This window comes from Peromyscus maniculatus, chromosome 1 (assembly GCF_049852395.1).
Source record: "Peromyscus maniculatus bairdii isolate BWxNUB_F1_BW_parent chromosome 1, HU_Pman_BW_mat_3.1, whole genome shotgun sequence".
NCBI lineage: Eukaryota > Metazoa > Chordata > Mammalia > Rodentia > Cricetidae > Peromyscus > Peromyscus maniculatus.
Genome location: NC_134852.1, coordinates 50,812,817 through 50,934,712, shown reverse-complemented (window position 1 = coordinate 50,934,712; position 121,896 = coordinate 50,812,817). Strand labels below are relative to the sequence as shown.

The 121,896-nt window shown below is 44.7% G+C and overlaps 1 protein-coding gene across 7 annotated transcripts; it reads right to left on the bottom strand.

Moving 5' to 3' along the window:
- Positions 1-1,863: 1,863 nt before the first annotated feature.
- Lsm14a (LSM14A mRNA processing body assembly factor) lies at positions 1,864-103,849 on the bottom strand. 7 transcript variants are annotated; one of them, XM_076577774.1, is made up of 10 exons: positions 103,787-103,849; positions 30,525-30,688; positions 26,901-27,030; positions 19,775-19,897; positions 14,632-14,808; positions 14,306-14,371; positions 8,852-9,034; positions 8,580-8,751; positions 7,259-7,490; positions 1,864-3,227 (listed from the first exon to the last, which is right to left on the bottom strand). In XM_076577774.1, the coding sequence occupies exons 1-10, from the start codon at positions 103,788-103,790 to the stop codon at positions 3,204-3,206; spliced, it is 1,275 nt and encodes a 424-aa protein (XP_076433889.1). In that variant the 5' UTR covers positions 103,791-103,849; the 3' UTR covers positions 1,864-3,203. The 7 variants fall into 7 exon arrangements, with proteins under 7 accessions (XP_076433889.1, XP_076433882.1, XP_076433887.1 ...); XM_076577767.1 differs by lacking the exon at positions 103,787-103,849 and adding an exon at positions 47,001-47,561; XM_076577772.1 differs by lacking the exon at positions 103,787-103,849 and adding an exon at positions 47,001-47,561 and having other exon boundaries at positions 8,580-8,748.
- Between the last annotated feature and the right edge of the window lie 18,047 nt (positions 103,850-121,896).

The following is a 121,896-nucleotide window of genomic DNA, read 5'->3' as shown; positions in this document are numbered from 1 at the left end:
TCCCCCTGTGCAGCTCTGCCGGGCAAAGCAGGCTCAGCTTCTCAGACCCTGAGTAATTTGGGCCTCCACTCAATTGTCTTTTTCAAAGCAAGCATTTCTTTCATGGTGTGTAGCGTATGCACGTTTGAGAGTACACATGTGACCTGTCACCAGAGGACATCAGGTGTGTTTGTTTCTTTATGGCTTGACACTTCATTCCTTTGAGATAGGGCTGGTCAATGGCCTAGAAGCTTCTTTGAACTGGGCTGTCTGGTCTAGTTGTGGGGTTACATGCATACATAGCCAGGGACTGCTTTCTTTAAATGGTACTGGGGACCCGAACTCAGGTCTTCAGGCATGCAAAGCAAGTGTCCCTACTCACTGGGTCATCTCTCCAGCTCCTCTAACGGTACTTGTCGAGGCAGAAGGGACAACACTGTACACTGCGCTGTGGGACTGACTGACATTTACCTGGCCACACCCTTTTCCTTTCTTTTGCCTTCCTGTCTCCCGTGCGCTGGGATTAAAGCTGTGTACACCATGCTGGGCAATGGCTCTGCAAAAAAAAATTTTTTTTTTTTGGTTTTTCAAGACAGGGTTTCTTTGTGTAACAGCCTTGGCTGTCCTAGATCTCACTCTGTAGACCAGGCTGGCCTCAAACTCAGAGACCTGCCTGCCTCTGCCTCCCGGAGTGCTGGGATTAATGACATGCGCCACCACTGGCCGGCTCGGCCCCATAATCTTAAATACCAATGATGCACCCTGGTTATCCAGAGCCAAACACCACTTCTCATACTGCTTAGTCCCTGCGGAGGTCAATCCAAGTCTGCCTCAGAAGCACCGGGCTGGATTAACATCCAGCCCTCCCAAGGAGGGAGAAACAGGTTTTCATCTTCATCACTTCTGTGGTGCTGAGGATAGAACCCAGGGCCTCAGGCTGCTGGGCGAGCTCTACACTCCCTTGTGCCACATCTGCAGCAGAGGTGCACTCTGGACAGTGCTGCTACGTGTGACTGTCCTACTCTCATGTCACAGATCTTTTGTTTGCTTGTTTTTTCAAGACAGGGTTTCTCTGTGTAGCCCCAGCTCTCCTGGAACTCGCTGTAGACCAGGCTGGCCTCGAACTCAGAGATCCACCTGCCTCTGCCTCCTGAGCACTGGGATTAAAGGTGTGCACAGCTACCACCACCTCCCAGCCATGTCACGAATCTTAATGAGTGTTTTATGCTCAGTGGAGAAAAGGATTTCTAGCTTTCCTTGACTATCTACAACAACAAATAAATGTTGGAAGTAGTTAGACATGACTTAGTTACTCCAGGCAAACATCACCGCTGCATCCTGCACTCAAGATGCCTCCTATTAATCTTCCTATGGAAACAGAATGTCATTACTCAAGAGAAAGAATTTTGAGAACATGTTCACTGAACAGTTTTATTGTTTTGGGATAAAGCCTTGCTATTGGGAGGTCCACTGTGGACAATGAGCACCCCGTCAGTGACCAGGGGCTGTGAACAAGTGCGAGCTCGTGCTGCGTGAGCATGGGGATCGGGCCCTGACAGTTCTGGGATTGGCCTGGGCATCTCACTATAGAAGTATTGCCACAGTACATGCTTTGATGCTCAGAGTGACTAAAAATGTGGTCAGTAACGTGATCTGTGGGTCCTGCGAAAGGGTAAGTTGTTCACATGCAGGAACACAGTAAACTATGACTGTCAAGTACTAGATCTCAACAATGAAACCAAATTACAAAACATTCCCGCGTTAATCTATACAAAAGATATAAAATTAAAAAGTAATCAACCATCCTTAAATAGTCTGATTCTCCTACAGTGCACTTTCCCACTACGGAATGTTAATGAGAAAGGTAATAAAAATCAAAATAGATAAAAATAGTTAAATCTTTGGATCCCTTTATTCCATGGCCTTCGTTAAAAACACAAAGTGGCCAGATCTTTTTCACTATAGCTTAAATATCAAAAAAGATTTATTAGTAATTTACAGTTAGCAACAAACGTGTACACGGAGTCTTCAGTGGGTCACGGGCCCAGACTGTGTTAGTGATGTTTTACAGGTGCCGGACGATTCTGAAAACTCCATCTTCTTGAAGTAACACACGAGTCAGTGTCAGCACAACAGAGTTCCAGGCACGGCAGGAGGAACAGGTCCACTGATGCCTAGTTTTCATGTCTTAAAAAGGGGGAGGGTTACTTATTTGAAAATACAGCGAGGTACATTCTCGTCTATGATTATTTACATTCATACACTGAAAATATCTGTTTATTTGGACAAATCCTGTGATCTGCTACAAAATGAAGTCCATATACTATGCATGAATAATTTATCCTTTTTAGATAATGGAATAAAGTTATCAAATCTTCATTTGTGTTCCAAACATTAAAAAAGAAATCAAAAACCTTCAGCCTGAAAAGCAAGTGGAAAGGACCCACCCATAGCCCTGTTCCTCAGCACACCGACTTCAGCAAGGACACGTATGTTTGCTGACTTTAAACGTTTATTCTTTAAAAAATTAGTTGCTTTTTATACAGCTATACAAAGTTCTTAAATGTTTCTTTGGCAATGGAATATAATGGAATTTTACAACTATATAAAAAAGTTACCTTTGCCTAAGAAACAGTATTTACCTGTGTGTACATAGTTGACTGACAAAATTCTCTACCATCCAGCACCCTAATTAAGTGTCGAAATAAGCTACCTCATATTATAGGATCTCCAAAAAGAAAAAGATACACACACACACACACACACACACACACACACACACACACACACACACACACACACACACACACACCACACACACAAACACAAAACCTTCTGTGGCTCAAAACACAGTATCACGGCCTATCTGCAGGCAACTCGAAGTAATCACCAAATACAATTAATTAGTGATAAGAAAAATCCTTTCAGTGATGAAAAAATACTTAGCAGTTCCATTCAGCTCACTGTAGTTCATTCGACTCTAAGCAAGGATTACAACCTTCTGCTACTCCACATACACTTATGCTCATGTTTTAAGACAAGCCTTCCTGCCCCAAAGCAACTGAGTGTCGCTTTGAAATGAAGCAGAAAAACAGACAGACAAAACCCAGTGCTGGTGACAGACAGACAGCAACTTGACTTCTTCATTCTTCACAAAGACCGAAACCACTTTCCAGGACCACGAAGAGCTAGGAGTCACCTATTTTCAAAGACTTGTTTGTAGACTATGCAGCAACTCTGTTGTCTTTCTAAAAAGGAAAAAGAAGTATCAGTTCATGTTGTAAGCCACGCTCATTAGGAACACTTTTTTCTTAGTTTGCTGAAGTTTATTAAGAGGATCTTAAATACACCCTCCTCTTATTCTCACAGAAAAAACCCGTCTCCCTGGGCTCTGGGAGACACTGCTTGAAGCTCTACATCTGACAGCGAGTGGCTCTGCTAGCTGCTCACTGCTTTCTAGTCAGCAGAGGCTGTGGCAGTGGCGGGGCCACTCTGCAACATGGAGGGACCTCACCACCTTTGGTTGCCCTAACAATTTAAACACAACAGTTAGGTGAACCTTCATTTAGTCAAATCTTCTGAAACAAGCATCATAAAATCCCTAAGTTTTGACATCTTTTACCAAGCAATACAATAATCCAGAAGGTTTCTCTCTTAAACTGCATGCTAGGAGAAAATAGTATTGGATTTGGAAATCTACTTTTTAAAAGTAACTTTAAAATGTACTTATTTTTACTTTTATTATCTGTGTACGTGTGCGCACGAGTGTGCCTGTGTTTTCAAACAGAGGCCAGGAGAGGGTACTGGGTCCCTGGAGCAGCAGCTACAGGGTTCTGAGAGTTGTGAACCCCAGTATGGTCCTGGAATCCACATTGAGCTCTGTGTTAAGAGAGCAGCAAGCACTCTTATCTGTTCAGCTGTCTCTAGGCCCGCAAGTAACTCTTCAGGGTGAAGAAGCACCTTGGCTAGCAGAGTCCTTGCCTACCACACATGGAGCCTGGGCTTTGTCCCCACCACTACACAAACTAGCCACGGCAGTGGCACAGGCCTCCAATAATAGCACTATGGAGATGGAGGCAAGACAAACAATCAGTCGTCCTTGGTTATATAGTGAGGCTCAAGGCCAGTTTAAGCCACATACAACCAGGCCTTAGAAAACAAACAAAACAAAAAAAAAATTATTTTTTTGGACAGGGTTTCTCTCTGTAGCTTTGGAGCATGCACTGGAACTCGCTTTGTAGATCAGGCTGGCCTCGAACTCACAGAGATCTGCCTGCCTCTGCCTCTTGGGATTAAAGGCGTGGGCCACCACTGCCTGGCTAACTCTTAAATTTGAAATAAGTTTGAAAACAAACTATCACCAGTAAGAAGAGCAGCTGGCTATGAAGGAGATCCCAGTGAGACTGACCCTAAACCCAGGTTTATACTCAGTACAGAGCCAGGGCCTCTGCTTGCCCTCCGCCCAGAAGCCACCACATAGTCCACTCTGTGTCCTTGGGATCTGCATGGGTCTCAGGAGCAGATGTGTGCTTTTGTTTCTGCAGTTGTGGAAACGTGCAGCAATCTCTTTTGGTCTGTCCCTTCCCTGTAGGGCCTATACAACGGAGTCTAACAACCGTTTGCATTCCAGTCACCCTGCATGACCGTATTAGAAGGGTTTGCAGGTTAGTGAAAATACAGGCAGTTGGCAGTGAAGCCCAGCATACAGCACCTGCGTAGCATGGGCGAGGCCCATGTTCAACCCTCAGAACCCACAAACAGATAAGAGGATACGATGGAGTCTATGTAGATGCAATGCTGTTTTATAAGGGATTTAAGCATCCATGGGTTTTGGAGCCAAGCCCCCTTATGGCCGTACTTTGTTGTTGTTGTTTCTTGAGACAAGGTTTCTCTGTGTAACAGCCTTGGCTGTCTTAGAACTCACAGAGATCCTTCTGACCGGGCCTCCCAAGTGCTGGGATTAACGGTGTGCGCCATCATGCCCTGCACCACACCTCATTTTTAGTGATGCACACCCCAATGGCAGGACAAGTACTTCCTAGTTGAAAGACTTGACTTCATCTGAGGGTACAATACAAACAATCTGTACAGTTACTAATAAAGTGAAGCACATACCACAAAGTACAAGTTGGCACAGAAACAAACGAACTAAAGATGAACCCTGTCCCCCATCAAACCTCCCAACTTCTTTCTTTTCTTTTTTTACCTTTCAGAAAGCAGTATGACCAATCCAGACCTTTTAGGGTCCAAAAGCCGTGGTTTTCTGAAAGGTTAAAAAAAAAGAGAGGCGAAAGAGAGGGAGAGAAAGGGGTAAGGGGAGGGAGGAGAAAATAAAAAGGGAAGGAAAGAGATGGAGTCATTTCAGATTCTTCCTCCCCATCCCAGTTTAAAAAATTACTGTCTGTGTGTGTATGCCTGTGAAGTCAGGAGACTTCTGGGACTGGGCTGCAGTCACAGGCAGGTCTGAGTTGCCTGGCATGGGTGCTGGTAACCAAACTTGGTCCTCTCTAAGTGCAGCAAGTACCTTTACCACGGAGTCACCTTTAGCCCCCATTTCGGAGTCTTCATTGTCTCAGTGCCCTCTCTGAAGAAACAGAAGACTCAGTTACCCACCATGGTGACTGAATCTACTTACAGGAGCATGAGACAGAAGCTGACTACACCCATACCGCAACCCAGACATCCCCGTCTCCAAAAAGAAAAAGGAAAAGCTAAAGAGCGCAGGACACAAAGCCCATGTGTCCACCATTCTTCTTAACCACACCCCACCCCCGGGAGGGGGTGGAAGAGAGGATCTAGTGTGGCTGATTCTCTATGGTTCTATCTTTACTTCTGTTAAATCATGTTTGTTTACCTTCTTCCCCAAACTAATACCCATGCCAGTGCTCAAAGTACTGAGTTGTGTACGGAGTAGCTGGCAACTCTAAGACAAATCAGATAAGCAAGAACAGTCTAGAGAGTGAGAACCTGAGCTGAAGGACCTTGTTGGTAACAGGAGCAAATGACTTGAAGCTAATTCTGAGCAGTCTGGCACAATATCCAAGACATAAAATTAACATAACTGGTCCCAAACCCTTCGATACTGACCTCCTTCCACAGAGACTCTCAATAATAGCTAGTTATAAAAACCGGACACAAAACTCAAGCCAGCAAATCTTTGCAACTGTCTTTTGCTGTTACTAGTGGATCTCTGTATAACAGGATTTTGCTCTTTATTTTCTTTCTTTGTCAAAAAACTAAGATACTTCAATAAGACAGTTACAATACTGCCTTAATTGACAGGCCTCTTTCATTAGATAAATTATACACAAAAGCATACTACATAGAGCTACAGAATTCTTCCCCAACTGTTGGTGAATGCCAATATACCAGAGGGCTCACAAGAGCATGCCATAATAAGAAAACAAGAGCCGAGTTGAGTTCTCTACAAACCTATATTAAGAGCAGTGACTCAAGAGCCAACCTGCTAGGCCCAACACTCAGCATCCTCCCTCTCGGGTTCTGTGACCTTGGATAAGTTATTTAATATCTCTGTATCTGTCTCCTTTGTAAAACTTAAGATAATAATAGAACCCGTCTCACAGAGCTGACCCGAGGCTTAAGTTAGTGTGTGAGAACTGTTCAGTACTATACCTGCCACTCACTAACTATGTGAAGGCCAACGCTTTCAGATGTACAGGTTTGCTTTGCTTCCTAGGGTCTTTTGGTGTTAATGTGTAAAAATCTAGTAATATGAAATAAAGGTGATATTACAGTTTTTCTAATGTACAGCTTTAGTGCTCCTTAGTGTGCTTCCCTTAAAAACTTTCTTTAAAGACAGAAAAGGTAACACTAACTCAGCTGCTAGCAGAACATTCCTATTTTTTTTAGGGGGGGAGTTGGGGGCAGTGTCTAAGCGATTCATGAAAAACTCATGGCTCTAATAAAAAGACAAAAGTCACCAGTCTTCCTGGTCTCCCTCCGCTGAAAGCGCAGTTAAGCTACAGACAGCACTCTAGCTGCTGCTCAGCCCGATGCTGCTAAGGTCAGGTACTATGCATGTACACACCTGCTTTTGCTTCCCTAGTGCTGGGATTAAAGGCACATACCACGCCCGGCTCTCTTTATTCATCAGTCAAGAAATTACTGTCCTAAAGGACAGTTAAAATAAATATTCCAACCATGTATAGTCTCCAAGAAGTTAAAGTGAAAGTTATTCTGATGCTTTAAGTTATTCTGCCAAAACAGATATAAGCAAAATGTTCTGAAGGCCAATCCCACAGCATGCAGCTATACTTACCCTATATTCAAAATCTGCAAACTCCCTGCCCCCACGACCACCTCTGAATCCACCACGAAATCCTCGAGGGGCAGTGAAAGTCCCTCCTCGGCCACTGCCACGTCCTCTGCCACCACGGAAGCCAAGGCTTCCTCTGCCTCGGTAGCCCCCACGGCCGCGATTTGGACGAAGCGGGATTCCAAATGTTTCAGCATTTAGCCTTCTTTCTTCAGCCCAAGTTGGTCTCCTTTCTCTGTTATACAAGAGCAGATGAACATCAGTGTGTCAACTCAAAAAAGTTCATCTCTCAGCAAATCTATGCATGTAGCCCTAATTCCCCAATTCTGGATAAATTTAATTGAGTTCTCAAAATCAATTAAAAAAAACAACAGTTAATCTAAATTCTCCCTAGCCTTCATGGCATGCATATGCCACCACCGTCCAGCCTCTTTCTTTTTTGTGTTACTAGGATAAATCCTAGGGCCTTGCATATGCTAGGCAAGTATTCCTCCACTGAGCTACATCCTCAGCATTTACTTTTTTAGAAAGAATATCATTTAAAACTTCTGAGCTGGGGGCTGGAGAGATGGCTCAGAGGTTAAGAGCACTGACTGCTCTTCCAGAGGTCCGGAGTTCAATTCCCAGCACCCACATGGTGGCTCATAACCATCTATAATGAGATCTGGCGCCCTCTTCTGGTGTGCATACATACAAACAGAACACTGTATACATAATAAATAAATAAATCTTAAAAAAACAAAACAAAACAAAAAAACTTCTGGGCTGGTGAGATGGCCTAGCTGATAAAGGTGCTTGCTAGCAAGCTTGACAGCTGGGTTCCATTCCTGGAAAACCACATGGCAGTAGGAGAGAACTGACCACCACACCCACTCCATAGAATGTGCACACACAAACCAAACAAAACTTTTCCATAGTAATTTCTTTTAGGAAAAGAAAACACCACTTAAAAAAAAAAAAACAAAACAAAAAACCAATTGCGGGGGCTGGAAAGATGGCTCAATAGTTAAGAGCACTGGCTACTCTTCTAGAAGACCTAGGTTCAACCCCAAGCTCCCACATAAGTAGCTCACAACCTTTTCCAACTACAATTCGAAGAGATCTGATACCCTCTTCCAGCCTCTGTGGGCAAGGCACGCACATGGTGTACAGACAGGACACACATGCAGGCAAAAGGCCATTACAATATACACAAAATAGAAATGAATAAACCTCATAAAAATTCACTGTGGTCATTAGGTTTTTCTAGGTATTCACTAAGACTTGTGAATCCATATAAAAATTTTACACATCAACACCCTGAGAGCACATTAAAAGACAGTACCTATTGTCATCACAAGAAATATTGTCAAAGAAGGATTTAGTTTTGTCGTAATAGCAGTTGGGTCCGAGAGGATCTTCCTCATCAGCATTCCCTTCACTGTTTTGAGTATCAACTCCGGAGTCTCCTTTGTCTTCACCGTTTACAGGTTTCTCCTGTTTCTCAAGTTTATCTTCTAACGGAAAACATGCAAGTTACAATTATAAACATCTAAGCTGTAAAACATTTTTACCTCACCAACCAAATTATTTTATGAGTAAAAAATAAAAACTTACCTTTTAATTTAAGTTTATTATGAAACTCTCTGTCGATTTCCTCCTTGTTAAATTGTGCATTTGCACTTTCAAAGTCAAAGTCTTTCTCAAATTTCATTGGACCATCTCGACGGATACCAAATCTTCCCCTGCCACCTCGATGTCCCCCACGTCCTCTCCTTGGAGCAGAAGGAACACCTGGAACTATGGTAAGAAAGAGTATTTATAACAGACATTCAGTATATAGCAGCTGGTTTAGAACAGTACTATGGTCTTTGAATGAAACAATCTGCAAAATAAATGTTTAAAGGTCTCTATACAGATAGTATATATGTATTTTTATATAAATAAGAAATGAGGGGTGGGGTTGATTCGTAGCATTCACATGGTGGTTCACAACCACTCAGAACTCCAGTTCCAGGAAGTGACTGGTGCCTTCTTCTGACTTCTGCACACACACTGCACACAGACATACATGCAGATAAAGCATACATATACAGATAATAAACATCTTAAAACAACAACAAAACCCCCTGAAATTGGGGCTGTAGAGATGGCTCAGTGGTAAAGGAGCTTGTTGTCAAGTCTGATGACCTGAGTTCAATCTCTGAGACTCATGTGGTAGGAGAAGAGGACTGACTTCCACGGTTGTCCTCTGACCTCCACATCTGTACTGCACATCTGCACAGTGGCACACATCCACAAACAAACAAACAAACAAACAAACTACCAAATAAAGAATGAAACAAACAAAACCAACTCCTGCAAGTTGACCTTTGACCTCTATAGGTGCACTGTGGCACAGACATGCCCAGAGAAAAACAAACATACAAACAAACAAACGTCAAGACACAAAAAATTAAGTTGCTTAAAGTTAGTGTGTATATTAAAAAACAAAACATAAAAGTTTTTTATGTAATTTTTATATAGTTGTATCTATGAAGACCACAACAAAGAGGTGTATAATCAACAGACAGATCTGGAGCCTTCTTCACTATATTAACATAGAAGAAGCTCTGTTCTTTCTGCCATGTCCCTCATACCATACCCAAAGTGTCAGGTCCTTTGTGGAAAGCATAACAGGAAACTTAGCACAGACTGTAAGGTAGGAGATGTTTTTCTCAAAATTCAGATAAAACAACAGACAAGAGAAGCACCCATTTTTAATGGCTCCAAGCACTTCCTGCTTTTACGTTTTTCCCTTTAAGTGGCTCCACTTATTCAAGTCTTCTGGATCTATGTATTCTCTTTCTATAACACTGCTACAGGATCTCAATCAATCATCTGAGATACGGTAAAGCAATACAAAGTAGTTTTCATAGTGAAAACTTGGGAACCCAAATATCCAACACACGTGTGACTAAGAAAAAAAACAAAACAAAACAGAATATGGAATAGTACTTGGTGTGAGTTTAACTTTAAAAAATGCAGAACACAAAGCAGGATGACTTTAATGAAGTACAAATCCAATAGTTTCATTAGGTCTAGAGAAGCAGGTATTTTAACACATTCAATTTTATTATTAAAAGCAACTCATTTACATGCCAGGAAACAGGGCATGATTCACCTTAAAGTTCTGCATAAAGAACACCTATTTGGGCTGGAGAGATGGCTCAGTGGTTAAGAGCACCAACTGCTCTTCCAGAGGTCCTGAGTTCAATTCCCAGCAACCACATGGTGGCTCACAACCACTTGTAATGAGATCTGGTGCCCTCTTCAGGCCTGCAGGGACACATGCCGACAGAATACTGTATACATAATAAATTAATAAATCTAAAAAAAAAAAAAGAACACCTATTTGTGTATAATCCAAGGAGAAACTGCAAGAACATTCACTGTTCTGTTAGTGACCCTTAGTGGTGGATAAGGGTAGTGAAACTTTTTAGTTATCTTTTGTTGGTTTTTGTGATACTAGCGACTGGACCTAAGGCCTCTTGGAGGCTAGGCAAGCATTCTACCATTGAGTGCTATCTCCAACACAGGTAGTGAGTTTAGGGACACTCTTAAGACAAATTACTTCACATAATAGTATTTAAAAGATTTATTGTTTTTATTGGTGTGCATCCACATGTAGGTGGCTGCAATCAGAAAGGGGTGTTATGAGACACCAGCTGTGGTGCTAGGAACCAAGCCCTTCTCTGCCAGAGCAGCAAGTGCTCTCGACTGCGGAGGGATTACAGAACTCTGAATGATTCAATACACGGCAATTATTCTAAGAGAGTCACCTGTTTAGACTACTCCACAACACATACAACACAGCAAACCACACAGACACAATAAGCAACCATTCAAGGGGTGAAGGAGGAGGATCTCTTCAGCCCAAGAGGTCCAGGCCAGCCCAGGCCACACAGAGTACCTCAAAACAAGCACAGGAGAAGTGAGCTTAAAAACACTTAAAAACAGCACACTAACAATGAATACAAAGATTCCTTTCTAATCATCATCTAAAAGAAGGAGATTACATGTTACCATTATGTTTTAACTTGGAACAGTTTTAAATTTTGTTTTCCATTAATTGGAAATTAACAAAACATGCTTTTTAAATATTAAATATTGCCAAAGAAAATATAAAACCTTATTCAATCAATAATTATGAAAGAAAATGGAAAGTTCTTTATACAAGCACTTCATTTAAAAAAGCAAAAAGGGACTAGAGAGAAAGAAAGCTCAGGTTTTAGATCCCTTACTGCTTTTAAGAGATGACCCAGGTTTGGTTCCCAGCACCTATAATAGGTGGCTCACAACTATATGTAACTCCAGTTCCAGGGATCCAACAGGCACGTGGTACACATATATGCATATAGGTAAAATATTCATACACATAAAATAAACAAAGCAAAAATCTTTGGGCTGAATCTGCTGGCACATGCCTATAATGCCAGCACTTGGGAGGCAGAATTAGGAGTTGGAGGCCATCCCTGATTTTTCAGTAATTTCCAGGCTAGCTTGGGCTGCATGAGACTATCTTAAAAAAGCAAAACAAAACAAACCCCCAAACTCTGGATTTAAACACTTTTCTTTTTTCTCACTTTAATCAGATTTAGCAAGAAGCACCTTTATCTGAAGAGCTAGCCATCTTGCTGGTGCATTAAACACGAGAGAGAGAGAGAGAGAGAGAGAGAGAGAGAGAGAGAGAGAGAGAGAGAGAGAGAGAGAGAGAGAGACACTTTTTGGGGGGCTGGAAACTGCTGAGAGGTTAAGAGTGCTGGCTGCTCTTGCAGAGGACCTGAGATTCCACCACCCACATGGTGGACCACTGTGGGCACCAGGCACATTGGTAACCATACATACATGCAGGCAAACACTCAATACACATTAAGAAATATTAAAAGGGCTGAGGAGGGATTCCTGAGTGCTGCGGGCCGCAGGAATATATCATAAGAACTCAGCTGGTTATGGCAAAGTCACTACCTGGAGGGATCAGGGAATTCCTCCAGAGGAAGCCAAATCCCAAGGAGTTTTTGGTGTTACTTGGCTTGTTATATATCAGCTGTATTCTGTTATGAAAATCATGTGTGCCTTCATAGCTTTCCCAATTGACTTTTCCCTAAGAAGGGCTAACAGTGTAGACTGATCACTCTCTGGACATACACATTCCAGGTATTTGGAGAACAACCTCAGGAAAGGCTTTCTCTGGAATCAGATTATCTATCTCCCTTGGCCACTTTCAAGGACTACAGGAAACACCACCCAGGTGGGTGCCCATTGTTAGTCCCAGGTGGACTAACAATGATAACAGCCCACATGCAAGTCTCCTGATTTACGGTAAATTCCACAAAGAGACACCGCCTAGGAGAGGTGGACGTTAAGTAATAGTTCTACACAATTTAGCTCGGACCCTCCCTTTATATACCGAGACTTCCAGGAGGCAGGGGAGAAGAGAAAAGAGAATGGAAGAACTAGATGGGTAAGAACTTGAGAGGAACGAACTGAGATGGGGAAGAACTAGATTGAAGGGCTAAAAGAGAGGACTAGAGGAACGAGATGGAAGATGAGGAAGAGCCAGATGGGGAAGAACAAGATGAGGAAGAGCCAGATGAGAGAGAAGGAGGAGAGGAGCTGATAGGGGAAAGAACTAGATAGATGAGAACCTAGAAGGGACAGAACTAGATGAAGGAATTAAGATAGAACCTAGAGGGGACAGTAGATAAATATAGAGAGAAATCAGGCAAGAAAGGAGCTAGACATGAGAACAGAACTGAAGCTGTGTATAAAGGATGTTATGCCAGAGGAATTAAAGCAAGTGGACTATAGAACTCGGTGTGCTGAGATTATATTTCCTGATAATAGTCCTCGCCGTTAGTAGTTCTCTCTCCTGAGCCCCTGGGATGTATAATATTAAGGCTGGTCCCTCTAATATTATACAAGACCTGACGGTAAAGCTCTCCTGCTATACAACTGTGAGGGCTGCAGTCCAGATGCCCAGCAACCACATAAATGCTGGGAGGACACAGTATCCCGCACCCATGATTCTAGCTCTCAGAAGGCAGAGACGGGATCCTTGGAGCAAGCTTGCTAGCTACACTAGCCTAATTAGCAAGCTCAAGTTTCAGGTGAGCAATCTTCCTCAATTTACAGGATGAAGAGTGATTGAGGAGGCCATCTGCCATAAGCATGAGGACCCAAGTCCTGAAGACAGGTGGATTCCTGGAGCTCAATGACCAGCCAGCCCAGTCAAGTTAATGAACTCCAGGTTCAGCGAGAGACTCTTACCTCAAAAAATAATGTGGAGAGTGATCAACAAAGACACCCAATATTGCTCTCTGGCCTCCACCCCCATGTGTACATATATGCATCATGTACTTGCCTGCATATACATCCACAAGAACATGGACATAAACCCAAACCCAAAGACAACTGTGTACCATCAAGTCTTTTCCAGAAAAACAGTACTTCAGAAAAATTAAATATAGATATAAGAAAACAGAAAAAAAAAAGTGCATTATGGCATTGAGTCCTTTTTCCAGCTTCCTCACCAACAGTAATATCTGAACTACTGTATACTAGCAAAACTAGGAAACAGATATTGGCAGAGTGTAATAAACCAAACTACATCTTCCTCAACATCACTAATTACTGACATTCATCTTTAGGTATGTCTTTTTGTAGAGGTCAGCAACAGTCTGCCACATGCACAGACTCACAATGATTCACTCCCCTGGGGTCAGCCCTCTGTAGTTAACAATTCCCACTTTTTTTCTTTTTATAGCAACTACACCATCTCCAAGATGCTTTCCCCCATTGAGAGCCACAGTATGAGGCCTTCAGATTCAGGTAGCTGCTGGGGGTGGTGGCACATGCCTTTAATCCCCGCACTTGCACTTGAGAGGCCGAGTTTCAAGCCAGCCAGGGCTATGCAGTAAGGACCTGTCACAACCAACCGACCTACCAACTAATCAACCAATCAGTCAGCCAACCAACCACAAAAACCCTCAAATCAAATGAACCCAAACCAGCCAGATCCAGGTAACTTACCTACTTGCCTCTTGCTATCATTTCTGAGCTGCTCATTTTCTGGCCTTGGGACTTTGTGTACTTCAGCTACAAAAAGAGACATGCAAAGTGACAAATCAATTCAAAATATATAACCAGAAATTTCCATGATGTTAGAATGGAGATGGCAACACCCCCTAAAAAACCCCCACCCCCACCACCACTTTCAATCAAAATTTCAAAGTCCGAACACTATTCAAGTTCAGCTTGAACCTGCTAGGGTCGTTCATATAAAGTAACCCTCTTGGTGAAATGAGGAGATGGAGAGTGATCAGTCAGTGCAGGAACAGTAAACAGCTCAGCTCTACCTCGCCTGTGCTCTTGGTTGTCTATTGCTTTCTGGCTGGTAGATGGCAAAGGCCTGGTTGGTACAGGGCTCCTTCTCCCAACAGGTGCTGGAGCAGGTAAGTGGGCCGAGGCGGTCTGTACTGCTTGTTCCATGGTTGGACTTTTTCTCAAAGGGTCTAACTGAGGGCTTGATCGACCTAAAATGTAACCAAAAGATAATAAACTACCCTAACCTGGTATTTCAAAATCATCTAGACCTTGTAAAAATAAGTCTAGAATTTTATTCTGCTAACTCAAATCCTCAGCATAAAACTGAATTTTATTAGACCAGTGTTTAAATTTACTTAAATTTTCATTAGCTGAATAATCAGTGGGCTGATTATTCAGCTAATGAAAACAAAACAAAACCAAAACAAACAAAAACCCAAAATCTCAAAAAAAACAAAAAAACAAAAACAAAAAACAAAAAAAAACCCCAAAACAAAACAAAAAAACCACACTACAGTAACAACACCACTGCTATGACTTTATCCATCTTTCTTTCTTCCTTCTAGTTCTTTTTTTTTCCGAGACAGGGTCTCTCTATGTAGCCTTGGCTGTCCTGGAACTCACTCTATAGAGCAGGCTGGCCTCAGAAATCCACTAGCACTGCCTTCCAAGTGCTGGGATGCAAAGACCACACTGTAGGCAAATGGAGGCTTTCCCTAATCACAGGAGTGACACATTCAGTTTCTTTCTTTCTTTTTTGGGGGGTGGGAAAAGAGACAGAATTATCATATAGTTCTTGCTGGCCTTCAACTCCTGACCCTCCTGTCCCCATCACCAAGGTGCTAGGATCCAGGTATGCATGTCCAAGCAAACTAAAGCACGGAGTTGTTACAAGAATGTAAAGAACAATAAAGCACGGTGGTAGTCCTTGGAAGCCTCGCGTATTTGAGTAATTAAATGTCAAAATTAAAAAGGCAGCAAAAACAAACTCTTCTGAGAATTCCAGAATAGTCACTCATTCCTAGTCATATAAAAGCTCTCCTGTCATGTCTCTGCTTATCATGGGATTGACTTATTAAATAATTATGCTTTTTGTTCCTGTAATATTTGCTCTAAACTTCTAAAGAAGCTCTTAGATTCCATGATATTGTACCAAAATAGAGAATTTTACTTAAAAATTATCTATATATATTATATATAAGAAAAAATCCCCAGATCTACATCTGTCCAGGCTCAAGGAACTGGGGAAGAGGGTGGATGCTGACTGCTCTCTGGTTGTGAGTACTCAGAACCCCAGGGACAATTATCAGTACTGTCCCCCAAGTATGTAATTACAATGTCTACGGTATTTCCAGATTTATGGCAAAGTTACTTTAGTCAAAAGTTTAATTACCAGTAAAACAGTGGAAACATAAGGTACTATTAATATAAACACTAAGTTTTTGTTGTTTATGGTTATAATATTTTGGCTCACTTCATACTTAAAAAGGAGCATTGTTTAAGATAGGGAATGGATAAGCTGCTCAGGCTGGCACTCAACACCTGGACTCAAGTGATCCTCCTGCCTCAGCTTCCAATGTAGTTGCCTATGCAGCAGAGATCACAGGCATATGCCATTATGCAGTTTTCAAAGTTAGGTTTTCCTTTTCTCTTCCCTTTAGATCATGTCCTTGCTAAGTAGACAAAGCTGGCCTTGAACCTAGGACACCATCACAAGCAGCTGAAGTGGTAAGATCTGAGAACTGCCTGTTGCTGCATGTCACTGTATAGTACTCTATCAATGACCTTTCCTATTCAGAAAACCACTTTCCTCCCTGCTCCTCTGAGAAGAAAGCCCATGACGCGGAAGCAGTAAGTAGAGAGGTGAACCCAATGGGGCACACAGAGTGTAAAAATTTCTTTTTACTAACAACTTACTAACTTACAAATAAGGAAATGTGGTGTGTATGATTAGGAATAAATCCAGAAATGATTTCAGGAAAAATCAAAAACACCTCCCTGAGCGACCATCACATTCTTATCATAGAATTAAAAGAGAATCTCATTTATTTGTGTGAAATTCAGAAATTTATTTATTTAGTTTTTTTGAGACAGCGCTTCACTTTGTAGCCCTGGCTGGCCTGGAACTAACAAAGATCCACAAGCCTCTGCCTCCAATGTGCTAGGATTAAAGGTGTGTACCACTATGACCAGCTTTATTATTTTTTAAAAAGATTTACTTTTATTCCGTTTATGTGTTCGTGCCTGTGCACCTGAATGTGCGGGCTGGAGAAGGCCAGAGAGGGCAGCAGACGCCCTGGAGCAGGCGTGTCCAGGGGGGCTGAGGTGTCTGATACACATACGGATACACACACTTTTTGCAAGAGCAGCACAAGCTCTTGCTGAGCCACCTGTCAAGCGTCTGCAATCCAAACATTTTAATTGGTAAAATTTAAATGGATTCTTAGGCTTTCTATGCCATAGATTTATATAAATATCCACATCAAAATCTAATAAAAATACTTGTTTTCAAGTCTGCAGTACGAGGGAAGGAATCCAATCCTACTTTTCTTAAACCATCAGGCACCAATGTCAGCCTTTTTCTACTACAATTTAATCTAGAAATCTTCATTACACCCCTTTCCCCATACTGGCTGTACAGAGGCTCAAGCCCAGATCATCACACACAGCTAGGGAATGTTCTACCACTAAACTATACCATTAGCCATTACATCTTGCACTTACAGCGCGGAGCTGTTTCCAACACTATACACTGTTTTATTCACCTCTAAATTTATTTTTATAGTTTTATTATACCAAGTAGCTAAGCTTGCTACTCTTATTTTTTTAGTGTTTTGCTGTACACCCAGGTGTGTGTGTGTGTTTTCGAGACAGGGTTTCTCTGTATAGTTTTGGTGCCTGTCCTGGATCTTGCTCTGTAGACCGGGCTAGCCTGGAACTCACAGAGATCTGCCTGGCTCTGCCTCCTGAGTGCTGGGATTAAAGACATGTGCCACCACCACCCGGCTCTCTAGGTGTATTTTAACATTTATTTTTTACAATTTATTTGGTTTTTTTAAAAATGTATATAGAGTTTTGCCTGCATGTGTGTACCATGCATGTGCAGTGTCCACAGAGGCCAGAAGAGGAAGTTGGATCCCTGAGATTGGAGTTACACATGATTATGAGCCTCCACATGGGTGTTGAGAATCAAACCTGGGTCCTCTGAAAACAGCAGCAAGTGCTCTTAAACCCTGAGCTACCTTTTTAATAGCTATTTATTCTTTCTTTCTTTTTATAGTTTATTTACCTTTATTTTATGTGCATTGGTGTCAGATTCCCTGGGGCTGAAGTTACAGACAGTTGTGAGCTGGAAGAGCAGTCAGTGCTCTTAACCTTTGAGCTATCTCTCCAGTCCCTCTTTGTTTTTTTTAAAGACCTGGCTACCTGGAACTCACAGGGATCTGCTTGCTTCTGCCTCCAAACTGCTAAGATTAAAGTTATGAGCCACCATACTCAGCAAAATTTCACAAGCAAAAGGAAATTAAGGGTTATATTTTATTAGAAAGATCTCTAGCAAAATATAGCAAACAACAAAGTCACAAGTATACAGTTATATTAGCTTAGAAAAGTCCTGGATCTCGTTCTGTAGGTGGCCTTGAACTCAGAGAAATCTGCCTGGCTCTGCCTCCCAAGTAATGGGGTTAAAGGCGTGAGCCACTGCCACTTGGCTTATGGTTTTGTTTTATTCCTTATGCTTCTATTTACAAGTCATTTACAGAAAATCTTTCAAGTATTTAAAACATAAAACGCAACCGATATATTTACGTTTTTATTTTTCATTATGTTTGTGTGTGTATGTGTGTTGAAAAGCTTAAATACTCCGGCAGTAACACTGCTGCCACCGATGTTAATATGTCAGATCAGGCCGAATTAGCAAATCCAGGTTCAGTCTGAGCGGAGCATTCCTGGGTGGTCCCAGGGGAAGAGAAGAAGCCATGAGAGGGAACCATGAGGGGAGAAGTCTTTGGGAGGACCTTAAATACCCTGTGGGGGTAGAGCTGCTGTGTGGCGGGCTTTCTCAGCGGCAGGGTTTGGAGAAGGCAGGTCCAGGAGATACCCCCAACATGTGTGAGTATCTTTCAGTGGCCATGGAAGCTAATGGTTAACAGTTTAGAACCCGCTGGAGTCATGGACAGGTTTGACCTGGCCCCATGTGGGTGCTGTGAACCCAACTCAGGTCCTCGGCAAGACTAATAAAATCCTCTTCACTGGAGCCATCTCTCCAGCTCCACACTTACTAGGTCAGCCAGCATGAACAACACTGCTACAATTACTTTAAGGCACAGCAGCAAACATCCAGGATCACGCTTATTAGAACTGGCTTGATTCCGATCTTCATCGGCTTTGCCCTGCACTGTTCCACCGTCATGAAGAAACCTGCACTGCACTCCTGAACGGAAAGCAATGGCCCGTCACACTGACTGCAGCAGTGGACACAGCAGACACGGGACTCTGTGACTCAGATTATGAGACTATCTGGCAGAAGAACAGAATTTTTCAAAATGACAACAGGATCTCTTAAGCTTATTAAAATGTTAATCTCCAGGCTCCAAGGTTTCTAATCTTCCAGATCTTAATTATGCCCTGCATTTTCAGAAGCACTACAAGATGGTTCTTTTGTGATGATCCAGAGACAGAAGGGCCTACATGTGTGAGGTGTTAGGCAAGACCCAACAGCATGCACATCAACAGTTTCTTTGGATGGGTTTTCAAATTTACTTAGCATAGTTTAACTTTCAGTGGGGAGTCTAGGACAAATCTGATACACTTGGTAAACAAATGTCAAACACAGAATGTTCATCATTTCAATTCCAATGTGTAGAAAGTTTAAAAAGTAAAAATAAGTAGAAGCCATTCAGCAAAACATTTATTGCAATAGAGTAACTAGGGGAAAAAAAATCCCTGAACTAGGGAAGTATGTTGGCACACACCTATAATCCCAGTACTTAGAAGGCCAAGGAAAGAATATACTGAATTAGAGGCTAGCCTAAGATAAGGAGTGGAATCCCTGTCTCAAAAACAAAATTTAAAGAGTCAAAACCAATAATACATGCTGTTTATAAATCTTCAGAACAAAGCAAAAGCTGCTAGAGAAGTTTAGAATGCAAGTACTCGCCAGGCAGAACAGCTTACCTTGGGCTAGCTGTGGTTTTACAGATCTTGTATCCTGTGTGAAGGCAGAACCAACTGTGCTGCTCTGGGATAAGGTACTGCTATTTGATGCTTCTGTTCCAAAGGATGTCAAGGAGCTCCCAGCTTGAAAAGATTAAAAGAAAAACAAACAAAACAAACAAACAAAAACCCAGCATTTTACTAATTGTCTGGGTACCCAACCCATACTTATAAAAATTACTGCCGGGTGGTGGTGGCGCACACCTTTAATCCCAGCACTCGGGAGGCAGAGGCAGGCGGATCTCTGTGAGTTCAAGGCCAACCTGGTCTAAAAAGCAAGTTCCAGCAAAGGTGCAAAGCTACACATAGAAACCCTGTCTCGGTGAAAACAAACAAACAAAAAACAACAAGAACCAAAAACAATACCTATCTCATCTCTCATTCGTATACCTCTATGATGGTAGTCAGAATAAGCTCGTACTTAATACAAATATAGTCACACCATTATAGCATTTGGAACCTTCTAATGCTCCCAATGTCAACTAACTACTACCAGTTTATAAAGCCCTCATTACCTGCCCCACTTCTCACATCACTGTGTATTTGAACCTGTGTAATCTGTAAACCGCTCTTAAAATGCAATCTGCTGGTTTCCAGGGTGCACTCCAGTTCTTTAAAATATTTCTACATTTTAGTCATGGTGTTTAAGACACTTTACAGCTCCCCAGACTCCTGATTTGATGAATTCTACTCTTCAAATCCCCTTAAAATGGGCCACCAGAACACAGCAGCACCTCACACATGGAGTACTCTCACCCACCAAGGCACATTCCAGTTAGGCTTCCGCTCTGGGCAGCTCTGGAAGAGATGAGACATCACCCCCACAAACACAAGCTACTCTGAGGACCGCACTCCCCTCACCGGGCCTGTGGCCTGCTGGAGTGCTGATTCAATGGTAGCAAGCTCTGGATCTTCTCCTCTTGTCACCGTACCCCCTGTTCCTTGACTTCATCCTGCTACTGGTTCATGTCTGCAGCCCTCAAACACTCTATCATCACTGTCACTATTACTAGTGACAAAGTCTTATTATGCTGGCCAGGCTAGTTCCAAATTCAAAGTCTTCCCGCCTCGGCTTTCTAGGTACTGGGGTGTCTTAGCTAGGGTTTCTACTGTTTTCCAAAGAGCAAGTTGGGGAGAAAAGGGTTTATTAGGCTCACACTTTAGCAATGCTGTTCTTCCCTGAAGGAAGTCAAGGCAGAAACTCAAAACAGGGCAGGATCCCAAAGGCAGGAGCTGATGCAGAGGCCATGGAAGGGAGCTGCTTACTGGCTTGCTTCCCACAGCTTGCTTAGCCCACCTTCTTATAGAACCCAGGACCAGCAGCCCAGGGATGGCACCACCCACCAAGGGCTGGGCCCTCCATTGATCACTAAATGAGAAAATGCCTTACGGCTGGATCTCATGGAGGCATTCCTCAGCTGAGGCTCCTTCCTCTGATGACTCTACAGCTTGTGTCAAGCTGACACATAAAAAACCACTCAGTACATGGGGTAATAGGCATGAGACTCAACTGCCTCCCAAATCACTTTTTATCCAAGGCTTAAGAAGGGTCAATCAAGGTTTGCATTATTTATGGAGATATTCAGCTACTACAACATTATATGTTAAAATGGTGGTTTTCTTTCCACTGAGCCGTACTAGGAGCTTCATGGGAAAAGTAAAAATCAGTATTTGGGTATATCTACTTCTATTCTCTATTTTTCATTTACCCATATTTGTCTATCTTTATGCCAGTAATTCAAAGCTCTAATTATTCTATCTCTGAAACAGTCTTTAAATTGGGTCATATAAACCTCAAACTTCTGTTTTAAAAGGACTGATGAGATTTTGACTTGAATTTGTGAATCAATTCAGGAGAGCGTGTCATCTATAATGTTCTGACTCTCAATCCATAAGCATGGATTAGCTGTTTATGCAGCGCTTTAGTCTCTCAGCAGTTTTGTGGTTCTCTGTAGAGCAGGGTTACCTCAACTTCAGCATTCGTTACATTCTGGGTCAGACAATGCTTGCTACTAGGAGTTGTCCCGAGAATGGACCCCAACATTCTGCCTGAGGCCAACCCAGGGCCCAGCGGCCGATCCTGCAGAAACCCAACAACTTGGAGGTGTTGGTGAGATTGCCCTACTGATCAACCTGCTCAGCTGAGATCCATTCGGGAGAGGTTTCAGAAGGAGTTGTCCCAGCACCCCAGACTCTGTGCACTACATACCAATACAGCCCTAGTTTTAAAAGCCAAAACTGACTCAGCCCTTCACTGCCGAATGTCCCTTGGAGAATGTGGGCAATTTAGTTTCTCTCCAGTGAAAAAACTGCCACAGAAGTTTTAAGTTATCTTTCATTTCTGGGTATGTGGTGTAATTATTTTTTAATTATTTTTATACACGTGCATTGGTGTTTTGCCTGCACACGTGTATCTGTGTAAGGGTGTTGGAACCTCTAGAACTGGAGTCACAGACAGTTGTGAGCTGCCAAGTGGGTGCTGGGAATTGAACCCAGGTCCTCTGGAAGAGCAGCTAGTGCTCTTAACCGCTGAGCCATCTTTCCAGGCCCAGGTATAAGGTGTTATTGGTGCTATTACTGTAAGTAGTGTTGCGTTACTATTTCAATAGTCTGTTCAGATAAGGTGCCAGCAAATGTGTTCTGCAAGCGGTCTTTGTGATTTCATCTCTGATCTGTTACTAATCAACCACTTTGCACCATTTCAAATTATTTATGTAGTTTCTCAAATTATTTTTATTAATTCCACATTCATTTTTGTGGCTTAAGAAGATATCATATAAGCGTCCAGTTCTTTTGGATATTAATGTAACTTGTCTGTGGCCCCTGATTAGGATCGCCAAAGAATCAATTTCTACTTGCAGAGAATCAACATTCTGCAACTGTTATGTCTCTAAAAGCTAACACACATTTAGGTAGGTGTGTGTGTGTGTGTGTGTGTGTGTGTGTGTGTGTGTGTGTGTGTGTTTATTTACTTATTTATTTACTGGAGACAGAGTCTCAAGTGTGTAGCTCAGGCTGTGCTGGAACTTACTATGTAGACCAGGTTGGACTCAATTTTACAGACAGGTATCTGCCTGTCTCTGCCTTCCAGGTGCTGGGATTAAAGGTGTTGTATGCCACCAGCCTGGCCACATTTGGGATTGTTATATAGATTGTTATAGGGTTAATTAACTGACCACTGTATCGTTATGAAAAGTCTGACAGCAGATATGCCCTTTATATGCTTTGTTATCAGTATGTATGACAGTTCTTTTTTATTGTCTTGGTGCCTTTTTTCTATTCTTAGTAATTAAAAATTAATCTACACAGGCAAATGGAGAGATGGCTCAGCAGTTAAGAGTACATATTACTCTTGTACAGGACCCGAATTGAGTTCCCAGCACCCATGCCAAGTGGTTCACAACTGCCTGTAGTTCTAGTTCTAGGGAATTCAGTGTACTTTTCTGGACACCTCCACCCCTTTCAAATAGAATAAATCTTTAAAATACTATTTCTATTTAACTCCAGAGACCCAAGAGAACCATCAAACAGTTGGTTGACCAACCAACTAACATGCAAGCATCTGTCTATTTGGTCAATATTCTGCCATTCTGCAGGTAAGAGTACTGAACATCAGCATACCATGACACACCAGCAAACCTGTCTTAAATTACTCCTGTTGAACTCATCACCTGGTGTAAACAATGGGAGGAGGGGATCTAATAATTATGCCCATGTTCTTTATTTTAACTTTTGCTGTACATTTAATTAAATTAATTAAAATAAGCAGTCAGGGACTGGGGATGTAGCTTAATTATATAGTGCTTGTCCTAAAAGTAAGAGGCCTGGTAAAGGCAGAATTGCTGGTTAATTTATATTACTCACATTTCTACAACTCCCTTTTTCTACCCTAGCAATACACTCCTATTGTCCACTCTTTAATACCAACATGGACATACTGTTTTGATGTTTTACTTATTCTGAGATAACTTAAGTTTTTTCTGAGGATCTACAAATTAAGGTCAACGATTTTCATTTCTATATAAACAATCTTTGCAAAGGTGATTTCAGTATCAGCTTACAAAACAGTGGCTATAGTATATTATGTCTTCAGTGTATCTATTTCCTCATGTTTTGGCAAAAGTGCGTTGAGTTTCTGCCAAATTGATAGCAAAAAAAGGGTATCTCAGTGTGATTTATTTTTGGAGGCAGGGTTTCAGTCTCATTTATCCCAAGCTAGCCTCAATCCTTCCACATCTAGATCTTCTGCCTCTGGGTTAGAGAGATTGCTCAGCAGTTAAGAGTACTTACTGTTCATATAGAGGTCCTAGGTTCCTAGCACTCAGAGTCCCATGTGATGCTTGTCATGATGCCATGGACTCCTGCATACATGTGGCACACATGCGTGTGCATGCACACACACACAATAAATTTAAAAATCAACCAATCAATATTTAGACCCTCTGCCTCCAACTCAGTGCTGGGAACACAAGTATGGCTCTCCCATCCAGTTCACTGTGGTGTTAGCATCAAACCCTGGGCCTCCTACATACTATGCAAGCACTCTATTAACTGAGCCGCATCCTGAGACTCTTGCTTTGTATCATTTTTTATTGTAAGCAAGAACAAAGCACCTTTTCACATGTTTATGGGACATTTGTATTTATGTTTTGGAAACAAGGTTCCTCTGTGCAGCTCTGTGGCTGTCCTGGAACTGGCTTTGTAGACCAGGCTGGCCTTGAACTCAGAAATCTGCCTTCGGGATTAAAGGTGGGTGCTACCACACCTGGCTTGCATTTGTTTGTTTTTTTAATATGTAGGTGTATGAGGCACTTGTACACATGTATACAAGTATGTGTCAAGGCCAGAGGTCAACATCGGGTGTCTTCCTTAGTTGCTCTTCATCTCTGTTGAGGCAGGGTCTCTCACTGAACCTGGAGTTCACCATTCATCCAGACTGGCTGGCCAGTGAGCTCATCTCTACCCATCAACAGCTGTGTTTGGATTTTATATAAGTAATGGGGATCTGAATTTGGGTCTTTATGGGCTAAGCCAACTTTCCAGCCCTAGACATTTGTGTTTCTTATGAGTTCCAAACCCTTACTTGATTGTGTTGAGCTGTTCATCTTCTCCACTATTTCTAGAAGCTCTCATTTAAGAAATTAAATAATGTAATACAGTGGACTCAATGGCAAATAAAACTATTATGAAGGAATAGTAATACTACAGACAGCACCAAATTAAGACGGGTTGACTACAATGACTCTATTTTACAGTAATAGGAAAGCATGTTTATTCAGTAGAAATTATTCTTTAAATTGTTTCCTAGGCTAGCAATATGAAATAAGATAGTTGTCTATGATCCTGGACAGCAGCAAGCTATAGCTCTTGGTCAGCCATGTGATCAGGAGCAAACAGCCCCCATTCTACCATGTGCTGTGCAGCCAGGCCAACTTTTTTTTTTTTTTTTTTTAAAAGATACTTCAGGTTTTCACACCCCACTATGTCTGCAAATACCGTCTGTATTCATACATGAGATTCTGTACTTCATGAAAAGTGGGTTTAATGCTAGATTAAATTTTTTTTAAACTGTGGACTAATGTGATTCCCCATTTCCATACCATTCCCTATGTTCTCTATTCTCTGCACTTCCCTAAAGGAAAAGGCATTGTGAAAAGGCAAGAGGGGTTGGTGGTATATATTAGTGCCTGCATTATAGTGAACCAGTGGTACAGCCTTCCCTTGGTGCTTGGATAAGTCTGCATGCCCATCTTCCCGTTTACTCCTAACAATGAGGGATCCTGTGCTTGAATCATCTTGGTTTAGCCTCACATTATTTTGTGACCGGCTGACTTAAAGCAGCACAGCTGATGAGCACATATTTGACTTTAAAGTGCTGGTCCTGGAGGAACCTTTTTACAATTTTAATTTTAAAGGAAGTTTTGTCTTGTTTAACTCTTTACCAGAACAGACAGGCTGTCTTTGACCTCTCCTGTGCCTGTGCAGGGCCTGGTGCAGGAGCTCAGGCCAAAGCCATAGCCTCCTGCAACTCTAACACACATTACGGTTAGTGATATCTAAATATCATCCATGCTTATTTAGTTGGAGACTTAGGGTTTGACCAGAGACATGCTGTCACTTTCTGTCTATGTTAGTTACTTTTACTGTTGCTGTGACTAATAACCTGGCCAGAGCAGTTTAATAAAGGAAGGGTTTGAGGTTGCGGAGATGGTGCCACGGTTAAGAGCAATTGTTTTTCCAGAGGACCTGGGTTTGAGTCCCAACTCAAAACTATTTCTAATCCCAGTTCCAGGGGGAATCTGATGCCCTCTTCTGGCCTCCTTGGGTACTGTACCTTTGTGGTGCACAGACTTACACATAAAATAAAAATAAATAAATCTTGACTTAAAAAAAAAAAGGATACTTTGGGTTTTCACACCCCACCATGTCTGCAAATACCATCTGTATTCATAGATGAGATTCTGTAATTCATGAAAAATGGGTTTAATGCTAGATTAAATTTTTTTAACTGTGGACTAATGTGTTACTTGAAGCTAATATGTTTGGTGGGTTAAATGTTTGCTTCTTTCTTTATTAAACGTATATGTACCTAAGAGTATGTGCACACGTGTGTGCAAGAACTCTAGGAGGCCAGAAGAGAGCACTGAATCTCCTGGAACTGGAGCTACAGAAAGGTTGTAAGCCACTATGCAGGATGCTGGGTATGGAACCACGATCTTGTGCAAGAACAGTTAAGTATTCTTAACTGCTGAGGCATCTTTCCAGCTCCTTAAATGCACTTTGAGCGTTTACTATGACCAATGTTAAAGAGTGTTAAGTTTTTGTTTTTTTGTTTTTGTTTTTTTTTTGAGACAGGGTTGCATGTATTCTAGGCTAGCCTCACACTTGCTAGGTTTCTGAGAATGACCTTGAACTTCTGATCCTCCTGCCTCCCTTTCCTAAGTACTAGGATTATAAAATGCACCATCACGCCCAACTTACAACATTAAGTACTTATAATCATAAAACAAAGATTAAACAACATTTTGGCAAGTTTTTTATACCTTTATAGTTAAGAAATTGAGACAAAAAAAAAGTCACCACATACCAACACCAACGGTGCCAAACTGCTGTCCAACCAAGGTGCTTGGACTGAACTGACTGTATGCTGGCATCCTGCCAAAAGGTCCATAGGAACCCACAGATTGGAATGAAGAAGATGATGAACCTAGTGAGGACTGAAAGAAAACCATAGGTTATTCTAAGTTCTAAGCAACATGCATATAAAGGAGACTCAGATTTTTCTACGCTTTTTAAAAACATGCTAAGTTTAACTGTTAGACAAAAAAGGCAATCACAATGACTTACAGGATACACTTAATATTACAACAATCAACAACCTCATTTCCACATTTGTCTATTTGTGAACTGCCATGTGGGTGCTGGGAATGAACTCGGGACCTCTGCAAGGGCAGTCAGAGCTCTTAATTACTGAGCTATCTCTCTGCCCAATGTCTACATACCAGTCACATTTAATGCTATTTAGAAACATTTTCTCTATGATAAATTCCTCTTGAGTTTAGTTTTATAACAGATTTAGGAAATATATGAACAGTGACTTCAGTTCTCTGTTAACTGTAACAGTGAATAAGTTATAAAGTAACTGCTTATAGAAAAATTACTTGCTGGGTGTGGTGGTGCATGCCCTCAGGAGGCAGCGATAGGTGGATCTGCGAGTTTGAGGTTAGCCTGATCTACACAGTGAATTCCAGGATAGCCACAGCTATGAGAGACCTGGGTCCCTCACCCCTCAGGGAAAAAAAAAAGAGAAAAAAAAAAAAATCACTTTCAGTAAATGGGTTTTTAGTCTGATACTGACATAAAAAGAACTCTCATTTATAATTTTTTATTTATTTATTTTTACATCATTCTTTTGTTTAGTGTGTATTATTCATGTATAGGTCAGAGGACAACTTGCCGAGGACCTTCTCTCCTCCACTCTGTGGGTTCTGAGGATTGGACTCAGGTCATCAGGCTTGGTTCCAAGTGTCTTTAGCAAGTGGGCCATCTCTCCAGATCCATCTTATTTTCAATCACCTGAGGCCCACTGCTGAATTCACAGAAAGGGATGCAGAAACAAATACCCTACATCAAGTTGTTTATGTTTTAATATTACTAGATTAAGTCAAGTAACTTTTTATAATAAACTGTAATATGATGGTTTATCTAGTCAACCTGATTAGGAGATAAGTAAATCATACTTTGGTTATATCTGTGAACGCTTTCTCCAGAGCTGAATGACTAAGGGAAGAAAACTGTCCTGAATGTGGGCGCTGCCCATAGGCTTCAAATCCAGATGGAACAAAAGAGAATGAAGGAGAGATGCCCTGTTCCACTGACATGCTTTCCCTGCTTCTTGGCCACCATGAGGTGAACAGCCTTTGCCATATATTCCTGCTGCCATGACAATGTCTTTTCCCTCAGACCCCAAACAATAGATCTAACAAAGTGGACTAAGGGTTCTGAAATTGTAAGTCAAGATAAAATCTTTCCTCCTTTTAAGGTATTTTTCTGGGTAATACATTTATCTTAACTTACTAAATGAAAATGTGTACTGTAATACATATATATTGTTAACTAATCTTATAAAACATTCTACAACACAAATATGAATTGCATTGAAGACTACAGGGCTATAAGCTAATTTATGGCAAAACCTTAACATTTCTTTAAAAACATTTATTGTGTGTAGGAGGGAAGGGGTTGGCCTGGCATGCATATAGAGGACCAGAGGATAACTCTTGGGAGTCAGTTCTCTTCTACCTTGTTGGTCAGGAGGGCAGAACTCAGGTCATCAGGCTCGGTGCCACGAACCTTTTCTTACTAAGCTATCTTGCTAGTTTAGACCTTACCTTTTGTTCTCTGCTAATATCGGTACATGTTGGGAATTCAAAACACATGGTTGCACGAGTGAATAAAAACAAGCAAAGTGAAGGCTTATGGTTAGAAGAAGTCATACCATTCTGCCTTGTTCGCCTGTGTTTTCTGTTTCCACAAAGCTGATTACTCAAAGTAACTGGTAACTGAATGATAAATGCAGAAGACACTAAATAAGGTACAGCAGTGCTGGTGTGAGGAGCCACCTCTATTACAGCATTGTCTCTGCTTTCTCAACCTAAACAACACATGTTTTCTTAGGGTTACTTCAGACTTTGTTGCCCCAAAATAAAAATTAAAAATGGGAGACAAAAATCTAGTTTTTTCCTGCAAGAATGAAAGTTCCAGTTTCTTAATGAAAAAGCTTCTTTTATATTCAGAAAAAAAAAATAGGATCAAGGTACTTTCCTTAATAGTTATTAATAACTGTATGCTTCATATTTTCTCCCCGCCTTGTCTTTGCAGCCCCGGCACTGGAGATCAGAAGCAGGACTTTGTAATATGCTAGGCAAGCACTCTACTGAGTTATGTTCTTTGCCTCATTTCACTTAGATGGGTTTGGTTGATATTTTCCTTTAACAGAAGAAAAAAATCTTAGGGAAGATAGGTCTCCCCGCCCCACAAAAGATCTATTTATTATGTATACAGCATTTTGCCTACATGTGTTACATACCAGAAGAGGGCATCAGATCTCACTATAGGTGGCTGTGAGCCACCATGTGGTTGCTGGGAATTGAAGAGCAGCCAATGCTCTTAACTTCTGAGCCATCTCTCCAGCACAGGAAAGATAAATATTTTAAGAGTAATTTCTGGAAAACTAAAATTTTCCCATATGTGACTTGTTAAAAAGCCAACAAATACATTTGAAATGACAGACTTAAGACAGGAAAAAAGATTACAAATAAGATGAATTCAAGAGAAAAACCATTAGAAGACTATAATCCTCCTCCCCTGCCCCCTCCCTCTCCCACTTTTGTTTGCTTATTTTTTGTTTCTAGTAAGATCTGTAGCCTAGTCTGGCCTCAAGCTCATGTGTAGTGGAGAAAATCCTCCATCTCCTGATGTGCTCACCACGGTCATGGCCACCTCTGAAGTGCTGGGACTGCAGGTGTGGGCAATATTGCCCAGTGGGTGGGTCCATCTTTAATAAAATATGCAAAGATTCAATTCTAAGAGTATTTAAAAGCTAACGTTTAACCTGAGACCTTAAAAGAATTTGTGTTAAAATCCTTCTGTGCTGTGGTATCCCATTATATACCATTGCATACTGTATAATATATACTATGATTTAGCACCCCCCATTTAAGCTAGTTATTTTATCCCAGAGTAGCCATTATCACCCTGGTTTGTAATATGAACCATTATCCGAATAGTGTAGAGGCATGGGTCCAAGATTCTGGAGTCTTATTACCTGGATCCATTCACATTGCAGTTCCTTTTCAATTTCCTCACTTAAAAAAGCAAAAAAATTATGGGTATCAAGCTGAAAGAGCACCACGAGGACCAACTTAAGTGCAGTGTTTGTGCTCTGTATTAAAAAAAGTCTTATGCAGTTAACTTTTGATGGCAGCCATCATAACAATGTAGTAATGTTGAAACTAGAAACTACTGTGAAATTTAAATTCTTCAGCTATTATAAGTTTCAACTTACGATCCCCAAAGAAACCTATAGAAGAACATTATCCAAGTAACTTCTAACTAGTTAGTAAGCTTCATGAAAGTTCAACGGGAAAGGAAAAAGCCAAGGGTAACCTGGTGTAACGGTACCACTCAAAGGCAATTTACTATAAGTTACCTGAACAATAGCTGGGTCCTGAGGCAAAGAACACTGTGGCTTTGGTGGCTCACAAACAGTGAGGTCTTTGATATCACTCCCCCGGAATATAATATACTCAAAGACTTCATCTCGAGGTGGTATTGGACGGTCTGTTGGTCTGTCTTCTGTACCGAAGGATCGAACTGGTGAGAAAATAGAGGACATGAGATGAATGTTTGCTACTCACCATATTAAGGCAGGACCTAAGGATTCTGTTAAACACCAAGCATCGTTGTTCTCAAATTCATTCATAAGAAAGCACTTATTAATATACAGTCAAACATTTTTAGAAGAGGGAAATAGAACACAGTTTGCTAAAAGCAGAACACATTCCATTTAAAAGCCCAGTGTTAGGAGGCTGTGTTCTCACAATTTTACTCCTATCTTTGGTGCCTGTTTGTGATAAGGTGTGAAAATGTCTTTTTTCCCATTGCTTTTTTTTTTTGTGTGTGTGTGTGTTTTTATTTTTAGTGTTTTCATTCAGCAAATAAAGATCTGACAACTTACATCATAGTTCTTGGTTGGGAAGGGATGGCAACAACATTTTTGCAGTCCACAAAATCCAAAGTTTAAGTTTTGAGGCAAAGAGAAGCCAATGAAGGTAACATTTCTTTGGTGAAAAGTAAGTCTTCCAGACGCTAAGTTTCCATGGGCAAGATTAAAATGTCCATCACCTAAAATAGCTGCTATATACTAACTCTCAGTATTTAACACCTATGATGGAATTAATCAAAGTTAACCTGTGGATCACATGCAATGTAAGCTGGCTATAAATGAACTCCATTGAATTATGTTCTGAGAACATTTTAAGCCACTCTTGAGTCTCTTACACTAGTTTCAGGATTACTGTTTTAGGAAACTACTGAAAATATCAGCATCCATGTGATGTTCCAAATAAGAAAGTGCCAAAGATCACAAACTGCTCATGGCAAGAGTGAATGAGTGGAGGGCAGAGATTGACTGGCAGTTAATTTTTCATAAAACTGATTCACAGCTAGACTGAAAACCAATGCTATCTCAGTTTAATAATGTCCTATTTTCTTACTCTAAAAATTCCTCCTAATATTTAAGAGGAAGTTTTAGGAATGACTATGGCCTACGGCATCATCATTGGGTTTGCAGAACATCCTTCCCTAAAATGTAAAGAAATGAAAGTCAAAGGGAAGCTAAAAAAAAAAAATAAATAAAAAAATAAAAACCAAACCAAACCAAAAAACTACCAACAAAATAAACCCCTAAAACAAGCATCAGCTCACGTCTGTAATCCCAGCCCATGGGAGGCTGAGACAGAAGGATTGTACACAAGTTCCAGGTTGGCCAGTACTACAGAGTGAGACCCTGTCTCAAAAGACTAAAAAACCAAACCACACTGAACACCTAAACAACCAGGCACAGCAGTATACTCCATATTCCTATAATCTATGATCAGGAGTGGTGAGTGAGATCTGGTCTAAAAAGGACAATCATTTGAATACAGATTTAGTCTAAACTGAAAGAACAGAGGCAGAATAAGTCACATCCTTTGCCCACTCTTCCTCCACAGAAAATCTCACTAGCAAACCCAAATGGGTAGATGGAGGCCAGGACACAGGTATGCTAAGAGAAACTGATATAGAGGCTTTAGCTGAGCAGCACTCCCCCGACTTTCTTTTCATGGCCAAATGACATGTTAGCAGGCAGGAACTTCCCCCACAAAATAAATAAATTAAGGTAAAAAGCTTCATACTTTGACCTCTTGATAAAAAGATCTGCTTTATTTTTAAATGATGTGTACTTGTGTGTGTTTATGTATAACTATGTGCCTATGAGTACAAATGCCCATCGAGGAGAGCAGAGGGCATCAGATGCCCTGGAGATGGAGTTACAGGTGATTGTAAGCCACCTGATAGGGAGTGCAGATACCAAACTCTGCAGAAGCAGTACCTGCTCTTAACCACTGGGCTAGCTCTCCAGTCCCCACTTCAACCTTTTCTATACAGAAGGACGAAGAACAGAAAACAGAACTAAGAAAATTACATATAAACATAAATCTTAATCCATCTTCATCATCACCACAAATGAATACTATTCCAGGCCTCAAAGCTGCCCATTGGCTTATTCTGAAGTAGAGTGGGTAAGTCAAGGCCCTTCTACAAAATCAGAACACTCAATTTGGCTTCCCAAGGCCTAGAAACCACTCAACTTGTATCCAGGCGAGTCCAGTGAATTACAAAAACAACCAAACAACCAACCAAAGCGGCAACAACACCAAACCCCCAAACCTTTTCCTTGTTTATTGAAGGCAACAACACATACTAAAGGTATGTGAGGAGAAAAAAAGAGAATGCAGCAGGATAGATAACTAAGCTGATTCTGTCAAAGATAAAAATTTCTAGAGAAACAACACAGAAATTTAAAAACCCAAAATATTTTTGAGGTTTTAACATGATGATATAATAACAATATAATGGCCCTCTGGTCCGTTTATTAAAAGGTAAATACTAAGGATCTGCCAGTTAAGAGAGATCCCGGCACGTTTCTACAGAGTACAGGATGGCCAAAGGAAACTGATATAAACACATCTGATAAAGTAAAATATCCCCATACTGTCTTCAGGCTGGGTGTGATGGTTATCCCAGCACTCAGGAGGCTGTGACAAGAGAACTGTAAATTTGAGGCCAGTGGGGGTTACACAGCAAGACCATGCCTCAAAAAGCACCCCCCATTGCCACTGTACTGTCTTCTAAATAAATACTTATCAAAATTTGAATCATATATTTTCCAACCAGGCAAATTTTTTTCTGAAAAAAGTACCTTTCATGTGATCAACAAATAACTAATATGTTACGTACAAAGACAAAGATGTCTGGTAGTGAAACAGAAAAATAAAGCTTGATAAGCACAAAACTAGGTTTAAGGCTACATTTCCTCTTCCTCAACCTCTCAAAACAGTGCAACTGACCTCACTAGCACACCTTCCCTTTGAGACAACCAGGCTTTACACAGTACTGTCAGTGTGGACGTCCTAAGTTAGACCCTGATAAGTCACATTACTGATGAATACTTTTCATGGCTCCTAGAGCAATCCAGGAAAACGTTAACCTGCCATTCAAATGATAAATGAAGCAGATGTGGCCATGGAAGCCAAGAGAAATGGGTAAGCTAGAACTTGAGCCTTATCCAGCTGTGGCCTCTCCTTATATGAGGACAAATCAGAATTAACAGAGCTTGGAAATATATCAGAAGGAAACCCAGGAAAGCCGTGGGTTTACAATAAAACAGGGAGAACTGACTACCAGGGATTTGAGCCTTTCCTTCCCCAATATGGAAATAAACCAGGAACTGTAATGTGCTAATTTAGCTACCCTACACAAAGACTGTACTGCACATGGTTATTCCTCTCATAAAGAATGACAAAAATGAGAAAAATGAGGATTAAAGGAAATCAAATGAAGATCAAAGAGCTGCTTTTACTGTGAGATTCCAAGACGATTCTGGTGAACTCCCTGGGGCAGAGATGCACGAATGTTATGAGATGAAAGAAGGGATAAACAAAGTAGTGAGTAAAAAGAGTAAAAATCACAGTAAGAATTTGTTTCGCAGAGTGACATGATTTGGGGAAGTGACTGGATCCTGAGGGCTCTGACCTAAACAATGGATGAATCCCTCCATGGAGTCACAATGTGACAGCACTATTGGGAAATCTGAAAAGCAGCAAGTAGGACCTAAGTCCCTAAGAACATGCCCTGTGAAGACCTATCTTGTCCACTGTCTCTTCTGTCTGCCACAGGTTCCTGGTGCTGGGGCATTTGTCCAAGCTAAGGGGCAAGCTGATCACAGACTGAGACCTCTAAATCTAAACACAAAGGTTTGACTAACATGCAACATTTAAGGAGAAGGGGCAAGTTTTGTTTTTTTTTTTTTTTAAATCTATTTATTTTAGATCCTGGCCACAGCCTCATCCCCAACTCCTCCCCTTCCTCCCCTCTATTTCCTTCAACCATCCAGGAAAGGGCAGGTCTCCCATGAGTACCAACAAAACATGGCATATGAAGTTGCAGTAAGACACCTCCCTATGTATTAAGGCTGGGCAAGGCAACATTGTATGAGAAGTAGGTCCCAAAAGCCAGTAAGGAGTCGGAGGCAGCCCTTTTTCCAGTTAGGAGTTCCATAAGAAAACTGTCAGTCTAGTCTCTGTGAGCCCCTATGAGCCCAGGTCAGTTGATTGCATGAGCTTTCTCATGGTGTCCTTGACCCTTCTGGCTCCCACACTCCTGAGAAGGGGCAAATTTTAGGTGCTATTTTATTGCACTCATTGTTTACTCAAAGGCAGGAAGGCTAACTCTTCTTAGAAAGCTTCAATACACTGTTTCCAAATAAGCTTCAATAAGAATTTACTTACAAAGCCATGCTCATACCTTTAATGCCAACACTCAGTAGAGACAGACAGATTTCTCTGAGTTCAAGGACAGACTGGATTATGCCAGCCAGCCAGCCAGAACTACATAGAGAAATATTTCAAACTAAGTATCTATAAAGCAGATCCACAATAAAAATCAACAACCAAATAAGAAACAGACATTTTCCTGGGCTAAAGAAAGGCTAGCTTCCTTAGATCAACATGGATATGCAGTACAAGATATTCTTGAAAGAAAGGCCCCACTACAGCTCAAACAGAAAGTTGGCCAGAAAGCCTACCAATAATATGGATTTTTTTTTTTTTTGAGACTGTGTCTGCCACTGGCTAGACTTCAGCTTGTGGTGATCCTCCAGCCTTTGCTTCTCCAGTGATGGAGTGCTCTACATAAAAAAAGGAAAACCAGAACGGGACCAAACTTCTGGTTTTTTTTTTTTTTTTGGTTTTTCGAGACAGGGTTTCTCTACGTAGCTTTGCGCCTTTCCTGGGACTCACTTGGTAGCCCAGGCTGGCCTCGAACTCACAGAGATCCGCCTGGCTCTGCCTCCTGAGTGCTGGGATTAAAGGCATTAAAGGTGTGCGCCACCACCGCCCGGCGGGACCAAACTTATGTGAAAAAGTAGCCAGAAAAATGACAGGACAATGTTTAAAAAGTATACTGGGTGGGGCGGGAGGGAACGACGGTCCTAGAGAGATGCCTTGGTGGTATGATGCTTGCCTAACTTGTGTGAGACCCTAAATCCGGTTCCCAGCACTGGGAAGGAGGCAGGGACAAGGAGACAAGACAGCTAGTAAGGCAAGTTACCACACAAGCAGAATAGTTAGGACAGAGGCAGACATACCTCAGAGTCTACAAAAAAATCTCTCCCCCCTTAAAAAAGAAATATTTTCAGCTAAATAAATTCATGTTGACTAACGAGATAAATGTCTCCTATAAATTAATATTGCTAATAAAACCGTTTTAAGGGATTCTAAGAACATAATTATGGAATGTAAGGAAAATTTGTAACTATAATTTCAAACTACATAAACCTGAAAAAGGAGGCAAGAAAGAAAAACAAACACACTTAATATGTATGTTTTATCATATTTTATAATATGATAATATTTTATCTTAGGCATAGAGAAGCCGGTTTTACTCATCAGTGTCTTAGAAAACTACTAACATCTATGAAGTCTTCCTGAATGTTGCACATATGACAAGATCCATTTATATGTAACTTTAGGGGACCAAGGATTCTGTGAAATCTACTCATGAACTCCATGTTAAGAATCTACGCCGGTTGTGGTGGCGCGCACCGGTAGGATTTGCTGAAGGAGGCAGAGGCAGGAGGATCTTGAGTTCGAGGCCAGCCTGGACTACACATTTAAAAATAATACTGCCCATGTTTAAGGAAGGAAGCTTTGAGCTTTCGTGGTTATACTCTCTTCAAACTCCAATGGAGATCATGAGGGGGGTCACTAGCGATCTCAGAGCAATAACAATTTAAAAGTTTGGGGGTGGGAAGGCAGAAGTGTGGCCCTCTGTCCTGTACAATAAAGTTCTGAAGTATACTGCCAAAAAAAAAAAAAAAAAAAAAAAAAAAAAAAAAAAAAAAAAAAAGAATCTACTAGATTAGGCTAGAGAGATGGCTCACTGGGTAAGAGCACTTGTTGCTCTTGCAGAGGACCTGGGTTCCTAGCACATGGCTGACTCACGACCATTTGTAACTTGGATGAGGATCCAAGACCTTCTTCTAACTTTGACACCAGGCACACCTGTGATGCATATAGATACATGCAGGCAAAATTGACAATAAGCTGGGGATTTCAGTATAACTGTTTGAAATGTAGCTTTCTAAAATACAGTTCTGAATCAGGAATCCAATCAGTATAATTTACATATTAAAAGCAAAGGGAATTGGGACTGTAGCTCAGTGGTGGAGTTCAAGGTCCTGGGCTTGATTTTGGGCTCTGTAAGGAAATACCAGACTAAAAACAAAGGAGAGTGGATAGACTAAACAGATACAAAGAAACTTTAGGATGATGGAATTGTTGCAAAACCAGATTCCAGTTCTGTTTCCTATTTTACTAAGATGGGAGGAGCCCCAGCTGTACATTCCTGCCACCATGGAGACACCTGCTATCTCACCTTTCCCTGAACTATAAGCCAATAAGCCCTTCTAAGGGAAGAGGTGATGGCTGTGTGACTCTTACTGCCTCACACTTAAAATGGGTCAATTTTACAGCATGTAAACTATAGACAACGAAGCTGCTAAAAAGGGAAGAGAAAAATTACAGTTGCCAAATTGTACTTAATACAATTTAAGGTAGTTGGGTGTGATGGTAAACACTTATAACCCCCAGCATCCACGAAGAAGCAAGCTGATCAAGGCAGGTTCAATGCCATCCTGATCTTCAAGTTCCTAGCTAGGGTTATATAATGAGACCCAAAACAAACAAAAAACCACAAGACAAAAACAACACACTGACTAATTCCTACTATCAAAATGCAGCTTACTAGGAGAGGAACACACTAGGCACAGTTGTCTCAGCATCCAGTGTGTCTATCTTCATTACAGTCCATCTGCTCTCGAGCGTGCCTAGGTTCTCTGTAACCAGTTTTATTATTTTACCATCTCCAGTGAACTAGAAAGTAACCAGTCATATAAAGGAAGAAAGGACTTGCTGGTCTGAGCACTGTCTGAATAAACTCTAGTTTTTAGCTCTGTCTATACCCTCAACTACTTCATAGTATTCTAGTTTCCTTGTATGCCAATTCTGAGCCTTTCAGGGGCTCAGGGTACAGATCAGATTACTTCTTGGCTTTATCCACCACTGACTTAGCTTACAGGTACAATTCTATTAAGAATCTGTCCTTTAAACTCATTTGCTTGCTGTTCGGCCTCCAAGATTTTTTAATATCTCTTTTCCAAATGTACTTGGTCTTTACTTGGTCTTTTGTTCATCTTGTGCATTTTTGATAGGAATTATCAACAGGAAGAAAAAGTAAAAAAAAAAAAAAAAAAGTCTAATTTGCTATCCTTCCCCAGCAGTCAACATTTAACCTAGACTTTTTTTTTTTTTTTTTTTTTTGAGACAGGGTCCATGTAGTCCTAGAACTCACAGAGATCCACCTGCCTCTACCTCCGGAGTGCTGGGATTAACGGCCTAATACTGACTTTGTAAGCTGCTTTCAGTTGGGCATTCCTTCTTGTTCGGTACTTTATTTTAATCTCCCAAATGATACAACCAAGAAAAATAGAAGTGCAATTGGAGAAGAAAACATCGAGGAGAGCAGAACTGATCAAAGTGCCCGAGTAGAAGGGTGGAGGTGGTTTGTCTCTTACTGACCAGCAGGCATGTTATGTGTGCACACACATGTGCCACACACTGCATGAAGTCAGAGGACAATCTGCAGGAGCTGGTTCTCTCCTTCCGCCCTGTGGGTTCCAGGTTATAGGTAAATGACTCAGGTCATCATCACATCAGGCTTTTCAGCAAGTGACTTTTATAGACCCACCTTAGTGGTTCTATTATTTTTAAGCTGATACATAAGAACACAGAAACTGTACCTATCAATGGGGTGCCATGTGATATTTTGTTACATGGATCTGCACTGTGTAATGTTTAAGTCAGGTTTAACATACTTGTCCCCTTACCTTTATTCCTTTATTGCCAAACTTCCAAAATCCTTACTTCTAGTCCTTTGAGATTTATAACACGGTAACTGTTATCTACTGCATTTTGCCTGCTGCTCTTTGCTGAGTCAAAAAACAAGCAAACAGACTGAAGGTAAAAATGGGGTAGAAAGTGTTGAAGGCCTCAAGAAAAGAGAAGGAACACAGGAGCCCCACAGGAAAGAGGAGAGGATAGAAATACAGCATGACTCCTAGGAGAAGTGGCTAAGACTGCTGAGGTCAGTGAATCCAAGTCAATTCAGAGTGAAGCCGGTTATATAACGAGGGCTGTGAGATCTGCAAGGTCCTATGTACAAGAGCACAAGAGAGATGTAGGGTGTGGAGTGAGGAGGGTACAATACTCTGTAATGACTGCTCATGGAACTTAAACAGGATAAAGACAGTGAAATGATGAGTGAGAATGAGAGGCATCAAAAGACTATCACAACAAGAAACTGTAAGCTGAATGGATGACAGAAGTTGGGGTTTAGCTACTAAGCACTTAAAAATGCTTTGCTACTTCATTAAGCACTGACTCTAAGCTGATTACTTTTATGCAACACTTCATGTAATTATCAGGAAGAGTAAAAGGTAGGCATTACATTCTCACAGGAAAAGTTACAAATGCAAAAACACTTGGCCATGGCAAGTACTCTCTCTTTACTCCAATAATCCTGTTGGGTCGTATGTTCTTCCAAAAACACACAAAACTAGAGTAAGCCTGACCAACTCACACTTTATCTACACAATATATGAAAGAAAATAAGGGCAAAGTGTTCCTGGAGAAGAATGAAGTTCAACTACCTGTACTTGCTGCGGTTCGTACTGAAGCACTGAGTTAAATACAGCTCTTGCTGTTACCCTAAGTCAGTAAAGTTTCTCTACTGTTATTTCATTTCCCTCCTCTATTTTTCTTCCTGGCATACACTGTTTTCAGTATTAGAATACAGAAAGTCATGGCTCATCTTATGCCTCTTCCAAGAAAAAACAAAAACAAAACAAACAAACAAACAAAAAAACGCAAGTTAAGACTCTTAGAAGTCTGTATTTCAGTGGCTTGTATAGCAGCAACAACAAAGATGTTTTTTTTTAAGCCTTAGTTCAGGCAACCTCACTAAATAGGGCAAACAAAAGAAATCAGGGCTTTAAATTTCATGAGATCTTTGTTGTTCCAGGCAGCAACTTTGTGAGTTGTTTTCCACCATCAAGTTGTGGCCAGGCATGATGGTGCACACTGTTAATTTCAGCACCCGTGAGGCAGAGGCAGGTGAGCTCATGAATTTGAGGGCAGTGTTAAGTGTCAGGTCAGCCAGGCTCCACAGAAAGACCCTATCTCAAAATAGGTCAATGAGGTGCCTCATCGGCACTTCCAATGCTCCTGCTCACTCCATTAGGATGGTGGTTTATGACTATGTGGTCCATGAACAATCAAGAAGGGTAAACTAAGACAGTGGACAAGACCCACAGATGATGAAAGACTGTTAACAGTTTACCACCTTTGTATATGACCCAAATCCCTTGAAAGTTTAAGGGCAACTCATCTAAAAACTACTGACTTGCCATTCTTTTTCTATTCTCTTCCTTCTGCAATGGCGTCCTGAATGATTCCCCAGGGATAGCTAACTAAACATACAAGAATTTCTTCATTTATATAAAAATTTCCCTCAGCCAGGTAGCATTGGCACACACCTTTAATCCCAGCACTGAGAGGCAGAGCCAGGAGGATCTCTGTGAATTCGAGGCCAGCCTAGTCTACAGAGTAAGCTCCAGGACAGGCACCAAAACTACACAGAGAAACCCTGTCTCAAAAAACAAAACAACAACAATAACAAAAATTTCCTCCTTCAGCACACCGGGTTTATTAAATGTATTCATCCACAAGTGAAGTGCAAACAGACTGGAATTTTTCCACAAATTATGTATGCCTGTTACTTGCTTTATTAGTTTTCTTCAACATCCTTGCTTGATTCTTCTAAGTGAAAACTTAAGTCACAGAGTAAAAGTTTACTTCCCTAACAATGTCTACTTGTTATAAAATTCCCTCTTTTACATATCCACTCATGCAAATTTCTCAATACTCCCATTTAGGGGTTTTAAATTAATTTTAAAAAATTTTATGTGTATGGATGGTTTACCTGCATGTATGTGTGTTATGTGTACCCTACACATGCAGTCCCTTGGAAGCCAGAAGAGGGAGTCAGATCTCCAGAGACTGGAGTTCCAGATGGCTGTAACTGCCAAGTGAATGCTAAGAAGGGAACTCAGGTCCTCGGGAGAACAGCTAGTGCTTCTAACCACCAAGCCATCTCTCCAGCCCCAGATGTTTTAATTTTAAAGGAGTTAACACAGGACTACAAACTGCAGGAGCTGCTGAAACCACCATGACCTAGATTATCTACAAACACACTTAAAAGCAGCTGCCAATGTCTTTTCAGATCACCTTTTAAGACTTTCTGACATTCACCTAGGCTGTTAGGATCAAAGGCCATCAAGCTTATCTGGACTTCATCCCTAGAAGGGAGCTAATTTATGAAATCTCTAGCAGAACACAAGGGAAACCAACCATTACCAGTTCCTCCCCATCAGGCTTTCACTTTCTTATTATTGTGGGATATACAACTAATTACCAAAACTGGAATGCTTTTAATAATGACACTAAAACAGGCATAAATGATGACTTTCTACCAGGCAAAGCCACAGATATGGCCACCCTAATTTTTTTTTCCCCCTGAGACAGGGTTTCTCTGTATAGTTTTGGTGCCTGTCCTGGATGGATCTTGCTCTGTAGACCAGGCTGGCTTTGAACTTACAGAGATCCGCCTGGCTCTGCCACCCAAGCGCTGGGATTAAAGGCGTGCGCTGCCGCCACCACCACCTCCCAGCCATGTCGCAAATCTTAATGAGTGTTTTACGCTCATCGGAGATTGGGATTAAAGGCAAGTGCCACCAAGCCCGGCTTAGTCACTCTAATTCTATACCATACCAAATGTTAACTAGCCACATTTCAAAAGAATCGTGTAGTTTCTCACACACACACACACACACACACCCATTATATTATAATGTATATATTATATACACACACACACATAACATAATGTATATATTATAATATAATAATATATTATATACAACATATTATTATATTATAGTGTATATATTATACATTATAGCCATGTAAAAGACCTAAATTATAGTACAGACCATAAAAGTCAAGTGACTCTTTTACTGAAGTTAAAGATCTAAACATTTTATGCTATATACAAAATCAGTATCAGGTACCTTTTAGACCTAAATGTAAAGAGAAAAAAAAAGATGAAGTACCACAGCATTGGATTAAAGAAAAAGGCATTATTAACATGGATAAATAAGAAAAGAAACACCACCCAACTAGCCCTAAAGAAAGGCCTGATAAACATGTCTAAATTAAAATGAGGAAATATATACAATAAAACCATCACATGGGAAAAGGTATTAGTAATATATACATTCATCAAAGGGTTTATATTTAGAACTCAAACTCCAGAGACTAACTCCAGTGATAAATTTCAAAGGCTTTAACTTAAGGAAAGATAAACATCAAATGGCTTAGCTATGGAAAGACCTTTAAAACTCATTAGTAGCCAGAGAAATAGGGACTAAAACCACATTCAAGGGCCGAGGATGGCTCAGTGGGTAAGAGCATGTCTGACTCTCAGTATTCATTCGAGGTAGCTTACAACCATCTGTAACTCCAGCTTCTGCCCTCTGTGGGCATCTGCATTCACGTGCACATAACTTCCTACACATTCGTCTAATTAATAACAAAAAATAAAACCATTGGGGTTGGGGATTTAGCTCAGTGGTAGAGCGCTTGCCTAGCAAGTGCAAGGCCCTGGGTTCCGTCCTCAGTTCTGGAAAATAAAATAAAACCACATTGAACTACCTACCCACCAGACTGGCAAGAATAATAAATATAGAGCATTCAGTATTGTTGTTGGTGATACATATGAACAACTAGAATTCTTACTACTGAAATAAAAACTAGTAAGCACCTACTAGAAAAACCTGCTTTGCATTACTTAGTAAAGACATACACTTCCTGTGCTCCTGCAATTCAAATTCTAAGTATGTCCCCCAAAAGATTTCAACACATCAGTGCATTTAAACACTAATTTTCCTAAAAGCATTGTTCTGAATAGCCCCAAGCTATAAACAAACTAAGTGTTAACTGTCAAATATCCAAACCTGTAGGAAGGTTAAAGGCCAAAGTAAGAGAGTCTATCTACACAAAGTTCTAACTGCTGTGCTCATACCGGCTGAGCCATTTCTCCAGCTCCTTATAACTTGTAAAAATTATGTGGGGGGCTGGAGAATGGCTCAGGGCATGGTTAAGAGCATAGCTGTTCTTTCAGAACTCACCACCACTTGGAATTCCAGTCCCACCAGGCATGCATGTGGTGCACAGACACATATGCAAGCAAAACATCCATACTCTTAAACATATTAAATTTATGTTGTGTGTACATGTGGAGGTTGGAGGACAATCTGCTGGCGTTGGCGCTCTCCTTCCATGAGAGTCCTAAGAACTGAATTCCAGCTGTCAGCCATCTCACAGGCTTTAGTTACCCACCCCCCAACTTCTCATTTTGAAAATGGAGGTGTTAAATACTGGACATTAAGGAAAAAAATCATATATCAATATATAGATTAGCCGGGCGGTGGTGGCGCACGCCTTTAATCCCAGCACTTGGGAGGCAGAGCCAGGAGGATCTCTGTGAGTTCAAGGCCAGCCTGGGCTACCAAGTGAGTTCCAGGAAAGGCGCAAAGCTACACAGAGAAACCCTGTCTCGAAAAACCAAAAAAAAAAAAAAGATTAAATAACAATGTTATAAATTAAATAATCAGAATTTATTACAAACTGGTAAAATGCCTAATATTTTATCTTAATAAATTGTTTCGTTAAAGAGACACTTTTTTTTTATTAAAAATTTGGGTCATTAAAGGTTTTATTAAGGTTAAAGTATAAAAGGATAGGTTTACAATTTAGAAATATTTAATACATTCAAAATATTAAAAATATACTGTAATGGCTCAAGTCTATAATCCTGGAGACCCCCTACGTCAAAACACCCAAAAGGGTTGGGCATGGGGGCTTACTCCTGCAGTACCAATACTTGGTGAGCAGGGGCCAAAGAATCGCTTACACTCAGGCCAGTCTGAGTTACGTAGAGTTCTAGATTTCCTCAGGCAAACCAAATGACCAACAGACCAACCCAGAGGAAATAGGAAAAAGAAATCTCAAAAACTTTTTGGCTCACCCATTAAAAAAAGTGCATACTGCTCTTCCACCAGAGGACCTGAGTTAGATTCCCAGCACTGACAGGTGGGTCCCAACCGCCTGTAATTCCAGCTCAAGATGGGGCTAATGGATCTGACACCTGTGGCTTCTGTCAGTCTCTGTACTCACAAGTGCTTATCACCACACAGACCACACACATATAAATAAATAAAAATAATAAAAGTTACTATCCCGACGGGCAGTGGTGGCGCACGCCTTTAATCCCAGCACTTGGGAGGCAGAGCCAGGAAGATCTCTGTGAGTTCAAGGCCAGCCTGGTCTACAGAGTGAGATCCAGGGCAGCCACCAAACCTACACAGAGAAAGCCTGTCTAAAAACACAAAACAAAACAAAACAAAAGTTACTATCCCTTATAATCAATCCCAGCACCTAGGTGGTGGCTAGAAGACTAGGTGTTCAGAGTGGAAGCTGATCAATACTTCAAAGTCACCCTTGACTGTATGTCCAGTCTGAAGCCAGCCCAACTACGTGAGACTCAAATAAACAAACTCCCAGACCTCTACAAAAACACCTTAAGGAGAAATACTGTTCTCAACCAGTATCTAGATCACTTGGTGAGAGCACCAAGAACTTGAGAGCTTTTCCCACACTTGAATAAAATCATTAAAACCGATCCTATGAAGCAAAATCTCCATCAGTAAGAAGCAGATAAAAAAGCATCTAGGTCAAGCTTTCTCGTTTGTTTTTGAGGCAGGGTCTCACTATGTAGTTCTGTTGGCCTAGAACTCCCTAAATAGACCAGGCAGGCCTGGAACTCAAATCCACCTGCCACTAACTCTTAATGCTGGGAAAAAGACCTGTGCTACCATGACCAGCTTCACACCATTGGTCAGGTCCTAATTACTAAAGAGAATCATACATCCTCAAGTATACTGAGTGTCTAAAAAGATGAAAGCAGGCTCTTTAACAGGCAATGTGTGACAGCACACCACAAAGCAAAGAGGAAGCTTTGGGGTGTTCCTTGGCTTTTCAGTTGTCTTTTCTGAGAGGGTTTCTTGTATACCAGGCAAATCTTGAATGTCTGAATTCCTGCCTCCACCTCCCTAGTGGAATTATAGGCATGCATCACCAACCACCCACGACAACCAGCTTTTATCACTGGGGACTGAACCCAGGGCGGGCGGGCTGGCTGGCTCGCCCTATCTATCTATCTATCTATCTATCTATCTATCTATCTATCTATCTATCTATCTATCTATCTAGGTTTTTCCAGACTGAACCCAGGGCTTGCTTGCTTGCTTGCTTTATTTATTTATTTTGGTTTTTCCAGACTGAACCCAGGGCTTGCTTTATTTATTTATTCATTCATTCATTCATTCATTCATTCATTCATTCATTCATTCATTTTGGTTTTTCCAGATAGGGGTTCTCTGTCTAGATTTGTACCTTTCCTGGAATCACTCTGTAGTCCAGGCGGGCCTCACACACAGAGATCCGCCTGCCTCTGTCTCCCAAGAGCTAGGATTAAAGGCCTGCGCCACCACTGCCCGGCTGAACCCAGGGTTTTATGCATGATAAGCAAGCACAATATCAACTGAGATACCTGTATTTATCTGCTTTTTAAGATGACCTGCCTGTACTGCTTAAGCAGGCCCAAAGTTCCTTAGTTCACAAAGCCTTTGGAATAGCTGGGACTACAGCCAAGTGTCACAGCACCAGGCTTCATACTGCTTTTTAGAAAACAGACTTTTTAAGTGTCTGATTCAAGAATGTTTTAAAAGTAAATTGCCAAAAGTTACACAAGTATCACTACAATTCAATTGTGGGAAATATCACCCTACTCCTCTATAGTGTACCTTTTTAGCGTTTTCGTGGTATTGAGGAGGGAATCCAGATCTCCCACTTTCTAGGCCAGAGCTCTTGCCAATCGGACCGAACCCCTAATCTCTATCAGGTATGGTTCAACAACATAAAAAATTTTCTTACCTAGGTCGATTTGTCCCAAAACAAATACTGTTTAAAGGGTCTACCAAAACATCTCAAAAACCGGGTCATTAAAACTTGTTTGGTACTGTGGAACGACTCTCCCATTCAGCTAATGATTTGACACGATCTGAGATTCAGAACCTTCCTATCCCCAAACCTCTTATCCTAGTGGACGCAGTTCTCATGGTGAGAAAATACTTCTCCCGAGTATTACAAATCGTCGTAGGACTTCCTCTAAGATCAGACGTTCAAGTTTATTTTCTTTCCGCTTTCTTGGCAAAGGCCCAGCACGTGTGAATCGAAACACAACCCAGATCGTCCGGACGCTACAGGCTATCGGGTAGGGTGGTCCCCCCTCTTTAACACAACTCCCTCTCCCCGAGGAACACGCACAGCAGAGCCGGTGAGCGCTCCATAATACTCGATCTGAATTGGGCACAAGAGTCCCGGATCATCAAACTTGAACTTTCCTTTCTACCAAGGTTCCAGAAAAGAGGCCCGTGGGGACAGCAAGCAAGCATTTTAACGTGTACCCTACAGAGAGGGTTGCACACGAATTCCCGTTGAACAGGTAACAATCACGGAGGAGACAAACCGGATGCGATCGGCTCGACCGTACCAATGGCCTTCCGCGATCACACGTCTGCGGCGCAAACCCAAAGTTTTGAGCTCATTACTTGGTACTTCACTCGAGCACCATCGCAACCAGCCGAGAAGAAGAACGCTGAGAGGGCGGGGGAGAGGGTACCGGGGAATCCACACATCGCATTCAACTCAAGGTAGGCGGAAAAATTCTTGGACTCCTCCGGCTTTGTTCGGCGGTTCAGAAGACTGAAAGACCGAATTTCGGTCTTGGAAGCCACGAACCTGGGTGTGTTCTCCGGCTGGTTCCCGGGACTTCAGCACCGCCCCGCCCCGGGCGCCGCGCACTCGTCCCCGGAGTTCCCCGGATGGAAGGCGCGGGGCTCCGGGGAAGGAAGCAGCCGGGGGGACCGGGAGAGGCCGCGCCCCGGCCCTCGGTGCTCGGGGGCCCGGGAGCGGCCTCCCCCGCGGCTCGCAGAGGGAGAAGAGCGCGAAGGCCGCGCGGGGCGCCCGGGCCGCGCTCCCCAGCCCCGGGGCCCGCCCCGCCGTACCTTTGGCGAGGGCTACGGTGGAGTTCTCGGTGTCGATGGTGTAGAGGATGCCCTCGTAGCGGATCTCCGCCTTGGAGATGAGGCTGATCTTGCTGCCGATGTAAGGAGTGCCCCCGCTCATGGCGACGCCGCCGTCGTCGCTCGCACTCACTCAGGCAGATCCCGCGCTGCGCTCGCCGCTCCACACGCCCGCCCGCTCGCTCGGCACCTCACAGCAGCCGCCTCAGAACCAACATGGCGGCCGCGCCGGCTCCGCTACCCTCCCCCAGCCTCCCGCCCTCAAACCGCGGCGCGGCGGCGGCGGCGGCGGCAGCGGCGGCGGCGCGGAGCATGCTGGGAGGGCGAGGCCGCGCTCCCTCTCGCGAGACTCGGCGAGCCACGGCCCGCTCCCGGCTGGCTTTTTTTTCCGCGGCGGCCCGAGGTCCCGTGGATCTGGCTGCTCGCTGGCTTTCGATTCGGAGGCGGTTTCGGAGAAGCGAAAGTTTTTTTTTTCACGGCACCGAGACGCCGTGTGGCGAGCTCTCACCCCGCCTGGTGACGCTGGCTGCGGCCTCCGCCATTTCCGGGCGGGCTGTACTTTGTCACGAGCCCTGTGTCTTTGTACGCGGTCGCCGCCTAGCCCATGGCCAGCTGCCGGTCATCCGCGGGTCACCGAGCTCTCGCTGTCATGCCAGCACAGCCCTCATCGCCTACCGAGTTTCACCCCCCCCCCCCAAGGCTGCTGCTCCAGGAGGCGCTGGGACTGTCCCCAAAACTTGTTTTCCCTTCCTGCTGGGTCCAACGCTTTCCAGACGGCTTGATCCGGGCTCGTAGCTTTCAAGATGTCACTGGACACCAACAAGTCCCAAGTGTGTCTCTGCAGCTTTGATGATGTCAACTCCAGTGTCTTAACAACGATCGTCTCTCCGTGTGGGTGCCAAATTAGCATCTTAAGACTCTGGCGTCCAAAGCTGTAGCTGTGCTCGGTTTTTACCCCAAATTCGTCCCTCTAGCTTGTTCTCTGAGGTAGCTAGGAACCGGGACCATTTACTTAGCTACCAAAACCCTAACCCTGGATTGACTTCTCCTTCACCCCCACATCTGTCCTAACTGTAAATCTTGTCTGCTGGGTCTGGATCATCTCCATTCGCACAGTTCTACAAGAAGCCTCAATTACTCTGGCCAGAATTATTGGCAGTAGCCTCCTAAGAAGAATTCTCTACTTCTCTTACTCCTACTAGGTTTTTCTTAGCACAGCAGCGGGGCATCATGTTCAAGTAGCAAGAGATGGTGGACTCTTAGGCAAATCAAGTCAGATAACATCCCTCTTCTCCTCAATACTCTCCACAGATTACATGTTACGCTAACCGTCAACCACACTTCCTATCAGGACATAGATGATTTAGCTTCTTGTTACACAACTCCATGCTGTTCCAAGCATCCCTTCTTTACACAGAGCTTTCACAATTCATTACACTCCGCTGAAAGCCCTAAGAGATGATTTGTTTACAATACTGTCATGGACCTCACTTCGCACCCCTACTTGGCTTGCCCCTCCCCCACAGCACTTATCTCTCCTACTATGTCCAATCATAGGTGTGTGTCTACGTCCTCGGCTAAAATGCAAATATTTTGAGGAAGGGATGTTGTTTTTGGTCACTGCTTGCGTCATCGCGGCCAAGTGTAGCAGCTGGCACAGGACAGCCGCTGTGTAGATTTTTGCTGCCAGAATGAACAACTGGGATGAAAGCAGAGCTCAGAGCAGCAAGCAGGATGTCTGGTGAGGTGAGAGGGTGCCCAGTGATTATCTGGGTGTTCGAGTGGGGGAAGCCGGAGAGGGTAATGAGCTGTGGTGTGACTGGTGCACAATAGCTCCAAGGGTCCCTGCTTCAGTACAGAGTCAGTACCAGGGTGTGCAAAGCTTGGGCTCGGCTTGGCTTCCCATTGTAGGTCTCAGACCAGAGTTGCCTTCTCATGCTTCATAGTGAGCACATCTTTCCCATTGGCAGTTCCTATAAACCGATGATATGCGGTACTCAAATTTACATCTCCCGGCTTCTAGCGCGTGCACACACACACACACACACACACACACACACACACACACACACACCACACCCCTGCCACCTACATTGGTTTTTCTCCCATGGGGCTGGCTGGCGATAGAACTCAGGGCCTTATGCATATTAGGTAAGTGCTCCAATACAGAGCTATACTCCCTGCCCTAATCACATAGTGCATTTAATTGCCAGTCTGACAACTTCTCCGTTACTGCATCTACCTCTCCCTTCTCCCCACAAAAAACTGCCGTTACCCATGTTTCCTAGGGTGACCAGCGTCCTGTGGTTTGTGTCTGCTATAGTTTTACTGGATCTCCTAATAATTCATGTAAAATTGAGTCTCCACTGGGGCAATATTGAGAAATGGTTGTGTGTGTGTGTGTGTGTGTGTGTGTGTGTGTGTGTGTGTGTGTGTGTTTATGTAGATGCACACATGTGCCATTGTACCCAAGTACAGTGAGAAGACAACTTGCTGGAGGAAATCGGTTCTCTCCTTCACCATGTGGATCCTGGGAATCAACTCAAGCCATCCAGCTTGGCAGCAGGTAGCTCTTACCCACTCAAGCCGTCTTGCCATCTGGCTCTCACTCTCTAACCCTGGCTGTCCTAAAACTGTAGACCAGACTGGCCTTGAACTCTGCTTGAACAGAGCTCTGCCTGTCTCTGCCTCCCAAGAGCTGGGCGGCAAGTCCTCAGGTTATTGGTGGCTTCCCTCCTGGGGGGATGAGTGCAAGTCTTGAGAAATAAGTTCTTTTAAGAGCAAGATGTTAAGGCTGACCTCTCTACCTGCTGTCTGGCTTCCTGTCTCACTGTATTTCTTCCTCTTAAACATACTATATGCTCTCAGCTATGATGCCATCATGTGTGACTCACTTGGGGGGGTGGCATCTCTCACAAATGAACAGCTGATCTTGGATTTGCAGTCTTCAACAGTAAGCTAAGCCGGGCGGTGGTGGCGCACGCCTTTAATCCCAGCACTCGGGAGGCAGAGGCAGGCGGATCTCTGTGAGTTCGAGGCCAGCCTGGGCTACCAAGTGAGTTCTAGGAAAGGCGCAAAACTACACAGAGAAACCCTGTCTCGAAAAAACCAAAAAAAAAAAAAAAAAAAAAAAAAAAAAAAAAAACAGTAAGCTAAACAAATCCCTGTTTGCTTTTAAAGTACCTAGATTCAGGTATTTTGTTATAGCAACAGAATGATGCGGTATGGTGACATGCCTGTAACCCAGTATTTAGTGGCAGAGTCAGGCAGATCAAGAGTTCAAGGCCAGCCTCAGCCACATAGTGAGTTTGAACCCAGGCTATGCTACATGTGACCCCATCTTAAAACCAAAACAACGTAAGAGCAAAAACTGGCCAATACAGTATCCAGTCTTGAGAACAGGGATTCTTATCTAGGTACTCAGCAATTAATCTTGTTAATTCTACTTTGTGCTTTGCAATTTCATAGTTCATCATTATAGATGGTCTTCATGATCCTTTTGTGAAGTCAGCTTTGCTTATGATGATAGGGCTATAACAGCTTTCTTGTGGCAATGTTAGGTGTTGCATACCCTTTATTTATTATGTTGTAATAACATAATTAAGCTTTGTGTTTTTCATGTATGTGTTCATGTGTGTTCATGTGTTTGAAGGTACGTATGCATGGATGTGAGGATGTATGCTGTATGTTGAGACCAGATGTCAAAGCTGGGTATCTTTTTAAGTTGCTCTCTACCTTATTTTTTGAGACAGAGTGTAGCTAGAGTTTTTCTCCAGTCCTGCCTGGCCCATGGTCAGGACAAATCTCTCTCACCCTCCAGTCCCGCAGCCTCTCAGACCCAACCAAGTAAACACACAGAGACTTATATTACTTATAAACCGTATGGCTGTGGCAGGCTTCTTGCTAACTGTTCTTACATCTTAAATTAACCCATTTCTATAAATCTATACCTTGCCACATGGCTCGTGGCTTACCAGTATCTTACATGTTGGTACTCATGGCGGTAGCTGGCCGCTTGTCCCTGACTCAGCCTTCCTGTTCCCAGAATTCTCTTCTCTCCTTGTCCCACCTATACTTCCTGCTTGGCCAATCAACACTTTATTTATTAACCAATCAGAACAACACATTCACAGCATAGAAAACATCGCACAGCAACAGGGTCTCTTACTGCAACCTGAAATTTGCTGGTTTAACTAAACTTGCTGGTCAGCAACCCCATGTATCTGTTCTTGTATCCACCTCCCCAGTACTGGGATTATAGGGATTTACCCAATTTTCCTTTTTGGTGTGGGTCCTGGGAATTGAACTCAGGTCCTCATGCTTTCGTGGCAAGCAGTTTACCAAGTCATGGCCTGAACCCAACTTTTGTATTTTTATTCAAGTTGATAGATAAGTTCTGGTCCTGACTCTTCACATATAGGCTCTATCTCTTCACATATAGGCTCCTCCTCCTTCTTTTTTTCCTTCTTCTTTCTCTTCTTCTTCTCCTTCTTATTCTGTTTTGTTCCTTCTTTTCTACTTTCCTTTGTCTCAATATTTGTATATGGGGGGTAGCATGCATTCACACTGTGATGACTAGTTTATGTCAACTAGACAGATGTTAGAACCATGTAAAAGGAGGGAGCCTCAGTTGAGAAAATACTTCCACATGATCTTTCTGTAGGACATTTTCTTAATTAGTGATTGATGGGGAAGGGCTCAGCCCATTGTGGGTGGAGCCACCCCTGGGCTGGTAGTCCTGGGTGCTATAAGAAAGCAAGCTGAGGGAAGCCATGAATCTCTCAGTAAGCAGAATCTCTCCATGGCCTCTGCATCAGCTCCTGCCTCCAGGTTCCTGTCCTGACTTCCCTGTTACCTAGAAGTGTGAGTGAAATAAACCCTTTCCTTCCCAAGTTGCTTTTTGGTCATAGTGTTTTATCACAGCATGGTGACTCTAACTAGGAAACACAAAATCTTTTGTTGTTGTCTTGCTACACGGTCTCCCTGTGTATCCCTGACTGTTCTGGAATTTTCTATGTAGACCTTGCTGGGCGTGGACTCAAAGGGATCCACCTGCCTAGGCCTCCTGAGCACTGGGATTAAAAGCATGGATGTCCACACAGCATATATTTCTCTTTGTATGTGTGTGTATGTATGTATGTATGTATGTGTGTGTGTGGTGCTGGGCATTGAACCTGGGGCCTTAGATATGCATGCCAGGTAAGTACCACTGAGCTAATCCCCAAACCCTTGATTTCAATGATTCTTTCTGGTACTGATATTTTTTAAAAAAAATATATTTTCCTTTCCTTTTAATTGATGTATATGGGTGTTTGTCCTGCAGAACAAGTGTGTATCAAGTGTGTGCAGTGCCTGTGGAGGCCAGAAGAAGGTGTTAGATCCCTTGGGATTGGAATTAGAGACAGTTGTGAGCCACTGTGTGGTTGCTGGCAATCGAGCCCAGGTCCTCTGGAAGAGCAGCCAGTGCTCTTAACTGTTAAGCCATCTCTCCAGCCCCTCTTGTCCTGATCTTAACCAGATAGTTATCACTGTAAGTATAGTCTTTTTCGGTTCTAGAATGTGCAGTTTGCTATTTAAATTTAGCTAGGCATAGTGTTGCACAACTGTAGTTCCAGCACTTAGGAGGGCAGAGGCAGGAGAATTGTGAGTTCCAGGCCTGGCCTACAAAGTGAGACACTGCTGTCTTTTTGTTGTTGTTGTTTTTGAGACAGAGTTTCTCCGTGTAGTTTTGGTGCCTGTCCTGGATCTCACTCATTCTGTAGGCCAGGCTGGCCTCGAACTCACAGAGATCCTCCTGGCTCTGCCTCCCAAGTGCTGGGATTAAAGGCATGCGCTACCACCACCCGGCATGAGACACTGATATCTTAAGAAAAAACAACAGCCAAGCAGTGGTGGCGCATGCCTTTAATCCCAGCACTCGGGAGGCAGAGCCAGGAGGATCTCTGTGAGTTCGAGGCCAGCCTGGCCTACAGAATGAGTTCCAGGAAAGGCGAAAAGCTACACGGAGAAACTCTGTCTTGAAAAAACCAAAAAACAAAAAACAAAAAAAAAGAAAAGAAAAAACAAACAAACAAAAAACCCAAACAACAAAAAGAAGTCTAATTTCTTTCCTCCCAAAAACCTGTATCTTTTTGCCTTTGTCTGTTTAATGCTGTAATTTATTAACACATAATAAATACATGTGAAGTCATTGTTAATTCTAATATTGCAATCATAAATTGCATTTTCTTTCTTTACGTCTTTTGTTTGTTTATTTTTCAAGATAGGACTTTTCTGTGTAGTTCTGACTGTCCTGGAACTTGCTCTGTAGCCCAGGCTGGCCTTGAACTCACAGAGATCCACCTGCCTCTGCCTCCCAAGTGCTGGGAATAAAGGTGTGTGCCACCACTGCCCAGCCTTCCTTTACATCTTATGCTAGATACAGAACTAAGGTGACTGGAGTCAGTTTTTTTCCCCAGAGAGGGCAAGTCTTTTCCTTTCCTAGTCAACTAAGATGTGAGCTATTGTGTGACTTTTCCTGGGGGAGATGAACAAAAGCCTGTTCATTCATACCAGGGAGGGTGTTATCCATAGACAGAAATGACTGCACCCAAGTCTAGCTGATGAGCAAATGTTCATTTGGCTTACTCACAGGGAAACAGGCCCCAACATCATGAAAACAAGCCATCTCAAAAGCTGCATCCCTGGAGCTCCCTACTTGAGCTTTTCAGAACACTCTCCCCTCAGCAATTATTGGATGTTGGTAGAACCCTGGGGAAAGGCCTTACTCTCCAAGCTTCCTGAATCATGTAAATTTCAGGAGCTTCCTGAGATTCACGTTTGGTTAGCTAAGCCCTTTCTCTTTCCACAGAGAAAATAGTTATTACAACGGAAGTTGAGTTGGAAGTTGAACTGAGCAGGGGGTGGCTGCAGACGGTGCTGCATGCCTGTAATCTGCTTTTGGAGGCAGAAAATCTGAGGCCTTTGCTAGCCTGGGCTACACAGTGAGACTACCTAAAATGAAAAAGTAAAATCTGGGTGGGTGGGTGGCTGGGAAGGTGGCTCGGCAGTTAAGAGCACTTGTTTTTGCAGAGGACCCAGCTTTAGTTCCCAGCACCCAGGTGATGGCTAGTAACGTCCTGTAACTCCAGTTTCAGGGGATCTGATGCCCTCTTCTGACCTCAGGCACTAGGCATGTATGTGGCAAACAGATGTACATGCAGGCAAAACACTCATACACATACATCTAAAATTGTTTTAAGTCTTAAAAAAAATAGACTATGTAAAAGGAACTAGTTCCAACTTTAAAGTTTGTGTCTTAACTCAAGGATTAAGGTAAGTTGTGTGGGATATTTCTTCTGTTGTATGTTTGGGTTTTGAAAATAAATGTTTTGCCCCCAAGTCCAAGCATTCCAATTCCTTTCTTGTTGTGTGCTACGTTAACTGCAAATTTCAATTGCCAATTGAGTAATTCTGTGTGGTGTTTTCTTGTTCCTATGTGGCAGACACCCATGGCTTTCTCATTCACCCTGTCTGGGCCTCCAGTGTGGTGTAATTATCCTGAAAAGCCAAGATGTGTGAGAGCTTAGCTTGATTACTCTAATGGCACACAGTGTTTTCACAAACCTCTCAATTCCTGAATAATTATCATTATCATATTTACGTGTTTAGCCAAAAGCTTAATTGGAAGATTCCAGAACAAAACAATGCAACACAAGGAAAAAGAAACTTGCTGTCATTTTTCTTCCAAATAGAAATACTGCTAATACATACATGAAATTAAACCATCACATTGTGTAGAAGCAATCATAACACATGGCAGTCATTCCCAGCCTCTCCAGCTGTGCTCCCACAGAGGCAAAGTATGCTTAACTCTTTCTGCTGTTTCTGTTTATCATTCTCTAGATAATATGTATGCTATGCTTACATCACCAGCTCCTTTACCTTTTCAAGACTTACTTTTATTTATGTGCATGTGTGTTTTTGTGTATGCACCTGAACATGTACACAGGAGCCCAAAGAGGCCAGAGAGGGTACTGGATCTCCTGGAGCTGGAATTACAGGACATAGTGAACTGCCCGAGGCAGGTACTGGGAACTAAACTCCAGTTCTTTTTATGAAAAGCAAAGCTGGGTTGTGGCGAACGCCTTTATTCCCAGCACTTGGGACGCAGAGGCAGGAGGATCTCTTGAGTTTCAGGACAGCCAGGGTTACACAGAGAAACACTCTCTTGAAAAACAAAGAAAAGAAAATGCTGGTAGTCTCTGAGTCATCTCAACAGTCTTTTTTTTTTTTGAAACAACGCACTATGTAGCCCAGGCTGGCCTTAGGTTTGAAGCTTCTGCCCACCTGAGTAGCTGGGATTAGAGTATGTGCCACATGGACAATCACTATTAATTTCCACTGGTAATTGAAGATGTATTTCCAAGGGCATAGTGTGAAAATCCTTTCCATTCTCCAGTTACTTTTATTTGCTTTGTGTGATCCAGAGGTCCAGGCCATGTGCAACGGAAGGTGATGCCTGTCCTATAACCCATTTCTATTAATCTACGTTTTACTATGTGGCTTTTCCCTTTCTTTCATTCTGTATGTCCGATTCCCTCCATGTCTCCTTGGCGTCTCCCTGAACCTTGATTAGCTCCTCCTACTTCCTTTCTCTGCTTGGAAGTCCTGCCCATACCTTCTCTCTAGCTATTGGCTGTTCAGCTCTTTATTAAACCGATCACAGCAATCTATCTTTACACAGTGTACAAACATCCCACAAAAGGCTTGGCTGGGGTGATAGTCATGTAACCAGAAGATGTCGTCTGGCTGCTGGTAGTATCTCTGTTTGCTTTTCTTAGAGCAAGTCTTCAATGTCGAAAACTTTTCTCCAAGTCTGGTGACCAAACTGGAACACGTGAGAGCAAGATCCTGAATAACTCACCGGGGGTTCTGTGTTTGTAGTGTGCCTCATTCACTGGAGAACTTCACTAGTGAAACTCAAATGACAAATTTGTTGGGACTAATTTTTTTTTTAAGTTATCACTTTTTTTTATTTGTGTGTGTATCCATGTTAATGGGTGCCACTGTGTGCATGCCTGAAGAGGCCAGAAGAGGACACTGGGTCCCCTGGAGCTGCAGTTCCAGGAGGTTCTGAGCTGCCCAGTGTTTGTGCTAGGAACTGAGGCTCAGGTCCTCTTGACCTGGTGAGTGCTCTCGATTGCCAAGCCATCTCTCCAGCCTTCTAGTTTTTTTTTTGTTTGTGTTTCTGTTTTTTCGGTTTATTTATTTTATTTATTTTCTTGAGCTAAGCTTTCTCTATGTAGCCCTGGCTGTCCTGGAGCTCACTATGTAGACCAAGCTGGGTGAAATCCACCTGCCTGTGCCTCCAGAGTGTGGGGACTAAGGGCATGCACCACCACTCCCAGCCTCCTATCCTTATTTTTTGAGACCAGATTTCAGTATGTAGTTCAGGTTGTTCCGGAACTTGAGATCCCCTGCCTTAGCCTTCTGAGCAATAAAACTACAGTTACGCACACTTTACCCGGTCATTCAGGGGTTTTTTGGTGGGGAGGGGAGGGGGAGAAAGAACCCCTGAAAAATGTCAAGGGGTACATGTTAGGCTACCACAGGGTTGCTGTATGCGAGGGACAGCATGGGAAACGGGTTAGAGGCTTGCACGCTTTAGAATGCAGTGATTCCCGCCTCTGGAGACAGCTCGGTGCAGGGGAGTGTGGACGGCCCACCCCTTTGTTATGAATGTCAGAAACCAGGGCACATTTGACCTGGAAAGGGTTTGTGTTTGCTCTTGTGTCTGCGTGCTTTGTCAGCACGGGACTAGGGCAGGCAGAGGGCGGGCGAGTGTGGTACAAAGCACCGAATGCGCACCGTCGGAGGAGGTCCTCACTCCTAGGGCACAGTCCCCGGAGAGCCAGTTCTGCTCCAGTACACCGCTGCCACCTGGACAGGGAAGGCCGGAGCACATTTGTGTGTTAGTGATAGCTCTCGGGAGAAACACATCGACAGGATATATATAGATTTATAAGAAGAGGTTTAGGTAGGAATTGGCTCACGCGATTATAGAGGCCAAGGAATCCCACCATCTGCTGTCTGTAAAGCTGGAGAGCCAGTAAAGCACGTGGTCTAATTTATCCTGGCGCTGCGGGGCTCAGCATGGGGAAGTGTGGGAGTGGCAACCGGGGCTGAATATTGTTCTAGTTTCTGTGATGAAACACTGACTGAAAGTAACCAAGAGGAGGAATGGGTTCATTTGGTGTCTTAGTTAGGATTACTACTGCTGGGAAGAGACACCATGACCACAGCAGCTCTTAGAAAGAGAACGTTTAACTGGGGTGGCTCCCTTACAGTTCAGAGGTTCAGTCCACTATCATCATGACAGGGAGCATGGCGGTGTGCAGGCAGATGTGGTGCTGGAGCTGAGAGTCGTCCAGCTTGCCTTGCAGGAAGTTGACTGGCTGTCACACCGAGGGAAGCTTGAGCAAAAGACCTCAAAGCCCACCCCCACAGGGACACACCCCCAACAAGGCCACACCTCCCCACAGTGCCCCTCCCTTGGGGGGCCATTTTCTTTCAAACCACCACATTAGACTTGCATTTCAGATCACAATCCATCGCTGAAAGAAGTCAGGGCAGGAACCTGGAAGGAACTGGGAAGAAATGCTGCCTGCTAGCTTCTTCTCGGGTTCATGTTTAGTTAGCTACCTTTTTACACAGGACCACTTTCCTAGGGATGGTGTTGCCTCGGATGGGCTGGGCCCTCCTGCACATCTGTTAATCCTCAGCTCCCTACAGACGTACCATCCCCATAGGCTAATCTGATCCAGGCAGCACCTCTCATCGGAGCCTCTCCTTTGAGATGACTAGTCTGCGTCAAGTTGACAGTCAAACCTACTTAGACCAGGTCTGTTCTGAGAACCAGGAGCTCTGGAATCTGAAGACAGGAGAAAATGGATGTCTTACCCTGATGGGCAGGGGGGTGGGGATGAGGGAGGTGGAGAAGCAGAGCGGGAGGAGGGGGAGAGAAGAAGGGAAAGAATATGAGGAGCTAGTGAAAGGGACTTTTTCCTAGGGAGACACAACACACACTTCTACTTACCCAAAATGGAAGTCACAACATATTAAAGTAATAGTTACACCAAAGTTCAAGTTGGTGAACCTGTGAGTTGTTATTAGGGTTAGTGACAGGAACGTGGATGACTCAGAAAAGCAGCTGCATCTCTGCGAAGCACACCTCAGCGGGAGAAGCCCACATCAGCGGGAGAAGCCCACCCCAGCGGGAGAAGCCCACATCAGCGGGAGAAGCCCACCCCAGCGGGAGAAGCCCACCCCAGCGGGAGAAGCCCACCCCAGCGGGAGAGGCCCACCCCAGCGGGAGAAGCCCACCCCAGCGGGAGAAGCCCACCCCAGCGGGAGAAGCCCACATCAGCGGGAGAAGCCCACATCAGCGGGAGAAGCCCACATCAGCGGGAGAAGCCCACATCAGCGGGAGAAGCCCACCCCAGCGGGAGAAGCCCACCCCAGCGGGAGAGGCCCACCCCAGCGGGAGAGGCCCACCCCAGCGGGAGAAGCCCACCCCAGCGGGAGAAGCCCACCCCAGCGGGAGAAGCCCACCCCAGCGGGAGAAGCCCACATCAGCGGGAGAAGCCCACATCAGCGGGAGAAGCCCACCCCAGTGGGAGAGGCCCACCTCAGATGGGGAAGCCCACCCCAGCGGGAGAAGCCCACCCCAGCAGGAGAAGCCCACCCCAGCGGGAGAAGCCCACCTCAGTGGGAGAAGCCCACCCCAGCGGGAGAAGCCCACCCCAGCGGGAGAGGCCCACCCCAGCGGGAGAGGCCCACCCCAGCGGGAGAAGCCCACCCCAGCGGGAGAAGCCCACCCCAGCGGGAGAAGCCCACCCCAGCGCGAGTCGCCTACCCAACAGCCTACGGGTGACTCCCAGTTCTCAGTACTCTCCCTCTGCAGCTCAGCTGCCCGCCCCGCCCTCAGCGGTGTTCACTTTTCTAAAGCTGTGCAGGAACCTTCAAGAATCTCCAGTTTTAGGTTGGGGATTTAGCTCAGTGGTAGAGCACTTGCCTAGCAAGTGCAAGGCCCTGGGTTCGGTCCTCAGCCCTGGAAAAAAAAAAAAAGAATCTCCAGTTTTGACTTGTCCAGACGTGACCTTTTCTTTACCTCTTAGGTCTCTTGAGGAAAGTGTCACACAGCACATACCATGCTTGTGAACCTAGCCCTGGAGGCTGAGGGAAAAGACTCAAATTCAAGGCCAGCCCACCAAAGACCTATGAGACCCTGAATCAAAGCAAAACCAAAATGTGTACCTCCATGTATATGTGTAAGAAAATGTCATAGCCAAACTCATTCTTTTACACAATTACTATTCATTGATTTTAAAAAACAAATCTCCAAAGCACAACACAAATGTCACATGAAATACCTGAGAAAATCAACTTACGAAGACATTTGATTTGGCTCCTGAGTTCAGAGATCTTAGCCAATGACTGATTGGTCCCTCTACTCTGGGCCTCTGGCAAGGCACCTCATAAAGTATAAGTGGATGGTGGAGCAATACCAGTCACTTCATGGCCAAGAAGGAAATGAGAGAAAGAAAATGGGCCTGGGTTCCACCATCCTCTTGCTTTGTTTGTTTTGAGACAGGGTTTCTCTGTGTAGCTTTGCGCCTTTCCTGGATCTCGCTCTGTAGACTAGGCTGGCCTCGAACTCACAGAGATCCTCCTGGCTCTGCCTCCCGAGTGCTGGGATTAAAGGCATGTGCCACCACTGCCCGGTTCCACCATCCTCTTGAAAGACATGTCTCCAATGACCTCAAATCCTCCCCACTGGGCCTTACCTCCTACAGACTCCACTAGTTCTAAAAAATGGCTCCTGGGGGAGCTAGCCTTCACCACATGGACCTCTGTGAGATGCTTAACTTGCAAACTCTAGCACTTGCTTTTCTATGTGGGCCTCCAGTGGGTTGGATAATGGTTGCTTACAGTGACAAAGACGCTACTCCTTTTGCTCTTACTGTTTTTAAGACAGGGTTTCTCTGTGTTGCTTTGGAGCCTGTCCTGGAACTCACTCTGTAGCCCAGGCTGGCCTCGAACTCACAGAGATCTGCCTGGCTCTGCCTCACCGAATGCTGGGATTAAAGGTGTGCGCCATCACTGCCTGGCTGGGCTATTCTTTTTTGAGACTATGTCTCAAAAAAAATAAAAATAAAAATCTTGCTGGATGGTGGTGGCACATGCCTTTAATCCTAGCACTCGGGAGGCAGAGTCAGGCAGGGTCAGGCGGATCTCTGTGAGTTCGAGGCCAGCCTGGCCTATAGAGCGAGATCTAGGACAGGCCCCAAAACTACACGGAGAAACCCTGCCTCAAAAAACCAAAAAGAAAAAAAAAAAAAAAAAAGCCAGGTGGTGGTATCACACACCTTGAATCCCAGCTCTCAGGAGACAGAGCCAGGTGAATCTCTGGGCTACAGAGTGAGATCCAGGACAGGCACCAAAGCTACACAGAGAAACCCTGTCTTGGGAAAAAAAAAAAAGCATCTTGATTGTGTGTTCTAATAGTGACTTGAGTTATTTAAAACACATAGTAAATTATGTTAATAGACATAATTATTATCAAATAGAACAATAAAGTAATCAAACTATTTTAGCAAAACACTCATTAAATTTGTCTTAGGAGATTCAACGTATCAAAAGTGACAAATTTGAAGATGAGAGAGCTGGTGAGGAATGCTGGTTGCTCTTCCAGAGGACCCAGGTTCAAGTCACACCATCTGTAATTCCAGTCTCAGGGGATCTGATGCACTCTTCTGGCCTCCACAAGCACCAGACATGCACGTGGTACACATGCATACATGCAGGCAAGACATCCATACACATAAAAATAAATAGGTCTTAAAAAGAAAAAACAAGGCAAGTTTTGTGTTGGAGAGATGACTCCTGAGTTAAGGCTTACTACGCTCTTGCTACAACACTCACATGTGAAGGCTGGGGACGACCTGGGGACCCTAGGGAATCCGGTGTCCTCTTTTGGCCTTTTGTGAGCAACTGTATGAACATGAACATGAATTCCACACAAACCTACACATACACACATAATTAAACATAAAATAAATATTTTTAAATTTTTTTTTTTTTTTTTTTTGGTTTTTCGAGACAGGGTTTCTCTGTGTAGCTTTGCGCCTTTCCTGGAACTCACTTGGTAGACCAGGCTGGCCTCGAACTCACAGAGATCCGCCTGCCTCTGCCTCCCGAGTGCTGGGATTAAAGGCGTGCGCCACCACCGCCCGGCTATAAATTTTTAAAAAAGATATTGGTATCCTATGTTATTTGGTTTCCTGGACTCTCAGAATGTGTTGTAACCAAGAGTATGCTCGTGGGATGGAAACCAGCTACAGCATTCTCTAGCCATGCTCTGGGTTGGGGGACTGTACTTTCAAGCTGAGTGGCTACAAGCAAGGGGAAGGGTGGAGGCACTGCCAGGCAGCTTCTGACCCTTCCAGGGCCAGAGCAGGCAGAAGGCAGCTTGCAGATTCTTTTGTCACTGAACATCTGTGTGAACAAGTACAGCAAGATGGCATCTATCCTAAACTCAAGCAATCAGTTGACAAGTAAAGTGTTATGTTCCTTTCACTTGTGTTAACTATACTTCAGATTGACTTGGATGGACTTCTCAGATCCCTTGAGTTCCACATCAGAACTTGGTAGGTCCGAGGGAGAGTTTGTTCTCTTCCCACAGTCACAAACGTTCCAGCCTCCAGCCACTGTGACCAAATCTGTCCTTAAAGCAGCCATCTCCTGGTGACATTCAATCCTAGAGAAAGACATCCTCCAGTGGTAACATTGTCTCTACCAGGATAAGACAGGGGTGAGGCTCAGGCAGTCTAAAATGAGTTTGATACTTTAGGCATGAAATTCTGTTGGTTTGGTTTTGGTGGCCAGACATGGGATAGAGCAGAGGTCAGTAGGATGGATGTGAAACTTGGGAGGATTATGGGTGTGCAGCCCGTCCTAACGATATAATAATAACCTGCTTTTTAAAAAAACCCACCTGCTGGGCAGTGGTGCACACCTTTAATCCCAGCACTCGGAGGCAGAGCCAGAAGGATCTCAGTGAGTTCGAGGCCAGCCTGGTCTACAGAGCAAGATCCAAGACAGCACCAAAACTACACAGAGAAACTCTGTCTCAACCCCCCCCCCCAAAAAAAACCCACCCAAAGAAACAAAAATCAACAAGTAGGGGGTGGAGAGATGACTTAGGGGTTGAGAGAACTGGTTGCTTTTCCAGAGAACTGAGGGTCAACTCCCAGCACCCACATGGTAGCTCCCAACCATTTGTAACTCTGTTTCCCAAGGCATCTATCTGATACCCTCTTCTGACCTCCACAGGCACCAAGAATGCATGTATAGACACACATGAAGGCAAAACACTCATGTATATAATTAAAAATATGTATGAAGCATCATGTCAGCAAACTCCACTGCAACAAACACTGTACTGGTAAATTGTCATGTGCTGTTTGAGTTCACTGAAGAGCTGGCCCTGTCTCTGTCCTTCCTGCTTCCCCTTTCAGACCCAAGTATGTTTGTGACAGGGAGGGAAGAGAATAGCAAAATCCCACAAGAAGAAAACTGCTGCGTCTGGGGGAACAGCTAGAAGGTCTCAGTCTAGTTTTGTTGCAGTAACCGAGTGCTGGGTGACTCGAGAGACTACAGGTTTATTTAACTCACATTCCTGGAGCGTGAGAAGCCTGAGACCATGGCGTTGGCATGCGCTCACATGTAGGAAAGGCCTTCCTGCTGGGCCGTGGCGGGGCAGAGGGCATCGCGTAGAGCGCAGGTGCAGGCGTGAGCCTGAGTCAGAATGGCGTTTGCAGCAGATGCACTGTGACCCGGAGGCTGTAACCCACACATGCACTCCAGTGCTCAGGGGAGCAGAGCCTTCCCAGGCAAACCACCTGTCAAAGGCCCCACTTGGCTCTGACTTGGTTTTTCGTTTTGTTTTGAGACCATTCAGCTCTGTAGCCCAGGCTGTCCTTGAGCCAGTCCGGCCTTGAACTCTAGAGATCAGGTGCCTCTGTCACTTATGCTGGGATTAAAGGCATGTGCCACCATTGCATGCTCCATCATGCCCGGCTTCTGGCCTGACCTCTTACTAATTCATAATAGGGATTAAATCTCGGCATGAGGTTTTCATTTCATTTTTTTTTTACATTTTAATTTTATTGTTATTATTTCTGTGTGCATGCACACATGTGTGGGTGTACTCATGTCTCAGAGCGCTTATGGAGGTCAAAGGCACGTAGTGGGAGGAAGTTCTCGCCTTCACTCTGTGAGTCCCCGGGGTCAAATCAGGGGCCTTTGCCCTATGAACCATATCAACAACGCTATTTTACATTTTAAAAAAATTCATTTCTGTTGGTGTGTGTGTGCATGTGCCTACTTGTCTGTATGTGGACCACATGTGTGCAGTGCCCTGGAAGGGCAGAAGGGGTTGTCAGATCCCTCGGAACTGGAGTAACAGGTAATTATGAGTCAAACAATGTGGATGCTGGGAACCAGACAGGTTCTCTGAAAAAGCAGCAAGTATTCTTAACTGCTGAGCCTTCTCTCCAGCCCCTTATTAAAATATATATATATACATATACACATATACATATACGTATATACACACACACACATATATGTATGTATGTATGTATACAGAGTTTCAGTAACCCAGGCTGGCTTTTTTTTTTTTCTTTGAGACAGGGTTTCTCTGTGTAGTTTTTTGGTGCCTGTCTTGGATCTCACTCAACTCAGGTTGGCCTCGAACTCACAGAGATCCACCTGGCTCTGCCTCCCAAGTGCTGGGATTAAAGGTATGCGCCACCACCACCCAGCAAGATACAGTCTTCTTGTAACCCTGGGACTCACTTGGTAGACCAGGCCGACCTATAACCCACAGAGATCTACCTGCCTCCACCTCCCAGGATTAAACGTGTGTGTTTCCATGCTGGACTTCCAGGCTAGCCTTGAGCTCTATCTATCCAAGAATGAGCTGGAACTTCGATCTTTTACTGCCACCTCCCAAGCACTGGGGTTGCAGGAGAGCGTCCCTACTCTCAGCATTCACCATGAGTCTGTGTGGGTGTGGCAGTTTGAATGTGACTGGCCCCCATAGTCTCATAGGGAGTGACACTATTAAGATGAGTGGGTATTGTCTTGTTGGAGGAAGTGTGTCAGGGTGGGCTGTAGGTGGAAGTTTCTGTCCCACCAGAAACTCCCAAATACCCAGCAGCTGCTTCCCAAATTACTACACAGAGGCTTATATTAATTATAAATGCTCAGCCAGTAGCTCAGGCTTATTACTGACTAGTTCTTACACTTACATTTTAACCCATAATTCTTATCTATATTTAGCCACATGACTTGGTACCTTTTCTCAGTATGACATTCTCATCTTGCTTCCTCTACATCTGGCTGATGACTCCTCTCATTTTGCTTCCTCTGTATCTGGCTGTTGATTCCTGCCTCCACCCTTCCTCTTCCCAGCATTCTTAGCTTGGCCACCCTGCCTGGACACTGGCCAATCAGCATGTTACTAAATCAATTCTAGTGACAAATTGTTACAGTGTAGAAGAGGAGTATTCCACAGCAGTGGGCTTCGAGGTTTCCTATGCTCAGGATACCACCCAGTGTCTCAGTTGACTTCCTGTTGCCAGCAAGATGTAGGACTCTCAGCTACTTCTTCAGCACCATGTCTGCCTGCATGCCGCCATGCTCTTCGCCATGATGAAAATGGACTGAACCTCCGAAACTGTAAACGGGCTCCCTCACTTAAATGTCTCCTTTATACGTGTTGCCATTGGGTTAGGGATTTAGCTCAGTGGTAGGCCCTGGGTTCTATCCACAGCTCCAAAATAAAATAAAATAAAAATAAGTGTTGCCATGCCAGGCAGTGGTGGTGCATGCCTTTAATTCCAGCACTCAGGAGGTAGAGCCAGGCAGATCTCTGTGAGTTCGAGGCCAGCCTGGTCTACAGAGCAAGTCCAGGACAGGCTCCAAAGCTACAGAGAAACCCTGTCTCGAAAACAAAAACAAACAAACAAAAAAGGGTTGCCATGGTCATGGTGTCTCCACAGCTAGAAAACCGTAACTAAGATGGTAGGAATATTCAAACTTCAGGGATAGCCAGGCTCACTCATCGGCATGGTACCTGTGCCTCCTTCATACTGCAGTGGCACGTGGGGTTGTGAGAGAAACCTGTGAACAGTGTTTGCAGACCTCCAATCCAGAAGGTCAAGTGGGAACAGGCAGGCTCCAGAGGGTTTGCAGTGTGCAGGAGGCTCAGTACAGGTCTAAACCTGAATCTGACCGTCATCTTTTCCTGTCTCTCTGACAGACGGGTACTCGAGGGGACAGGGGGGAAATGGCTTATTTTGTTACATGGTTCCAGAGAGTTCTTCACGGTTCTTGGTTCTGCCCATGCTGGGCAGAAGGTCAAGGCAGCACAAGTGTGTGGCAGAGACCGTTCATTTCACAGGGAACAGGAAGCACAGAGAAAGAGAAGGGACAGGAATGGATGCAGCCTTCAAAGGCGCACTTTGAGCGGCGGCCAGGTTCTCCCAGCAAGGCTTTGCCTCCCAGAGTTGCTGCCGTCTCCCCAGACAGTGCTGCAACAGAGTCGCCAGCCTGTGATCCCAGCATCCAGGAGGCTTCGGCAGAAGAGTCATGAGTTCCAGGCCAGTTTGGGGCTACAAATTGAGATCACATTTAAAAAAAAAATCAGGATCTAAAATAGTGCCAGCATCTAGAGACCAAACATTCAATCCGTGAGCTGGTGGAGGACACTTCCTAAATCAAAGTGTCACATGAAGAAAAACCAGGCAAACCGGAGAGAAAGGGCAGCCGTAGGCTGTATGCTTCAAAACATTCCTGCCGTGGATGAAGAAAAAAAAAATGTTGACTGGACATTTCAGATTAAACAAGATAGAGAGGTGACAGCCAAAAGTCAAGAGATGGACAGGACAACAGGAATGGGTGGGAAGAAAATGCCATGAGGAATAAATAACACTGGAGGACCAGAGGGGGCCAACCTCTGAGTTCTGCCAACCCTGAGATCAGTCCCCAGAGTGCACTTGATGGAAGGAGGGAACCAACTCCTGCAAATTGTCCTCCGACACCATCCCCACACTAAATAAATGTGAAAAGAAGGAGTAATCAAAAGAATAACAGAACAACTGGTGAAATATTACCAGGCTCATTACCTAGGTAATAGTGGATGGATGTTGATGCCCAGGCTGGTAGTTATACTGTAGTTGTAAAAAGATAAAAAGATAAGCCAAAGGAAAGACACGCTAATAGCAACTTGGTGCGTGTGCTGGGGGAGCGGGGTTGAGGCGCACACAGGCCTGCTGGAAAAAAGACCTGATGTTGTTTGGTCATTAAGGTCTGCTTTTCTTTCCTCCACTGTTAAGAGCACTAGCCACTCTTCTAGAGGACCCAGGTTCAATTCCCAGCACCCACATGGTGGTTCACAATCATTTGTAACTTAGTTCTGGGGGATCCAATGCTCTCTCTGGTCTCCATGGGCACCAGGAACAAATGTGGTACACATACATGCATGCAGACAAAACATCCACATATATAAAAATAAATGAATAAAAAATATAGTATGCCACCAGGTGTGGTAGCGCACGCCTTTAATCCCAGCATTGGGGAGCCAGAGGCAGGTGGATCTCTGTGAGTTCAAGGCCAATATTATCTACATAGTGAATTTCAGGCCCATCAGGGCTACATAATGAGAGCCTGTCTCAACAAACAAAACAACCCTGCTGACTCTTTTTGAGGGCAGCTCTGATTTAAAAGCCCCATTCCTCACAAGAGACTCCCATAACAGTTTCCTATGCACAGCTTCCGGGGATGTGTCCACAAGAAAAAGTTCTGAATTCAGGAAGCAAAATGTCGCTGGCAAATGTGGCTCAGGGGTGGTGAGCTTGCCTGGCTTGTGCTCTGGGTTCGATCCCCAGTCCTGCAAACACATAACAAAACAACCTCTCACACAACAACAGATGCACTAAAGCTAACTGTTGTGAATATGTCTAATTGCCTTGCCAGGCAGTTACAGGTTTGTCAGTCAGTTGGGGTTAATCAATGGTCATTTTACTCAAAGCCATCTTTTTTTTTTTTTTTTTTTTTTTTTTGTTGTTGTTGTTTTTTGAGACAGGGTTTCTCTGTGTAGCTATGCACCTTTCCTGGAACTCGCTTTGGAGACCAGGCTGGCCTTGAACTCACAGAGATCTGTCTGGCTTTGTCCCCTGAGTGCTGGGATTAAAGGCGTGTGCCACCACCGCCCCGCCATAGCTCATTCTTCAGTCAAATATGAGAGACCATAGCTCAGGAACACAGATTCATATAACCCTTAATAGGATGTGCAATGTAAAAATTGTTTACAGAAGTTTTACAGTTACATACAAAAGAAAGCCATGGATCAAGGGGCTTTTGCAATATATTGATGGAAGTGGGGTAATCCCTGCAATGCTTTCTGGTGGCATTCCTAGCTTTTGGGTTGGTGAAAGTTCTTTTTTTTTTTTAATTAAATTTTTTTTATTCATGTTACATTCCAACCACAGATCCTCCTCTCTTCGCTACTCCCACACCCCTTTCCTCCCCTCCCCCCTCCCCCTCTTCCGAAAGGGTAAGTCCTCTCATGGAGGGACAGCAAAGCCTGGTACATTCAGTTGAGGCAGGACCAAGCCCCTCCCCCCTGCATCAAGGCTGAGCAAGGTGACTGACCATAGGTATTGGGATCCAGAAAGCCAGCTCATGCACCAGGGACAGATCCTGATCACACTGCCAGGGGCCCCTCAGAGACCCAGCAACACAACCAAAGCCATCTTCTTTAGTAGCATAGTTGACACACACTTTCAGAGACATATAATACTCTAAGCTTAGATGTAATCTAATGTAGGGCATTTTACTCCTGTGGCTTTGGTTAATATCTTTAATGGAAAAAGACAGGTGTTCTGGCTGGTTTTATGTGTCAACTTGACACAAGCTAGAGTCATCAGAGAGGAAGGAGCCTCAGCTGAGGAATGCCTCCATGAGATCCAGCTGTAAGGCATTTTCTCATTTAGTGATCCATGGAGGGCAGCCCTTGGTGGGTGGTGCCATCCCTGGGCTGGTGGTCCTGGGTTTATAAGAATGAAGGCTGAGCAAGCTCGTAAGCAGCACCTCTCCATGACCTCCATCAGCTCCTGCTTCCGGGATCCTGCCCTGTTTGAGTTCCTCTCCTGACTTCCCTCAGTGATGGACAGCGATGCTGAAGTGTGAGCCGAATAAGCCCTCTCCTCTTTGACTTGCTCTTTGGTGGTGGTTGGTGTTGGATCACACTAATAGAAACCCTAACCGACACAGCAGGGTAGTACATTTTGCCATCAGCAGGGTTTGTGTGCCGATGGGACATGGCCTCTGTACCCTATGCAGTTGGCCATCAGCGTTTATAATTGCCAGAGGACTAGTCTACTCCTTTTATTATGGTCATTATATTTATTTATTGATTGATTGATTGATTGGTTTTGTTTTGTTGAGACAGGTTCTCCCAATGTAGCCTTGTTTAGCTTGGTTAGACCAAGCTTCCCACAACCTCCTAGAGATCCACCTGTCTCTTCCTCCCAAGTGCTGGGAATAAAGGTGTGAACCACCACATCTGGCTTTATTATGGTAATTTTAGAAATTATGCATCAAATAGTGTTATATGATAGTTTTTTTTCAAAACAGCTTACTACAGTGAAAATTACTACTTATAAAAGCATATTTTGTGCCGGGCGGTGGTGGCGCACGCCTTTAATCCCAGCACTCGGGAGGCAGAGGCAGGCGGATCTCTGTGAGTTCGAGGCCAGCCTGGGCTACCAAGTGAGTCCCAGGAAAGGCGCAAAGCTACACAGAGAAACCCTGTCTCGAAAAACCAAAAAAAAAAAAAAAAAAAAAAAAAAAGCATATTTTGCTAGATAGTATATATAAACGAAGGATTTTATTTTAAAATTTATTTACTTTATGTGCATTGGTTTTTTTTTTTCCTGCATATATATCTGTGTGAGAGTGTCTGATCCCCTGGAACTGGAGTTACAGACAGATGTGAGTCACTATGTGGGTGCTGGGAATTGAACCCAGGTCCTCTGGAACAGCAGTCAGTACTCTTAACCACTGAGCCATCTCTCCAGCACCAGGGTTTTATTAATATTGGGAAACAACTCAGACCTTTAAAATAACCAATTATAAGCTGGGGGTAGTGCTACATACTTGTAATTCCACCCTCTGGAGGCTGAGGCAGGAAGACTGATTAAGTTTAACTCCAGTCTGAGCTATAATAGTGAGTTCTGGGCTGGCCTGGGCTACAGAAGAGACTTTGTCCCAAAATGCTAAAAAACCCTAACCAATAATTATTACTATTTAGTCTGTCTCTTTAAGCAATGTGCACATTCCTGTCAATTTCCACTAGATGGCAGCAGAGGACAGTGGTTTTACTGAAATGTAGGGTTAAATTAGAGCACTCATTATTTATTGTGTGTGTCATAGTGCACTTACAGAGGTCAGAGGACAACTTAAAGAGGGTCAGTTCTTCCTGTCATGTAGGTCACAAGGCTCTAACTCGGGTCTTCAAGCTTAGTGGCAACACTTTTACCTGCTGAGCCATTTCACTGGTCCTAGCCCACAGTTTTGTTTGTTTGTTTTGAGACAGGGTCTCTGTTGTAGAATATTATTTTAAGGTGTGTTACTTTTGTTTATGTTGCATTTGTTTAACTCTGTGAAGCTGTGTTACTGTACCTGTCTAAAACACCTGATGGTCTAATAAAGAACTGAACAGCCAATATCGAGGCAGGACAGAGAGAGAGAGAGATGAGGCTGGCAGGCAGAGAAGAAAAAAAGAGAAGAAGCCAGAGAAGGAGGAAGACTCCAGGGGCCAGCCACCCAGCTACACAGCAAGCCACAGAGTAAAAAAACAAAGAAAGGTATACAGGAATAGGAAGGAAAAAAAAGAAAGCCCAGCAGCAAAAGGTAGAGAGGATAATTTAAGTTAAGGAAAGCTGGCAAGAAACAAGCCAAGCTAAGGCTGGGCATTTATAATTAAGAATAAGCCTCCATGTGTGATTTATTTGGGAGCTGGGAAGCGGCCCCCAAAGAGACAGAGTAAGAAACAAGTCTCTCTAGATAACCCTGGCTGTCCTGAAACTCCTATGTAGACCAGGTCCTCCTCTGCCTCCCCAGCACCACCATACCTGGCTTTTTTCTTCTGTTTTCTAGTCTCAGGCAGGCTGAACTCTTATTATGCCTGCTTCAGCTTCCTGAACACTGGGATCCCAGGGGTGCAACCACCACACCCAATTTCCTTAATTTTTCTGCAGGGGAACTATCTTTATCCTTCACCAGTGTCCCCCGATCTGAGGCTTCAGTGTCGCCCTGCCTGTCTGTCTGCTCTCTGCACTCTCTGCTCCCGCGCACCCCCTCTCCTACTCTTATGATCCCACACAGTTTGGATGCAGTTGGAGTCACGCCTGCTCTTTCAGCTAGAGTCCTGAACAAGCACGGGCTCTCTGAGCTCATCGATCGCCTTCATCACACCCATCTCACCCCATCTCAGCTGTGCGTCAATCTACCCTGGAAGCCCACCTGCAGCTGGGGGTCTATTTAGATCCCTGTGGAGGATGCTGAGCAGTTTCCGATCAGCATGGATTTGGATTGACTCCAACCTGTGTCTGCCTATCATACAGGGACCAAGGGCTGGTTTATCTCATCATGCAATACAGAGTTTTCCACACCAGAAGAAAGGTGGGTGGGTTCTCTCACATAGACATTCAAGCTTTTATTTTAAAAAACTTTTTTTAAGGAAGTATCTCACTATGTAGCCTAGGCTAGCTTTGAGTTTAGTTTTATTATTTTTTTTTGTTTGTTTTGTTTTTGTTTTTTGAGACAGAGTTTCTTTGTATAGCCCTAGCTGTAATGGAATTGCTCTGTACACCAGGCTGGCCTTGAACTCACAGAGATCTGTCTTCCTCTGCCTCTCCAATGCTGGTAAAAAGGGTATTTTTAAGTAAACAGAACCAAGGAAACAAGCAGGTGTTTCTGTCTAGTATCTGACAAAGACTTCAAACAAAACACAGCCAGGAGATTTTAAAGAAGTGGTTCCATTTTGATTGAGGGAACAAGCCATCCAGAAGACCTTAGGATTTTCCGCACACATCTGTGCTGAGTTTCATATCAAGTACCCTAATAAATACTAGTAGTTACAGAATTGCAGCTTACCCTAACACAGTAGTCATGGGTGATTTCCACACCCCACTCTCTTCAATAGGTCATCCCCACAAACCAAAGAGGGAGATGTTGCAGTTAAGTGACATCACAGATTAGACAGACTTAACAGATACCTAAAGAGTACTCTATCCAAACACTGCTGGACACCTATAGAGTATATTCCATCCAAACACTGCTGGACAACTATAGAGTATATTCCATGCAAACCCTGCTGGACACCTATAGAGTATATTCCATCCAAACACTGCTGGACACCTATAGTGTATATTCCATCCAAACACTGCTGGACACCTATAGAGTACTCCATCCAAACACTGCTGGACACACAGACGGTGGAACTTTCTTTCCCTGTTTTTCTAAACAGGGTTTCTTTATATAGCTCTGGATATCCTGGAACTTGCTCTGTAGACCAGGCTGGCCTCAAACTCAGAATCTCCTGCCTCTGCCTCCCGAGTGCTGGGATTAAAGGCGTGTACCATCACTGCCTGGTCCAGGCTAGCTTTAAAATCATGATCCTCCTACCTCTCTTTCTTTCTTTTGAGGCAGCGTCTCCCTACATAGACCAGCCTGACCTGGAACTCACAAAGATCAGCCTACCTCTGCCTCCTGAGTCCTGGGACTAAAGGCATGCGCCACCATTCCCAGTCTGCCCCTGGCTCTTGAATTCTGATATTACATATGGGAGCCACCTTGCCCAACTCTGTCCACATTTCCCTCTCCACCCCTTTCGTCTCAGTCCATTGGCCAAACTGAGCCAAGGGGTCTGGAAGGGCTAGTGTGTTGCTCCCACTGCTCAGCAGTGCCCATGGCAGAGTCCTCTGGAATCCAACCAAACGTGAATCCCGTCCCGCTGCTGTGTTCAGAGAGCTGGGACAGGATCCACACAGGCAGCAAGAGTGTCAGATAGTCCTAGCCGTGGGAAGCTTTACAGAGGTGCATAGATGGTGCAGATGTGGAGACAAGATCTGTTCCTGGCAGGTGGGAGAGATGCCTGGCTTGCTGAAGCCCCTCGCCCCCGGCTAACAGTATTTTTGATAACAACTCAGCATGCAGGCCTGGCTTCCAGCTCCCCAAGGGGAACTCGCAGTTAGAGAGGAGCCCGAAGCTATGGTGATTCCGGGCCTAGATAAAAGTTAGCAAGTAGGGGTCATTTTCATTAGAAACAATGTTGTCTAGTAACATAGTTGACACATACCATCTTATCTGTTTCCAGGAAGGCACAGTTAGAAAAAACAAAAGGCAGGTCCTCAGGAAAAAGGGGAAAAATGTGAGACTTCATCCTGAAACCTAGACTTGGAAAGAGACAATGGGCAGGTGGGTTTAGCGAGGGGTTCCATCAGCGCCCCCACCCCATCCCTCCCTCTGACTGAGTCCAGGAGTTCAGCGAAGTGAGTAGTTGTGTTGTTTATTTGGTTTGGTTTTCTTGAAACAAATTTCTCTCTAGCCCAGGCAGACTCAAGGCACTGCTGTCTAGCCTTCTGGGATCACAAGCACGTGCCACCATGTTTGACTCAGTTTTTGTTTTTGTTTTTTGTGAGACAGACTCTCGTGTGTCCAGGCTAGCCTTAAACTCCATTATGTAGACCTTCAGTCCCTGATTCTCCTACTTCTGCCTCCCAAATTGTGGAATTCCAGGTGTGTGACACCAAGGCTTGCCTTTTTTTTTTTAAGATTTTTTTTTTTTTTTGGAGGGGAATGGTGGCACATGCTTTTAATCCCAGCACTTGGGAGGCAGAGGTGGACAGGTCTCTGTGAGTTTGGGGCCAGCCTGGTCTACATAATGAGTTACAGCACAGCCAGGGCTATGTAGAAAGATCCTGTCTCAAAAAAGACAATTTCACTATGTTGGCCAGACTGGCCTTGAATTTGTAGCAATCCTCCTGCCTCAGCTTCTGGAGTGCTAGGATTACAGATGTGAGCCACTGTGCCTGGCTGTAAACTAAGGTACAGTGACTAGAAACAGATTCATAGTTACATGAATAATCCATACAGACAGAGTTGGCTGTGGCTGGGGAGAAATATTGCAAGTAGACTGAAAGAAACTTCTGGGCATGATGGAGATACCCATTCTCTTGCTTGTGGTGATAATTTTAGGGCCTCATGCATGCACATGTAAAAACTGTATGATTTAAGTATGTGCAACTTGTGTCCCCCCCCCCCCCCAGAGTTTCTCTATGTAGCTGTCCTGGAACTCACTTTGTAGACTAGGCTGGCCTCAAACTCACAAAGATCCGTCGTCCTCTACCTCTGAGGCAGGGTTTTTAATGCAACCTGGCTTCGAATTCACTATGTAGTAAGGGTGGCCTTGAACTTGCAATCCTTCTGCCTTGACCTTCTGAGCACAGAAAGTGCAAGCTATTGAACGCCCATCTCTCCGTAAAGCTGTTAAGACTAAAATAGAGATTAAGGAACATTGAGGTCGTATGCACTGTTGTAAACGACCAAGTTTCACCATTTAGTAAAAGCACATGGTTCTGCTGGGTGCAACGCACAAGGTAGAATGGTGGCTGGCAGCATGCGACCGACTTCAGGTTCTGGCACGTCTTGGATTTGCCATCTTAACTGAGTTCCTTTAACTTCCTACTTTCACTGTCTCAATCAAGGAGGGGATTCAATAACATAATAGTCATCACAGAACCAGCGGTGAGTGGAGGTACACTGTTCAGCGCTGAGTTGTGGGGAGTCATTGCTGGGATCCCGCAAAGGTAGGTGGAAGGAGGGCAGCAGAGTGCCGCGTGGGTGGCCGGGAGCTCCAGAGGGCTGGGACAGAAGTGTCAAAGTGAAGTCCACGACTTGTGAAGGGTGAGGCGGCTCAACAGGTCATCCACATGGCCACCAAACACCCCAGCAGTACCATTTCTAGGACTTTGAGCGCATGCGTGCAGGAGATGTAGATGTGCGAGGGAGAAGCTCGGCTCCAGGCTTTGTGGGCGTTGCCAGGCAACGAGCACCTCACGCAGTTCCTGCTTTGGTGTGGGTGCCTGGGTGCCTGACTCAGCGAGTGAACTGGAGTTTGCAGTGTAGTTACTAGGCCCTAGGATTATTTGCTCTTACTCTCTGCAGAAAGGGAGGCAGAGTGTCACTCGGGCAGACTGGCATGATTCTTTCCTGGTCCCCGGCTCACTTAGGACTGAGCCTCCAAGTCACATCAGGTGTGGGGCCTTCTCCTAGGACTTCGTCCTTCCTGTGTGGAGGTGTGGGTTTCAGCCAGTGCTGCAAAAACAGATGCAACCCTGGGGTGGTTTGATTGTTTCTAGGTGAATTTTCTGTTTAAAACAATTGTTTCTTCCTGAATAAGCGAAGGGTAGCACACTTTAAAAACCATTCCTGATTTCCAGGGAGAGGGTGCAGTGATGTGGGAGAGATCCACAACCACCCACTGCAGCTCCGGCTACAGAGGACTCAGACTCCTCTGGTCTCTGGAGCACCTGGAGTCACCTGCACATACATACAAACACTCCCACGTACACATAGTTCAAAATCATAAACATACATCTTTAAATTTTCCTGCTGGGTGTGATGGCACACACTGTAATCTCAGCACTCTGGAGATGGGGGCAAAAGCAGGAGTTCAAGGTTATCTTCGCCTACATAACAAGTTCCAGGCCAGCCTGGGCTACGTGGACCCAGTCTCCAACAAACACACAGACAGACAAGCATCCCCATCAGTAGATGAAAGAGTTTTTGTATCAGAGCCTCACTGTATAGCCCTGGCTGGGCTGGAATCCAAAGACCTGCCTGACTGCCTTCAGAGTGTTGGAAATAAAGGCATCCAGATGCCCAGATGAACATTCTTTGAAATAGATGGCTTATTTTAAGAATTATGTGTGCGATGGGGGCGGGGCATGCCGTGGTGTGGCTGTAGAGGTCAGAGGACAACTTTGTGGTGTTGCTTCTCTCTCCTTCCACTTTTGTGGGTTCCAGGGGGACTCACGATTAAGACCGTGGAGAAAAGTGGGTCTGTCCGATGAGCCTCTCATCAGCCAGTTGGATCTTTCTTTTGGTGTGACTAATGTTGCTGTAAGCATCCTTTTCCTGTTGGATGCTCACCAAGGAGTAGGACTGTTGGGTTGTAATTGTTGGGTATGGTGTATCTAGTTATCATCGATATAAATGTGTTTTCTGGTTTTTATTTTATCTGTCTGTCTGTCTATCATTGAGTGCCTCACTAGGTAACCCTGGCTGGCCTCAAACTCAATGATGTAGACCAAGCTGGTGTGAGCTCACAGGGCTCTGCCTTCTTTTGCCTCTCCAGTGCTGGGATTAAAAGAGTGAACCACCACAGCTGGCCCTTGAGAGTGACCCTTCCCTGGAGCTCCTGCCTCTTCCTGTCCAGTGCTGCAATCACCGGGGGTTTCACAGCAGCCGTTCTATGTGGTGTCGGGGATGGAACCCAGGGCCTCACACAGGCTAAGTGAGCACCCTACCAACTGAGCTGCATCTGAAGCCACAGTATACCAAGACTTCGATCCTGGGTCACCTTGCCCAATCAGTATTACTTTTTTGTTGCTTTATTTTGAGATAGGGTTCTTCTGTAGTTTTGGTGACTGTCCTGGATCTCGTTCTGTAAACCAGGCTGACCTTAAACTCACAGAGGTCCACCTGCCTCTGTCTCCTGAGTGCTGGGATTAAAGGTGTGCACCACCACCGCCCAGCTAGTATTACTTTTTTTTTTTTTTTAAAAATAATGAATTCGGGAGAAACAATGTTGAGTGATGTGTAATAAAATAAACGTGGGGGTGGGGGTGCTGCTGGAGCACACCTTTTATCCCATCACTCAGGAGGCAGAAACAGGTGGATCTCTGAGTTTGAGGCCAGCCTGATCTATACAGAGAAACCCCGACTTGAAAAACCAATCAATAAATACAAAAATAAAGTAAAAGATGCAAAAATATATATTTAATTGGCAGCTAGTTTAAGCTGTTCAGAGCCCGAATGCACGTGAAGGCAAGGTAGATCCGCTAATGTAATGGAAATGGGGCTGGGTGGGTGCCAGGAGTGCTGTTATAGTTGATGCTGTTTGGGCTTACCTAAAAGAACTGTTTGGAGATTAAACCAACAGTGCGTGGAGACTCCTTAGAAGTCAAGGCAGAAGAGACACTCCCCAGAAGTATTAGCTTCTTTTCTTCGAAAAGGATTTTCTTTAGATACATTATTGTATCTGTTACAAATTGTAATATCTGTTACAATTTTTAGACAGTTCTAGAAAGTAGAAGTTTGCTATGTATGAAGATATACACATATAATTCCAGAACTCTGAAATCTGAGGTAAGAGGATTGTGCATTTGAGGCTAAATTAAACAGTGACACCTTGTCTCAAAGAGTTAAAGGACTCAGTGGTTGAGCACGGGCTGTTCTTCCAGAGGACCAGGGTTTGATTCCCAGCACCCCATGATGGTTCACAAGCATCTGAAACTCCAGTCCCGGGGATCCAATGCCATCTTCTGGCCACTGTGGGTACAGCCACACAAGTGGTGCACAGACATATGTGCAGATAGAACGCCCATGGGCACAAAATAGTAATAAAATAATAAAAGACTTGAGCCTGAATCTGCTTTCAAGGACGGTTTGAGCCAACCACAGACTCGGAGTGGGTGAGCATGGGATGGTTGGTGGTAATTGCCCTCTTGACAAGATCATCACATGTATTCCATATCTGTGAAACATATGGGAATTTCTAATTTTCACTAAATTTTGTAGCTGTTAAGATTAACTAGAGATTTTCTTCCTCCCCGGCTCCCAGTATTGGAAGTGGAACCTAGGGTCTTGTGTATGCCAGAACTATATCTCCAAGCCCCAATCTTCTTTCTTACCCCTCTAATTTTGATACAAAGTCTCCCTAAATTGCCCAGCCTGGCTTTGAACTTGCTCTGTCGCCCACAAAGGGTGCTTTAAATAGTAAAGATTTGTTTCAGGTTCCACTGAGAGATGTGCTGATAGACTACAAGTAACGCCAGTCACTCACATCGGGGGAGCCGGGATAGGAGACCCAGCAGCAACCCCTACTCCACAGGATCTAGGATCACTCGAGAGATGAGCCTTTTTGTATGCCTGTGGGGGGATTATCTTGATTACATTAAATGATGTGGGAAGACCCATCTTAATTGTGGGTGAGCTCTTCCCCTGGCCAGGGATCCTGGACTGCATACAATGGAGAAAGTCAAGAGAATAAGCTGAGCAGTGGGCATTCGTCCTGCTCTGCTTCCTGAGTGCGGACACAATCTTATTAGCTGCTCCAAGCGCCGGTGGTCTTCACTTCCTTACCACAATGGGCTGTACACTGTCTGTGAGCTCAAATAACTACTTTCGCCATAAATAGGAAAAACTGAGGTGTTATTTTATTTTCTTTCTTTTGAAAGAAATTATTTATAGTTTATGTATGAGTGCTCTGCATGTGCTCCTGCACACCAGAAGAGGGCATCAGATCCTATTATAGATGGTCGTGAGCTACCATGTGGTTGTTGGCAATTGAACTCAGGACCTCTGGAAGAACAGCCAGTGCCCTTAACCCCTGAGCCATCTCTCCAGCCCATATCTTATTTTCGAATTAAATTATTTTATTTTCTGTATATGAGTGGTTTGCTTGAATGTATATCACATGCTTGCAGTGCCTGTGGAGGCCAGAAGAGGGCTTTGGATCTTCTGGGACTGAAGTTACAGATCATTTTGAGCCCTGTGGATGCTGGGAATTGAACCCCAGTTATCTGGAATAGCCAGTGTTCCCAACCACTGAGGTATTATTTAAATTTCTTTCCCAAGAAGCTTTTCTGTAGAAGGCTTTGGTGAGGACCAGGGAGCCTACACAGACTTCCCCAGTTTATAGTACTTGGAGGAGGAGAAACAACTGGCCACGGCGGCACCGACCTTCAGTCCCAGAGCTTGGGAAGAGAGGCAGATCTGAGTTTAAGGCCAGCCTAGTTTATGTAGCTAGTACCAGGTCAGCCAGGCTACACAGTGAGACCTTGTCTTAGAGAAAAAACAATGGAAATGAGTTATTGTCATTACACGGCACCACCACCTTGACAGTCTTCCTTCTGTGGTCCTTGCCTTAAAGGATGAAGCCATAAAAGCTGATGAATGTGGGCCAGGCTGAGGTCAAGCACAGCAGTAATGTACCTACAGACCCAGTACCTGAGAGGCTCAAGTGACAGATTCTCAATTTAAGACCAGCCTGAGGAACAGTGTGAGACTTTGTCTCAAAAACTTGCAGGTCAATATATGCATAATCGGTCTTTAAAATTATATTTTTATATATTTTTTATTATATCACACACACACACACACACACACACACACACACACACACACACACGCATGCACGCACGCACAACCCACTGAGCCATCTCTCTGGCCTCATTGAATCTTTGTCTCAGCTGTAAAGAGATGGCCACAGCCATCAGAGCCAAAGAAAAGAGATGCAAAGGGACTGGAAAACCTGAAACCGGAGGAGCCCGCAGGATGGAAGCTCCTGGCGGGGCTGGGGAGAGGGTGGGAGACGGCATCAACGGCTTTGAAGGGAGCTCACTGATTTCATAACATTTAGCAAACAGACCCTACTGGTGCAATGTGATGTGGTCTGAGGGAGGCAAGGTCCCGCAGGCTTGTCCCGTGGGCACTGAGTGTGTACAGGCTGGTCTTAGACTCATGAGGAGGGGGGACTTGAGTGTGTTAGAGCTACAGTATGGATCCTGAATGTTTCTCTAAAGGTGCCTGCTTTGTTCTCAGTTGGATGCTGTTGGGAGGTACTGTAGGCTTTAGGAGGCGTGGCTTTCGGGGAGGAAGTTGGGTCATGGGGAGTGGTAGAATTCCTAGCCACTCCCCCATGACCATGCATGTGCTGGCAAGAGGCTTAGTCATCCCAGGGCCTTATGTCCTACGCAATTTGCATGCAGCATGATCATGTAATCCATGCGCATGAGTGGTGTAGCTACTGCATATGCGCATGTGCGGAGGTGGGGGGGGGATCTATAAAAGCGGGTCACACATACCCCTCCTCCATCCTCATTCCCATAGGCCTAAGCACCCCTTTTGTCCCCTTCTCCTAATAAACTCTTACAGTGGGTTTTGTTGTACCTTTTCTTGCACGGTCAACAGCGCTGCATAATAAAGAACAGAGTGTGTCCTTGAAGGAGACATGGGGCTCTTCTTGGTCTCTCTGGCTTTCTGGTTGTCATGAGATGAATAACCTCCTTTGGACTGCGTTCTTGCTAGGATGGCTACCACAGGCCCAAAGCTTTAGGCCCTTGGGTGACTCATTTGCCTATAAGAATCTGGTGCTGATGTTAAATGACATCTTCCACAGCTGACCTCACTCTTTCCTGCCATTTGCTAAGCCAGCTCTTTAGCAAAATGCTTACTTCAGGTGTTTTGTTTTGTTTTGTTTGTGACCCTTAGTGCTTTTATAATTTTACCTCATTTTCCAAGGGCTACTTCATATTCATCTTCTATCTTTGCCAAAGACTTTTCTACTTAGCTTCAAATACTTTTCTTTTTTGTTTTCTTTCTTTCTTTCTTTCTTTCTTTCTTTCTTTCTTTCTTTCTTTCTTTCTTTCTTTCTTTCTTTCTTTCTCTCTCTCTCTCTCTCTCTCTCTCTCTCCCTCCCTCCCTCCCTCCCTCCCTCCCTCCCTCCCTCCCTCCCTCCCTCTTTCTTTCTTTCTTTCTTTCTTTCTTTCTTTCTTTCTTTCTTTCTTTCTTTCTTTCTTTCTTTCTTTCTTTCTTTCTTTCTTTCTTTCTTTCTTTCTTTTTTTGAGGCAAGGTTTCTCTATGCAGCCCTGACTGTCCTGGAACTAGCTCTGTGGAACAGGCTGGCCTCAAACTCAGAAATCCACCTGCCTCTGCCTCCTGAGTGCTGGGATTAAAGGTGTGCACCACCACTGCCCAGCTCAAATATTTCTTTTATATCAAGTAATTTGTTCATGCTTTTTGCTTTACCAGAAGACCAGAGTTTGTTTCCCAGAACCCACATCGGACACAGAGGCCTGGAACTACAGTTCCAGAGCAGCTGGTATTTATTATCTTCTGGTTTCTGTGGCCACACACACAAAACACAACACACATGTACAATATATACACCACACATGCCGGGCGGTGGTGGCGCACGCCTTTAATCCCAGCACTCGGGAGGCAGAGCCAGGCGGATCTCTGTGAGTTCGAGGCCAGCCTGGGCTACCAAGTGAGTTCCAGGAAAGGCGCAAAGCCACACAGAGAAACCCTGTCTCGAAAAACCAAAAAAAAAAAATAAAAAAAAATAAAAAAAAAAAATAAAAATAAAACACCACACACAGCACACACTCAGCATACACACCACACACCCTCAACATACACATCACACAGACCACACACCACATACACCACACACACAGCACACACATCATACACAAATAAAAATATTAATTAAAATTTTTATGTGTAGGGATGTTTTACCTGCATGTCTGTGTGTACACCATATATATGCCTAGTCTAGAAGAGGGCATTGGATCCTCTGGGACTGGAGTTACAGTTATGAGCCATCATGTATGTCCTGGAAATCAAACCTGGGTCCTCTGGAAGAGCATCCAGTACTTTTAACCATGGAGCCGTCCCTCCTACCTCTAAAAATCTTTTAAAAAGAGCAATCTATTTTTATGTACATAATGTTTCACCTGCGTGCATACAAGTTCACCAAGTTTGTGCCTGGTGCCACCAAGGCCAGACGGGAGCGTCAGATCCCCTGGAACTGGGGTTCTAGATGGTAGTGAATACCATGAGGATGCGGGAGTAGAACCCAGGTTCTCTTCAAGAGTCCAAGTACTCTTCACCATTGAGTCTTCTCTCCAGCTCTTAAAAGTCTTTTAAAAACAGCAGGGCAGTGGTGGCACACGCCTTTAATCCCAGCACTTGGGAGACAGGCAGAAAGATCTCTGAGTTGGAGGCCAGCCTAGGCTACAAAGTGAGTTCCAGGACAGCCAGGACTGTAACACAGAGAAACACTGTCTGGGAAAACAAAAAACAAACAAACAAACAAACAAATAAAAAAAACCTCAAACAAACAAACAAACACATACAACAAATTTTGCTACCTGGGAACTGGGGACCGGGCTCAGTTAGTAGAGTGCTTGCCTAACAAGTACAATGGCCTGCGTTTGAGCCCCCAACACTACATGAACTGGGCGCGTACATGGCTGTAATCCTGCACTCCGGAGGTAGAAAGAGAATGATTAGAGCTTTGAGGTCCTCCTCCGTGGCCTAGGTAGTGCTGGGCTGCCAGCTAGAACATATAAACCCTAACACACACAGAGACATTACTAGAAAGAATAGTTTATTAAAGTCTTGCTAGCTGGGCACAGTGCCACACATCTATACTCCCAGCTGTCTGGGAGGCTGAGACAGGAAGATTACTTGAGTCCATGAGTTTGAAACCAGCCTGAGCAACATAGCAAGACTCCCATATTGAAAGCAAGCAAGCAACATCTTGCAGACATCTGCACAAGACAGGTTCAAGGACACCAGTCAGAAATACTGGCAGCCTGAGACCTTCCAAAGTGTCCCTCCCGTCTCAGGCAAGCACTGTTGGAACTCAAATGGAATTTGCAAGCTTTCCTGTTAAATGAATCACTCTGTTACAAGGCCTCGCTTGCCACACAGATTTCCCTCAGCGCGTTTTCTGAAGATAACTTATAATTTAGCAAGCAAGCTGAAGGCGCTTGAAATGCTTTTACATAATAAATCAAAATGTTTGAGCAGGTGGTTATGAACAGAGATGCAGTTTTCTCTGAGCGCTGCGTGAGATGTTTGCCGTTCACTGACTAAGAACAGCAGCTCAGGCTTGGGGATATAGCTCAGTGCTAGAGAAGAGAGCTCCATCTCGCTGGGCATGAGGACACAAGCTTGCAATCTCAGAATGCAGGAGGCAGAGACAGGAAGATTATGAGCTTGTAAGCCTGAGTTACATAATGAGAACCTACCCCCAGTATCACACGGTCTTTCTGAAATTCCAATCAAAAATAGCGAGACTAGTTACTGGGTAACTCGACCGACCTGACCTTGAGGTCCACATGCAAACACTCTTGGCTGCAGACCAATTTCAAGGGTTGGGGGAGCCGTAGATGTAAGGGAATATACTGGGAGGTGTATATGGGCTTCCTTTTTTCAAAAGAACATAAAAGTACAGGGAGCATGGATCAAAGAACTTAAGACAAAGCAATTTCCCCCCAGTAGTGGGATTGAACCCAGGGCCTTGTGCATGTTAGGCAAGCACTCTACCACTGAGCCACATCCACAGCCTTGTTTATGATTAGGTCTTCCTATGTAGCCTGCCTTGGCCTTGAACTTGTGATCCTCTTGCATCTAACCCCTAATGCTGAGGTTACAGGTGTGCGTCACAATGCCCAGATAACATTTAACTTTGAACTACTTTTAGACTTTGAGGAAAGTTGTGAGTATGCTTAGAAATAGGAAAATGGTCCCACAGTGATTTATCCTTGCCTCCAATCTCAAGTTCAAGGCCAGCTTAGGAAACTCAGCAAGAGTCTGTCTCAAAACAAAAAGTAAAAATGGAAAAAAAAAAAAAAGCTGGGGGCTGATGGGATGGTTTGGTGAGTAGAGGCGGCAGCTAGTTCTGACCCCAGCTCCAAGCCGATGTCCTGCCACTGTGAGAACGGTAAATGCCTCCCACAGACTCACCGATATGACCACTTGGTCCCCAGTTGGTGATGCTGTTGGGGAGGTTGTGAGGCTTCCTGGAGGAGGCACAGCCTTCCTGGAGGAGGTCCATCACTGGGGTGGGTTGTGAGCGTGGATAGCCAGCCTTGCCACACTTCAGCTTACTCTCTCTGCTTGCTGTGTGGTTGAAGAAACAACTTTTCAGCCTTCTGCTCCAGCCCCTGCACCCTGCCCGCGGTGTTACTATGGACTCCAACCCCCAGAACTGTAAGCCAAACAAGCTTCCTTAAGTTCCTTCCTGTCACGGCCACAGGAAAGCGATGAATACAGTATGCTTTATGACTATGTAGCCCAGGCTGGCTTCTAACTTGCCGTCCTCTGCCTCTGTCTCCCAAGTGCTGGCATTACAGGTATATGCCACCATGTTCACTCTCAATAAATAGAGTTTTAGGAGATGAGTTTTAAGTAGCTTTAATATGGTAGAATTTCATTTATGTTTCTATTCATTTTTCTAGCTTACAATGTTTTGGGTGATGGAATTAAATAATTTTCTTTTGCATCAAGGGCTCATGCCTTTTATACCTTTCTCTGCCCACACATCACTTTCTAGGATTAAAGGCATGTGTGCTTCCCAATACTGGGATTAAAGGTATATGCCACCACTGCCTGACCTCTATATCTAATCTAGTGGCTGGCTCTGTCCTCTGATCCTCTGACAAGTTTATTAGGGTATACAATATATCACCACACTGGGGGTTAAAGGCATGTGCCACCAGCGCCCTTCAAGAAGCTTAGTAAAACATAGGTTTCTGGCCAGGCAGTGGTGGCACACATCTTTAATCCTAGCACTGGGGAGACAGAGGCAGGAAAAACTGAATTTGAGGCCATCCCGTTCTATAGAATGAGTTCCAGTACAGCCAGGACTACACAGAGAAACCCTGTCTCAAACAAACAAACACCCCATAGATTTCTATTGTTCCATTGCAGATCTGAAAATCAAAACCGTTGGGGGAGGGGCTGAAGAGTGACCTCAGCAGTTATGATTGCTCACTGCTCTTACAGAGGACCCAGATTCAGTGCCTAGTATCCATGTGAAGTGTCTCACAATTGCTTGTAAGTTACGGAAAGGAGCGCTTATTTTGGCTGATAGTTGGAAAGGAAAGGCATGAAGGAGCTTATGGCAGTGGGAACATGTAATGGTTTGTTTGCTCAGGTCTTGATGGATCAGGAAACAGTTCTGGCTGGAAGGTTGAAAGTGTGTGTGTGTGTGTGTGTGTGTGTGTGTGTGTGTGTGTGTGTGTGTGTGTGTGTAAGAGAGAAAGAGAGAGTTATATCCCTCAAGGTCCATCTGCCAGTAATATATTCCTCCAGCTACACTCCCCCTAAAGGTTTCACAGTCTCCCTAAAAGGACATTATCAGGTTGGGTGGTAGTGGCTCACTCCTTTAATCCCAGCACTCAGGAGGCAGAGGCAGGTGGATCTCTGTGAGTTCTAGGCCAGCCTGGTCTACAGAGTGAGTTCTAGGACAGCCAGGACTCTTTCACAGAGAAACACTGTCTTAAAAAACCAAGGGGAAAAAAAAAGGCACCATCAGTGAAAAGTCAGTGTTCAAGCAAATGAGCTTGTGAGACATTTCACGTCCAAACCATAACATAATGTAATGTGTTCTTGCATTGTTCCCAGATGGGCTGGAGAGACAGGGATGGTGTAGAGGACTGAACCTTCACGATGGATTCTGGGAGCTGCAGATCTGCTGCTGCATTTCCTGGCCATAGAGAATTGTAAGTAAAAGAATTTCCTTGGCATTAAATCATAGTTCTGGGGGCTTAGGAGTTAAGAGAACTTCTTGCAGAAGACTGCGTTCAGTTTCCAGCACCCACATCTGGCAGCTCACAATGATATGTAACTCCATCCCTAGGGGATCCAACGCCCTCTTCTGCTCTCTGTGGGCACTGCACTCATGTGGCAAACACACACACACACACACACACACACACACACACACACACACACACGCAAAATCTTAAATCATAGTTCTGACTGTAGTCTGCAATGTGGGACAAGATTTCACTTAGAAATTATTCATCTTGAAAGAGACCAGATTATTCACACAGCGGTTTGTTGTTCTGTACAAGAATAATTTTAGTGTGAGTAGCTAGACAACTGTCCATTTGAGAGCAGGGGCAGTGGGCAGTGCAGTGTAATTACTTTATGTGTGGAATGTTGATCACTTCTCCTTTCTCATGGCCGTGAAAGTGTCTCTATTGAGTATATATGATGTACAGATGCACAAGAACAGGCTTTATCAGTGTGCTGAGAGCATCAGGTCCTCAGAGTGACTAAGTTTCTCTGGATTCCTAGTTGAAAGAAGACAATCATGGATTTCTTTGATTATTTTTAATACTTATTTATTTAAAAAATTTGAAATTACACTTAAAAATTGTGTGTGTGAGAGTGTGTTTGCCACAGCACTCATCTGGAGGTCAGAGGATGATGTGTGGAGTCAGTTCTTTTCTTCCATCATGTGACTCTTAGGGGATCAAACTTAGGTCACTGGGCTTAGTGGCCTTTACCCAAGAGCTATGTCCCTGGTCCTATATATTTTAAGGTTTATTTTTGTTAATGTGTGTGTGTCCACATATGTGTATGTGGGTACTCAGGAGGCCACAACAAGACATGAATCCTCTAAAGTTGGGGTTACAGGGTGGTTGTGAGATGTTCATCATGGGTGCTAGGTACTAAAATTCAGGTACTCTGCAAGAGCAGCAAATATTCTTAATCACTGAGCCATCTCTTCAGCCCTTCCTTCCTTCCTTTTTTTTTTTTTTCTTGAGACAGAGCCTGGCTTGTGACCCAGCCTGGCTTTGAACTCACAGTAATCCTCTTGCCTCAGACTCCTGAGTACTGGAATTACAAGTGTATGCTGCCACACTCAGCCAGTGGGTTTCTCTCAGACGATTCCTCGACCTTTGCTGAATCTCGACAGGCCGCCCTCTTTCTCACTCGCAGTCACCAGAGTCACCCTGGAGCACGCGGACCTCCGTCCCGTGTGCATTGCACTTTCCTCCTCTTGCTTTGGATGCGCTTGGGTTCTAAGGTAACCCTGCATTTTGCACATCTCATCCCAATCTCTTTTCCTTTCTTAAAGCACGTTGCTCTTGTCTTTTCTTTTTTAAGTACCACCGAGGTCTCCCTGTCTATGGCTCATCCTCTCCGTGTGTGTATTTGCTAGAATATCATCATTTTGGGACTTGAAAAAGCTCTATCCCATGTTCTTCTCCAGCGACAGCTTCATTTTACTTTTCCACTCTCTGAGAAAGCTGGCATGCTCTTATTTTGGAGACAGTCTCACATCATAGCCCAGGTTGGCCTTGAACTTGCAATGTTCCCGCCTCAGCCTCCGGAGGGCTGGGATTACAGCCATGCTCTTTCATGTCTAGCTGCCATGTTCTTTCTGAATTTAATGTAGTTAGGTTTTTGACCCCTGGTAGTCATTTCTCAGGCTTTATCTTTCTTAGCCAGCCTACATTCTTTTCTTCTTCAGGCTTCAAACAAAACCTCAGCTTTGGGCTAACACCCGAAGGGACGACAGAGCTTGCCTCTCTTGCCTCCTCACTGTTTGAGCCTTCCAGCTCTCTTTGCTGCCATTTTTTATCTCCCTGGACCAAACATTAGAAGACTTGGGACACAGCCCTTGAGCCCCTCTGCAGCTCTGTAGCGTGATGGTCAGTCTCAACGATCAACTTGACTGAGTTGAGACATGCCTAAGACTTCTGGGGGTGTCTCTCAGGGCATTGCAGAGGCAGTTAACTAAGAAGAGAGAACATGCCCCGGATCCCTGAATGTGGACAGCACCATCTCATAGGCTGAGGGCCTTGATGGAACCGGAGGGGAAGAAGGAATCTCGCTAGCACAGACTTGCTCTCTCTTTGCTCGGCCACCATGAGGTGAGTAACTCCCCCCCTCCCCCCCTTATAGGGTTTTGCTGTGTAGCTTTGGAGCCTGTCCTGAAACTTGCTCTGTAGCCCAGGCTGGCCTTGAGCTCACAGAGATCGGCCTGCCTCTGCCTCCCTAGTTCTGGGATTAAAGGCGTGCGCCACCACTGCCTAGTGAGGTGAGAAACTTTTATCTGGGCAAATGTCCTGGGTTGTCTAAGAATGCAGTCTGAGCAAGCCATTGAGAGCAAGCCAGTAAGCAGTGTTCTTCACTGTCTCTGCTTCCGTCCCTGCCTCCAGGTTCCTGCTTGAGTTCCTAACCTGACTTCCCTCAGTGATGGACCGTGATTGGAATGTGCAAGCCAAATGAAATCTTTCCTCCCCAAGTTTGTTGTGGGCAATGTTCTATCTCAGTAACAGAGCCAAACTAGGACAGTCATGATGGAAAGAAAGGCTGAAGAGTCTTAAGGGGCTGTAGATGCAGAGACTGGCCAGACCTGAGGCAGCCAGGCCCCTCCCCCCAGAGATGGCTCAAAGCATTGCTTCTCAAAGGACCAGAGGCTGGTTCCCAGCACCCATGTTGGGTGGATCACAGTTGCCTGTAACTCTGGCTCCAGGGGATCTGATGCTATCTGGCCTTTGTGGCACACACACACACACACACACACACACACTCACACACACAAATAATAAAATAAATCTTTTAAACAGTAACAAGAAAGAATGGAAATGTTTAAAAATACATAGAACTGGGGGGTTGGGGGTTTAGCTCAGTGGTAGAGGCCCTGGATTCGATCCTCAGCTCCAGAAAAAAAAAACAAAAACATGGAACCTATGACTGCAGGACTGTGTAAGAAGTAACTGGGGAGAACTGTGGTAAACTGGATGGGCGATTGTGGACGGGGCAAATAACCGAGCAGGGTGAAGGGATTTGCACGCAGGGCCTCTGGGCCATGGCGGCATTAACAGGACTGCTGGAAGCCTAGTGTTGTCTTCCTCTGTTCAGAGCAGGGAAAACCACCCCACTTTAAAGACCCACGTGGTTTTCCCATTTCCTTCCTTCCTTGGTTCCACCCGGTCTTCCTCCTCCTCCATGGCACCATTAACCCCCGTGTCTGCAATCTTTGTTTCTCTCCCACTAACCTCTGACATAAAGTATTAATTTTTGGGATTTTTTCCCCCTTTCTTTGAAGTGCTCCTTCTGGCTACAAAAACTTCCAATTAAGTTTTTTAAATAAAAGATAGAAGTTAAAAGCAACCGCTGCCTCAGGTTAGAGGGATGAAAACTTGTAGTTGCTTGGAGCTGTACTTCAAAAAGAGAAAACTCAATTTTAAATGTGTGGAGGTTTAGTTGTGAAATACATGTGTTTCAGAAAATGAATCTGTGGATCCTATTGGCCTCAGAAGAGTAAAACTGCTCGTCATTTGTGCCGCTATATTTACCTGTAAGATATCCTTTCCCCAGCTAATGTTTTAAAAAGCATTTATTTTTATTTGTGATGTTTTGCCTGCATTTATGTCTGTGTACCACATGATTACAGTGGATTCCCTGGGACTGGAGTTACAGACAGTTATGAGCTGCCGTGTGGTTGCTGGGAATCGAACCCGGGTCCTCTAGAAGAGCAGCAGCCAATGCTCTTAACTGCTGAGCCATCTCTCTAGTCCTCTCACATATACTGTTTTTAAAGATTTATTTATTTATTATTGATGTGTATGTGTGTGAGGCTGTACGGGCTTATGTGGACCATGTATGTGTAAGTATTCATGGAGGTCAGAGGACACTGGATTCCTTGGAACTGGAGTCACAGATGGTTGTGCCCCGACTGATGTGGTGCTGGGAACCAAACTCAGGTCCTCTGCAAGAGCAGCCAGTGCTCCTACCTGGTGAGCCACCTCTCCAGCACCAAGATTCATCCATTTTTGAGAGATCTTGGAGATCAAACTAGGGTCTTGTATATCCTGGGAAACTGCTCGATTCTTGAGCTATATCCACCTGTGAGACTGTCGTCTTCGCTGTCCCAGGGAGGGTGCTGACGGGCCAGTGAGACATGGGCTGGGAGTGGATCCACCCCAGATAGAAGGCAGAGGCAGAGTTTCTTAGATTCACTGCAGTGGGTAGGGAGCAAATGGTAGCGAGAAACTGGCTGTAGTGTAACTTTTAACTTACGTGTGTGTGTGTGTGTGTGCGCGTGCGCGTGCGCTGGCACATACGTCAAGGCACCTGTGTGGAAGTTAAAGGACAGTTGTGGGAGTTTGTTCTTCCTTCTGCCACGTGGGTTTTGGAGATTAAACTCCAGTCTCCAGGATTTACAGCCAACACTCACACCACTGAGCTATCTTGATGGCCCCAAAGGGCTGCTTTTTTTTTTGTTTGTTTGTTTCTACCAGCAAAGTCAGGCACTGTTTCAATGCCATGGTGTCCTTGAACAATTGCAGTTGGGGCTGATGTGGCTAACAACAGCCTGCCCTTGAGGCAATGATAGTCTTGTCTTGAGTCAGAATGGCTCGGCAGGGCCGCTTATCCTAAAGAGGTGTTTGCATTTTGGGCTCCTTACACTCACCTCTTTCTGAGGAGATAAGGGCCCTGCTTGGAGACAGGACTGGCTCTGCTCTGAGCTCAGCCTGCTGGGAGGCAATCGTAGCCTTGTCCTGAGGCTAAGAGGGCTGGCACAGCCTCCATCCCAGCATCCCACAATCTCTAGTCACTAAAGTCCTTTCATGAAGCTAGTATTTATATTCCTCTCACATACTACTTCATATATGCAAAAGAATATGTGCATGCACGTCAAATACCTTTTTTCATTTTGTCAAGTTCTCTTGTTCCTGGACCCTACTTACAATAGATGTTCCAAACAGAGAGCATGAAGTTCCTTTCTAAAAGTAAGATTTTATTTTTATTCATGTATAGGTATGTATGTGCACATTTGTGCAGGTGCCTGTAGAAGTCAGAAGAGGTTGAACTCACTATGTAGCTGAGGATGGCCTTGAACTCCTGATTCTCCAGATTCCACCTGCTGGGATTCTAGGCATGCACCATTACAGCTGGTTTATGTGGTACTGGGGGGTCAAACCCAGGGCTTTCTGCGTGCTAGGCAAACACTCTACCAATTGAGTACATCTCCTGCACATTTAGTTCTTAGATATTTTTTTGTTCTTATATTTTCTAAATTTGTCTAGGAAGATGGACTTTTTGATTAATTAATTTAAGATTTTGTGTGTGCATTTGTATAGAAATGCATGAGTGCAGGTGTGCATGTGCCGTTGAACTTGTGTGGAGATGGAAGGACAATTTTTCAGACATCGGTTCTCCATCTCCACCCTCTCGGTTCTACCACGGTGCTGTGTACTCCAGGACCTTGGCCTGGGAGCCTCTGGGTGACTCCATAGGAGTGCTGGGCTTACAGATAGGAGATACTGTGTGGCTTTGTGTGGGTTCTGGGGATTGAATTCAGGTCGCCAGGCTTTCAGCACAAGTGTCTTTACCTACTAGCCATCTCCTAGACCTAAGACAGATTATTTTTTAACAGCAATTACCTTTGTGTTTAAACTCCTGCCCTCTCCGAGAAGGGATTTGCTTGTGTGGCCCTGGCTATCCTGGAACTCACTCTGTAGACTAGGCTGACCTTGAACTCACAGAGATCCACCTGCCTCTGCCTCCTGAGTGCTGGGATTAAAGGCATGGTCACCACCACCCCTCAGTTACCATTCTTAAACAACCCAGGCCCGCCTGTCCGGTGGTGGCCCCGCCCACAGTGGGCGAAGCCTCCTACATCAACCAACAGTCAAGACAATTCCCCACAGATGCAGCCACAGGCCAGTCTGATGTGGGTGACACTAACTGAAACTCCCCCAGATGTCTCTGGCTGTACCAAGTTGACAGCTGACACTAAGTAGGACGTTCAGTTATCCTGCAGTCTGTTAGTATATTGTTTGGTGTGTTTTCAACCTTTTGGCTAGTGTTAGTTACTTGTCTATTACTTTGATGAAACACCATGACCAAGGTGACATATAGAAGGAGGAGTTTATTTGGGCAAATGTAACACCAAGTAGACAAGATTGGTTAAGAGAGGAACTATTAAAAGAGAAGGATTATAGCCTAGTGGTGGTGGTGCCTTTAATTCCAACACTTGGGAGGCAGAGGCAGGTGGATCTCTGTGAGTTCCAGGCCAGCCTGGTCTACAGAGCGAGTTCTAGAACAGCCAGGGCTACATAGAGAAACCCTGTCTTGAAAAAGCTGAGAGAGAGAGAGAGAGAGAGACAGAGACAGAGACAGAGACAGAGAGACATACACACACACACACACAGAGAGAGAGAGAGAGAGAGAGAGAGAGAGAGAGAGAGAGAGAGAGAGAGAGAGAGAGAGAGAGATTAAAAATAGAAACTTTGGAGTGGAAAATTATAGCAATGAATTTCAGCACAGCATCTCGTGGTAGCACTGAGCTGCAGGAGGGAGGATCAGCCAACTTGAAGGCATATCCAGGAAGAAGATGGCGCCTGAAGAAGGGGGAGGGAAGGGTAGAGAAAATAAATAAGGCCTTGGGGAAGTGTGACACACCCTCAAATCCATCCAAACAGGCAGAACAGGAGTGCTCTAAGGAGATGAGAGAGCAGACACAATTCCTTCCTTTGCTTTTTGTTTGGAGATAGTGTCTCATATAGCCCAGGCTGGCCCAGCATTCATTAACAATTGAGGCTGGCCTTGAATCCCTGGTCATCTTGACTCCATAGCCAAGTGATGGGATTACAGATATATGTCACTAAAGCTAACTCTTCATTTGCTGCTGCTCTCCTCTCCCCTCTCCTCCCTTCTCCCCCTTCCCCACCACCTTCTCTTCTTCTTCTTTGAGACAGTCTCAATATGTAGCCCAGGCTGGCCTAGAACTCACAGAGAGCCACCTACCTCCGCCTCCCTAGTGCCTGGCTTTCCTCAGCAGCTTCCATTGGCATTTTGGGCACAGCAGCGACTGCTCTGAGATGTTTGTCTGAGAATCTGCCTGTGTTGGTAGCACAGGCAGCCACTTGTCGCAAATGGTGGGGATTGCTCTGTTGCTTTTGATAGTCCCGGGATATAAGTCGGCTACACGTTCTGATCTAATTAAAATCAATAGTCTTTAAAGAGTAGTCTTGGAGGCCGGTCTTGGAGGTTTGGTCAGGCCTCAGCAGAATTCTTAGCTGCCTTTTCCCTGGTTCTCTTGACTGAAATTCCTACTGGTCTATAATTTGCTGTCTGAACTCGTGGCTGTCAGCCTCCTCTTAATTGTATAATATCAAAATGCTCATTGTTTCAACAACACACTTGGGTTTGAATTGCCCCACGCGTTTACTTCAGTTTTGAATAAAGCAGTCCTCTTGGGAAGGGGATTGGAGGCCTCTGTTTATGCCCTGCTTCTCTCTGCCAGGCATACCTTCTTATTGTTCTGAGACTGGGGAGGAGGGGGTGCAAACACTGGCCAGTCTTTATTTTGAGATGGGGTCTTGCTATGTAGACCAAGCTGGCATCAAATTCACTTGGTAGTCCGGACTGGCCTCAAAGTCATGATCTTTCTGCCTCTGTCTCCCAAATGCTGGGATTGCAGGCATGTGCTAGCAGGTAGCTAGCATGACCTGCTACTCTTGAGTGACATCACTGCTCTCTGAGGAGGCCATTGAAGAGAGGTGGCAGCTGCTGATAGCTTGCCATACCTCTTCTGTCATGGAGTTCGCTGTGAGCAAGTTGGGGCCAGGGTGATTTGTGCCTGATCCCCCCGCCCTTTCTTTCTCTCTCTTTCTCTGTTGTATATGGACTTGGTAGTGTGCATGTGTAATCAGAGGTGGAGGAGTTACACTCCCAGCCTCTGAGGGGTTGGCAGCACAGCATGGAGGTAGATGGGTCAGGAAAGCCCATCACTAAGAGAAGAAACTGGTGTCTGCACTGACTTGGCCTTTATAGACGATTTGGTTTTGAATCTCAACTCATGTTCAGGACTTACTGGCTCCCACCAGAGAGGAGCAGGCTTTGGGCACTGCAGAGGTGCCAGAGAGGAAGATGCCATGAACTGGGAAATGGTGGTGTATGAGTGGGGTGAGCTGAACCTAGAGAGGTGTGTAAAGGCCAGGTGGGAGCTTGGTATGTCAGGATGGTGGCAGGGACAGCAGTGCAGGCCATGTAGGCCTAGCCTAGTGCACAGAAGCCTGGCCACTGTTTCACTAATTGGTTAGGCTTTAGGGAAGTTCCTTTGCTTTTTTTTTTTAACTAAAAACTTTGAATTTATTTTACTTATTGTAGGAGACCAGCCCCCACACTTATTTACCTCAGGAACTCTTAAGAGACTTAGTTAGAAATAAAGAGTAAAGAAACAGAGAAAACACAAGATAGACTCGGGAGGGCCTAGATCCTTATCCACCGGCCCAGAACTTTATTCCAAAGGTCTGTTTATAACAATGCCAAGGGGTGGAGCAAAAGACCTCCCCCTTGCTAGTTACAGTCACCTGGTACCCAGGCCTGTGGTCCAATCAACCGCTTCTGCCGTCCTGCTGGGTACAGCCACCAGGAAACCTAGTGGGCTCCAACACCTTATTATTCGTGTGTGCCTGCGCAAATGTATGGGAATGCATGCACATGCTGAGTTTGGAAACCAACTTTCAGGGGTTAGCTCTCCTCTTCCTTTGTGGGCTCCAGGGATTGAACTCAGGTCATCATGATTACATGATGCCATCTCACTGATTCTCCATCCCCTTTAATTTTTGGGACAGGGTCTTACTATGTACCCAGGCTGGCCTTAATCCTATGACAACCTTCCTGGTTCGGTCAGTCTTCCAAACGCATGTACCACTGGACAAATCTTTCCTTTTAACTGATCTGTGATGGTGACCATGATGCTGACTGGAGAGGCTATGGGAGTGAGGCCAAGCCTACCATGGATACCTGAAGCCAACACAGTTTTAAGATGTATTCAGTTCATTCTCAGTCCTAACAAGTCATGCTCAATAACTATTTTGTATTTCACATTATACCATGTGAAGGCTAGGGAGATGGTTCCATGGGGAAAGTGCCTGCTGTGGATCCCCAGCACCCACACTCAAACCTGAGCATCACCACACCCTTCCATAAATCAGTGCTGGACAAGCAAAGACAGGTGGGCAGATCCCCAGAAATCCATGGCCAACCAGCGTAGCCACACTGACGAGCTCCAGTTCTGTGAAAAGCAAGGTGGGCAGTGATTGAGGAAGACACCTGGGGTCAGTCTCTGGCCTCCACACACTAACGTGCACCCACAAACATGCACTCTTTCTAATTCATTTATTTGTAGTGGAGATTCCCCGATAGGAATTGGCTGAGACAGCGTGAAATAACGTGACTTTGGCCTTTCAGGCTCAGCAGGAAAAGAGCCCCCAATACAGGCTAGTAAAACCCGGTGGGGTTTTGTTTTCACAATTCTTGGCAGGTGAGAAACCTAAGTCCCTGAAGGTAAGGGTTTCTATCCCTTAAAAAGAGGAGCTTCTCTTCCCTTTCCGCTTTGTTAAAATACGGACCGACCTTAACACCAGAGGGCAGTATTTTATAGCACTTGCTACAACATCCTTCTAGCCCTTGTCGTCTGATGGATTAATATGCGTTAGGTGTGTCTGCAGTTTACTCTTGTGCTGTTAAACCTGTCCTGGGACTCAGTGAGCCCAGAATTTCATGAGTGGCAGGCAAAGCAAAACCAACCAAAACAAAATAGAAATGATACATGCCCCCATCTCCCACTCACCCCTGGACCAACTGTTCTGTTTTATAAAGCTAAACCTCCCTGAACTGATTTTCACAATAAGTTGCACTGTTTGGGTTTTGTCGGGTTGTTAGGGATGGCGGCATTTCATACCACATAACTTTCCCTAGACCCAATCAAGCCTTGCCCAGTTAGGTATCTTAAAAGTCAAGGTTTATTTATTTACTTTTTTTTATGTGTATAGGTGTATGTTTGTGCATCCTGTGTATAGGTGTCTGTGTATAGGTGTGCAGAGCCAATGGAGGCCAGAAGAGGGCATCACATTCCCCGGAACTGGAGTTACAGATGGTTTACGTGTAGCTAACACACTTGGTTTAGCTTTAGGGATAGTCAGAAATGGAGAGTTTTGTTTCAGAAAAGTACCCTGGTCTTAACAAGAAGAAAATATGCTGTAGTTGCTGCGGCTGTGTGTGATGCTGGGATTGAACCCAGGGACTTGCATATTTTAGGCAGGGACTCTACCCCTGAGCCACACCCCCAGCCCCTCACTGGGGATTCTAGGCAGGGGCTCTACCCCTGAGCCACACCCCCAGCCCCTCACTGGGGATTCTAGGCAGGGCCTCTACCACTGAGCCACACCCCAGCTCCTCACTGGGGTATTCTAGGCAGGGGCTCTACCACTGAGCCACACCCCCAGCCCCTCACTGGGGGATTCTAGGCAGGGGCTCTACCACTGAGCCACACCCCCAGCCCCTCACTGGGGGGTTCTAGGCAGGGGCTCTACCACTGAGTCACACCCCAGCCCCTCACTGGGGGATTCTAGGCAAGTGCTTTGCTCCTGAGCTACACACCAACTGAGAATGGACCTTTTATCCAGAAAAATGTCATGAGAGTTATCGAGTGCACATTTATACATTTTGTAGTTTATAAACTATAGATAGCATGAAGGACTTTTTCAAACTTAAAATTTTTTATTTATCTTTCATTATGTGTATGGGTGTTTTGCCTGTTTGGATGCCTGTGCATCTTGTGCGTGCTGTGCTTGCAGAGGCCAGAAGAGGGCTCTGTAAGCCCACATGCCCATGGAAATCCTTAAAAAGCGGGTCACAGACTCCTCCCTTCTCTTCTGCTCTCTCCTCCTCCCCCTATCTCTCTCTTCCTGCACATGTCTTTCACAGGCCTAGTCACTCTCTTCTGTCCCCCACCTCCCAATAAAGCTCTGATACTGGGTTTTGTGCTTTATTTTATTTATTTATTTATTTATTTATTTATTTATTTATTTATTTATTTTGGTTTTTCGAGACAGGGTTTCTCTGTGTAGATTTGCGCCTTTCCTGGAACTCACTTGGTAGCCCAGGCTGGCCTTGAACTCACAAAGATCCGCCTGCCTCTGCCTCCCAAGTGCTGGGATTAAAGGCGTGCGCCACCACCGCCTGGCGGGTTTTGTGCTTTATGACCTTTCTTGCATGCTAACAAGCGCCGTGTTTAAAACAATATCTGAGCATCTCTCCTGCCCGCAGGAAGGATGTTTTAGTACACTACGTTAAGTTACCCGTCTGTTTCTGTGTGCTAGAAAGTTCCATTTGATAAAGTCATATACTAGTGCCTGTTTATGTGGAACAATGTGATATTTCAATACATGTGCACAGTGTGTTCTGACGTATGAGGCTTTCACCTCCTTATCATTACTTTATGTTTGGGCCCTCCAGCACCTCTATGTAGTGACTCATAAAACACGTAACAGCTTGTAGTTACATTGCTAACCTTTAAAATTTAATCAGAACAAGCCAGACATAGTGTCGAACACCTTTAATACACTCTTGGGAGGCAAAGGTTTATGGATCTCTGTGAGTTCAAGGCCAGCCTGGTCTACAGAGTTCCAGGACAGCCAGGGCTACATCGTGAGATCCTGTCTCTTACCAAACAAAATTTAAGCAGAACAGAAAGTTAGCTACTGAGAATTCTCAGCCACTCCAACCCCAGTGCAGTGAGCTGCCCTGAAATCCTGTTGGGCTGACTGCCTGTCTCTGAACCCCGAGTTCCCTTCTGCCCCTCTTTGGCCTGACCTGAGTTGGTTCCAAATACCTTGGTAGAATAATTACTTTAGAATGAAAACCATATTAGATCATGTTGTGCCCCAACCCTAAGACATGTGGAAAGACAGGTGCCATGCTCTAAAGATATTCAAGAAGTCAGGGGGGGAGAGACAGAACTGTCATTATTTATGCACCTAATATGTGTCCCAGTCATCCTGAGCCCATTGAGAATTGCACCTGAGTCTTGAGTTTACTTTCGTTTGAGTAGAGTTAAGAAATAGCCCTACAACTTCTACAACATTTAGATTTTTTTCTTCCATTGCAATATCGTACGAAAACAGATCCAGTTTTATTTTCATTTGTTGTATTGATTGACTAATAAACGCTTTTTAAGGTTTACTATATGTTTATTTTATGTGTGAGAGTGTTTAGCCTGAATGTATGTTAAGTGCATTATGTGTGTGCAATTCCTGAAGAGGCCAGATGAGGGCATCAGATCTCTTGGAATTGAAGTTACAAATGTTGTGAGCTGCCAATGAGCATTTGTCAAAAACACATTTAAAAAAATTATTATGTATACAGTGTTCTGCCTACATGTATGCCTGCAGGCCAGGAGAGGGCACCAGATCTCATTACAGATGGTTGTGAGACACCATGTGGTTGCTGGGAATTGAACTAAAGTCATCTGGAAGAACAGCCAATGCTCTTAACCTCTGAGCCATCTCTCCAGGCCGTGAAAATCACATTTAACCTAAGAAATTTCTAAAACTTCTTTCAAGACTCAGAGAACTTCCAGGTGGTGGTGGCACATGCTTTTGATCCCAGCACTCAAGAGGCAGAGGCATGTGAATCTCTGAGTTCAAGCCCACCCTGATCTACAGAGCAAGTTTCAGGACAGCCAGGGCTTTTGTAAAAAGCTTTTTGTTTCTCTTTGTGAGAAACCTTGTCTCAAAACAAAACAAAACAAAATACAAAAAACAAAACAAACAAAAAACCAAACAAAACAAAAAACTACTCAGAGAACTTTGCTAAAAAGGGTTAGGTAGATTTGTAGGCTCTGTTGGTATATTGTAGCCTTTTGTGTTTGTATACTGTGTGTGTGTGTGTGTGTGTGTGTGTGTGTGTGTGTGTGTGTGTGTGTGTGTATGCATGCATGTATGCCTGTGCACTTGTGTATATGTGGATGTAAGTGCACACATACCCTGGCATGTGTGTGTTGTAGGTATTCATTCCACCAATAGCTTTGGACTACCAGCCTTAGGGCGTGGCCTCTTGGCAGGTTACCTGACTGTTTAAAATCTGAGGAGGGGGTTCACAGTTGCTCTCTTATCTTGGGGTGATTGGAGACCGGCAGGCCAGATCTATTCGCTCCTGGGCAGAACAGAGGACAATGACAACTGTTTACTTGGTTCTGTATCCATGAGGATATTTCCCCCCATTTCATATCTTAATAAATCCTTGATACCCCTTAAACAGACTCCTGTGGGTTTCGCATAACAAGTGGCACCCAATGTGGAAAAGAAAAAAGGGGAACAGGTAGGATAGGATAATGAGGTAGACTATTGTATCTACTTGTAAACTAATTTACTAACTATCAGCTTTAGACAATTTGCTGGTATGGATTCCTGTATATTGATACAAATGTAAATTTTTTTTTCTACTTTTGTTTCAGATAATTTGTATATTGATATACATTTGAAACTATATTGTCATATTGTACATATGTTCCTACTTTTTAAAATATTTTTGTATATTGATACAAATGTAAAATTATATTTGTCATACTGTGTGTTTGTTCTACCTCTGTTTAGGATATTTTGTATATTGATACTAATTAAGGATACTGTTGTCATATTGCACTATACATTTCTACCTCTGATTAAAATGTTTTTGCATATTGTTACAAATTTGAGGTCATTGTCCTTATACTGTACATCTATCTACAGATTGTTTATTTCTATAATGTGAAGCTTTAGTCTTTAAGTTATTTAGGTTGATAAAAATTGGGGCAGTAGTGGCGCACGCCTTTAATCCCAGCACTTGGGAGGCAGAGGTAGGCGGATATCTGTGAGTTCAAGGCCAGCCTGGTCTACAAAACCAGTTCCAGGACAGGCTCTAAAGCTACACAGAGAAACCCTGTCTCAAAAAAACAAACAAACAAACAAAAACCCAAGCCCTTCACTTGTGCAGCAAGGGCTGTTCTACATTCAGCCATCTCCCTAGTGCTTTCCTTTTCTTTCTTTCTCCATCCTCCTCCCCTCTGACAAGGTCTATCATGTAGCCCTGGCTGTCTTGGAACTCCCAATGTAGACCAGGCTGGCCTCGAACTCACAGAGCTCCACCCGACTCTACCTCCTGAGGGCTGGGATTAAAATTATACAACACTATCCCTGGCCCCTATTTCTTTAAAACAAGGTCTCACTTAAGCAGCCTAGACTGTGCTTGATTTATCATCATGTAGCTAAGGCTAGGCTTGAACTCATGATCCTCCTGTGTTAGCATTTTATAACATTGATGGTAGGCTAACTTTGATCCCCATCCCTTTTGGAAGTGGTGGGGACTGAATGAGGGGCCTCTATTTTTTGTAAAGTTTGTTAAAATGATCTTTTAAAAATGATAGGTGTAGCTGGGCAGAGTTGGCACATGCCTTTAATTCCAGCATGCAGAAGGCTGAGGCAGGCGGATCTCTGTGAGTTCCAGGCTAGCCTGGGCTATGGAGTGAGTTCCAGGAAAGGTGCCAAAGCTACGCAAAAAAGCCTTGTCTTGAAAAACCAAAAAAAAAAAAAAAGACAGGTGTAGCCAGGTAGGGTGGTACAGCCTTTAATCCCTGCACTAGGGAGGCAGAGGCAGTTGGATCTCTGTGAGTTCGAGGCCAGCCTGGGCTACAGAGTGAACTACAGGACAGTCAGGGCTGCACAGAGAGACCCTGTCTTGACAAGCAGTTAGAGGAGGAAGGGCTGGAGGCCGCTGGCAGGGCACAGATTGTCATTCACATCGCAGCATTCAGGAAGAACAGGAAGTGGGGCCAGGCTATACAACCTTAAGGCCCGCCCCCACTGACATACTTCCTCTAGCATGTCTCCATCTTGAAAAGATTTTGTAGTCCTCCAAACAGGGCCACTAGCGGGTGAGCAATGCCCCTGAGACAGCTGGGAGCATTTCCTGTTTAAATCAACACCAGGCATCACTGGTAAAGCTGAGTAGGAGGATCACAAGTTCAAGGCTAGCCTAGGCAACATGAAAGCCTATCTTAAAATCCAACAACAAAACATGTTGGAAACTCAGAAAGCAGAGACAGGAGAATTTGGGGTTCAAGGCCAGCCTCGGCTATATAGCAAGCTATTGGTTTAGAAAAGAAAATCTGTTGGTTTCATTTGTGTGTGTTTAACACACTATTTCTTTTGTCAAGTAACTTTTAATTCCAGGTATCCCCCGAAGGACAGACATGCTCCCCCACCCCCGTAATTGGATGTTGTGCATGGTGACAGGATTGCCGTTTGCGTTCATTGTTTTCGTTCAGTAGCAGAATATGTTAGTTTAGTCGGGATTGTTAATTTCCCCTTGGGGAGAATCAAGTGCGGGGCACTGATTGAGAAATCAATGACTCCTTAGTGAGTCTGGTGAATTAACGGTCACACACATGTCAACCTTTTCTCCAAAGAGCATCGATTTTTCCTCAGGACCAGTGTGTCCATTCCCCTCCATCATTTTCTTCCTCTAAATTGTAATATACTGAGATATTGAAACAAATCCCAGAGACTGCACGCTACCTTTCCTTTCCTTTTTTTTTTTTTTTATGAAATAGCAGTCGGAATCACAGTGAACGCTCTTGTTTGCATATTTGTATTGCAACCCCTAACCTTTCCGGAGGGAGGACACACGGCTGTCTGCCTGCTCAGCCGGAGGGCCGGAGCATGGGGCTTCGGATTAAGCCCTGAATGCTGACTAGTTTTTCCCAGCCTTCCCAGCATGTGAAGATAGCGCTCATAGCTCCCAGGCAAACGGGGGCGTCCAAAGCCGAGCAAGAATTTTGAGCAATAGCTGTCTGATGTATAAATTTATTTTGCTCTTAGTGTTTTATTCTCGCTGGCTGCATTATTCTTTATTTTGACTTTCTTTGAAAATAGCTTCACGTTTGTTTGATGTTCTCACCACTGTGGGTAGAGTTTTGGTCAGTTCCTGTTGATTGTGGCAGTCTTGATTTTTTTTTTTTTTAAGTTCATTGTTGCTTATCATTTAAAGACTCAGATATTAACTACCCCCCCCCCCCCCCACACACACATACATAGTGACTTCCACATGAGTCTGTGTGGCCTTTCACTGAACACAGATCTGGGCCTGGCTGGAAGCTCTGCCAGGTGCCAGCTCAGGTTTCCTCACACTTAGGATAGGAACAAGGCTTTGGGCTGTGAGTTTCTTTTTCTAACAGTTTGAAGTTGTTATTATGTCTATTTTCAGGGCAAAGCAAATGTATTCTCTGCACAGACTTATTGTTCTTTTATCAAGGAAACATCTATTGTAGACAGATGAATTGATGTATTTACCATTTTCTTTTTATTTTTGGGGACAAGGGCTTATTCTGTGGCCCTAGTTGACCTTGAACTTACTAAGCTTTGTAACCCTTTATATCTTTGTAATCCTTGTGGCCTTGAACTTGTAGGTCAAGAGAAACAATGGGAGATGATTTTCTAAAAATAATTTAAACTTAAAACCTGTGAACTCCTTAAGTCTTTAAGAGCATGTCATTGTCTATTTTCCTTTTATATGCAAGAAAATGAGAGCTTTTCTTCAGAAACAACGCTTTGTGTTTTCACACACCCCATTCCCTCTGTTGCCAGCTGTTTGCAGGTTTTAGCAGGATCTTGGAAAGTTCTTCTCTGTGAGGGAGGCTGTCGTTTTTGACCCAGTACATAGCTTCAGAAGGGACACACATGGGTGGTGAGGGAGAAAGAGACCTTCCCAGCCAGCCAGCACAGCCAAATCCATGCTGGAGATCACCAGGAGGCGGAGAGCTGTCGAGCTAGATCATCCTTGAATACATTGTCCCATATTTTGCACCTTGAAATGTGACCAACACATAGTATATTTTATGCTGTAATTCTAATAATATAATAGGGGATGGAGAGAGCATTGGTTAAGAGCACTTGCTGGTCTTCCAGAAGACCAGAGTATGATTCCCCCTGTCCCATTGGGTGGCTAACAACTGCCTGTAAGTCCAGCTCCAGGGTAATCCAACACCTCTGACCTGGGGGGGGGGGGACATGTGCTCATGAGTGCACACACACATACACACACACACTAAATTAAAAAATATAAAGCAATTATTTATTATTCTTATTGTGTAGGTGGTGTGTGTGAGTGTGTGAGGACAGCTCTGTGAAGTCTTCTTTCTCTCCATCTTCATGTATGTTGCAGGGATTGAACGCAGGTCACCAGCCAGTGCTTTACCGGTTGAACCCTCTTGATGGCCCTACTTGTCTGGTTCTGTTGCTATTTTTTCATTGTCTTACATATGTGTGTGGTGAGCATGTTTGTGTGTTCACATGTTGTGGGTGTGTGAGTATGAGGGACGTGTGCGCACACGTGTGTGGAGGCCTGAGGCCAGTGTTATTCTGTCCTCAGTCCTTCTCCACCTTACTCACTGGGCCGCGACGAACCAGGCGTTTGCTATTTCTGCTAATCAGCCTAGCCGGATTGTTTTGAGGATTCTTGGTCTCTGCTTCCTGTGCTGGGATTACTGGCGAGCTGTCGTGCCTACCTGGCTCTCACACGGCTGGTCCTCACACTTTTTGCAGCAAATGCTTTACCATCTGAACCACCTCCCAGCTCTCCACCTCGTTTGGAACTTGCCAATTCAATGAGGCTGACCGGCCATCAAGCTCTAGGGATTCTCCTGTCTCAAGCTTCCTAGAGCTGGAGTTACAAGCCCATGCTGCCATGGCCACGTTTTTTTATGTAGCTGTTAGAGATTCGAATTCAGACCCCCATGCTTGTACAACAAGTACCTTACTGGTTGAGCTGCCTCTCAAACCTCATTTCCCTATCTCCCCCCCCCTTTTTTTTTTTTTTTTTGCAACATGGTTTCTCTGTGTAGCCCTGGCTGTTCTGAAACTTGCTCTGTAGACCAGGCTGGCCTCAAACTCTGCCTCCTGAGTGCTGGGATTAAAGGCATATGCTACCACTGCCCAGCCATTTGCCTGCTCTTAAATATAATAGATTATAATAGATTACCTAGTCCAGGTTGAATGTCTAGATAAGCAGCAAATGGTTTTAATTACTTTGTGGTATTTGGGAGTGAAGACATCGGTTTACTGCTTTTTAAATGATTTATTTTATTTTTATGTATGTGAGTGCTTTGCCTGCATATATGTCTGTGCATTATATGTGTACCTGGTGCTGTGGAGGTCAGAAGAGGACATTGGATCCCCTGAAACTAGAGTTTCAGATGGTTTATCTGCAGTTATTTTGGCCACGTTGAGTCTAAGATGCCTGTTATACACACCAGTGGAAGATGAGCTGCATGCTATGATGTGTGGTATTCAGAGGAGGGGTAGGGGCTGGAGAGACACACTTAAGACTCTCAGAGTATGGGTGATATTTAAAGTCACGGTGCTTAGGCACATTAGAATCCCAGCATCTGGGAGGCAGAGACAGGAGGATCTTAGTTCTGGGCCAGACTGGGCTACACAGCAGATCTCAAAACAAAAACAAAAACAAAAACCCAACAACAAAACTCAAACAAACAAACGCTTAAAAGTCAGGGATGTAGCTCAGAGTGAACAGCTTGTTTAGGATGTACAAGGTCCTGGATTCAACCCTCAGCAATGGGGGTAAAAAAAAAATCACACAATGGGCTGGGGAGACGGCTCAGTGGTTAAAGAGTTTGCTAAGCAAGTGTGAGGACCCAAGTTTGGCACCTCAGAAACCCACATAAATGCCAGGGAGGTATGGCGGGCTGCCTGTAATTCTAGCCTCAGAAGTTGGACACAGGGAATCTACCTTAATAATATAAGAGCCAGAGAGAATGATTTAGGACATCAACCTTAGGCGTCCACATGCATGGGCACATTGTGTAGTTGCAGCTACACACATGTGTGCCCAAACACACACAAAATCCGCACCCACCTAATGCACATTACACATGAAAAAAAATGGAGGAATAAAAGCCACACAAGTCAGGTACATACCCATAAGGCCAGACTCTTGGAGGTGGAGTCCCGAGGATCAGGAGTTCAAGGTCAGCCTTGGCTACATTGAGTTCCCAGGCGGCCTAGTACCTTGTCTCAAGGCAACAACAGCAAAGCCACAGGGTGGGATGAGAGGCCTTGGTTTTCTAGAAATAAGAGGAGATGTCGTCGTCTTCAGATCGAACCCCAGGCCACTTCATAGTTAGAAGCTGAGAGTCACAAAGTGGAAGAAGCCAGTAAAATCTGAACGAAAACCAGAACACAGTGAGCCGGCAGCCGAGTGAGGAGGATCTGTGCGCCAGACGCTGCTGACTGGCGACAGTCCTGAGCCATCCGAGCCCTGCGGTGACCTCTTACCTCAGCCCTCCCCGCGTTTGACACCTCAGCTAATATTCTTGGAGGGGGAGGGGAAGGTCAAATTCCTCGGCAGCCCCATCGTATTCTCAGTGTACCATTAGACCTAGAATAAAACAGATTAAGGAATTAAAGTGCTGGAGGCCCCGTGTCTGTTCGTAGGCATTTAACCCACCCCATAGTGGCGTCCTGGTGTCAAGCAGCTGTGTGTATTTAAAAAGAGCCCATCTGAATGCTCCAGAGGGCTTTTTGTGTCATGAGTTAGCACCGCTTGGAAGAGCTGATTGGCCCAGGTCCACGGAGAGGCTTCCAATAGGTTTTAAAGCCTTCTGTCTCATTTCCTTGTGCATTTGTTATTAGCACAATAAATAATAAATAGAGGAATTATCCAGTCACTAATTTGCTTTCCTTGATCAAGTGGAATTCATGTTTTAATAAATTGCCATTTTTGTATTATTGAATGTGAGCTGTAATACACCCGTAACTTCAAACATAAAACTCTTTTTCACTGTTGGCTTTTGTTAAGTTCCCTGCATGTCTGCTCCTCAGCCATGGCTTTTGTCGGGTGTTTGTTCAGTTTTTAACCCTCCTCACATCCCCGTCTTATAGATGCCTTCCAGGAAGATGTCTGCTTTCTTCCCGAATTACTTCACTTAAAAAACTAATATTTGTTTACTGTTCTCTGATCATAAGAATAATAAATGATCCCTTTTAGGAATCTTACACTGCTTCTTCGTGTGTGTGTGTGTGTGTGTGTGTGTGTGTGTGTGTGTGTGTGTGTGTGTACACGCCATACATGTGCAGTGTCAGAAGAATCAGGAGGGCATTACATTCCCTGGATCCAGAGTTCAAGGTGTGAGCTGCCTGAGGTGGGTGGGTGCTGGGAACCGAACTCAGGTCCTCTGTGTTGTTTTAAAAAATGTACAGTGGTGCTGTTACCAGGCGAAAAGGTCATGAGACAAGAGCCAAGACAAAACCCAGTATCAGAACTTTATTAGGAGGAAGAAGGGACAGAAGGACCAGGCCTGGGGAAGAAGCACGTGCAGACAGCAGGGGGGGGGGAGGTGAGAGCAGAGAAGAGAAGGAGGAGTCTGTGTCCGGCTTTTTAAGAATTCCCGTGCACATGCGCAGGTGGGCTTGTGCATTGATTATATGACCATGCTGTGCACATTTGTGATATCACACAGCACACTGATGACCTAAGACCCCTTACTTAGCTACTGAAACTGAGCATGTGCCGTCGAGCGGCAGAATCCTAACACTCTGGAAGAGCTGCAAGTACTCTAACCACTGAGCCATCTCTCCAGTCCCAGAGTGTTGCCAATAGCTACATTTATTATCAGGAAATGCTGAGTTGAGCTATGTGAAGCTGATAATATTTAATCAGTTTTCGTTATAGAAACTGTAATTTCAAATAATTCTACCTAACAAACAACAACAGAGAAAGAGAAGAAAAGGAAAAGGAAATAGTTCTATCTCCCCCCTTTGTTTGCATTTGTAATTATTCCAACACTTACTTATTTAGCTTTCTAATTCAATTTCAGGCTTTTAGATTTCCTGACTTGATATAACAAGAATTGAATAGTTCCCTGAAATAGCATCTCTTGTTTTCTCTTTTCTCAAAGAAATGGTTTCATGCCTCCCTCGGTCTCCCGTCTGACTCTTCAGCGCCAGAGCTGTGATGCTCCTTAGCCTTTCTTGCAGTCTTCTAAAATTGCTGCAGCCCTCCTAGAAGCACCAGCACAGCGTCCCTTTCAGAGTGGGAGGCACTTGGATAGGACGGTGGAGGCCCGTCAGCTTACAAGCAGCCTTATGTAGGTCATGGGATGTATAGAATATTTGTCCAGCATCCAAAAGGCCCTGGATTCAATCCCCTGAACTACAGAAAACTGGATGTGGTGGTCCATGCTGTAATCTAAGCATTTGGGAGGTAGAAGCCGGAAGCTCAGAGGTTCAAGGTCATCCATGGTTACATAGTGAGAATGATTCTGTCACCAACCCCCATCTCTTGCCAAACCTGGTTTATGGATGTTAGCAGTAGCTTAGTATATTATTAAAGCTGGCAACAGTCTCAACTTGGGTGAGGGTGCCTTGCCTGCCTGATCTCCCCGCTTCTGTGTCTTCATGGTCCAGAAAGGAAGCATGACTGCTCTGGCCCCTCCTTCCCCTCTTTGTCCTGTCTGCTGGCCCTCATCTTCTTCCCTAAGGTTTAATAAGAAGAACGGTAAACTGGGTGTGGTGGCACACGCCTTTAATCCCAGCACTCAGGAGGCAGAAGAAAGTGGATCTCTGTGAGTTCAAGGCCAACCTGGTCTACAAAGTGAGTCCCAGGACAGGCTCCAAAAGCTACACAGAGAAACCCTGTCTTGAAAAACAAAAACAATGAAAAATAACTTCTATCAGTGGAGGGTTCGTACTGGACACTGTACATTCTATATGCACTACCTCCTTTAAACTCCCAAGCAATTCACTGTCTATATCACTGTTGTTATAATTTTATATGACCGTGTTAGTCACTGTGACAAAAATGCCCGGCAGAACATTTTGAAAAGAGGAAAGTTTATTATCTGGCCCATGGTTTCAGTCTCCAGTCTTTGACTGCTGATTCTGGGCCCATGGTGGTGGGAGTATGTGGTAAGGCTCCTCACCTCATGGGAATGGGAAGTAGAGAACAGGGGGACTAGAGAAAGATTTAGCCCCAAGAACACATCCCCAGTGACCTATATTTCCCAACTCCTACTATTTTTTTAATCATCTCCCATTAAATACAGTATTATGATAAATCCCTTAAAGGATTTAATTCATTGCCAGCCATCAGGACTCAGTCAGTTTTGCAAAATCTGTCAGCTGGCAACCAAGCCCCCAGCACACTAGCCTGTGAAGGACAGTCTTCAAGCTGTAATAGTGACATGAGAGCCCTTCCATGTGTTGAGCTGTGTGCACTTAACCCAGAACATGTCCAAGAAGCTGTCCTGAGGTAAGAGATGCTTAAGACATGCTGTGTAGCCAGAAGTTTTTCTCTGGTCCCGCCCAGTCTGGTGGTCCTGCAGCCACTTATAAAATAATCACTCAGGGGCTTATATTACTTACAAACTGTATGGTGTATGGCAGGCCTCTTGCTAGCTATGTCTTATATCTTAAATTAACCCGTTTCTATTAATCTATGTTTTGTTGCGTGTTCTGTGGCTTTACCGGTTGGCTGGCATCTTGCTCCTTGGGCGGCCGGCTGGCGTCTCTCCAGACTCTGTCTTTCTCTTTTCTGTCTCTCTCCTTGAATTTCCTGCCTGCCTCTAAGCTGCGTTGCCATGGCCAAAGCAGCTCATTTATTAACCAATGGGAACACCATATATTCACAGCGTACAGAAAGACATCCCCCAGCAATGCGAGTGTGCACTCAGCCCCGGGCTGCAACCTCTGAGGCCATCCTGCCCTGTGGTGACCTCCTGAATGGCCTCTCTTCTTAGGTTTTGTTCAGCTCTAGCTGGCCAAGAATGTGGTTTTAAAACTGAATCTTACTATGTTGCTTTCCTGTGGAAAACTCACCTCCTCCTTCTGTTCCTCCTCCTTGTCCTTCAAGATTAGTTGGAACTTGGAGAATGGTTAAGAGGACTGGCTGCCCTCATTTGGTGGTGTTCAGAACCCACGTGTCAGTTCACAACAGCCTGTAACTCCAGTTCTAGGGGACCTGACACTCCTTTTTTGGCCTCCCTGGACACCAGGCACGCACAGGGTGTACATCACTACGCACAGACAAATACTCATAACATAGGGAAAAAAATTGAAAAAGGTTATTTTTAATTACATACATGTGTTACATGTGTGTACATGCACATAAATGCAGTACCCGCAGAGACCAGAAGTTGGCACTGGATCTCCTGGGGTTGAAGTTACTCGTGGTTGTGAATTGCTTGATGTGGGTGCCGGGGACAGAACCCTGGGTCCTCTGCAAGAGCAGTGCGTGCTCTTAACCACTGAGCCGTCTCTCCAGCCTCCCTATGGAAAACCATTCTATGTTGTCCCCTTTAAACAGAGCCCAGAAACAGGTCTCTCCTGTCTTCCCTGCTTGCTAGATACACTACAAACACACACACACACACACACACACACACACACACACACACACACACACCCCGCAGAGCATCCAGTGCCGGCTTAGGGGCTGTTGTCGTGCGTCACCCCTTTGCTTTTCACCTCTGCCTCGGTACCGAACTGAACATTACATGGGCAGGTTCAGTGTCTCTCACTGGCTCTGTGTGCCGTGTCCACTCCAGGGGTGTGGCAGGGAATATGCGTTAGATCAGTGCTGATCATCCTGATTTAAATTCAGACCCAGCCTTCGGGTCATGGTGGGAGTTGGAGGCATTGACAGTTGACAATACATCCCAGGTCTCTCTGAACTACCTGACTGAGAAGATGAGGAGGGTAGATGGTGTCTTAGTCGCTGTTGTATGCTGGGAAGAGACACCATGACCACAGCAACTCTTGAAAAAGCCAGCATTTAATTAGGGCTTGCTCACAGTTTCAGGGGTTTAGTCCGTTGTCCTCATGGTGAGGAGCATGGCGGCACACAGACAGACGCAGCATTGGAGAAATAACTGGGAGTTCTATATCCAGATCCACAGGCAGCAGGAAGAGAGAGATGCTGGGCCTGGCTTGGCTTTTGAAACCTCAAAGCTCACTCCCAGTGACACACTTCCTCCAACAAGGCCACATCTCTTAATCCTTCTCAAGTAGTGCCACTCCCTGATGACTAAGGATTCAAGTCTATGTGCCTGTCGGGGCCATTCTTATCCAGCCCACCACAGGTGGGTACCCAGAACAAGGTCCCTGTTTGTGTTTACCTGGGACACAGATAGGGGTGGTATGGAAAGGCCCAGGCCTGTTGCTCCTGTGAGGTACCACCAGATCATGTTGTGTGAGCCTGGGGGTTGGCACTTGAGGTGGTCCCTTTAAGATAGCTAGAAACCCCTGTTCCTTGAAGACATGGTGGGAATGAGAACGCTGTAGCTGCTCCAGTATGGAAGGAGATTATTTTTCACCCCACTTGTAAGTAATTATGCCTCAAAAACAATTTCAACTTTATGTGATAGTTTATGTTAGATTCTAAATAGAAATTGCAAACACAACAGATTCGCTAGGTAAACCAAGTAGTGAGATGGTGAGGGTGGTGGTGGTGCTGGTGGTGGTGATGGTGAGTGATGGGATGGTGGTGAGTGATAGAAGATGATGATGATGGAGAGCGATAGGATGGTGGTGATAATAGTGGTGATGGTGATGGTGATGGTATGATGGTGAGTGATAGGATGGTGATGGTGGTCGTGGTGATGATGGAAGTGGTGGTGGTAGCAGTGATGGCGATAATGATAGTTTTCTTATTTAGTAAGTGTTTTGGCTAGTTTTAGTCAACTAGATACATATTAGAGTAATCCAGGAACTACAATTGTGGGGACTATTATTTTAATGTGTGTTACTTTTGTTTATGTTGCATTTGTTTAACTCTGTGCAGCTGTGTTACTGTGCCTGTCTAAAACACCTGATGGTCTAATAAAGAGCTGAATGGCCAATAGTGAGGCAGGAGAGAGGATAAGTGGGGCTGGCAGGCAGAGAGAATATATAGAGGGAGAAATCTGGAGGAGAGATCTAGAGAAAGAGAAGGAGGAGGACCCATGGGCCAGCCACCCAGCTGCACAGCAAGTCACAGAGTAAGAGTAAGATTTACAGAAGTAAGAGAAAAGGAAAAGCCCAGAGGCAAAAGTAGACAGGATAATTTAAAGTTAAGGAAAGCTGGCAAGAAACAAGCCAAGCTAAGGCTGGACATTGATAAGTAAGACTAAGCCTCCATGTGTGATTTATTTGGGAGCTTGATGGAGGGCCCCCCAAAAGAGCAAAAATAACCAACAACACACAGTCATCAATAAGGCTGTGAATATGTCTGTGGGGGCATTTTCTTAGTTACTAATCTATGCTTAAGGGCCCAGCTCACTGTAGCTGGTACAACACTTGGGTGGGTGGGTCTGGGCTGTGTGGAGAGAAGCTGAACGAGCCAGAGGGGAGTAAGCCAGTAACCATGGTTCCTTCAGGTCTCTGTGTCCGACCCTGCTTCAGGCCCTGCCTCAGCTTCCCTTGATGAGATGAGGGACTGTGACCTGTCAGGTGGAATAAACTCCTTCTCCAGTTGGTTTTGGTCAGTGTTTTATCACAGTGACATGGAGCAAACTCGGTAAGTTCCGCTGCTCATGAGCTTTGGTGGCAAGAGCCACATCACAAGTGTGTGTCCTACTGGTGGAGAAAAGGTAACATTGTGAAAGGACCAGGCAGACACCATAACAGGCTGCTCAGTCTCCTCTCTCAGGCCTCAATGTCAGGTTCCTGAGACTTAAGCAAGCAGTTTCTGGGAGGGCCGTAAACAAAAGACATAGTCCTTTCAGTAGCTCCCTTTCTGCACGTACTCTGACTGCTCAAAGTTCAGCCAGATGTTTACTGTCTGGGACCCCTCACCAACTTAGAGTTATGTGCACAAGTCAAGGACAGAGCCTGGACCACTGAGCCAGTCCCCACAGTCAGTACATGCTTGGCCAGCCAGCCCCCATGGCGTCTCAGGGACAAAGCCTGGGACTTGTGTTGGACTGCCCCCAAAATGGTAATTGTAACCCCAACCAGTAAATTCAAAGGTTACATACCCTCACCCAATTAAAAGAGAACAGAGATAAAAATAAACCAATCCGAGTTGCACCTGAGCAAAACCCCCAAACCCCGCCCCCAACTGCCCTGAAGGGCTTGTGGGTTTTGCCTTTAAAAAGCCAGCCTCACAAAGAAAGAGCAACTCCTCCCTGCCTCACTGTGTTGGGTGTAGGAATGAGTTTCCTGTCTAGACTTGTATGTACAGAATAAACCTTGCTGTTGCATTCTGGACATCCAAGGTCTTCGGTGGTCTCTTTGGGGTCACAATCTGGGCATAACAATTGTTTCTATTTTATAATTTAAAAATGTATTTAAAAATTTTAATTATGTGCATCTGTGGCCTGGACCAGCAAGTCATTCTTCAGTGACAGAGCCCTGATGGACAGGTACCAGGGGCTAAAAAAGATACAGAAATTAGAGGATGAAAGATGGGACCAGAGGCCTTACATGAGCCTTTACTTATGCCAAACAAGTTTATTAGGAAGTACAACATCATATATACTATTTTCAGTGGTTCAGGGTTGGGTTGGGGTGGACAGCCACAGTAGTGGGTGGTTGTTTGAGCCATGCCCTGAAGCACCGCCCCTAGTAAGGTAGCAGGTAGCTGTTCTGCCTGCCTATGACCTTGAGGTACATGCCCCTGAGGCATGGCCACTGGGGACCCTTAAGACCTAGGATGCATATATGTGATTCTCTTTATGCTTTGCTACCTCATGGTTTTGGATGCTGGTATGGACCACGGCAGAGCTCACCAGAGAACCACGTTGGACCATGCCTCACCCTTCTAGGATCCTGTGAGAAATTCCCTTATCCTGTCTTATGACAAATAAATTCCTTTGATCATTAAATAGACTCTGTGGGTTAATTCCAATAGCCAAGGTCAGCAGAGAGCTAAGTCAAACAATGTTGGAAAATAACACAGGATACCTTAGACACAGCTGCCTAAGGACTGATAACCACAGCCCAGGAGAAAGAGTCCTGTCCCCAGAAACCACAACCTTGACTCCTATGAGACACTGGCTCCAGCATAAGATAAGCCTTGCCAAGTTCTCTCCTAGATGAGGACGCAGAAGTAAAGTTCTCTTTGTCCTTTTAACAGGGCTCCCCAAAAAGAGCTGGTCTGGCTCCCCACAGTCAGTCAGTCAGTCTGTCTGTCAGTGTGTGTGTGTGTGTGTGTGTGTGTGTGTGTGTGTGTGTGTGTGTGACTGCAATGATTATAGGAGGCCAGAAGAGGGCGTTGGGTCTCTTGGAGCTGGAATTTTGGACAGCTGTGAGTCTCTTGATATGGGTGCTGGGAAGTGAACTTGGGTTCTCTGCAAGATCAATATGTGTGTACTCTTAACCCTGTGCCACCTCTCCAGCACCCTCTAATAACTTTTTATATAGACTCGCCATGATTCTTTTTCTATGCATAGTCCTCCCCCTCCTTTTGATAAAACAGCTTCCTTTGTTAGGAAGCATCCTCTTGAGATTGTGTTTATTCCTAAAATAGATCCCAGCTGTGTAGAAGCACCCCCGTCTCTTGTTGAGATTTTGGTTGTCTTTAGTTCCTGCAAAGGGATTGGGACCTTGTTATTACTGTGGCTGCTTCTACAACGGTCATTCACAGGACAGAGCTGAGTGGCTGCAAAGCTTTTTTGCCATCTCCATTAATTCCAAACAGAACTAGAAGAGACTCAGTGACACAATTGTCTGCCCAGTAAAGCTTGTACTTCAGTGGCTGGAGAGATGACTCGGCCATTAAGAGCACTTGCTGCTCTTCCAGAGGACCCCAGTTTGGTTCCCCCCACATACACTGGGTGGCTCACAGCTGCCTGGAACTCCAGCTCTAGGGTAACCTATACCTCTGACTAATGCAGGCACTTGGACTCATATGCTCACATTCCCCTTTTAGTCACTCTTCTATTGCTGTGAAGGGATACCATGACCAGGGCGACTCTTACAAAAGAGTACATTTAATTGGGGCTTGCTTACAGTTTCAGAGGTTTAGTCCATTCTCATTTAGGTTGGGAGCATGGCAGCATGCAGGCAGACATGGTGTGTGCTGGAGTTCTACATCTGGATCCATAGGCAGCAGGAAGAGAGCCACACTGGGCTTGGCTTGGGCTTTTGAAACATCAAAGCCCAGCCAAGCCAGTGACACACTTCCTCCAACAAAGCCACACCTCCTAATCCTTCTCAAACAGTGCCACTCCTGGATGACCAAGCATTTAAATGTATGAGCCTATGGAGGCCTTTCTTTCTTTCTTTTTTATGATTTATTTTATTTACTATATAAACAGTGTTCTTTGTTCAAGTTTGCCTGTATACCAGAAGAGGGCACCAGATCTCATTACAGATGGTTGTGAGCCACCATATGGTTGCTGGGAATTGAACTCATGACCTCTGGAAGAGCAGTCAGTGCTCTTAACCTCTGAGCCATCTCTCCAGCAACCCCTTCTCCAGGCCATTCTTATTCAAACCACCACAACCCCTCCAGAGACACATTCACATGCACATAACTAAAAATAATAAAAGTAGGGGCTGGAGAAATGGCCCATTCTTTTGGAATGCTTAACTATTCTGATTCCTTCTCCATGAATTGTGGACCTTGACCATCTGCTGGCCCTTAGCCACCGGCTGGTGTTGGTACCTCCAGCCGTGGAGGTGCCTCAAAGAGCTGTCAGCTATACCACATTCTCTTGGTTCTCCTAGCTGCTTGTGTGTGTGTGTGGAGGGGGGTTGGTGATGAGGGAAGGGTCTGGTGTCTCTTTCCTGAAATAGATGGGGGCTTTCCTCCAAGCTGCCATTATTAGGCATTAGAAGCAAGCATATGGAAAATGACAGCAGTGGAGGGGATCTTGTGGACTCTATGCAGCCCGCCCACCCTAGCCTTGCTCCTCCAAGCCTGTCTGCCTGCCTCTTTCGGTGTCCTCTGCTATCTCAACCCAGGGGCATATTTCTTTGTCTTTCATCCAGAGTGTTCCTGATTTCATAGTGTTCATGCTAATATTACTTCTAACCCTAAAGTGTTCTCACCATAAAATATAGGAGAGCCACTTGTCATTTGCACCATGGGCCTTTCTGTGACTGCTGCATAAGCCAGCAGGGCTACAGGCGTGCACCGTTTCTGCCAGGTGTTTGGCCACAGCTCTGATAAAGCTGCTGTCAGAGGGGACCCCACTGGACACTGAGGGGCATTGGGAACTGTATCTTGGCTGCATCTCAACAAAGGCGGCATGTGCTGACAGCTGAGTCCATCCATCAGGCTGCTTCCTGCCAACAGAAGCGTGTGTGTGTGTGTGTGTGTGTGTGTGTGTGTGTGTGTGTGTGTGTTACAAGCTTCCTCTCACCTTGTCCACTTGTCTCTCAGTCTACACTGGCAGCATTTCTGCAGGCTCATTTTCTCAAGAACTTTGTGAGTCGTCTGTGTATTTCACTGGGTCTCTCTGTTGTACCAAACCCATGCTGGCGAATCTTTTTGCAGCCACCCCCATGCTGCCCTCTCCACATACACCTTAGTCTTCTGCCAGGGATGTTGAAGGTCAATTTCCTTGAGCTCTTGAAGGCTCTATGGTTTAATGAGATGGTTTATTATGCCCACTCTCAGTCTCTCCAAGGGGCCCTTCAGGAGGCTGAACACTCTGACTTCTACTGTTGTGAGTTTTAGCCATACCTTCAGCATCCGCTCAGTTTCCTGACCTCCATCAGTGCCCTGCGGTGTTGGTTGTAGCAAGAATTCTTGCTGTCTGGAAAGGCCGAGAATAAAAATATTCAGGTAGGACTACTTTTTGTTCTTTTAGAAAATATTTATTTTTATTTTATATGTCTGAGTGTTTGACTGTGTGTATGTCTGTGCATGTGTATGAAGTGCCCACAGAAACCAAAAGAGGGCAGCAGACTGCCTGGAACTAGGGTTACAGTGTCTTACAAGCTTCTTCTCGCCCTGTCCTGTTGTCTCTTGGTCTACACCGGTGGCATTTCTGCTGGCTCATTTTCACAAGAACTTTGTGAGCTACCATGTGGTGCTGGGATTCGAACCTAGGTCCTCTGGGAGTGCAGCCAGTGCTCTAACCACTGAGCCATCTCTTCAGACCCTGCTTGTGTTTGAAAGGACCAAGCAGATGTCATAACAGGCTGCTCAGTCTTCTCTCAGAGATCAGGCCTCAATTTCAGGTTCCTGAGACTTGAGCAAGCAGTCTCTGGGAGGGCCATGAACAAAAGACATAGTCCTTGCAGTAGCTCCCTTTCTGCACGTACTCTGACTGCTCAAAGTTCAGCCAGATGTTTACTGTCTGGGACCCCTCACCAACTTAGAGTTATGTGCACGAGTCAAGGACAGAGCCTGGACCATTGAGCCAGCCCCCACAGTCATTACGTGCTAGGCCAGCCAGCCCCCATGGCAGCTCAAGGACAAAGCCCAACGTGATAATTGTAACCCCCAACCAGTAAATTCAAAGGTCACATACGCTCACTCAATTAAAAGAGAACAGAGACCTTCAAAAATAAAAATAAACCAATCCCAATTGCACCCAAGCCAAACTCCCAACCGCCCTGAAGGGCTTGCGGTTTTTGCCTTTAAAAAGCCAGCCTCACAAAGAAAGAGCAACTCCTCCCTGCCTCACTGTATTGGGTGTAGGAATGAGTTCCCTGTCTAGACTTGTATCTACAGAATAAACCTTGCTGTTGCATTCTGGACATCCTCGGTCTTCAGTGGTCTCTTTGGGGTTGCAATCTGTGCATAACAGTGTTCTTCTGCTCTTTTACTGGCATATACCTTACAACGTGTACACGCCATTTTGATGTTATAGATTATAATAGAAACATATGGGAAACATGTTAACAGGGTTTGGATGAACACCTCAGCAAGGCCTGTTCTAGTGCTATAAATCTGTGCTCTGGTCAACAGATGTCTGCAGGGAGGGAGCCTTGGAATCACTGATTTCCAGCTCAGGACCCAACCTTTGGAAAGGACCTCCTGGATCATCCCACATCACCCATGGCTCCAGGACTGTGTGATTGTAAAGGTTCCTTTTATACAGCCTCCTCCTCTCTTAGCTCTGCTCCCCCTCCCCTCTCTCCCTCCTTCCTCCCCTGCTGTGGTGGATTAATAATGGCCCCATAGGCTCATGTGTTTGAATGCTCAGCCACTAGGGAGTGGAACTTTGGAAGAACTACAAGGACTAGGAGATGTGGCCTTGTTAGAGTAGGTGTGGCCTTGTTGGTGGAAGTGTGCCACTTAGGGTGGCTCTGAGGTTTCAAAGACCCACGCCAGGCCCAGCTCTCTCTCCGCCTGTGGATCAGGAAGCAGAACTCTTAGCCACTTCTCTAGCACCGTGCCCGCCATGGCCGCCACCGCGCTCCCCACCGCGGTGTTAGTGGACTGAGCCCCTGAAACTGTAAGCTGCCTCCAGTTATAGCTTTCTCTTCTAAGAGTTTCTGTGGCCAATAGGATGGTGACTGAGACAGATGCTCTTTCTTCCTCCTCTTTTTGAGGTAGTTGTGATTTGTTTGCTTGTTTGTTTGCACGTGTCCCTTGAGACACATGCAGCGGTCAGAAGGACTTGATCCTCTCTTTCCGTCATGGAACCCTGGGATCGGGCCCAGGTCGTCAGGCTAGCACAGCGAGCGAGCCCTTTACCTGCAGAGCCACCTTGCCGGCTCCCCGGATGCGGGGATCTTCGTAAGTGTGCACCACCACACTCAGTGTCCTTTCATAGTTTCTGTGCTTTAAAATCTCTTTGTTAAAAAAGTAATAATTCTTATATTTCAGTGTTTACTTTTCCCCCAATCCTAGTATTAATAAATGTGATATTCAACTCAGATTAATTTGTTTAAGTTCATGCTGATAGTTGAGTCATACTTTTTAAAAATTAAATTTAGTTTATTTAAATATTTATTTTGTGTGTGTGTGTATGTGTGTGTGCATGTGTGTGTGTGTGTTTGTGTGTGTGTGTGTGTGTGTGTTTGTGTGTGTGTGTGTGTGTGTGTGTTTGTCGGTCAGAAAACAACTTAGGGAACTCAATTCTCTCCTTCCACCATGGGGCTGTAAGGATTGAATTTAGGCAGACAAATCTCATGGCAAGCAACTTTACCTGCTGGATTAATCACTTTCCATTATGGTGATAAATCACTATGATCAAATCACCTTCAGGAGGGGTTTATATTTGGGTCCAGAGGGAGAATCTGTAACAGTGGGGGAGATGTGGCGTGGTGGCAAGAGGGTGAAACTGAGAGATCACATCTCAGCTGCATACAGGAAGCACACCACAAGAGCAGGGAACAGGTGGAGGCTACAAACCCTCAAAGCCTGCCCCAGTGATGTACTTCATCCAGCATGGCTGTACCTCCCCAAAGAACACCACCATCCAAGGACCAAGTGTTCAAACACATGCGCCTGTGGGGGAATTTCTCACTCAACCACCACAACCGCTGGGCCATCGCAACAGCCCCAGGCCATAATTTTTTCCCTTGCACATCTGGGAACTTTTCTGGCTGACAACTTAGCCTATTCAGAAAATAATTCAGGCCCAGTAAACTCCGAACTGAAAACTCTTCCTGAGTAGACTTTGGCGCATTGAGTTTTCCATAGTGTGGTGGTGCACACCTGTAATCCTAGCAGAAGATGGGGGGGCGGGCATGAGTTCCAGGCCAATCTGGGCTACACAGTTCCAGGCTAGCCTGGGCTACAGTATGACAGCCTGTCTTAAAAAAGCAGACTCACTGAAAGGGTTGCAGAAAGATTTGGTATTGATAGCTCAGCCATGATGCCGTGTGTCATTCCACGACTCCAGGCCTCACAAGTCCTCCGGTGGAGAGCGCCCCTGAGACTCGCCTGCCCGATTGTGTGGGGAAGTATTTGTCTGAGACAATGTCCCGTCTGCCCCCGCTGGCCTGCAACCCTCTGAAATCAGTGTTTCACAGTCTTAAGCGGCTCTGGTTTCGCCTACAGAAAGGCCCTGGTGCAGCGCCCCCTGCTGGTGAGCGGCAGTTGAAGGGTAGCATCCTGTCAGTGATGGGCGCAGTGAGGCCCCGAGCTGACGTGGGAGCCGGGGGTAATGCTGAGCCTGCCAGGTCATTTTTACATCATGTCCTTAAAGTAGCAGAAAGTCGAATCTACAGAGAACGAGCAGCTCACTGTTTTGTTTTTTTCTCTACATTTTTTTTTTTTCCTGACGGGACGATTCGCTGTAGCTCAGTTTGGTTGATAACATAGAAGCGCTTCACAGAAGGGTTTGCATTTGTCTGCCTTAGTTCACAAGTCATTTCACTCTAATTCTCAGGAGCCATCTCCTCCCATCACCGGGGAACCTGAGGAGAGCCTCCCCAGAGGAGGTTTAAGTGTGAAATATTTTAGGAGTGTTAATTTTGTTAAGCAATTAAGAGAGCACTTGAAGGGGACAGAAAGTCCTTTCCTCTTCCTCGTCAGTGGGATGAGTTAGCATTCCCCACGCGGGTCTCTAAGCGGTCATGTTAAAGAAAACTAATTAAAACGAAGGACAGATGAGTGCTTTAGTTTGTCATTTTAACTTTGACTCCTGAATGGGATGGCTTGAAAATGCATAATTATCCATTTCATTTTGCTCTTGCAGTCAGTGGGGCTAAGCATGCCTGTCTGTATCAGCTCCCCACACCCCGCTATGACAGAAATACCACAGAGTGCAACTCAAAGGAGGGAGGTGCTCTCGGGCCCAGGGTTTCAGAGGCCTCCGTCCATGGCTGCCGCGCCCCAGATACCTAGCAGGACATTGTGGCAGTCTTCACCTCATGCTAGACAGAAGTAGATCACAGGAGACAGGAAGTGGTGAGGGACAAAATACCCCCACAGGATCCACATCCTCCATACTTCCTAACGTTTCCAGAACTTCCTAAAATAGCTTCCCCAACTCGGGATGATAAAATTTAACCCATGGTGCTGGGGGCTAAGAGTTATACCCTTATCTGCAGGCAGCAGGCTGAGAGACATGCATGCCGGGCCTGGTGTAGGCTTTTGAAGCCTCAAAGCCCACCCCCAGTGACACACGCCCTCCAGTAAGGCCACACCTCCTAAACCTTCCAAACAGTTTCACTAACTGGGCATCCAGCATTCAAACACATGAGCCTATGGTGGCCATTCTCATCCAAACTACCACAGGTCCTCTGGAAGAGCAATAAATATGCTTAAACCACCAAGCCCAAGATGCTGTCTTGAGACGCAAACGAATACCATCACCACCACAACAAAAAAATCCCCCAAATGAGGGAACAAAAAATGAAGGAAAAATTTAATTTAGCAACATGAGACCTCCTTGGAGGACAGTTTGGGTGGATTGTGGGAACAGAATCCTACTTAGCATGTGTTGACTAGTGAATGAATGGGGAGAGATAGGGTGAGAGTCTTCTCAATGAAGAATAGAGAAAGCTATCTCCAGAGGTGGATGTGTGTATTCTTCCATTTTCCATCTGTGTAACAAAGTATCTGACACAAGCTACTGATGAAGAAAAATGATGTGGATCCGAAGTGTTCTCATGTGCTGAAGGTTTTGCTCCCAGCGCAGAGGATGGGGCTCCTCAGAAGTGTGTGGATCTTGAAGGTTCCGATATAATCAGTGGGTAGAGTCACAGATGGATTCCTAACTTGATGGCATTACACAGAGGTCATGGAGAAAAGGGATTTGGTCCTTGTTAAAGCAGGTGGGCCCCAGGTGTGTGAAGGGTTTCTATTATTTATTATTATTATTATTATTATTATTATTATTATTATTATTATTATTTAGTGTTTGTCCTGTTTCTCGTCTTTTCTCTGCTTTGACCTTGCTTTCCTGTTGGCATGAGGTGAGTTGTTTTTGTCTTTATCTCATGTGTCTTTCTTCTTGCATCCCAAATGGAGCCAGCCAACCAATGGCGGAGCCTCTGAAGCCACAAGCTCAAATAAAGCTTTCCTCCCTTTGAATGGATTTGGGGGTGTATTGAAGCAGTGGGAACCCCGACGGACGCAAGAGGAGCTTCCTTACCTTAACCATTGGACTGTCAAGGTCCAAGTAGTGACTCAGGCTGTCTGCATCACCTCCGGCAAATACCAGTCATGGGGTGTGAGAGCACACAGGAGTCAGAAGGCAGAAAGAGCAGATGGGTTAGGGTTAGGTTGTGTGTGTGTGTGTGTGTGTGTGTGTGTGTGTGTATGTGTGTGTATATGTGTGTATGTATGTGTGTGTATATGTGTGTATGTGTGTGTGTATGTATGTATGTGTGTGTGTATGTATGTATGTGTGTGTATGTATGTATGTGTGTATGTATGTGTGTGTATGTATGAATGTATGTGTGTATGTATGTATGTATGTGTGTATATATGTACGTGTGTATGTATGTATGTGTAAATGTATGTATGTGTGAATGTGTGTGTATGTATGTATGTGTGTATGTGTGTGTATGTATATGTATGTATGTATTGTGTGTATATATGTATGTGTGTATGTATGTATGTGTGTGTATGTGTGTATGTATGTGTGTGTGTGTATGTATGTATGTGTGTATGTATGTATGTATGTGTGTATGTATATATGTATGTGTGTGTATGTATTTATGTATGTGTGTGTATGTGTGTGTGTGTGTGTATGTATGTACGTGTGTATGTATGTATGTGTGTATGTATATATGTATGTGTGTGTATGTATTTATGTATGTGTGTGTATGTGTGTGTGTGTGTGTATGTATGTGTTTTTCATGTATATATGTGTAGGTACACATGGTACATTTATAGAGGTCAAAGACAACTTGCAGGAGTTGGTTCTCTCCTTCTACCATGTGGGGCACAGGGACTGAACTCAGAGTCAAGAACCTTTTCCCACTGATCCATTTTGCTGGCCCAGGCTTGTTCTTTGAGTAACATCCTCCATCAGGAAACATTATCGGTGGACCCTACCTCTAACAGATTCTATCATCTCCTAACGGTGCCACAGTAGGGACCAAGACTCCCGTATATCAATCTTGGGGGGAAGATACAAGCCATAAGATAGGATTCTAATATAAGTGAATTTTCTGACAATTGAAACCATGGAGCCACGGTCAGGGACACTTATGAGTAGCCTCAGCAGAAATGCTGTGGACCAATGATGTATAAGGATAGGATGTTTTGCTTATTTTCTTATTATTTTTGTTTGTGTGTATGAGTTTATGAACTGAAGTTTGCATCTTTTTTTTTTTTTTTTTTTTTTTTTTTTTTTTTTGGTTTTCCGAGACAGGGTTTCTCTGTGTAGCTTTGCGCCTTTCCTGGGACTCACTTGGTAGCCCAGGCTGGCCTCGAACTCACAGAGATCCGCCTGGCTCTGCCTCCCGAGTGCTGGGATTAAAGGCGTGCGCCACCACCGCCCGGCAAGTTTGCATCTTTTACCCTGCTGTGCTGTCCTTTGAGAGTTATTTGGACGTTCTTATGGAGGACCACAGCTACTTGCACACCCTTGATTGACCCATCGTCCCCTGTCAAGGAAGGTTGGCCTCTAAGCACGTGGCTTAGGGAGGGGACACATGGAGCCATGAGGGGGAAGAGGACACCTGCCTGACTTCTGCCCTCTGTCCTCATCCACCCCTTCCCACTTCCCATCGGCTCACGGGCCCCAATCTCTGGGATGAGGACACCCCTTGATGCCCTCTGTCCTCATCCAGCCCTTCCCACTTCCCACCGGCTCACGGGCCCCAATCTCTGGGATGAGGACACCCCTTGATGCCCTCTGTCCTCATCCAGCCCTTCCCACTTCCCACCGGCTCACGGGCCCCAATCTCTGGGATGAGGACACCCCTTGATGCCCTCTGTCCTCATCCAGCCCTTCCCACTTCCCACCGGCTCACGGGCCCCAATCTCTGGGATGAGGACACCCATTGATGCCCTCTGTCCTCATCCAGCCCTTCCCACTTCCCATCGGCTCACGGGCCCCAATCTCTGGGATGAGGACACCCCTTGATGCCCTCTGTCCTCATCCAGCCCTTCCCACTTCCCACCGGCTCACGGGCCCCAATCTCTGGGATGAGGACACCCCTTGATGCCCTCTGTCCTCATCCAGCCCTTCCCACTTCCCACCGGCTCACGGGCCCCAATCTCTGGGATGAGGACACCCCTTGAT

Excerpts from the sequence above, each read along its gene's own strand:
- Lsm14a (XM_076577767.1), bottom strand. The coding sequence starts at position 47,121 with ATGAGCGGGGGCACTCCTTACATCGGCAGCAAGATCAGCCTCATCTCC. Across the intron at positions 19,898-26,900 it reads GTTTGGCACCGTTGGTGTTG|CTGGGAGCTCCTTGACATCC; the intron begins GTATGTGGTGAC and ends AATCTTTTCAAG. Across the intron at positions 14,372-14,631 it reads CAACCAAGAGCACAGGCGAG|CTGAAGTACACAAAGTCCCA; the intron begins GTAGAGCTGAGC and ends CTCTTTTTGTAG.